The sequence below is a fragment of the Camelus ferus genome, chromosome 6 (genome assembly GCF_009834535.1).
Source record: "Camelus ferus isolate YT-003-E chromosome 6, BCGSAC_Cfer_1.0, whole genome shotgun sequence".
NCBI lineage: Eukaryota > Metazoa > Chordata > Mammalia > Artiodactyla > Camelidae > Camelus > Camelus ferus.
Window position 1 is genome coordinate 479,100 of NC_045701.1, and position 143,185 is coordinate 622,284.

The following is a 143,185-nucleotide window of genomic DNA, read 5'->3' on the forward strand; positions in this document are numbered from 1 at the left end:
GGCAAAATTGTCTGAGGTGATAATTGTGGGAGCCAGGTTATAAGTCTGTGAGGCATTTATTATACATTCTATCATTTTTATATGTTTGAAATGTTCCTTAGTATACATTTTAAAAAGCAAAGAATACATGCCAATTGTAAAACAAACAAGCCACAAACAAAAAAAAGGAAACTTTTAAAGAAAATCAGGAAGATTTACTTTGAATAAAATATTTTCATGTACGTACTCTATTCCAGTGCCTTTCTCATCGGTTAATCCCTCTTTAACAGCTGTGTATGTATATGTGTGTATGTATAACATAATTTTTTATTTTTAATATGTGTGTATGTATAACATAATATAGATATCTTTGATAAAAGTGAGAAAATGGTTCATTTTCACCTTGTACGTCCTTATGATGAACAGTCACTTAAAATGAGGTTTTGGGGGGAGGGTATAGCTCAAGTGATGCTTAGCATGCACGAGGTCCTGGGTTCAATCCTTAGTACCTCCTCTAAAAAAAAAAAAAACAAAACCCTGATCACCCCCCCACCAAAAATACGAGATTTTGCCTCTCCCATTTTAAGAAGAAAAAAAGGAAGCGTGTCAAATCTGAATTTGCATTGGCTTAATGTCTTGTTTGCCCACACTGAGTGTTTCATCATATTAATAGTAACTGTGAATGGCTGCACACTCTGGGCTTCATGACGGAGTACTTTCTAAGGTGACCCTATTTTCCTGATGTGGAAACTGAAGGTTCAGCAGCCTCCAATGGCTCACTGGTTAGCACACAGAGGAGGGCTGGGATGAGGACCCTGTCATTCTTCTCTGAAAGCCTGTGCTTTTGGTCCCACGTTGTGCTAGTAACAGAGTGATCGTCGTGGTCTGCCAGAACTACGCGCAAGTCTGACTGTGTAGGTTGTGAGTTTTGTTTGTTTCTCTCTAGAAATTCGCATACTTTGGGGCATAGTTTCAGTTCCAGATGACTGTGTCTCATTCTGACCAGCTTTGTAACACTAATCCTTTGACATAGGCTTGTTAAACAGATGTATACAGAACTCATTATTATATTCATCTAGTGATGAGACTTTAGGAACACAAAAGTAACTATTCTTTGTTCAAAATTCTCTGTAATAAAAATAAAGAGCTTATCGCTTCTGAAATATTTGTTTGTTACATGCAACTTTTAAATGATCTCTTATTCTCTTCTACATTTCACAGTTTTGGGTTCCTCATTAGTTTTATTTAACTGTACTATTTGTTTACGAAAATAAATATTTAGTGGCTAATAACGCAGGAAGTGTTCATGGGAGAGCTTGCAAGTTGTGAAGAGTAATGAGCCTTGCGGCCATGAAGGGTGCCACACCCTTTGGGCTTTTCTAGCAATAACATACAATATCAATTGAACCACAAAGTGAACTGATGTCTTATTGAAAATTTCCTAAACTTTCTGAGTGAACTATTGTGAATCCCTTTCATATTCTTGCTAAAATAAAGCTACTAGCTTGTCTGAAATTTAATCAAAATTTTGACCGAGGGAAAATGGTATTTTGAGAAGGCTAGGCATGACGTTGAAATGCATTTATGAACTTAAAGTGCGTGCAGGAACAGTACAGAGCTATCAAATTGTAGTTAATGATACCAACAAATTTGAAAGGTAGCATTGCAGAAATGATTATCATTCTATGAGGATACACCTCTGTTATGGCATAAATAAATTGAAATACAGGCACTTTCCTAAGTAGATTTTAAAAAGTATATACTTGATGCGTTTTGAGTTCTTTTTTTTAAATACTTCTCATGAAGTGCATAGAACCAGAGGCCAGGGGCCACTAAGAGGCCGGCCTGACGCTGGTGGCCACGGCGCCCCTGTGGTTTGTGGTGCCTCCCCACCTTTAAAAGGGTTATTAAAGTTATTTGATAGACTTATGGTCGCTTTTGTTAGAGCATTAGAGTATCTTTTTCTGAGGGAGGGTCTTTCTCTTCTGTTTGTATTAGCCGGAACTATTAAGGGTGAATTTATTTTCAGATCGAAATGAAATGAATGTTTTCATTATTTATTGCTGAATAGCAGCATTTTTCAGCCTATGCTGTACAGAATTTCTGCAGGATGTTAATAGAAAAAAAAAAGGGGGTTCTTTGGACAAATAGATTGGGAAATGATGAGGCAGAGTGGGAATTCATTCAATAAACTGATTTTCCCAAACTCCCAACTCCTTTTCTTTCTGATGGAACATCTTGGGATGTTAGTATTTCTTGTAAAACACTTTGGGAAAAGTTACTTACATAATCTTTCTTTGACTATGAAATTGTTTAATATACATAGACCTCCATAGAAATACAGATCCTGTGCAGAAAATCACCTGATTATAAAAAGAGCAGCTAGACTAGGACTGTTAAGAATTAAATCACAGGTGAGGAAACTTAGTATTTATTATAGATAGGAAATAAACAGTGAACCCATGCCAAAGCATTGGAGACATTGTGGCTCGTTTTCACTTGAGACTTTTTAGATTTAATTTCTTCATCTAGTTTTCACCAGTAGTTTGAGTACACGGAGTCCCCTCTCAGCCCCTCGCATGCTCGTCTGCCATAGAATTGCCTAGACAGGGATATAACAGAGCCATTCTGAATTTGGGTGGCTGGCAAGAGACAGCCTGAATATTGGAACTTTCTCAGACTGAGCTTTAAGGACCTGCCTTCTCTTTCAGTGGTCGTTTAGGACAAAAATATTTGAATGAATGGGTAGATGGAGGGGTGGATGGAATGATATACTTGTGTTTGAGCTAATTCACATCATGGACCGTATGTATTTTATAGAGAGAAAAAGGATGCCTTTATGTATTATGTGATGTACATTTTAGTACATTTACACAGGCTTTAGGATACATACTTACTTATTTTTAAGTTTAAGTATTTGATGGATTGTTCCTGTTAACAAATACATCCATCTATTACAACTTTTATAACTACAGTAGGATTGGGTTCTCCATTCTAAGGTCTGATTGTGGGGAAGAATTGGAGAGTCAAAATCTAATTATATTTGTTTGCATTTTTAGGCCCTTGATGAGCCTCCCTATTTGACAGTGGGCACTGATGTGAGTGTGAAATACAGAGGAGCCTTTTGTGAAGCCAAGATCAAGACAGCAAAAAGACTTGTCAAAGTCAAGGTACAGTATATGTAGATTTTATAAATTATATGTTTAGTATTTGATAATTAAACTTTTATTTGGTGAGTGTATTTAAGAAATTTTTTTCCTGCAAGATGAATTTAGTTTCTAGGAGTGATGATTGTAAAAATACCCGAAAACAAAGCGTTCTTTGTGATTTTAAAGTATTGCAGTTAGAATGAAATTAGATGATCCCAGCTGGTATTTTCAATGCTGTTTCATCACAGACTTGTTATTGTTTGTATTGTTAGCCTTTTAGAGCTGGAAAGGAACTTAGAAGTCATATGGCTTAATTTCTTAATTTTATTGTAAGAAAAATGAGGTTCATAAAGGGTTAGTGATTTCTCCAGGGCCATTATTAGAATTTAGTGGCAGAATGGGAATGACCATAGCACTTAAGTTCTAAGACACCCCCGCCCCCACAGGTTTAACCATGAGATTGGGATGTGATTTATAACTGGTGATCGTGGATCTAGTTGTGGATTCCTTACCCTTTACTTTTCTTGAAAAATCTTTCTAAAAATCTGTGCTTTGTCTCAGATAATGGACATAAAGAAATGTAACTGTTTACATTGTAGTAAGTTTTCAGTGTTGGAAAATATGAGATAAGAGAAAGATTTCAAGGTAGATCTTTATTCTTTTGTTAATCATTTATTGTCTGGCAAACTGTGCAGGTTACTCTCTTAGATGGGAAGGAGGATGGGGATATGAGAATAACCTGATCTCTGTTTCCAAGGGATTTATATTCCAGATTAGCAGATGCCCTGTAAAACATTGGTTTAAACACCAGGAGTTAAACAGGCCTTGGAGGTGATGTACTTCCAGGGGAGAGTATCAGAGCCTCCTCGGAGCCCTTTCCACGCGTTGTACACCTAGGTTCCTTCCTTACTCATGGATATGTTGAGGAAAACTGCCTGGGTGATTCTCCCTTACAAAGAGCCATTGTGATCAGGCCTTTAAATGAACTGTAAGCCTGCGGGATGCCTGTCCCGGTGCCCCACCCTGCCGTCAGTTTGCACGTGCTTGGTGCCTGTGAGCGCGTTTGTGGTTTGACCATCTTCCAGTGCTCTTGTAGTGGCATTTCCTGTTCTGACTTCACACACTGCTGTTCTCTGAGCACTTGTTTTTTGCCATTACTATGTTAGAGATGAAGAGAAAGCTTTTTTTTTTCCATCAGTTTTCTCACTCTTTTAGACGGAGCTACTGCTCACACATGTAACATCTTCGTGTGAATTAGACAAAACCCCTCCCTTCAGGTCGAGACCTTCCTCAGCAGAGCTCGGCCTGTAGGTGAGCACTTCCGTGCCGGTGAGGAAAGGTGCTCCACGTGGGCTGGAGTGGCGCTGGCCAGGCCCCGAGCTGCCTTAGATCTAGGCCCTGACTGGTAATCGCAGCTCGAGGGCTCTGGGTAACGAGTGAACCAGCTAAATGGCAGGTAGCAACTCTGCCGTTTCTTGGTGTCAGTAAAAGTTAGTTAGTTTCTACTGCTTCTGCTGATAGTGCCAACCAGGACCTTGTGCCTTATAAATATTGACTGTCTGAAATTTGTTGTTAGTATTTGTGGCTGCCCTGAAAAGCTGCTTGTAATTCAAAGCTAATGATTTTCTCAACAAGTATCGTAATATATTTCTGTGCCAGTTTAATTTATTTATGATTCAAAGTTAGTAAATTTTTCAGCAATGTGTTGATACACTTCTTCCCCATCAGTTTTCCCTTATTGAGCATTGACTGCGTGCTAAGCACTATGTCAGGTGTTGAAACTCTAGGATTTACATCTTGTCTTCATCCTTAAGTGGCTTAAGTCTAACTGAAAGATGCAGACATCTAAACACATAATTTAAATAAAGTGTTACAGTGCCGTTGTATGAAACAGAAATGCCCGCGATGCTGTGAGTATAGGCTCTGTCCTTTCATACGTGGTTTGTGAGTCTGTTACCTAAATTAACGACCACGCACATCAAATAAGACCATGTTAATGGTTCAGTCCCTGTAAGAACTCCTGCTTTGTATAGGGAAAACAACCTTTTCTGTACTGAACACAGGAAGCTGTTTCATTTTTTTAACCAACTAATTAAGTATTTAAACTTACCCCTTGATTGTTACTTCATGGCTGGTGTTCCGTTCTCTGATTTCTGTAGTAACACAGAGTTCTGGATCTAGGTGGCCTGAGTTTCAGTCTCAGCTCCACCATGTCCTAGTTCCGTGGTCCTGGGCCAGTCACTTAACCTTTCCGTCCCTCAGTTTTCTTATCAACATTATGGGAATAATGACACCTACCTAATAAGGGTGTTGTGAAGATTATATATTTATGCCTGAGCCTGATGCTAGGGCTCTCTGAGGGAGGGTTTACTGTTGCTTGTTGTTGAGCTGGGCCTTCACAAAATGGTGGAGTACCTCATATAACAGCCTAAGATTGCCACCACTTTTTCCCTCATTTTTTTTTAGGAAAAGAAATTATACAGTTAAACTAATTACTAATAGTATTGCATAAAATATGATATGTGAAACATCAAGTAAGTTAGTCTGGGAATTTTTGTTTAAATAATAAAATTTTCAGTTAATCTACTTAGGGATTGAGATTTTGTATAAACTAGGCAGCTGTTTGTTTAGATTACTTGTAATAAAAATGGATTCATGCATTGATGAGCTTGTGTTGCTTGATTTTTTTTTTTCTTTTTTGTTGGCTAATAAACTTTATTATCTCTAGGTAACATTTAGGCATGATTCTTCAACAGTGGAAGTTCAGGATGACCACATAAATGGCCCACTAAAGGTAATTCATTTATTTATTCCGTGTTAATTCTAATGCTTCAATGGGAAACAATAATTGCACTTGGTCTTTTAAAAATTAATTGATTACTTTGTTACTGAGTTGATAAATACATAATTCTCTCTAAATAGACTAATAGAACAAAGTAGACATGGTGTTCAGTAAAACCTGATATCCTAACTGTGCTCAGAAATGAAATGAACATCAAGGAAGCATTGATTGCTGTCTATTTACTCACCTGTCTTGGTCTCAACATGTTTCACATACTAAAATGATGGAATTTCCAGAATTATAGGTGATGAATTGGGGATCAAGTGACGTAAGTTCCATGATGATACGAAAAGTGAGAAAACAGAAAAATATAAAAAAAATCTCAGGCCTTTTAGTTCTTTAAAGCAGCTACTGGCATATGAAATTGTTTCAGGGTTGTCAGCGAGTTGTACGTGATGAACAAGGTCATACATACAGAGTTTTATTTCTTTGCATCCGTTTCTCTTCGTTGGCCAGTGAAGTTCGCGCTGCTTTGCTTCCCACTAGGGAGCAGGCTAAAGGGAATGTGTGGGAAGCTGCTGTGCACTCTTTGGCCATTTTTTTTGTTTGTTTTAATTTTTAAAATTTATTTTTTTAAATTGAAGTATAGTCAGTTTCTGGTGTACAGCACGGTGTCTCTGTCATGCGTGTACATACATGTATTTGTTTTCATATTCCCTTTGGCCTTTTTGAGTGTCTGAAATGGACGCTGGCCTAGCTGAGTGAATTTTAAGAAATGCTAACAAAACTGAAGAAGCATTTGCAGATGCACGAAGTATCTTGTCCTAATGAAGCTGTACTTTGTAAAGAATAGATGTGTGTATCTGCTGGTTTGTGGTCGACTTAAAAACTTAACTGAAGCCCCAGGGCATTAGTACCTTGCATATGTAGTAGGTACTGTGGGGGCCTAAAATTTGTAAGTTTTTGAAATTACTCCGTGTAAAAATATTTTCTGCCCTTCTGTTTTGGAGGTGCCATCTTACACGCACATGTACGTCACTTGTGGGGACAAAAAGACAAAAACACACATGTGTATGATTGGACATTAGCCGCCATTCATTTTGCACTTAGTATGTGCTAGGACGGTACTGAGTCCTCGGCACATACTGTCTTGTGTAATCTTCATAACATCTCCTTACGGAAGAGGAAACTGAAGGGAGGTGGGAGATAAAGTTATCTGGCCAAGGTTTTAGGGCCAGTAATGATAACCAAAATTCTGGTAGATTCACAGCCTGTAATTGAACATAGTGCCCTCTGGATGATCAGAACACATACCTCTTCATGCCTTTTATGTGTGTTTGCCTGATAATAACACCATCACAGCTTTTCAGTGCCTGACTACCCTGTTCACCTGGCACAGGCCAGCTGGTACCAACTATAAAAAATGTTCAGTGTTGCAAGGGACAGGAAAGACAGTTACTTTGTATCATCAAGCCATCTTCCTCTCCTGTTGCTCCAGCCTCTTTGTGGCATAGTTGATTTATTTTGCTTGTTTGGTTTTTCTTATTTTATTAAAATTTTTTTTGTGATTAAGGCTTAAGACCATTTGGATTTTGACATAGGCAAGTATATTAAATTTTGATCTCAACATTGTTAACATATTTCTCTTGTCTGTAGATTTTTTTGGTATGTAGATTTTTCAGTTAACTTTTTCTTATTGACTGTATGTAGATTTTTGATTGTTCCCTAGTACATTCTGTAGCCTTCTGTCAACTGATAGAAAGTATCAGCATTAGGATAAAATATTTCTGTTAGAGGAAATAAGCCTCCAAGAGTGATCTGATCTCAATATGTTTTCAGTGAGGTCATAGGAAAATAATACTAGACCACATGAGTATTAAATAAAAAAATTAAACCATGTATTTATTGACTGTAGTCATTTAGTGAAAGTTCTAGAATTTCATATCCTCTTGTGGGCATTGTGCTGACAGTCTCTTTGAACAATTTTGTTTTTGTTATCATTATAAAGACCATATACATTTTCTTTTATTTTTATTGATGTATAATTGGCATATAGCATTATTATTAGTTTCAGGTGTACAACATGATTCAGTATTTGTGTACATTGCGGAAGGATCACCCCATTAAGTCTAGTTAACATAACATCACCGTACATGGTTGCAAAATTTTTTTTTCTAATGATAAGGACTTTTAAGATCTACCGTCTTAGCAACTCTTTAAATATGCAATATAATATTACTGACTGTAGTCACCATGCTGTACATTATATCCCCGTGACTTTTAATTTTATAACTGGAAGTTTGTACCTTTTGACCCCCTTCATCCATTTTGTCCACCTCCACTTTCTTTCCCCTCTGGCAACCACCAGTCTGTTCTCTGTATCTGTAACCTTGATATTTTTGGTTTTGTTTTGTTTTTCCCTCATTTTTCAGACTCCACATGTAAGTGATATCATATAGTACTTGTCTTCCTCTGTCTGACTTATTTCACTTGGCACAGTGCACTCAGGGTCTATGTTGTTACAAATGGCAAGGTTTCATTCTTTTCTGTGGCTGAATTATACACACACAGGCATCTTTGTCCGTTCATCTGTCATTGGATGCTTAGATTGTTTTCATATCTTGGCTATTGTACCTAACGCTGCAGCAAACACGGGGGTGCACAGATCTTTACAAATTAGTGTTTTCAGTTCCTTTGCATAACTACCCAGCAGTGGAACTGCTGGATCATGTACTGGTTCTATTTTTAACTTTTCAGGGCCCTCCATTCTGTTTTCCATAGTGGCTATACCAATTTAAACTTACACCAGCAGTGCACAAGGGTTTCCTTTTTTCCACATTGCAGCCAACACTTTCTCGTCTTTTCGATAAGCCATTTTAATACGTGTTAGGAGATATCTCATTGTGGGTTTGATGTACATTTCCCTGATGATTAGTGATGTTGAGCATCCTTTCAGGTACCGGTCTGCCATCTATATGTCTTTTCTTCTTTGGAAAAATGTCTATTCAGGTCTTCTGCCCATTTTTTAATCAGGTTGTTTATTTTATTCATATTGAGTTGAGTGAGCTGTTTATATATTCTGGATAGTAACTCCCATCAGTTATATCATTTGCAAATATTTTCTCATTTGGTAAGTTGTCTTTTCACTTTGTTGATATTTTTCTTTGTTGTGCAAAAGCTTTTAAGTTTAATTAGGTCCCATTTGTTTATTTTTGCTTTGTTTCCTTTGCCTTAGGAGACAGAGCCAAAGAATATTGCTAAGAGTGATGTCAAAGAGTGTACATTTTCTTCTAGGAGCTTTATGGTTTCCAGTCTTATATTTAGTCCATTTGGAGGTTATTTTTGTAAATAATGTGAGAACCTCTGTCCATTTTTCACTTGGACTGTTTTTGGTTTTTTTTTTTAACACTGTTGCATTGCATGAGTTCTTTTTATATTTTGGTTTTTGACCCCTTGTCAGATACATGGTTTGCTGATAAATTTTCTCCCATTCACTAGGTTGCCTTTTCAAATTGTTGATGATTTTCTTTGCCGTGCAGAAGTGTTAAGAGTTTGATGTAGTTATAAAGACCATATGAATGTAATCATCAGCATTTTCTTGATCAGATGAAACTATTTTAAATGATTGTCATTAATGGTACAGTTTAACTCTTTTTTTAACATTTTTTTTATTGAGTTATAGTCATTTTACAATGTTGTGTCAAATTCCAGTGCAGAGCACAATTTTTCAGTTATACATGAACATACATGTATTCATTGTCACATTTTTTTCGTTGTGAGCTACCACCAGATCTTGTATATATTTCCCTGTGCTCTACAGTGTAATCTTGTTTATCTATTCTACCTTTTGAAATCCCAGTCTGTTCCTTCCCACCCCCCGGTACAGTTTAACTCTGAAGGAGACCCCAAAATTAATTCTTATTTTTTCCTAGTCTTCCCCAGCCTCCTTGAAAAAGAAGTGGTAATATGGTTCAGACAGTAAATTTCACAGGCAGGGTTCCTCAGACCCCCAAGGGTTCCCAAGGCCCTTTCAGGGACATAATACTGGAAAAACTATTTTCATAATAATACTTAGATGTTATTTAACTTTTTCACTAATGGTACAAAAACAGTGTTAAGTAAAACTGCTGGCACATTAACACAAATCAGATCAGTTATTTTATTCTTAACCCGCCATGTACCCAATTAGTGGGGAAAAAAGACACTTTTTGGTTCATTCATTTATCTTCTAAAAGTTTTTCTAACTTTTTTTTTTATTACTTTAGGTTGGAGCTATTGTGGAAGTGAAGAATCTTGACGGTGACTATCAGGAAGCTGTAATCAATACATTAACAGATGCGAGTTGGTACACTGTAGGTAAGGAAATAAATCTTTTAAAAGTATATTTCAATGATAATACAAATAAGGCAGATTTTTATTCATTTACTTCCATAATTGCCATAGATGTTCTTACTGTTTTTTTTTTTACCAGAATGAACTTATTTATTTCTGAAATGCAAACATTCCTAATTTTGATGAAGCCCACTTTATCAAATTTTTTTTTGTTTCATGTGCTTTAGGTGTTGTATCTAAGAAATCATTGCTTACCCCAAGGTCCTGAAGATTTACTCCTAAGTTTTCTAAGGATTTTATAGTTTTAGCTCTTAAGTCTATAATCCATTTTGAGTTGACAATTTGGCAAGAATTTAGGTCTGTAATCCATTTTGAGTTTTTATTTATGGTGTGAAGTAAGCATTCAAGTTCATCATTTTGCATATGGATATTCATTTGTTCTAGCACCACTTATTGAAAAGACTGTTATTTTCCCATTGAATCGTCTGTCACCTTTCTTAAATATCAGTTGGCCATAGATGTTTGAGTTTTTATCTGTACCCTCAGTTCTGTTTTATTCATCTGTATGTCAGTCCCTATGCCAGTACCACACTGTAGCTTGGTAATGTTTTGAAATCAGGAGTGTGAGTCTTCCAACTTTGTCCTCTTTTTAAGTTTGTTGTGGCTATTCATTTTGGTGTTTGGCATTTTCATAAGAATTTTAGGATCAACTGGTCAATCTTTATTACAAAGTTAGCTGGGATTTTGATGGTGATTGCCTTGACTCTGTAGATCAGTTTTGAGAGTACTGTCATCATAATGATATTAAATTTTCTAGTCTATGAACATGAGATATCTTTTCATTTATTTAAATCTTTCAAAATTTCTTTCAACAATATTTTATTATTTGATACAACATTGTAAAATGACTACAAATCGACAAAAAATGTTCAAAAAAACCCCACAATTTTTTTTCTAGGACTATCTGATTTTATTTTATTTTATTTTATTTTTTTAACATTTTCTAGTTGATCTACAATCTTTTTACAATGTTGTGCCGAATTCCAGTGTTCAGCACATTACAGGGAAATATACACAAAATGTTATGATAACTCACAGAGAAAAAAATGAGACAATGAGTGTGTATATGTCCATGAATAACTGAAAAATTGTGCTGAACACTAGATGTTCTTACTGTTAATGGTTTTTATCTTTCCAGATCTTTAAAACATTTATTTTATAAATACATACATAATAGAATTTGAAATTAGTGTATATATTATACAGTTGGATTGCTAGCTTTTTTTGCTTCAAAGTATATCCTAGAGAAGACCTTTGTGTATTTAAGTAGTGTTAAGTATATTCATGTTGTTGTGCAACAGATCAATTTTTTAATTGTAATATGTTTCATAATATTTGATGTAACGTAGCTTATTTTCTATTACCAATGGTGTTGCCAGTCTCCTTAAATATATGCTGGGTTGAATGTCTTTTGTACATGCACATTATTGCAGTATTTCCATAGAGTGTACATTGACAACTAGGCATAGATTGAAGGGAAATGTACTTTTTAAAACTTTAGTAGGTAATGAAAACTCTTTCCTAAAAGATTGTATTAATTTACACTCTTGTGAACAGTGTATGAGTGTACTTGTTTTCCCAATCCTTGTCAAATTTGATGTGAGTAATATTTTAAAATTTTTGCCTATTTGGACAGAAAATAGTATCTCAGTTTTGAGTAATTATGAAATTGAGCATATTTTCATAAGTTTAATGAAAGAAGCATTCATTCATTTGTATTTTCTCTCTTTTTAAGTTTTTTTATTTTTTAAATTTTTATTGAAGTACAGTTGATTTATAGTGTTGTCTCAGTTTCAGGTGTACAGCAAACTGATTCAGTTATACATATATATTATAATATATATGCTTTTTAAGATTCTTTTCCATTATAGGTTATTGCAAGATGTTGAATATAGTTCCCTGTGCTACATGCTACGTCCTTGTTTTTTATCTATTTTATATATAGTAGTGCATATATGTTAATCCTGAACTCCTGAGTTACCGCCCCCCCCTTCCCCTGTGGTAACCGTAGTTTATTTTCTATGTCTGTGAGTCTGTTTCTAGTTTGTAAATAAGTTCATTTATATCATTTTTTTTCTAGATTCAAAGTGTAAGTGATATCCTGACACTTGTCTTTCTCTGTGTGACTTACTTCACTTAGAATGACCATTTCCAGGTCCATCCATGTTCCTGCAAATGGCATCATTTCGTTCTTTTTAATGGCTGAATAGCATTCCATTGTGCGTATATACCACATCTTCTTCATTCAGTCATTTGTCGATGGATATTTAGGTTGCTTCCATGTCTTGGCTGTTGTAAATAGTGCTGGTATGAACATTGGGGTACGAGTGTCTTTTTGAGTTAGTTGTTTACTCCTAATATATGCTCAGGAGTGGGATTGCTGGATCATGTATTAACTCTTACCATATGGTAACAGTAAGGAACTTCCACTGTTTTCCATAGTGGCTGCTTAAATTTACATTCCCACCAACAGTGTAAGAGGGTCTCTTTTTTCCGTACTCTCTCCAGTGTTTAATATTTGTAGATTTTTAATGATGGCCATTCTGACTGGCATGAGGTGATACCTCATTGTAGTTTTGACTTGCATTTCTCTAATAGTTAATAACAGTAATATTGAGCATCATTTTATGTGCCTGTTGATCTTCTGGATGTCTTTGGAGAAATGTCATTTTAAGTCTTCTGCTCATTTTTGATTGAGTTGTTTGTTTATTTTTTTCTTTTTGATATTAAACTGTATGAGCTATTTTATATATTTGGGAAATTAAGCCCTTGTCAGTCTCCTCATTTGCAAATATTTTCTCCCATTCTGTAGGTTGTCTTTTTGTATTGTTTATGGTTTCCTTTGCTGTGCAAAAGCTTTTAAGTTTAATGAAAATCTCATTTGCCTGTTTTTTATTTTTAGTTCCATTACTCGAGAGACAGATGGAAAACAGTATTGCTGTGATTTGTGTCAGAGTGTTCTGCCTCTGTTTTCCTCTAGGAGTTTTAGAGTATCTGGTTTTACGTTTAGATCTTTAGTCCATTTTGAGTTTATTTTTGTACATGGTGCCAAAGAATGTTCTAATTTCATTCACTTTCATGTAGCTGCCAAGTTTTCCCAGCACCACTTATTGAAGAAACTGCCTTTTCTCCATTGTATAACCTCCTTTGTTGTAGATTAATTGACCCATAGGTGCGTGGGTTTATTTCTGGGCTTTTTATGCTGTCCCATTGAGCTGTGTGTGTGTTTTTTGGCCAGTGCCACACTGTGTTGATTGTTGTAGCTTTGTAGTATAGTCTGAAGTCAGGGAGCATGATTCCCCCAGCTCCATTCTTCTTTCTCAAGATTATTTTTGCTATTCGGAGTCTTTTGTGTTTCCATACAAATTAAAAATTTTTTTGTTCCACTTCTGTGAAAATTGCCAGTGGTAATTTGATAGGGATTGCATTGAATCTGTAGATTGCCTTGGATAGTGTGGTCATTTTAACAATATTGATTCTTCCCCTTCAAGAACTCGGTATTTCTTTCCATCAGTTTCTCTCATCAGTGTCTTACAGTTTCAGAGTGTCTATCTTTTGCTTCCCTAAGTAGGTTTATTTCTATTTTATTCTTTTTGATGTGATGTCAAATGGGATTGTTCCCTTAATTTCTTTTTCTGATATTTTCTTGCAACAGATTTCTGTATATTGTTTGTATCCTGCAACTTTACCAGATTTATTAATGAGCTCTGGTAGTTTTCTGGTAACATCTTTAGGATTTTCTATGTATAGGATCATGTCACCTGCAAAAGTGACAGTTTTACTTCTTTTCCAATTTGGATCCCTTTTATTTCCTTTTCTTCTTTGATTACTGAGGCGAGGACTTCCAAACCTGTGTTCAATAAAAGTGGCAAGAGTGGGCATCCTTGTCTTTGTGTCACACTGATTGGTTTGCAGATACTGAAAAACCCTTGCATCCCTGGAAAATCCCACTTACAGGATTTTAACGTATCGGGGAGCTGGTTTGCTAGTCTTTTGCTGAGGACTTTTGTATGTATATTCATAAGTGATATTGGCCTACAATTTTCCTTTTTTGTGATATCTTTTTAGATGCCTGATATAAATGATGTCATATTGACATTTTTATTTCTCTTTCTGGCCCACTTCCCTTAGAATGACAATGTTCAGGTCCATCCGTATCACTGCAAATGGCATTATTTTCTTCTTTTTGTGTGGCTGAGTAGTGTTCCACATGTATGTATGTACCACATCTTCTTTCTCCAGTCATCTGTTGATGGACATTTGGGTTGTTTCCATGTCTTGGCTGTCGTTAATAGCACTGCTGTGAGCATTGGGGTGCATGTGTCTTTTTGAATTTTATTTTTCTCTGGATATATGCCCAGGAGTGGGATTGCTGGATCACACAGTAGGTCTATTTTCAGTTTTTCAGGGAACCTCCATACTGTCCTCCATAGTGGCTGCACCAGTCTGCACTCCCACCAACAGTGTGGGAGGGTTCCCTTTTCTCCACACCCCCTCCAGCATGTGTCGTCTATACACTTTTCAATGATGGCCATTCTGGCTGGTGTAAGGTGATAGGTAACGCATTGCAGTTTTCATCTGCATTTCTCGGACAATTAGCGTTGCTAAGCATTTTTTCACATGTCTTTTGGCCATTTGAATGCCTTCTTTGGAGAACTGTTTGCTTAGGTCTTCTGCCCATTTTTGGATTGGGTTGCTTGTTTCTTTGCTATGAGCTGTATGTATATTTTGGAAATCCGTCTCCTGTCTGTCACATCGTATGCAAAGATTTTTCTCCCATTCCGTAGGTTGTCTTTCTGTTTTGTCGATGGCATCCTTAGTTGTGCAAAAGCTTTGAAGTTTAATTAGGTCCCGTCTGTTTATTTCTGCTTTTACCTCTGATACTCCAGGTTCAAAAAATGCATTGCTGTAATGGATGTCCACGAGTGTTGGGCCTGTGTTTTCCACTAGGAGTTTTATAGTATCTGGTCTCACATTGAGGTCTTTAATCCATTTTGAGTTTATTTTTGTACATAATGTTGGAGAATGTTCTGATTTCAGTCTTTTACAGGTAGCTGTCCAGCTTTCCCGGCACCATTTATTGAAGAGACTGTCTTTTCTCCATTGTATACTCTTTCCTCCTTTGTCATTGATCGATTGACCATACGTGCGCCGGTTTATTGCTGGACTTTCTATCCTGTTGCATTGATCCCATAGGTCTGTTTTTGTACCAATACCGTGCTGTTTTGATTGTAGCTCTGTACTGTTGTTTGAAGTCTCGGAGGGTTATTCCTCCAGCATTGTTCTTTGTCTTCAGGAATGCCTTGGTAATTCTGGGTCTTTGGTGATTCCGTATCAGTTTTAGGATGATCTGGTGTATTTTTGTGAAAAATATCCTGGGTAATTAGATAGGGGTTGCATTAAATCTGTAGACTGCCTTGGGCAGCACGGCCGTTTGAACATGTTTAATTCTTCCAATGCAAGAGCATGGGATGTCCTTCCATTTCTCTAAGTCCTCTTTGATTTCCTTAATCAGGGTTTTGTAGGTCTCCACATAGAAGCCTTTCACTTCCTGGGTCAGATTTACTCTTGAGTATTTTATTTTGGGGGATGTGGATTTAGAAGCGATTAGTACTTTCATGTAAAGAAATGCCACTAATTTCTGTGTAATGTTGCTGTATCCCGCTACCTTGCCAAACCTTTTGTCAGCTCTAGCTGGTTTTTATGTGGCGCCTTTAGGATTTTCTGTGTGTAGTATCATGTCCTCCAGATATAATGGCAGTTTTACCTCTTCTTTCCCAATTTGGATCCCTTTTCTTTCTTTTTCTTGTCCAAGTGCTGTACTAGGACTGCCAATACTATATTGAATAGAAGTATTGAGAGTGGGCATCCTTGTCTTCTTCCAGATTTTAGCAGACAGGCTTTCAGCTTTTCTTGTAGAGTGTGATGCTGGTTGTAGGTTTGTCATAAATAGCTTTGATTACGTCGGGGTGTGTTCCCTCTATGCGCACGTTGGCAAGACCGCAGGCTCAGTGCGGTTGGAAGGCAGGGAGGATGGCAGCGGCAGAAGCAGCGGTGGGAGGAGGGGGGCTGCCCCTTGGGAGCCAGTCATTTGCTCCCATCTTCCCTGCAGCCTGACCCTGGGGGTGGCCTCTGTTGCTCCAGGTGGACTGGACCCAGGTCTTTAGGCCAGTCTGCTCCCAGGAGGCTGGCATGGTGCAGTCAGGGGCGAGGGCGGTGGTGATGACGGGAGTGAGGCTGCCCTGTGCAAGCCCTTGCATTTACTCCCATCTTCCTGGTGGCCTGGCCTGGGGACATCCTCTGCTGCCCCAGGTTCGCTGGAGGCATGTCCTCAGGTCAGCCTGCTCCTGAGAGGCGAGCTTGGTGCAGTGTGCTGGGGCAGGGACAGCAACAGCGACAGCGACAGTGGGAAATGGGAGCAAATCCCAGCTCTAGCATGGGGCAGCCCCAATCCTACAGTTGCTGCTGCGGCTGCCATGCTCCCCTGTCCACACTCTGCCTGCCTCCCAGGAGCAGGCTGACAGGGAGAAATTCTTTGCAAGAAGCCGGCGCAGCAGAGGCTGCCCCCAGGCCAGGCAGCAGTGGAGATCAGAGCAAGTCCACTGGCTCTCTCAGGGCAGCCCCCCTCCTCTGCCGCTGCCACCGCTGCTGCTGCCTGCTGTCCATCCCAGCAGTGCCATCAACCACCCAGAGCCCACTGGTAAGCGCTGTGCAGCCCAGGACCACCCTGCTCCATAGGCTCAGACGAGGCACTGGGCACCGTGCGGGGTTGGGGAGGGAGTGGTGGTGGGGAGGGGTGGAGGCGTTGGGGGTGTGGGGCAGGGCGCAGGGGCAGGAACTGGAATGGCCTCCAGCCCTGCCCGCCCTGGCCTGGGAGCCTGGGACACAGGGCTTTGCACCTACACACTGCCAGGGATCACTGTCTGGCGGCCGTTGCCATGGTGATCGGAGCCCGGATGGCCCTGCCCCTGCAAAGTGACGGGTGAGAGGGTCGGCTGGGTTAGGGTTGCACTCCGGGTGTGGGGGGACAGGCTGAGGGGGTGAGGGGTCACTGGGAGTGGAAGTGACCCAGCTGTGGGGTGAGGGGGCCCGGCCCGGGGTGACGGCCGCTTGGGGTGGGGGGACCCGGCTGAGGAGTCGAGGGGGGCAATCCCGGGGTGAAAGGCGAGGGGACTATCTCTGGATGGTGGGGGGACCTGGGGTGAGGCATGAGGGGTGAGCTTGGTCTGCGGGGGCTGTAGCTTAGGACCTAGTGGGGCCCAGTTGGGGCGGGGACTTCTGTGTGAGGAGAGCGAGCCTTGTCTTGGGGGTGCGATCAGTCGGGGACCAGGCCTGGTCCGGGGTGGAGAGGCAGTGACTGGGTGGGAGGAGGCGAGCAGGGGGAATGGGGCTGGGGGTGTGGCCTGGCCCCGGGGCCTGCGGTGGTTCTAGTTGGGTGCCCAAACCCTGTGGGTGGCAGGGTGGGGGCGTTGGGGCTGGGGACCCGGCCGGCCCCGTCCACGAGGTTGGCCAGCCCCGCCGCCCCGCGGGCCCAGCGCCAGGCCCCACTCGCAGCGTCCCTGCTGCAGGAGCCCCAGCCTTGCGGGCGGGAGGGGGAGGGGCGCGCGCGGACGCGGACGCGGACGCGGGAGCGCGCCCAGAGCGCGGGGAAGCTGGGCCGGAGCCGGGCGCTCCTGGACCGGCTCCCGGAGAAGGAACGCGGCCTGGGGTCTGGGCCGCCGGGAGCTGTCGCCTCCGCTGCCGTCGCCGAGCAGGTAAGGGGGCGCTGGTGGGGGGCGCGCAGGTCGGGGAGCCGGCGGGTGAGGCCCGGGCTGTGCAGCTGGGAAGGCGCACAGGGAGGGAGGGGTGCGGAGGTGAGGCCCAGGCCGCGCGGCCCGTCAGGACCCTGAGGCGGGTCCCGGGCCCGCCGCCCCAGTTGCAGTGCCCCCTGCCCGCCACCTTAGTATTCACTGAACCCCGCGTCGTCTTCGCTGCCGCTCATATGCAGGTTTGGGGAAGTGGGAACAGCTTCAGCAGATGGGAGGGCGCCGGGCTGGCCCTCAGGCCGTGGCCTTCCCGCAGTAGGTGGACCTGCCCTGGGAGCGGAGGCCGCCCCGGACCGTCCTGGGCACAGGCGGCCTGGGGCAGAATAACGGGCGAGGCCTGGGCCTTTGTGAGCTTGTTGGCCTGCCCCCCCCCCACCCCCCCCGAGATCAAAAGCTTTTGACAAGTGTCTTTTTAGTCTTTTGAGGAATGTCCCTACTGTCTTCCACAGTGGCTGCACCAAACTCTTTTCCCACCAGCGGTGTAGGAGGCTTCCTTTTCTCCACAGCCTCTCCAGCATTTCTCCCTTCTGGACTTTGGAATGAAGGCCTTTCTGACTGGTGTGAGATGATACCTTATTGGAGTTTGGACTTGCATTTCTCTGATAATTAGTGATACCGAGGATTTTTTTCACATGCCTGTTGATCATTTGTGTGTCTTTGTTGGAGAAAGGTGTGTTTAGTTCTGACCACTTTTGGATTGGGTTGATTTCTGGTTATTCAGTTGTATGAGCTGTTTATATATTCTGGAAATCAACCCGTCAGTCTCATGTTTTGCGAATATTTTCTCCCGTCTCATAGGTTGTCCTTTTGTGTTGCTTATGGTTTCCTTTGCTGTGCGAAAAGCTGATAAATTCAGTTTGGCCCCATTGGTTTGTTTATTTGTGCCTTCATATCTGTTTGCTGGGGTGGACTGCCCTAGGAGAGCATTGCTGACGTGTGTGTCAGATGTTTTGCCTACGTGTTCTTCTGAGAGGCGTGTAGTGTCTTGTCTTATGTTCAAGTCCTTAAGCGAGTTTGAATTTGTTTTTGTGTACGGTGTGAGGGAGTGTCCCAACTTCACTGATTTCCGTGCAGCTGTCCAGTTTCCCCTGCGTCATTTGCTGAAGAGACCGTCTTTCCTCCACTGTGTGTTCTTCCTGCCTCCTTTGTCAAAGATAAATTGACCAGAAGTGTGTGGGTTTTCTCTCTGGACTCTGTTCTGTTCCCTTGATCTGTATGTCTGTCCCCCTCCAACTTGTCCAGTTTTATTAGGTAGAATTACTACAGTTTGACCGCACATACACATTCTATTGCAACGTAGATATGTATATACAGTATACTGTAATTTTTTTAGTTTCCAGAAGTGTTCTCCTTACTGTTTTAAGAAGAGATTAGGTGTTTAAACTTACATAGTTATCAGCGGAATAAAGCCAACTACAAAATAAGAATCAACAGAATGCGGTAATACGACCATAAAGGACAGTCAGATGTGCTCACACACAGTGAAGAAATCAAAATGAAAATCAGTGCATTTGTGGCCTTATTATTACTGTTATTGTTTTTTGGGTTCCTCGTATAAATGATGTCATAGGGCATTTTTCTTTCTCTTTCTGGTCCCCTTCACTTAGAATGACAATCTTCAGGTCCATCCATGTTGCTGCAAGTGGCGTGATTCTATTCTTGTTTTATGGCTGAGTGCTGTCCCGTTGTGTATATATATGTACCACAGTTTCTTTGTCTAGGGAACTGTTGATGGACATTTGGGTTGTTTCCGTGTCTTGGCTGTCGTAAAGAGTGCTGCTGTGAACACTGGGGTGCACGTGTCTTTTTGAATTTTATTTTTCTCCGGATATGTTCCCAGGAGTGGGATTGCTGGATCACATGGTAGGTTTATGTTCATGTTTTTGAGGAACCTCCGTACTGTCGTCCATCGTGGCTGCACCAATCTACACTCCCACCCACAGTGTTGCAGGATTCCCTTTTCTCCACACCCTCTTCAGCATCTGTCACTTGTAGACTTCTCAGTGATGGCCATCCTGGCTGGTGTAAGGCGATATCGCATTGTAGTTTTGATCTGCATTTCTCTGACAGTGAGCGATGCTGAGCATTTTTTTTCATGTGCCCTATTGGCCATTTGAGTGTCTTCTGTGGAGAATTGTTTGTTTGTTTAGGTCTCCTGCCCGTTTTTGGATTGGGTTGCTTGTTTCTTTGATATTAAGGTGTGTGAGCTGTTTGTATGTTTTGGAAATGAGTCTCCTGTCAGTCACATCATTTGCAAAGGTTTTCTCCCATCCCGTAGGTTGTCTTTCCGTTTCGTGGGTGGTATCTGTAGTTGTGCAGAAGCCTTTGGGTTTAATTAGGTCCCATCTGTTTATTTTTGCTTTTACCTCTGATACTCCAGGTTCAAAAAATGCATTGCTGTAATGGATGTCCACGAGTGTTGGGCCTGTGTTTTCCACTAGGAGTTTTATAGTATCTGGTCTCACATTGAGGTCTTTAATCCATTTTGAGTTTATTTTTGTACATAATGTTGGAGAATGTTCTGATTTCAGTCTTTTACAGGTAGCTGTCCAGCTTTCCCGGCACCATTTATTGAAGAGACTGTCTTTTCTCCATTGTATACTCTTTCCTCCTTTGTCATTGATCGATTGACCATACGTGCGCCGGTTTATTGCTGGACTTTCTATCCTGTTGCATTGATCCCATAGGTCTGTTTTTGTACCAATACCGTGCTGTTTTGATTGTAGCTCTGTACTGTTGTTTGAAGTCTCGGAGGGTTATTCCTCCAGCATTGTTCTTTGTCTTCAGGAATGCCTTGGTAATTCTGGGTCTTTGGTGATTCCGTATCAGTTTTAGGATGATCTGGTGTATTTTTGTGAAAAATATCCTGGGTAATTAGATAGGGGTTGCATTAAATCTGTAGACTGCCTTGGGCAGCACGGCCGTTTGAACATGTTTAATTCTTCCAATGCAAGAGCATGGGATGTCCTTCCATTTCTCTAAGTCCTCTTTGATTTCCTTAATCAGGGTTTTGTAGGTCTCCACATAGAAGCCTTTCACTTCCTGGGTCAGATTTACTCTTGAGTATTTTATTTTGGGGGATGTGGATTTAGAAGCGATTAGTACTTTCATGTAAAGAAATGCCACTAATTTCTGTGTAATGTTGCTGTATCCCGCTACCTTGCCAAACCTTTTGTCAGCTCTAGCTGGTTTTTATGTGGCGCCTTTAGGATTTTCTGTGTGTAGTATCATGTCCTCCAGATATAATGGCAGTTTTACCTCTTCTTTCCCAATTTGGATCCCTTTTCTTTCTTTTTCTTGTCCAAGTGCTGTACTAGGACTGCCAATACTATATTGAATAGAAGTATTGAGAGTGGGCATCCTTGTCTTCTTCCAGATTTTAGCAGACAGGCTTTCAGCTTTTCTTGTAGAGTGTGATGCTGGTTGTAGGTTTGTCATAAATAGCTTTGATTACGTCGGGGTGTGTTCCCTCTATGCGCACGTTGGCAAGACCGCAGGCTCAGTGCGGTTGGAAGGCAGGGAGGATGGCAGCGGCAGAAGCAGCGGTGGGAGGAGGGGGGCTGCCCCTTGGGAGCCAGTCATTTGCTCCCATCTTCCCTGCAGCCTGACCCTGGGGGTGGCCTCTGTTGCTCCAGGTGGACTGGACCCAGGTCTTTAGGCCAGTCTGCTCCCAGGAGGCTGGCATGGTGCAGTCAGGGGCGAGGGCGGTGGTGATGACGGGAGTGAGGCTGCCCTGTGCAAGCCCTTGCATTTACTCCCATCTTCCTGGTGGCCTGGCCTGGGGACATCCTCTGCTGCCCCAGGTTCGCTGGAGGCATGTCCTCAGGTCAGCCTGCTCCTGAGAGGCGAGCTTGGTGCAGTGTGCTGGGGCAGGGACAGCAACAGCGACAGCGACAGTGGGAAATGGGAGCAAATCCCAGCTCTAGCATGGGGCAGCCCCAATCCTACAGTTGCTGCTGCGGCTGCCATGCTCCCCTGTCCACACTCTGCCTGCCTCCCAGGAGCAGGCTGACAGGGAGAAATTCTTTGCAAGAAGCCGGCGCAGCAGAGGCTGCCCCCAGGCCAGGCAGCAGTGGAGATCAGAGCAAGTCCACTGGCTCTCTCAGGGCAGCCCCCCTCCTCTGCCGCTGCCACCGCTGCTGCTGCCTGCTGTCCATCCCAGCAGTGCCATCAACCACCCAGAGCCCACTGGTAAGCGCTGTGCAGCCCAGGACCACCCTGCTCCATAGGCTCAGACGAGGCACTGGGCACCGTGCGGGGTTGGGGAGGGAGTGGTGGTGGGGAGGGGTGGAGGCGTTGGGGGTGTGGGGCAGGGCGCAGGGGCAGGAACTGGAATGGCCTCCAGCCCTGCCCGCCCTGGCCTGGGAGCCTGGGACACAGGGCTTTGCACCTACACACTGCCAGGGATCACTGTCTGGCGGCCGTTGCCATGGTGATCGGAGCCCGGATGGCCCTGCCCCTGCAAAGTGACGGGTGAGAGGGTCGGCTGGGTTAGGGTTGCACTCCGGGTGTGGGGGGACAGGCTGAGGGGGTGAGGGGTCACTGGGAGTGGAAGTGACCCAGCTGTGGGGTGAGGGGGCCCGGCCCGGGGTGACGGCCGCTTGGGGTGGGGGGACCCGGCTGAGGAGTCGAGGGGGGCAATCCCGGGGTGAAAGGCGAGGGGACTATCTCTGGATGGTGGGGGGACCTGGGGTGAGGCATGAGGGGTGAGCTTGGTCTGCGGGGGCTGTAGCTTAGGACCTAGTGGGGCCCAGTTGGGGCGGGGACTTCTGTGTGAGGAGAGCGAGCCTTGTCTTGGGGGTGCGATCAGTCGGGGACCAGGCCTGGTCCGGGGTGGAGAGGCAGTGACTGGGTGGGAGGAGGCGAGCAGGGGGAATGGGGCTGGGGGTGTGGCCTGGCCCCGGGGCCTGCGGTGGTTCTAGTTGGGTGCCCAAACCCTGTGGGTGGCAGGGTGGGGGCGTTGGGGCTGGGGACCCGGCCGGCCCCGTCCACGAGGTTGGCCAGCCCCGCCGCCCCGCGGGCCCAGCGCCAGGCCCCACTCGCAGCGTCCCTGCTGCAGGAGCCCCAGCCTTGCGGGCGGGAGGGGGAGGGGCGCGCGCGGACGCGGACGCGGACGCGGGAGCGCGCCCAGAGCGCGGGGAAGCTGGGCCGGAGCCGGGCGCTCCTGGACCGGCTCCCGGAGAAGGAACGCGGCCTGGGGTCTGGGCCGCCGGGAGCTGTCGCCTCCGCTGCCGTCGCCGAGCAGGTAAGGGGGCGCTGGTGGGGGGCGCGCAGGTCGGGGAGCCGGCGGGTGAGGCCCGGGCTGTGCAGCTGGGGAGGCGCCAAGGGAGGGGTGCGCGGGTGAGGCCCGGGCCACAGGTCTGGTTCGCACCATGAGGCGGGTCCAGGTGCGCCGCCCCGGTTTGGGTGCCTCACTCCCCCAGATTAGTAATCACTGAATCCTGCGTCATTTTTTGCTGCAGCTCATATTCGGGTTTGGGAAAGTGGCTGAATTATTATGGCTGAATAATATTCGTGTGTGTGTGTGTGTGTGTGTGTGTGTGTGTGTGTGTTTGTGTGTGTGAGTGAATCACATTTGTTATCCATTCATCCACTGATGGACACTCATGTTGTTTTTGTATCTTGGCTATTATCAATAATGCTGTAATGAACATGGGGTGCAGTTATCTCTTCATAGCGTTTTTATGTCCTTTAGACAAATACTCAGAAGTGGAATTGCTGGATCACATGGATGTATTTTAATTTTTTAAGAACTCTGCATATTTCCATCATGGCTACAGGAATTTACATTCCTATCAGTAATGCACCAGGGTTTCCTTTTCTTCACATCCTTGCCAAGTCTTATTATTTCTTGTCTTTTTGGTCACAGCTGTCTTGACATGTGTGAGGTGATCTCTCGTTGTGGTTTTGAGTTGCATTTCTCTGATGATAGTGCTGTTTAGTCCCTTTTCTTGTCTATGTTAGCTGTCTGCATGTCTCCTTTGGAAAAATGGGTATTCAGATTTTCCGTCAATTTGTAAATCAGAGTGTTTGTTTTTCCTATGAAGTTGCATGCGTTCTTTATGTATTTTGAATATTAACTCATTGTCAGAAATAGGATTTGCCAATAGTTTCTCCCATTCAGTAGGCTGCTTTTATTTTGCTGATGGTCTTCTTTTGCTGTACAAAAGCTTTTTAGTTTGATGTAACCCCAGCTGTTTATTTTGGCTTTTGTTGTCTTTGCTTGCAGTGTCAAACCTTAAACATAATCATCGGGACTGAAGTCAAGTTGTTTATGCTTTCTTCTAGGAGTTTTTATGATTTTAGGTCTGATGTCAGATTACTTCATGAATATGTGTGTATCTTGCTCAGGGGCCATGCTAATGTATCATTCCAGCGTTAGTATATGTGCTTTCCCTAAATGTACACTTCCCACCAAGGGGAAATTTAAATTGACCTTATCCTCTGCTAGTCAAACTTGAAGAACATGGATTTGTAATCTCTCTTAGTGTCCCCTCTTTAAGCACAGGACTGAAGTTCAGAACCATTTTTGTAAAGAGACTGTTTCCCCCAACCACATTCTGTAGTCTTCTCTGTACAAGGATGTGTGGGATGTTGTTCCTGACAACGCTGAGGACAAGGTGACAGTCAAAGCACTGTTACTGATTAGATGAATCCTAAGAGAAGAACTCTAGAATGTGCTTAGGAAAAGGTAGTCACTTTCACTAATTAGAAGAAAAACTATTGTAGGTTCCTTGACTATGACTGATCTGACGATCACTAAAAATATCAATATGATTTAACAGGCTATGTGCTTATTGGTCCCTCAGAACATTCCTAGTAGACGAGCACCTTTGTTTTTTCTCTTTAGGGTACAGAATTAGCTTTATTCCTCTACTAGACTTTTGGACAAATTTTCAAGATCCACTTGCTGGTTCAGTGGAAAAGTTGACCTAGAGCAACTTAGAAATGTATAATGTGACTCTCACTTAAACAGTTTTGCTTGTATGTTCATTAATGCGTTTTCATGAGCTCTTACATGTTCAAGAACTTCCAGTTCATTTATATAACAATAAATCCTCAAAGTAAGTTTGAGCACAGCAAAGCAAATGCATTTTTGCATTGCTCACTCTTTTCAACATAAAGCTGTGCTGAAAGAAATTTTCTGAAAGTACCTTTTGGTCTCTGGCTTGTCTGGAATTCATCTACAAGCATGTCCAATGTGTTGTTTGAAGATTTCTTTTCCCTTTCTTAGCGATGAAAACTATACCATTAATTCTTTTCTTTTCCACATGAAAGTTTATTTATAGTGATTATACAGTAAGAAGAAAAAGGAAGCGCGAGATAGACCTCACAGTATCTTGGTTTGAAGCTGACAGACCAAGGCCTGATGTGACAGGAACACTTTGGAAGGCTGAAGCTTGAAGCAAAATGCCCTGGAGGATAATTAGACTCTGGGAGAGAGGATGGTGTGTGTATGAGATGATGGATCTGTGACCTGTAAAGCAGACTCTACAAGTTTCAACCATCAGTACAGCAGTAGCAGCAATGCTCCTTCCCTAATGGGCTTGGTGCCCTCTTATGAACTGACTGGTCCTACAAGCCCATTAAGGAGCATTGAGGTCTCTGAAAACGTAGTTCACACAGGAGAAGGAACTTACCCACGGGACTAAAGACCTGCTTGGAAAGGATAGAAGGACACATCTGGCCTAAATTAAAGCCCAGAACCCGTTAAAGAAATCAGAGCCCATTAAAGAAAGGGAAGAGGTGGCTGTAACCAGGGATTGTGGCAATAGGCACAGAGCAATAGCCAGGACTCCTTAAATTACAGAATTGAAGCATGTCACTTGAAATACATAAGGAATTGAGTTGATAATTGCATTAGATTATTTATGAGTGGAATTTTAACTCTGATTATTAGTGTATTAGGTGTATATTTCTATTTCAATCAGTATATTTCTATTTCTATTTTATTTCAATGTGTATTTCTATTTCAGTCTTCTTCTGTTTGATTTTACATGGAATAATTTTGTAAAAATATAAACAAATTCAAAAGAACTCTTTAAAAAAATAACTTATAGATTTCCTCTAAAGGGACAAATGAATTAGACATCCTGAATCACTATTTCATATTATTTATATATTTTAAATTATAAGATACAAATGAAGATTTATGACATATATACACACAAGATACAAATAATTGTATCAATAATAGCAGTGGTGATAGGCACGTATACCCCTATGTAATGAAAGTAAACATCGCCGGCACATCCACCACGTGCCTCTCCCTGATTGTGTTTCAGTTACCACTTGGTTTCTGTGTTTCTTACCCCTAGACTAAGAATTGCCCTATGTATTCAGTATCATATATACATCTTATTATATTTTACTCCCTGTGTAAAAAAAAATGTGAAATATTTCACTTCATATATTTTTAAATGATAGACTCTTTTCTTTTAGCTGTAGCTGGAAATTACGTTATTTTATCACTTTATTATTCAGCATTATCTTAGTGAGTTACATCCATGTTGAAATACGTAGAAGTAGTTTTCCATTTTCACTTCCTGATGGAATCTTGTATGAATCTTCCATAGTACACTTATCCGTCCACCTATTCTTCCGTGATGAGTGTGTTCCTAGTATTTCTGGTTTGCTTTGTGTTTGTGTTTGTGTGTGTGTATGATAGAAACACAACTACTGTAACATTTCTTACAGTATATGTTTCCAGGGATACGTGCCAAGACTTTCCAGCTTCTATACCCAGAGGTATAACTGCTGAGATGTAGAGTATGTGCCCGCTCAACTTCAGTAGCTAAAGCCAATTTGTTTCCCTAACGTTGAGAAACTTTACAAGAATTTCCATTGTTCTTCATCCTTGCCAGCAGTTGGCGTTTAACTTTTCATTTTTTTTGCTAAATTAATAGATGTAAGTTGATAATTTATTTTGATTTTGAATTTCCTCTTTCCTGATGCTAATGGTTTTGAGCAAATTCTCGTGTATTTCCTCATCATTTGATTTGTTAATTTGTAAAATTTCTTCTCTTGTATGTAGCTGACTGATTTTTTCACTCCCCTGTAATATTGTTACAGATGTCCTTGTTAGATGAGTACAGCATTTTGGTGGAAGGGGTGTGGTTTCCTTCCTCTTGCTGATTGGTTTGGTCAGCCATTTGTTTTGGCTAATGGTATGTGAATGAAAGTAATGTGAATAACAAGTTGAAGTGTGCTTGTGTGTCTGGGCTGGCCCACTTGAGCATTTGGCCAAGCCATGAGATAAAAACTCCAAGTAGCCATTGTTTATACTATTTACGAGCTTGGACCCTAGAATGAAACACATAGTGTGGAGTTGTATCAGCTGACCTGCAGACTTGTGAGAAATAAGCCCTTATTTTTGTGTGCCCCTGAGCTCTGACACCTGCTTGTTATGCAGTATTATTAAGGCAATGACTGATAGACATCTGCCATTTTTTTCTACTGGATTGGATGTCCTTTTCTTATGGATTTATGAGAATTCTTTATTTATTCTGAGTTTGAAACCTTTGTTGCTTCTTTTTACTCTTTTTTTTGATGTAAATATTTCCCCCAGTTTTATTGAGCTATAATTGGCAAACACCACTATATAAATTTAAGATCTACAACATAATGATTTGACTTACATGTATCATGGAATAACACAGCAAATAATATCCTTCATCTCATATAGATACAAAGAAGAAAAAAATAATTTTCCTTTTGATGAGAACTCTTAGGATTTATGATCTTAAAAACTTTCATACGTACCACACAAAATTGTTAACTATACTCATCATGTTGTAAATTACATTCCTAGTTCTTACTCATCTTATAACTGAAAGTTTTTGTTTTTAACCAAGTTCATTCATATCTTCCTTTCCTTCACCGGTGGCCTCTGGTAACCACAAGTATGATCTCTCTTTTTTTTTTTTTTAAGGAGTTAATTCATTTGTTTTAGATTCCACATGTAGGTAAATTAATGTGGTATTTGTCATTTTCTATCTGACCTTTTTCACTTAGCACAGTGCTCTCAAGGTCCATCCATGTTGTCACAAATGGCAGGATTTCCTCCTTTTTGATGGTTGATTAATATTCCATTAGATAGGTAGGTAGATAGATAGCGAGCTAGCTAGCTAGCTAGCTAGATAGCTAGATAGTTAGATGGATATCACCACTTCTTCATTCATTCATCTTTTGGTGGACACTTAGGCCATTTCCATGTCTTGGCTATGGTAAGTAATGCTACAACGAACATCAGGGTGCAGATATCTCTTTGACATAGTGCTTTCATTTCCTTCAGATATATATTCCAAAAGTGGAATAACTAGATCATATATGGTTGTTCTATTTTTAATTTTTTGAGGAACTTTTATACTATTTTCCATAGTGGTTGTTCTGGTATATGCTCCCACCACCAGTGCACAGCGGGTTCCTTTTTTTTTTTTTTCCAAATTCTCACAAGCATTTGTTATCTCATGTCTTTTTGATACTAGCCATTTCAACAGGTATGAAGTGATATCTCACTGTGGTTTTAATTTGCCTTTTTCTAATGATTAGTGATGTTGAGTACATTTTTTCGTGTACCTGTCAGCTATTCATATTACTTCTTTAGAAAAATGTCTTTGTGGGTCTTTTGTCCATTTTTAAACTGGATTCTTTGTGAGGTTTTGGTATTGATTTGTATGATGAGTTCTTGATATATTTTAGATATTAACCCCTTATGAGATACATGGTTTGCACATATTTCCCATTCCATATTTTGTCTTTTCATTTCATTGATGTTTTTGTTGTTGTTCCATAGAATTTTTTCAGTTGACATAGTGTCACTTGTTTATTTTTAATTTTATTGCTCATGCTTTAGGTGTCACATCCAAAAAATTATTGCCACAGCCCATGTCAAGGAGCTTGTTCTCTTCTGTTTTTCTCTAGGACTTCTGATCTTACATTTACATGTTTTAATCCAGTTCAAGTTAAGTTTTGGTCGTGGTATAAGATATCAGTCTAGTTTTACTCCTTTGCTTGTAAATATCCACTTTTCCCAACACCACTTATTGACGATACTGTCTTTTCTCCATTGAGTATTATTGGCTCCCTTGTCAAATATTAGTTGGCTGTATGCATGGATTTACTTCTATGCTTTCAATTTTGTTCCATTGGACTATGTCTGTTTTCATGCCAGTACCATACTGTTTTGATCACTATATTTTTGTAAACTAGCCTGGAATCAGGAAATGTGATGTCTTCTGCTTTGTCCTTCTTTCCCAGGGTTGCTTTAACCATTTGAGGTCTTTGTAGTTCCATATACATTTTAGGATGTAAAGATGTCTTTAAAACCCTGATAGGGTTTGCACTGACTCTACAGATTACTTTTGGTAGAATAAACATTTTAAAACTCCTCTAATTCTTCTGATCCATCAACATAGAATACTTTTGCATATATTTGTGTCTTTTTCAATTTATTTCATCAATGTCTTATAGTTTTCAGTGTAGAGAGATTTCACCTCCTTGATTAAATTTGTTCTTGAGTCTTTTTGTTTGTTTTGATGCTAATATAAATGAAATTGTTTTCTTTATTTGTTTTTCAGATAATTCACTGTTAGTGTATGGGAATGCTACTGAGTTTTGAATGTTAATTTTGTATCCTGTAACTTTACTAAATTTGTTGATTAGATTTAAGTTTTTTGGTAGGTCTTTAGGGTTTTCTATATATTAATTTATGCCCTCTGCAAATAGAGGCAATAGACAACTTCTTCCTTTCCAATTCTGGGGCTTATTTCTTCTTTCTTGATTGGTCTAGCTGGAACTTCAAGTACTGTGTTGAATAGGAGTGGTGAGAATGGACATCTTTGTCTTGTTCCTGACTTTAGAAGAAGAGATTTCAACCTTTCACCATTAAGTATGATGTTAGCTGCAGGCCTGTCACTATGGTCTTTATTGTATTTAAGTGTGTTGCTTCAGTACCTAGTTTGTTAAAAGTGTTTATTTAAACAGATTTTGAATTTTGTCAACTACTTTTTCTCCATCTATTGAGATGATGATATGATTTTTAAATTCATTTTATTAATGTAATTTCTCACATAGATTGATATGCATATGTTGAACCATCCTGGATTTTCTGGGATAAATCCCACGTGATCATGGTAAATGATCTTTTTAATGTGCTGCTGAATTTGATTTGAAAGTATTTTATTGGTAATTTTGGCATCTACCGTCATCAGGAATATTGGCCTGTGTTTGCCTTGGGGGTAATGGCCTTCTCTGGCTTTGCTATCAGGGAGGTGCTGACCTTGTGAAATGAGCTTTGGAGTCTTCTCTCCTCTGGGTTTTTTTGGGAAGAGTTGACATTAACCTTTTCCTTTTAATGTTTTGTAAAATAAAAAAACGTGAAACCACTTGGTCCTGGGCTTTCCTTTGTTGGGAGGTTTCTGATCGCTGGTTCAGTCTGCTTGCTAGCATTTAGCCAGATAGATGCTGTATTTCTTCCTGATTCAGTTTTGAAATGTGTATTTCTAGGAATGTTTCTGCTTCTTCTAGGTTTTCCAGTTTATTGGAATATCATTGTTCACAGTAGCTTCTTATTATTCTTTTTATGTTTATGGTATCAGTTGAAATATCTCCTTCTTCATTTATAATGATTTGGGCCCTTTTTTTTTTCCTTGGTTAGTTTAGTCTAGCTAAAGATTTGTCAACTTTGTTTAACTTTTGAAGAATCTGTTCTTTGTTTTGTTAATCTTTTAAAATTGTTTTCCTGTTCTCTATTTCACTTATTTGTGTTCTTATTTTTATTATTTCCTTCCTTCCCTTACTTTTGACTCAGTTTTTTTTTTTTCCTTTTTTTAGTTTCTTAAGACAATTTATTTCTACTTTCATACCATTGTAGTCAGAGAAGATACTTGGTATGATTTCAACCCTCTTGAATTTGCTAAGAGTTGTTTTGTGACCCAGTGTATGGTCTGTCATAGATAATGTTTCATGTTGCTTAAGAAGAATGTATATTCTGCCATCGTCAGATAGAAAGTTCTTTATAGGTCTCTTAGGTTGAAATCTGCTGTTTTCTTACTGATTACCTGTCCGGATGATCTGTCCATTGCAGAGGGTGGGGTATTAGAGTTCTTAGCTGGTGTTGTGTTGCTGTTATTTCTCCTTTTAGCTCCGTTAGTTCTGCTGTATATATTGGGTCACTTCAGCGTTAGGTGCATATTTACAATTGTCATACCTTCCTGATGGATTAACCTCTTTGTTATTATTCAGTGACCTCTCTTTATATCATTTTTGTTTAAAATATATTTTGTGTGATATAAGTATAGCTACTTCCACTTTTTTGAGGTGTCATTTGATTAAAATATCTTTTTCCATCCTTTCACTCTATGCATGTCTTTAAGGCCAAAGCAAGTTCTCGTGGGGAGTGTATCATTAAAACTTGTTTTTTTCTTTAATCCATTCAGCTATTTTATGACTTTTGATTGAAACAATTAATCTATTTACATTTAAAATAATTATTGATAGGTAAGGACTACTACTGTCATTTTGTTAAATGATTTCTGGCTGCTTTGCAGATGTATTGTTACTTATTTTGTATTCTATTGTCTTTTATGTGTTTTGATGTCTTTTGGTATGAACGTTGTTTGACTAATATATCATCTTCTTTTGTTTAATTAGTACAGGTTTTCCCCTAATTATTACATAAAATATCTTAAAATTATAACACTATTTTGAATTGATAAAAACCTAACTTTTCAATAGCTTTACTAAACTTTATACTTTTATTTCTTCTCACATTTTATTCATGTTACAATTATTTTATATTTTATAACTAATAACATTGTAGTTATGATTATTTTACTGTTGGTTTTTTAGCTTTTAGACTAGAGTTGTAAGTGAATTGCACATCACCATTACTATATTACAGAGTCTAATTTTGAATATATATTTACTATTGACAGTAAGTTTTATCCTTTCTTGTGTTTTCACAAATTTTATTAGCATCTTTTTACCTCCACACAAAGAGATTTTCATTAGCATTTTTTGTAAGGCAGTCTGGTGTGATAAACTCCTTCAGTTTTAATGGTTTCAGAACGACAAGGGCTTTGTTACTCTTTCATTTCTGAAGGACTGCTTTGCCAAGTGTAAAATTCTTGGTTGGCTATTTTTTTCTTTCAATATTTTGAATATATCACCCCGGGCTAAAATGTTTCCCTTGAGAAATCCACTGATAGTCTTATGGGGTCTCTTCACATGTTGTTTCTCATGTTTTTCCTTGCTGCTTTGAAATTTCTTTCCTTGTCTTTTACTTTCGACAGTTTAATTGTAAGGTGTCTTGATGTAGGCCTGTCTGGGTTCAAGCTATTTGGGCCTGCTAGGTCTAGATGTCCATTTCTCTCCCCAAGAAGTTTTGAGCCATTATTGCTTGAAATATACTTTCTATGCTTTACTTTTTCTTTTTTTCTTGAATTCTGTAGTTATATACATAACTCTACATATAATTCTTTATAGTTTTTTGAATTACTTTGTTGAACGTCTCATTTTATTTATGGATTGTTTTCCTGATTTCTTTAGCTGTCTGCCTGTGTGTTCTTGTAGTTCACTAAACTTCAAGTGGACAGCTATTCTGAATTCTTTGCCTGACAGTTGATAGACCTTCATTTATTTGGTATTAGTTATTGGAACTTTATTAGCTTCCTGTGGTGGTTCTAGTTGGGTGCCGGAACCCTGTGGGTGGCAGGGTGGGGGCATTGGGGCTGGGGACCCAGACGGCCTGGTCCACGAGGTTGGCTAGCCCCGCCACCCGGCTGCCCCACTGCCCGGCCCCACTCGCAGCGTCCCTACTGCCTGAGCCCCAGCCATGCTTCCCAGCTGAGGGCCGGAGGCGAAGGGGCGCGCACGCCCGCGGACGCGGGAGCTCGCCCAGAGCCCGGGGGAAGCTGGGCGGGAGCCCTGTGCTCCTGGACCAGCTCCCGGAGGAGGAAACTGGCCTGGGGTCTGGGCCGCCGCGAGCCTTCGCCTCCGCTCACGCCGCCAGGCAGGTAAGGGGGTGCTGGTGGGGGCGCGCAGGTCGGGGAGCCAGCGGGTGAGGCCTGGGCTGTGCAGCGGGGGAGGCGCACAGGGAGGGGTGCGGAGGTGAGGCCCAGGCCGCGCCTCCCGTTAGGGCCCTGAGGCGGGTCCGGGGCCGCCGCCATGGTCGTGGTGACCCCCCGCCTCCCCACATTAGTCGTCCCTGAATGCTGCGTCTTCGCTGCCTCTTATACCCGGGTTTGGGAAAGCAGGTGCAGCTCCGTAAGTTGAGAGGGTTCTGGACGGCCAGGGAGCATCTCTGACTGGCCCTCAGGCCACGGCCAGCTCCTGGGAGGCGGATGCGTTGCTGTCGCGGGTCCCGGCGGTGGCTCGGTGGCGTGAGGGCTGCCCTGTGCAAGCCCTGGATTTTCTTCCCCATTCCCTCGCAGCCCGGACTGGGATGGCCTCTGCTTGCCCGTGTTCGCAGGGTGCACATCTGGCGGTCAGCCTGCCCCTGGGAGGCAGACGCGGTGCTGTCAGGGTGCGGGGCCGGCGGCGGCAGCATCATCATCGGCGGCAGCGGGGAGAGGGGTCTGTCCCTGGGATCCTGTGAATTTGCTCCCATCTCCCCCGCGGCCTGAGGGCGGCCTCTGCTGCCCCAGTTTCGCGAGTCGCAGGTGATGGGTCAGTCCGCTCCTGGGAGGCGGGCGCGGTGCGGTCAGTGTGCGGGGGTGGCAGCAGCGACAGCGGGAAATGGGAGAAAATCCCCGCGCTCGCACGGGGCAGCCCCAATCCCGCCATCACTTCGGTAGCCCTCTGACGACTGCATGGCGCCTGCCTTCCAGGAGCAGGCTGACCTGTAACCTGAGTCCCGCGAACCTGGGGCAGCAGAGGCTGAGCCCAGGGCAGGTGGCGGGGGAGTTTGAGGCAAATCCACAGGCTTGCAGGGTCAGACCCCTAACCCACTGCAGCCGCTGCTCCAACCACATCGCGTCCCCCTCCAGGGAGCAGGCTGACCTGGGGATGTGCCTGTGGCAGCAGAGGCCTCCCCCAGCCCATGCCTCAGGGGAGATGGGGGCAAATCGCCCAGCTCACCAGGGGTAGCGCCCCTCTCCTCGCCGCTGCTGCAGGTTCACGGGACCCTGCTTTCCAGGACAGTGGGCTCCCAGGAAGCAGGCGCGGTGGGGTTAGGTTAGGGGGCGGCGGCGGGGAGGGGGCCTGCCTCCGGGGGGCAGGTGGACTTGCTCCCATCTCCCCGGGGGCCTGTCCTGGGGGCGGCTTGTGCTGCACCAGGTTGGCAGGACGCGTGTCTTCACGTCAATCTGCTCCTGGGAGGAGGGCGCCGTGTGGTCAGGGGGCAGCGTCAGCAGCGGGCCAGGACTTTAGGAGGACTGGGCTATAGCCCAGGATAACTCACTCACCTTTCTTCTCTTGCTTCCTCAGTTGGTGGCTGTAGTGGCTTTTCCATTGGAGGTTATTACCAGATAATGAACGTAGGTTTCTGTGACTAACATTTGTAAATCTCAAACTTCCACATTTATCCTTTCCCACCCCTTTTCCCTGGTAACCATAAGATCGTTTACTAAGTCTGCAAGTCTGCTTCTGTTTTGTAGGTAAGTTCATAGTGTCTTTTGTTTAGATTGCACATAGGACTGATATCATACAGTATTTTTCTTTGTTTCTGGCTCACTTCACTTAGAATGATGATCTCTAGGTTAAACCATGTTGCTGCAAATGGCATTATTTTATCCTTTTTAATGGCAGAGCAGTATTTCATTGTATAAATATACCACATGTTTATCCAGTCATGTGTTGCTGAAAATTCAGTTAGGTTGCTTCCATGTCTTGGCTATTGTATATAGTGGTGCAGGTATCTTTTTGTATTTGAGTTCCCTTCAGATATACAGCAGAAATGGAATTGCTGAATCATAGGGTAAGTCTATTTTTAGGTTTTTGAGGAATTTCCATACTGTTTCCTGTAATGGCTACACCAAACTATATTCCCATCAGCAGTATAAGAGGGTTCCCTTTTCTCCACACCCTCTCCAGCATTTATCTTCATGAACTTTTGAGTGATGGACATTCTGACTGGTGTGAGGAGATACCTCGTTGTAGTTTTGATTTGCATTTCTCTGATAATTAGTGATACTGAGCATTTTTTCATGTGCCTATTGGTCATTTGTATGTCTTCATTGGAGAAATGCTTGTTTAGATCTGCCCATTTTTGGATTGGGTTCTTTGTTTTTTGTTTTGGATTGGGTTCTTTGTTTTTTGTTATTAAGCTTTATGAGGTGATTATGTAATCTGGAAATTAAGCCTTTGTCAGTTGAATCATTTACAAATATTTTTTCCCATTCTGTAGTTTGTCATTTTGTTTTGCTTATGGTTTTCTTTGCTGTGCAAAAGCTTGTAAATAAGCTTAGTCAGGTCCCATTTGTTTCTTCATTTGTGCTTTTATTTCTATTGCTTGGGTAGACTGCCCTAGGAGAATCTTGCTGAGATGTATGTCCGATAATGTGTTGCCTTTGTTTTCTTCTAAGAGGTTTACAGTCTTAGAAGACATGTTTCTAAAGACATGTTTAAGTCTTTAAGCCATTTTGAATTTATTTTTGTGTATAATATGAGGGAGTATTCTAACTTCATTGATTTACATGCAGCTGTCCAGTTTTCCCTACTCGACTGGCTGAAGAGACTGTCTTTACTCCATTGTATATTCTTGCTTCCTTAGTCAATTAATTGACCAGAAGTTTGTGGGTTTACTTCTGGGCTCTCTGTTCTGTTCCATGGATCCCATATGTCTGTTTTTATATCAGTACATGCTGTTTTGATTGTAGCTCTGTAGTATTGTTGAAGTCTGGGAGGGTTATTCCTCCAGCTTTATTCCTTTTCTTCAGTAATGCTTTGGTAATTCTGGGTCTTTTGTGATCCATATAAATTTTAGGATGATTTGTTCTAATTCTGTGAAAAATGTCCTGGCTAATTTGATAGGGATCACATTAAATCTGTAGATTGCTTTGGGTAGTATGGCCATTTTAACCATATTAATTCTTCCAATGCAAGAACATGGGATATCCTTCCATTTCTTTAGGTCTTCTTTAATTTCCTTAGTGTTTTGTAGGTCTCTATATGTCTTTCACTTCCTGGGTCAGATTTATTGCTAAGTATTTTATTTTTTTGAATGCGGTTTTAAAAGGAATTATTCCTTTCGTGTAAGGAATGTCACTGGTTTCTGTATGTAGATGTTGAGTCCTGCTACCTTGCTGAATTGTTTTATTAGCTCTCGTTGTTTTTGTTTGGAGCCTTTAGGGTTTTCTATAGATAGTATCATGTTGTCCACATATATGACAGTTTTACCTCTTCTCTTCCTATTTAGATCCCTTTTATTTCTTTTTGTTGTCTAATTGCTCTGGCTAGGACTTCCAATACTATATTGAATACAAGTGGGGAGAGTGGGCATCTTTGTCTTGTTCAAGATTTTAGTGGAAAGGTTTTCAGCTTATCTTGGTAGAGTATTTTGTTAGAGTAGTATGCTGGCTGTGGGTTTATTATAAATAGCTTTTATTATGTTGAGATATGTTTCCTGTATACCCACTTTGGTAAGACCATGGCTCAGTGCATTCAGGGTGCTGGGATAATGGTAGCAGAGGTAATGGCAGCAGTGGGAGAAGAGGGGCTGCCCCTCAGGAGCCAGTCGTTTGCTCCCATCTCCCCTGTGGCCAGGGCTGGGAGCGGCCTCTGCCGCCCCAGGTTCACTGGACCCTCGTCTTTAGGTCAGTCGCCTCCTAGGAGGCTGGCATGGTGTGGTCAGGGGACGGGGGTGGTGGGAGAGTGGCTTCCCCCTGCAAGCCCTTGGATTTAGTGCCATCTCCCCTGTGGCCTGACCTGGGGGCAGCCTCTGCTGCCCCAGGTTTGCAGGACTCACATGTGTAGGTCAGCCTGCTCTCTGGAGGCCTGTGAAGTTTGGTCAGGGAGCGAGGAAGACTGCAGAGGTGGCAGCTTCAGTGGTGGGAGAAGGGGGCTGCCCTGTGCCTCCCTGTGGGTTTGCTCCCATCTTCCCAGGGGCCTGGCCTGGTGGTGGCCTCTGCTGCCCCAGGTTCCCTGGAGGCTTGTCCTCAGTCAGCCTGCTCCTGAGAGGTGGGCACTGTGCATTCAGTGTTTGGGGACTGCAGCAGTGACAGCGAGAAATGGGAGCAGATACCTGCTCTAGCATGTGGCAGCCCCAATCCTGCTGTTGCCACTGCCGAGTCCCCTAGATAGCCCCCCGCCTGCCTCCCAGGAGCAGGCTGACAGGGAGAAGTGCTTTGCAAGCTGAGGAACTGCAGCTGCCTCCAGCCCCACCTGCCCATGCCCCTGAGCCTGGGACAGCTGACTGAGTGCCCGCACATGCTCAGGATCCTTGTCTGGTGGCTGTCACCATGGTGATTGGAGCCTGGATTGCCCCGCCCACGAGGGGTGAGAGGTGAAGGGGTCAGCTTAGATTAGGGTGCACTCGGGGTGAAGGGGGGAAAGGCTGAGGGGTGAAGGGCTGCTGGGAGTAGGGGGACCCAGCTGAGGGGTGGGTGGTCATCCCAGGGTGAGGAATGAAGGGGATCATCTTGAGATGGTGGGGGGGACCCTGAGTGGGGCATGAGGGGTCAGCTTGGTTTGTGGGGAGTGTGAGGGCGGGGACCTCAGGGTAAGGAGAAGGAGCTTTGTCTTGGGGGTCCAGGTCGGGTACCAGGCCTGGCCAGAGGTGGGGAGGTAGTGACTGGGTGGGGGACTGCAAGCAGGGGGGTGGGGTGGGGGAGTGTGGCCTGGTCCAGGGCCCGTGGTGGTGCTGGTTGAGTATCAGGACCCAGTCTGTGGTGGGGTGGGGGCACTGGGGCTGGGGTCCTGGAGGGGTATCCGGCCACATGGTAGGCCCTCCCCACCACCCCTCCCCACCCGGCCCCACCCAGCCCCACTCTCCTTGTCTCACATTGCAGGAACCACAGCCCAAGCTTCCCCTCTGTGGTCTAGCAGAGGCGGGGCAGGTATGCAAGCCTGGACGTCTGAGCCCGCCCAGAGCAGTGGAAGCTGGGCGGGAGCCCGATTCTCCTGGACCAGCTACACAAGGAGGAACACGGCCTGGGGTCTGGGCCGCCACTTTCTGTCGCCTCTGCTGCCTTCACCAGTCAGGTAAGGGGGCGCTGGTGGGGGCGTGCCGGTCTGGGAGCCAGTGAGTGAGGGCTGGGCTGTGCAGTTGGGGAGGCGCACAGGGAGGGGTGCGTGGGTGAGATCCAGGCCACATGTCCTGTTAGGACCCTGAAGCAGGTCCGGTCCCCCACCCTGGTTCGTGGTGCCCCACCCCCCACATTAGTAGTCTTTGCTGCCACTTATACCTGGGTTTGGGAAAGGGGGTGCAAATCCTGGAGGTGGGACGGTGGCTGGACAGCCAGGGAGCACCTCCCCCTGGCCCTCAGGTCATGGCCTTCCTGTGTAGGTGGACCAGCCTGGCCAGTGGAGGCCAGCCTGGGACCTTCTGCTTCAGCAGTTGACATGGGGCAGAATAAGGGGTGAGGCCTGGGCCTTTGGGAGCTGGTCGCCCTGCCACCGAGATCAAAAGCTTTTGACAAGTCTATCTTTAGTCTTTTGAGGAATCTCCCTACTGTTTCCCACAATGCCTGCATGAAACTGCATTCCTACCGGCAGTGTAGGAGGGTTCCCTTTTCTCCGCAGCCTCTCCAGCATTTCTCCTTTGTGGACTTTTGAATATCGGCATTTCTGACTGGTGTGAGGTGACATACTTCGTTGTAGTTTTGATTTGCATTTGTCTGGTAATTAATGATACTGAGGGTTTTTTCACATGCCTATTGGTCATTTGTATGTGTCCATTGCAGAAAAGGTATGTTGTATGAGCTGTTTATATATTCTGGAAATTAACCCCTTGTCAGTCTCATCTTTTGCAAAATTTTCTCCCATCTCGTAGGTTGTCCTTTTGTGTTGCTTATGGTTTCCTTTGCTGTGCAAAACCTGATAAATTCACCTTGACTCATTGGTTTGTGTATTTGTGCCTTGGTGTCTGTTTGCTGGGGTGGACTGCCCTAGGAGAGCATTGCTGACGTGTGTGTCAGATGTTTTGCCTACGTGTTCTTCTGAGAGGCGTGTAGTGTCTTGTCTTATGTTCAAGTCCTTAAGCGAGTTTGAATTTGTTTTTGTGTACGGTGTGAGGGAGTGTCCCAACTTCACTGATTTCCGTGCAGCTGTCCAGTTTCCCCTGCGTCATTTGCTGAAGAGACCGTCTTTCCTCCACTGTGTGTTCTTCCTGCCTCCTTTGTCAAAGATTAATTGACCAGAAGTTTGTGGGTTTTCTCTCTGGACTCTGTTCTGTTCCCTTGATCTGTATGTCTGTCCCCCTCCAACTTTTCCAGTTTTATTAGGTAGAATTACTACAGTTTGACCGCACATACACATTCTATTGCACGTAGATATGTATATACAGTATACTGTAATATTTTTAGTTTCCAGAAGTGTTCTCCTTACTGTTTTAAGAAGAGATTAGGTGTTTAAACTTACATAGTTATCAGCGGAATAAAGCCAACTACAAAATAAGAATCAACAGAATGCGGTAATACGACCATAAAGGACAGTCAGATGTGCTCACACACAGTGAAGAAATCAAAATGAAAATCAGTGCATTTGTGGCCTTATTATTACTGTTATTGTTTTTTGGGTTCCTCGTATAAATGATGTCATAGGGCATTTTTCTTTCTCTTTCTGGTCCCCTTCACTTAGAATGACAATCTTCAGGTCCATCCATGTTGCTGCAAGTGGCGTGATTCTATTCTTGTTTTATGGCTGAGTGCTGTCCCATTGTATATATATATGTACCACAGTTTCTTTGTCTAGGGAACTGTTGATGGACATTTGGGTTGTTTCCGTGTCTTGGCTGTCGTAAAGAGTGCTGCTGTGAACACTGGGGTGCACGTGTCTTTTTGAATTTTATTTTTCTCCGGATATGTTCCCAGGAGTGGGATTGCTGGATCACATGGTAGGTTTATGTTCATGTTTTTGAGGAACCTCCGTACTGTCGTCCATCGTGGCTGCACCAATCTACACTCCCACCCACAGTGTTGCAGGATTCCCTTTTCTCCACACCCTCTTCAGCATCTGTCACTTGTAGACTTCTCAGTGATGGCCATCCTGGCTGGTGTAAGGCGATATCGCATTGTAGTTTTGATCTGCATTTCTCTGACAGTGAGCGATGCTGAGCATTTTTTTTCATGTGCCCTATTGGCCATTTGAGTGTCTTCTGTGGAGAATTGTTTGTTTGTTTAGGTCTCCTGCCCGTTTTTGGATTGGGTTGCTTGTTTCTTTGATATTAAGGTGTGTGAGCTGTTTGTATGTTTTGGAAATGAGTCTCCTGTCAGTCACATCATTTGCAAAGGTTTTCTCCCATCCCGTAGGTTGTCTTTCCATTTCGTGGGTGGTATCTGTAGTTGTGCAGAAGCCTTTGGGTTTAATTAGATGCCACTTGTTTATTTTTGGTTTTATTTCCAGTAGTCCAGGAGCTGGTTCAAAAATACATTGCATTAATGTTATGTCCGCGAGTGTTGGGCCTGTGTTTCCCCTAGGAGTTGTACAGTACCTGGTCTTGAATTGAGGTCTTTAATCAATTTTGGGTTTATTTTCGTACATGGTGTTGGAGGATGTTCTAATTTCAGTCTTTTACAGGTTGCTTCCCAGTTTTCCCAGCACCACTTATTGAAGAGACTGTCTTTCCTCCGCTGTGTATTCTTGCCTCCTTCGTCATGGGTTAATTGACTATACGTGCGTGGGTTTATCTCTGGACTTTCTATCCTGTTGCATTGATCCTGTGTGTCTGTTTGTGTACCAATAGCATTGCTGTTTTGATTGTATCTCTGTAGTGTTGTCTGAAGCCTGGGAGGGTTATTCCTCCAGCTTCGTTCTTTTTCTTGAGTGATGCTTTGGTAATTCCGGGTCTTCTGTGATTCCGTATAAATTTTAGGATGGTTTGTTGTAGTTCTGTGAAAAAATGTCCTGGGTAATGTGATAGGGGTCGCATTGAATCTGTAGATCGCTCTGGGCAGCGTGGCCATTTTGACATTATTAATTCTTGCAATGCAGGAACACGGGATGTCTTTCCGTTTCTTTAAGTGCTCTTTAGTTTCCTTAGTCAGGGTTTTGTAGGTCTTCTCACGGAAGTCTTTCACTTCCTGGGCCAGATGTATTCCTAAGTGTTTTAATTTATGGGTGCGGTTTTAAAGGGATTATCACTTTCGTGTAAAGAAATGCCACAGATTTCTATCTGTTGATACTATCTTCTGCTACCTGGCTGAATTGTTTGATTAGCTCTGGTTGTTTTTCTGCGGAGGCTTTAGGACTTTTTATATGTAGTTTTAGCATGTCATCCGCATAGGATGACAGTTTTACCTCTTCTCTTCCCATTTAGATCCCTTTTATTTGTTTTTGCTGTCTAATTGCTATGGCTAGGACTTCCACTGCTTACTGTGTGGAATCGAAGTGGTGAGAGAGGCCATCCTTGTGTCGTTCCAGAGTTTAGCGGAAAGGCTTTCGGCTTTTCACTGAAGAGTATCATGCTGGCTGTAGGTTTGTCATAAACAGCTTTTATTATGTTGAGATACGTTCCGTCTCTACCCGCTTTGGTAAGACCGCGGGCTCAGTGTGGTCAGGGGGCTTGGGAGGAAGGTAGCAGAGGTAGCCTTGGCGGGAGGAGGGGGGGCTGCCCCTTGGGAGCCAGTCGTTTGCTCCCATCTCTCCCGTGGCCTGACCTGGGGGTGTCCTCTGCCGCTCCAGGTTCACCGCACCCACGTCTTTAGGTCAGTGTGCTCCCAGGAGGCTGGCATGGTCGGTCAGGGGGCAGGGGCAGCGGCAGCGGTGGCGGGAGTGGGGCTGCCCTGTGCAAGCCCTTGTGTGTACTCCCATCTCCCCAGGGGCCTGGCTTGGGGGCAGCCTCTGCTGCCCCAGGTTTGCAGGACTGACATGTGTAGGTCAGCCTCCTCCCTGGAAGCCTGTGCGGTTCGGTCAGGGAGTGGGGAAGACTGCAGAGGTGGCAGCTGAGGTGGCGGGAGAAGGGGGTCTGCCCTGTGCCAGCCTGTGGGTTTGCTCCCGTTTCCCCTGCGGCCTGGCCCGGGGGCGGCCTCTGCTGCCCCAGGTTCGCTGGAGGCTTGTCCTCAGTCAGCCTGCTCCTGAGAGGCGGGCAGCGGTGCAGTGAGTGTGCTGGATAGGGGCAGCGACAGCAGGAAATGGGAGAAAATCTCTGCTCTAGCAGGGGCAGCCCCAGTCCTGCCCACTCGGCCCGCTGATCGCACCCCGCCGATTGCACCCCGCCTGCCTGTCAGGAGCAGACTGACAGGGAGAAGCGCTTTCCAGGAAGCTGGGGCAGCAAGGCTGCCCCCAGGCCAGGCCGTAGGATAGATGGGAGCAAGGCTCTCCCAGGGCAGCCCCCGTCCCCCACGGCCTCTGTGGCTGCCTGCTGTCCATCCCGGGGCTCGGCTGCACCCTCCCCTCTGGCAGCGCCATCGACCATCCAAAGCCCACTGGCGAGTGAGCGAGCAGTGTGCAGCCCGGGACCACCCTGTCCCGTCGCCTCAGATGGAGGCCCTGGGCACAGCGGGGTAGGGCACCCAGGTGGGAGGTGGAAATGCCTCCAGCCCTGCCCGCCTGCACTCTGCCCGGGATCCCTGCCTGGTGGCTGTCACATGGTGATGGGAGCCTGGACCGCCCTGCCCCTGCAAGGTGAGGGGTGAGATGTGATGTGTCAGGGGGAGTTCAGCTGAGGTAGCCAGTGCACTCTGGGCATGGTGGGATCCCGCAGTGAAGGGGGACAGGCTGAGCGATGTGTAGACATTAAAACGTTACTGCGTATCTCTCAACACCACAGCGTGGGAGACTCAATAAGACGTGTATTCCTCCTGGTTCTGGAGGACGGGAGTCTGAGATCAATGCTTCAACAGTTTGGTTGTTGGAGGAGGCCCAGGTCCTGGTTCCCAGTGGCCCACTTTTCACTGTGTGGTTTTTGTGGTGAAGTGGAAGAGGGATCTCCTTCATAATCTGAGGCAGGAGAGATCCCCCTCATGCCCTGATCACCTCCCAAATGCCCCACCTCCAAACATCATCACCTGGGAATTAAGGTTTTGCATATGGATTTTGGGGGCGACACAGATGTGCAGTCCAGACAGTGGTCCCGGCCCTGGTTTCTCACCTAAATCTCAGTCAAGTGTACTTCAGAATGTAGTGCGACCTTGAGCACTTCATTACATAGGTCACCATGGGTAGTGATGTCTTGTGAAGTGTCCCCCCATGTTGTGTCACTGGTCACACTGTCTGCCCCACTCGTGATCCAGGCCGCGATGCTCAGCCCAGCTTAGCTCAGCAGCTGCTCTGCGTAACAAAAAGATGTCTGTACCACCCACCTTGTGGCACCTGGGAGAGGAAGGTAAATTTCAGATCTGCTCAGCCTCCCAGGGCTGCGGGAAGGGGGCTCAGGTGCCCACTGCTCCTTGTTATTCACCATGTTGTCAAACGCTCAGTGTTCGTGGCCAGTTATTAGTGTTTTTCCAGGCTCCTGTTTCACATCTAGTACTTAGTAGATGTTCACATTCGTTCCCTAGGGCTGCCTTAACAAGTTATAACCAACTAGGGGGCTTAAAACAGCACAAATTCATTTCTCTCACAGTCCTGAACCCAGAATCCAGCAGCGTGGGGTCATCGGAGTCGCGTCATCTCTGGATACTTGGGGAGAATCACTCCTTGATGTGGACAGTAACTCTCATTCACCTGTCTTCCTGGCCTCTCTTCCCCATGTGTCTGTGCATCAATCTCTGTTCTCTTATAAAGACACCAGTGGTTGAATTAAGGGCCCACCCTAGCCCAGTATGGCCTCATTTTAACTTACACCCTAATTATATCTGCAAAGACTGTCTTTTTAAATACGATGTGACTCTTGGGAAGACACTGTTCAACCCAGGACAGTGATGGATAAACACGAGAACCGCTGGGTTCCCTGATGTCACCTCCACGTGTCCTGCTGCTGATTTGAAGACTGGGATCAAGCTCACCCATGAACGTCCACATGCCTGCTCACCCAATTTCCCCAAAGCATGAAATTACACAGTAAGACATGTTCTTTTGGATTAAGACACTGAGGGCTGACCAGATGCAAACATACTTAACTCTTTAGTGTGACTGAATGGTGAGACATTTCCATTGAGATAGTAACCAAGGCAAGTCTCAGTTGAAAGAATGTTCATTAAGAAGGAAGCACTAGGAGAGGGTGGGAGGAGCTTCGACTCCAGGGAAAAGGAGTGAACCCCCCCAAACATCATCAGCTTTAGAGTTTTGCTTAAGATGGACCCAGTGATGGGAGTTCATAAAGTTACACAGAGAGAAGATGGGTCAGAGGTCCAGCGGCCACACTTTGTCAGGTTCTCAAAGGGTCCAGAAGACCTGCCGCTCCCCACACAAGCACACTCCTGGTGAACCAGAGCATCTGTTCACTCAGCGGGCACTGTTAAACACGCCGTGGGCGCTACCCCCCCCCTTGTCATGCGGACGCTGCGGGGCCCTGACGGGATGATGACGGCAGTGAGGCTTGGAGGTGCCGACAACATGCTGGGCACGATACTCAGTAATTCCCTCATTTACTCTAACCCTCACAACCCCTTTATGAAGTTGCTGCCTTTACTGTTTTCCATTTGACAGATAAGGAAGCTGAGGTTGGAAGAGGAGTGACTTTTCAAATACAAATTACTGGTGATGGAGGTGGGGCCCAGGTCGTCCATCTCCAAGAGCATAAAGATCTTAACACACAGAGGATCCAGGAAAATGGGCATAACTCTGATGGGAGACTCTTTTCCACTTGGTTATTTCTTCACTGGTTTACCAAGGTGTTTTCACTTTCTTACTTGAAATGTTAAGACTATCTTGACCTCCTTGCAAATTACCAAGTGGATAGAAGTTCAGGTGCCAGATGGTCCTGAGGTCCCTCTGACCCTATGACATTGTGAACTGCGATAAATAACAGCCACATACCCTTCAAGCTTCTGCTTCAAGAGGATAAGCCTGCATGTTATGTTCAATCATTGGCTTCCCGACAGCATAGGCTGCCTTCTCCCAGCTGACCTCCCCTTTGGTGGATATGTACAAAAATGATGTACATCGAAAAGCAGAGCTTGGGCTCCAATGACATCCCTTATATGATGGGTATTTACATACTTTACATGCTTTTTAGTAAATGCATGAGTGTCCCATTTCCTAAAATCCAGGTGGTAGAAATGAAAACTTGCAACATAGTGGAAAACTTTGGAACTGGAAGTTGACTCACAGCCCACTCCTACATAAAATTCTGTGCTGCTCTGCAGACGGTGAGGAAAACTGATGATGCAATAAGTGTAGTTCCTTCCCTAAAATCACTTGTGACTTCATCAATGAGATAATACATAGAGAAGAAATCAAAAAGCCAGCATTAATACGTGAGTGCTGTGATAAGCTCTGTGGGGATTGTCTCAGGCTGAGCTCCCCCAGAAGCAGATCCTAAGACAAAGACGTGTGTGCAAGCCTGTTTGGGGTATGTTGTTAGGAAGTTCCTGGAGGGAGGAAAAGTAAAAAGTGGAAAATGCTATTTCAAGTGAAAAGAAAAGATTTCACCAGCCCCTGCTTAAACCATGTGGGCAGGCATAAAACACCACCTTTCCTATGGTTTCACTCATAGGGAACACCCAGGAGAGGTAAAGACCCCTAGAGAGGAAGAGGACTTGGGGTTGTCAGGGGCTGGGGGAGGAAGGAAGGGGAGTGCGTGCTTTGGATCCAGGGTTTTATTTTGAGGAAAGAAATAGCATAAAACTAGATGGTAGTGATGGTCGCACAGCATGTGAATGCACTTAATGCTCCTGAATTGCACAACATAAAAGAGAAAAAATATCTGTATTTTATTAAAGGAAATGGAAAATAGATAGATTTTAATAATAATAAAGAATGCCATAAATGATGTGAAACAAACAAACTAAACTAAAGAAAAACAAAACAAAAACAACTTCAGGGGTAGGGAAGTCAAGTTCGGGTAGGGGAGGGGATTCATGGTGGGATTTTGGAGATGGTGTAGGTGGGGGCAGAGGGGGCTCAGCCCTAGGGGAAGATGATGCCTGAACTGGTTCTGCACTGCCCAGCGGTCCAGGAGCAGGTGCAGGTGCAGGAGCTGCAGAATCTTCAGGAGCAGGAAGGTCAGCAGGAGCTGCAGGATCTTCAGGAGCAGCAAGGTCAGCAGGAGCTGCAGGATCTTCAGGAGCCAGGAAGGTCAGCAGGAGCTGCAGGATCTTCAGGAGCAGCAAGGTCAGCAGGAGCTGCAGGATCTTCAGGAGCAGCAAGGTCAGCAGGAGCTGCAGGATCTTCAGGAGCAGCAAGGTCAGCAGGAGCTGCAGGATCTTCAGACGCAGCTGGAGCAGCAGGAGCTGCAGGATCTTCAGGAGCAGGAAGGTCAGCAGGAGCTGCAGGATCTTCAGGAGCAGCAAGGTCAGCAGGAGCTGCAGGATCTTCAGACGCAGCTGGAGCAGCAGGAGCTGCAGGATCTTCAGGAGCAGCAAGGTCAGCAGGAGCTGCAGGATCTTCAGGAGCAGGAAGGTCAGCAGGAGCTGCAGGATCTTCAGGAGCAGCAAGGTCAGCAGGAGCTGCAGGATCTTCAGAAGCAGCAGGATCTTGAGGTTCAGCAGGAGCAACTGGAGGGAGCTCGCGGTCTCCTACTGGATCCTGGTGGTCCTGTTTTTGGTCTCTGGCATCTTCCCCTATCCCTGCCTGTTCTGGACCTGTGACTGTTGGAAGTGGAGAGAGCTTTCAGTCTTGTGGAGGTGCTCATGCTGTGAGAGAGGAATACTTGACCCTCATGCCTCCCTTTCCGTGGGCCTCTTCAAGGACACACATCTTCCCAGAGCTTTCCGGACAGCTCCCACCCAGCAGGTGCCCACAGGATGTGTTTTGTGACTGAATTCTTGTAGACAGGTGGTCTGAGGCCAATCTTTTGCTCTGGTGCCAGCAGCAGCCTCTGGGGACACCTCCCTGTGTGGCCCAGCCCTCGGCCCTCCCTCACCTACGCACATGCACCAGCCCCGCCCTTCTCACCTTCGGGCTCTGCCTTGGTGGGCTCCTGGTCCTCCACCTGACTCCCAGGGAGGTGCTCCAGGTCAGAGCCGGGTCTGCTGAGCTGCCTGTCACCCACGGGCAGGCCCCTGGCGTGACGCCTGGGCGGTTTCTGGGGAGGAGGCCGTCGTGGTGGCGGGGACCCCTCCGTGTGCAGACTCACCCGGAGCTCGTGCTGGCCCTGAGAAGCGTGCAGCGGCCCCTCACTCGGGGAGGCGGCGTGAGTGTCCTCATGCAGCGGCTCCTGCAGTGTCTGGCTCTGCAATGACAGTGTCCGGCAGCCGGCCCGGCCCGGAGGTCTCAGAGCCCTGCCCGGCCAGGACCATGCCTGCTTCTGCCCGCTCGACCGTCTGCTGCCAGATCAGACTGGGTCCTTGGGTCAGCTCAGATGGCCACCCAGGAGGGAAGAGACACAGCCAGAGGGCATGGGCTTCGACTCGGGCAGCAGGGCCCTGCCCGGCTTGCCACAGCCCAGCCTGCAAGCTGGGACCCGGGGTGCGGACGTGACCGGCCCCCCCAGGCCTGTGACCCGCTTGTGCTTGAGGCAGGGCCCTCCTGCCTCCCCAACATGACTGCCCACCTCCACCAGCAGTGAGGAAGGGGATGTGGGGCTACCTGGGTGGGGTCTGCCCCGGGCCTCCCTTGGTTACCTTTGGGTCCCTGTGGCCAAAAGGCCAGAGGCGCCTGGGGTGAGAGCTGACCCAGCGCCGGCACCGCTGGCCCAGCCCCTCGCCGCGGGCCTTCCGGGGGCCACGGCCTCGGGGTGTTGGGACGCAGCAGAACATGTCTGAGTTGAGCTGAGTTCACCAACCAAGTGAGCTGAGTAGGGGCTTCTCGACAGAGTGGGTGCCTGGTGACCTCAGTTCTAAGTTCTGTTGGGTTCTATTGCCAGGGAAACGAGGTCACTTCCTGGGGTCCCCTTCCCCAAGCTTCCTCCTTACACAAAGCTCCCCAAGGGCCTCTCTGGGCTGCCGACGGCTCACCTCCCAGCCCATGCCACTGTCCACACACAGTGACACCAACTCAGCCCCCCTCCCCAGAACCCTGGGGAGGCCTGGATGCAGCCAGGGCGCCAGCTCTGAGGACGCAGCTGGGTTCAGACCCCTCGTCAGCAGTGCTGTCACCCTGGACGAGCCACCTGCCTCTCAGGGTCTCTCCAATTCCCCCATTAGCTCAGTGGGCATCATTCTGGCCCCTGCTTCCTTGGGAAGCTATCCTGTCTCTAGACCCATAAATACCTACCACACATGTCAGCCCCGCGGTCTGGCATCACGGGGAGCTCGTGCACAGACTCAGCTAAGGAAAGGCTCACAGAGGGCTGGTTGAGCACAGGGCACACCCCACACAGGCCGGGGTCTGCCCTGGGCTCTGGGGAAAGTCACCCTCCTTGCTGCCTGCTTCCCAGCTCCCTGTCGGCAGGTTGAAATTAAACACAACTCTGACATCATCCGTTCTGGCATGCAACCTCCTAGGTCATTCTGTCATGTCAGATTCAGACCCAGTGTCCCATCTCGGCCTCTGGGGTGGGCTGCCCCACAGTGGCTCCCTGCTTTTTTGCCTTCTGGTCACACATCCTTGTGTGATTCCCACACACTCCTCTGCAGGGTCGTGGGCACTGGGACCAGGTTCTGACATGTAGACTGACTTGTGAAAGTGTGCGTGACTTCCACTCATTCCCATCTCTAGTGTTCATTCTCTCTCTCTGTGTGTCTTTCAGTTCCTCTCTGTCTGTCTTTTCTCTCTCTTTGTCTCTCTGTGTTTCAGTCAGCCTGTCTCTTTCCTGTATGTATGTGTGTATATATTTATGTGTATATGTGTGTATTTATGTGTGTGTATTGTTAGAACCCAGGGCAGGTCACTGATGAAAATGCCTTGATGACATACTGATTGTTTTAAATTCATGTTACTGAAGAAAAAACATCTTTGAAAGTTGTGCAGGCACTTTGGTGGGGTCAGCTCTAAGGATCAGCACTGCTGGGGAAGGGATGCACCTGTGGCCATTTGATGACTCCTGTACCCTGTTCCCCCAGAGAGAAGTGTCTGTTCACTCTTCCCTCCCGGGGATCTGCTGGGGCCTCTGCCTCCTCACATTGTTGCCAGGGCTGGTTGTCACCAGGCTAAAGCCCTGCCAGTGTGATGGTGACCAGCATTGCCTCGCAGGGTGTCCGTCTGCCTGTGTCCTCACCTGAGAGTCGAGCATCTCTAACACACACTGGCCACCTGCACTGCTTCTCATTGGAACTGCTTGTGTGTGTTCTGTTTCTTTTCAGAACACTGGGTTTCGAGAGGTTTTTAGACCACATGGGTGTGAAACCTTTCTCTGACCTCGGGTCATGAACAATGTTTTTTCCAGGTTGTGATTTGTCTTTCCAGCTGTCTTTCTTGGTCTTTGTTTTTTGGTTTTATTTTGCCAGAGGAAGAGCTAAGCATCTCCCTCTGGCTCTGGCTTCACACTTAGAACAGCAGTGCCTGCCCCGAAATTATGCACATAGTTACTAAAAAGGCTTCATTTAGGACGTCTCATCTTTAATTCATCTGGATTTTCCTCTGAAAATACAAAAATGCTAATTCATGTAAAAACAAAAAAATTCACCCGTCCCGGCTTAAGATATGTGGGCAGAAAAAAAAAAAAGCCACCTTTTATTATTTCATTGATAGGGAACCTCGAGGACAGGTAAAGACAGAGGAAGGGGGATGAGGGCTTGTCACGGGCTGGGGGAGGGAGGACGTGGGGTGAGCTTTGGATACAAGCTTTTACTTTGAGGAAGGAAATAGTCTAAAACCAGACAGAGGTGCTGATGTCACAGCATTGTGAGTGCACTTAATGCTCCTAAACTGCACAACTTAAAAGGCTAAACTTAATTCTTGTAGACTTAAACCATAAAAATAGATGATACATAATAGAAAAGAACAAATCTGACTCCATATTAGATCTCTTCCTGTGGCTTTAACCCTGTGCCCTGTTTTCTAGGCTTAGTCTCATCTATCTGGTAAACAGGAGAGCCTGTTCTCAAGGCTCTGATCTTTAAGCAGATTAACACTTTTGCACTGATACAAGACAGCAAGTTGCCGAATAGAAAGTAGCTTGTTTTGTTAGAGGTTTTACAGGGGCACCATGACTTGATCCACGTGGACAGCTGTAGACCAAGAACATGGCCGACTAATGTCCTGAAGAACCATCTTCCCCAAGTCAGACTTTAGGTTCCTTTTCTACTAAAAAGGGGAGGGGCTGTGGTTGGTTGTTGCAAACTTCTTAGTGCAGGAATTCTTTGTTTTTGGAATCCTTTGCAGCTGTCCCTGTGGGTCAGGTTATGGTGCCCCTGTAAATCCTCCAACAAAACAAAGGTTATTCCCTATTCTGCAACTTGTTATCTTTATAGGAGTGCAAAAGTGTTCATATCCTTAAAGGTCAGAGCCCTGAGAATAGGCTCTCCTGTATATTTCAGGCTAAAAGCAACATTGTTTTACAAAAGCTGCAGAGCTAGTAAGACTAAGCCTAGAAAACAGGGCACAGGGTAGAAGGAAAAGGAACAGATTTAAATTAGTCAAATTTGTTTTTTTCTACTACAGTGCCTTTTGGTGAGAGGTAAGCGGTTGTTTCCAGGTGGGTCCTTCTCTGCCCAGGCTGGGGTTCAGGCAGGAGCCCTGCCAGGTTCACCGTGACTGTGGACCTGATCTCCCACAGAGAAAGTAACAATTATCAGTGATTAAAATTACCTGTCAAAGTCCCTTCAATTGCCTGTAAACTATATGGCGGGGGCAGAGGCGGACAGGGAACTTCTCATTGGCCCATCAACAGTCTCCCCAATGCAAGAGACCAGCGTCATGGCTGGCTCCAAGGTGGCCTGGCTAGTGCAGCTGCCTGCTTGGCTCTCCAGCCTTGGGCTCCTAACAAGGACACTTTCAAATTTCCTGTCCCTTTTCCCTCTGCCCCGGCGTGAATGAACAGTGGTCCCTGCAACCACCTGGGCTGAGCCCAGGCCACACACATAGCCCGATTCACACAGCCCACTGCCTACTGTCCATCTCCAGGCTCAGCTGCACCCTTACCCCCTCACAGGTTCCTGTGCCTCCACTCAGGGTCCGGATCACCATCCGGGCCATCAACCACCCAAGGCCCACAGGCCAGTGGCAGGCAGCCCAGGACCACCCTGACCCCCAGGCTCAGATGAGGCACAGGGTGTGGGGGTTAGAGTGCCTGAGCTGGAATTGGAACTGCCTCCAGCCTGGCCCGCTGCGCCCTGTAGCCTCAGACTGTGCTGTGCACACTAGGCCGGAGCTCCGCTGGTGGCAGTCACCATGGTGACCAGAGCCCGGACTTCCTCGCCCCACCCGTGGGTTAAGGGGTGAGGGTGTCAGCTCCAAGTAGGGGTGCACTCTGAGTGAGGGGGATCCCACAGTTAGGACAGGCTGAGGGGTGAAGGGGACCATATCAGAATGTTGGGGGGTCCTGCGGTGAGGCATGAGGAGTGTGCTTGGGGTGTGAGGGCCAAAGGTTAGTACTAGCGGGGTGGAGTGTGGGGGTGGGGACCTCCTTGTGACAAGAAGCCCTGTCTTGGGGGTGTAGTCTGAGACTGGGCCTGTCTGGAGGTTGGGGGGCAAGCAAGAGGAGTGGGGCTGGGGTGTGTGGCCTGGCCCACGGCCGGTGGTGGTCCTGGTCGGTGATGGGGTGGGGTCATTGGGGATGGAGACCCAGCGGGGCGGGCAGAGGGGTGGGCCCACTCTACTGCCCTGGCCGTCTGGGCCCCACTCACAGAGAACCAGACAGTGGGAGCCCCACCCCGAGCGTCTGCGCTGCAGGCCTGAGGAGGAGGGGTGCGGACGCGCACATGCCGGACCCCGCCCGGCCTGTATGGAAGCTGGACGGGAAGTGGGTGCTCCTGGACCAGCTCCTGAGGAGGAACGAGGCTTGGGGTCTGGGCTGCTGCTTGCCGTCGTCTCCGCTGCCATCGCTGGGCAGGTAAGGGGGCGCTGGTGGGGGCGTGTAGGTCAGGGAGCCAGCGGGTGAGGCCTGGGCTGCGCAGCTGTGGAGGTGCACAGGGAGGGATGCGTGGGTGAGGCCCAGCCGCGCTGCTCGTTAGGACCCTGAGGCGGGTGCAGGCCGCCACCATAGTTCGTGGTGCCTTCACCCGGTTAGTAGTCCCTGAACCCTGTTTCTTTGCTGCCACTTGTACCCGGGTTTGGGTAAGCGGGTGCAGCCCCGGGAGGTGGGAGGGCACTAGAAGGCCCTGGAGCACTTCCCACCGGCCCTCAGATCATGGCTTGCTCGCGGGAGGCAGGTGTGGGGCTGTCAGGGGGCAGGGGTGGCAGTATCCTGGCAGCAGCAGGGAGAGGGGTCTGCTCCTGGGAGCTGTCGAGTTGCTCCCATCTACCCCACAGCCTGTCCTGGGGGCGGCCTCTAAAGCCCCAGGTTTGCAGGACTCAGGTTACAGGTCAGTCTGCTTTTGGGAGGAGGGCACGGTGCAGTGAGTGTGCGAGGGCGGCGGTAGCGACAGCGGAAAGTGGCAGCAAATCCCCGTGCTTGCACAGGGCAGCCCCAGTCCCACCATCGCCGCCTCCATCCCCTGACAGCACAGCTGCTGCTTTCCAGGAGCAGGCTGACCTGTAAACTGAGTCCCGCGATCCTGGGTTATCAGAGGCCGAGGCCAGGCCAGGCCGCAGGGGAGTCGGAAGCAAATCCATAGACTTGCATGGGCAGACCCCTAAACCCCCGGTTGCTTCTGCTGCTTGTGACCACACCGGGCCTGCCTCCTGGGAGCAGGCTGACCTGGGGACATGCCTGGGACAGTAGAGGCTGCCTCCAGGCCATGCTGTGGGGAAGATGGGGACAAATCGACCAGTTTGCCAAGGGCAGCACCCCTCTCCCTGCCAGAGCCCCAAGTTCATGGGACACTTTTCCAGGTCAGTTGGCTCTGGAAGGCAGGTGTGGTTGCGGTTAGAGGGCAGGGGGGGGAGGGGTGCTGCCCCTCCTCCAGGTGGCAAGTGGACTTACTCCATCTCCCAGGGGCCTGTCCTGGGGGCGGTCTCTGCTGCCCCAGGTTCACAGGAAGCATGTGTTCATGTCAGCCTGCTCCTGGGTGGAGGGTGCAGTGTGGTCAGGAGGCAGCGTCAGCAGCAGGAAAGGACTTCAGGAGGACTGGGCTGTAGCCCAGGGTAACTCACTCTCCTTCTTTCTTCTCTTGCTTCCTCAGTTGGTGGCTGTAGTGGCTTTTCCAGTATAGGTTATTACCAGATTTTGAACATAGGTTTCTGTGGTATACAGAAGAAACTTAAAAAAAAAAACTGTTGTATATTTAGTGGCTAATACTTGTAAATCTCAAACTCCCAGATTTATCCCTTCCCACCCCGTTTCCCTGGTAACCATAAGATTGTTAACCAAGTCTGTGAACCTGTTTCTGTTCTGTAGATGAGTTCATAGTGTCGTCCTTTTTTTTGATTGCACATCTGAGTCATATCATTTCGTATTTTTCTCTTTCTGGCTCACTTCACTAAGAATGATGATCTCTAGGTCCATCCATATTGCTGCAAATAGCATTCTTTTAACCTTTTTAATGGCAGAGTAGTATTCCATTGTATAAATATACTAGTTCATCTTCACCCAGTCACCTGTTTCTTCATTTAGGTTGCTTCCACGTTTTGGCTATTATATATAGTGGTGCTATGAATACTGGGGTGCAGATACCTTTTTGCATTGGAGTTTCCTCTGAATATATACCCAGAAGTGGGATTGCTGGATCATAGGGTAAGTCTATTTTTAGTTTTTTGAGGAAATTCTATACTGTTTTCCATAATAGCTACACCAAACTACATTCCCACCAGCAGTGTAATAGAGTTCTCTTTTCTCCACACCCTCTTCAGCATTTATCATGCATGAACTTTGAAGTGACAGCCATTCTGACTGGTGTTTTGTAGTTTTGATTTGCATTTCTTTGGCAATTAGTGATACTGAGCATTTTTACATGTGCCTATTGGCCATTTGTAGTCTTCATTGGAGAATTGCTTCTTTAGGTCTTCTGCCCATTGTTGGATTGGGTTGCTTGTTTTTTGTTATTAAATTTTATGAACCATTTATATATTCTGGGGATTAAGTCTTTGTCAGTTGAATCATTTACAGATATTTTCTCCCATTCCGTAGATTGTCATTTTGTTTTGCTTATGGTTTCCTTTGCTGTGCAGTTTCCTTTGCTATAAGTTTAATTAGCCTTTAAGTTTAACAGCTCATACATCTTAATAACAAAAAACAAACAGCCCAATTCAAAATGGGCAAAGACATAAACAAGAAATTCTCCAGTGAAGACATACAAATGGCCAATAGCACATGAAAAAATGCTGTGTTGCTAATTATCAAGGAAATACAAGTTAAAACTAGATGAGGTATCATCTCACACCAGTTAGAATGGCCATCATGCAAAAGTCATTGCATATGTCATTCAAAAATCGTAGCACACATCATTAATTATGGGGGCTTTTTCTGCTAGTCACACTCGAGTTTAAATTCCAACCCAGCTACTGGCTGTAAAAAGCCAGGGAATTGTGTCCAGTGAATACATATCTGTATTTGTCATTTTCCCTCATCAGGGTGGTTTCTCTTTCATATACAAAATGATAAGCATGTAATTTACATTGATTTTTATGCATACATTCACATATAATCGCCACAAAATACAAGGCCACTTAAAAAAGGATACTCCTTTTTTCTTACTGTAGAACGTGTTCAAACCTTTAGCAGCAGATTCAGCAGTTACAGGGTTATCAGTACAGCTGCCACGCCTCCCTGTCCTGGAGCCTCACAGGGACACTGCGAGGCTGAAGAAAAGACTTTTTCCTCCAGTTTATCTAAAGCTTTTCTTCAGTCCTGGGATTGTTTTAATATATAATTTATTCATTTTTTAATGGAGGTACTGGGGATTGAACCCAGGACCTCATGTGCACACTGTGCCACTGAGCAACACTCTCCCTGCCCAGGCCTGGAATTGAATAACCTTTACTTCTCCCTCTTGGAGGAGAGAGGGACACAAACTTCAACATTTTTGACCCACCCGGGTCCATCTTTGGAAATGTTGGGGCACTTTTTCCTCCCACCTGGGGGGAGAAGGAAGACCACGGGGTCACCAGGCGTGGGCTTTCCCCTCACTGAGGCCAGCAGGCCAACTCCTGGGGTTGCGTTTACTGCTTTCAAATGCATTGGTGCATTTTACTTCTCCCACCTTACAGCTTAGCTTCCATTTTATACTGTGGGTGATTGCATGGCCACCAGGGACCAGATTCATCGTGTCCCGCCCTTCATTCTTCCTTTTACTGAACAAGGCTTTTGTGATACTTGACTGAATCAGGGCTGTTCTAGAGAATCCCAGCGCTGCCCTCCCTGTTCCTGAGAGCACTCCCAGGTTCAGTGATTCGCTAACAAGCCTCACAGGGCTCTAGATGTGGTCATCCTCAGGGCTGAGATTTAGTATAGTGAAAGAGAAGAAAGGAAAATCAGCAAAGGGAGAAGGCATGTGGGCCACGTCTGGGAGAAACCAGACAGATGTCCTCTCCCAGGGGAGACGCACAGGATGCCCTTCGTCCCCCCAGCAAGGCGCTGTGACCGCACATGTGAAGTGTCGTCTTCGCGGGCACAGTGGGGAGACTCGGTGCCCTGAGCTTTCACTGAGGCAGGTCGTGTAGGCACGTCTGCCTGGCGCTCAGGTAAGTTCCAGGCCCCTGGAAGGAAGCCTGGAACCATGTGGTCTGTGCAGACAGTTGAGGCCCAGGGACGCATTCTTGGCAGTTAGGGGATGGTTGGAACCCTCACAAAATCCAGGTTATCGGAGGCCAGCGGAGGGCAGCCTTGCAAGCAGGCCTTTCCAAGGACAGCAGTCTCGGGCCTGCTCTGTTAGCTTGTCTGTTCCCAGTACCGTAATTAAAGCTGGCTCATGTCTCACTGTTAGACGGTGAGGTGGTTATCTTTTTTCTATTGTAATAAAAATATGTGATGCATGTTTTTCTTTTTTTTAAATATTCTATTCTTTTTTTTTTTTTTATCTATCTGTATCTACTTACTGTTTATTGCAGGGGGTAATTAGGTTTCTTTATTTTAATCGAGGTGCCAGGGCTTGTTGAACCCGTTGCCTCCTGTGTGCTGAGTGTGCCCTCTGCCGCTGAGCTGACCTCCCCCTCAGTGTGTGTCTTTCTAACTTAGAGCATTTTGGTTTTTTTGGAGCAGGGCGTAATCCCTAGAAAGAGAGTAAATGTCTTTTCTGAGTAGTTTTTTCATCTTTTACAACTTCTGATATACATTTAGATATTTTGTCCTCCCCTTGCCTTTTCCAAAATTTAATTCTCATCAGTAAGTTTTTCATAGTATTTGTTGTACTGATAAAAAAAATACACTATGGAGTCTTTAACGTTACTATCCTCATTAATAGTTAATAATTATTTAAAAAAATATATTAAGATTAGGAAACTGTGACTCCTGATTGGCTCAGCTGCTGTTTTTGGTGCTCTGACAGGCCCCAGCTGTGATATTGTTGAAGAAGCTGTGAACACGTCTGCCCGAGGAGCTCCCGCTACAGTTCTGGGAGAGACTCGGAAGGAAACAGCCCCGGTGCAGCTCCCGGTTTCTGGCCCGGAGCTGGCTGCTGTGACGAAGATCGGAACCAGGGTCATGAGAGGCGTGGACTGGAAATGAGGCGATCAGGTGCTTAGAGATTTGACCCAAACACATGAGCCACATGTTAGTCATATTCTGCACATCCTGGCTGGGTGGAACCTGGGGTCAGTACCTGCCTTCTCTCAGGATGTGTGTGACTGACCCATGACAAAGTACTGACTCCGAGGCAGGTGACTAGAGGCTCCAAACAAGGAGGGAGAAGCAGCGGCCTGTTGTGGGGCCCCGATCAGGTCTGTGAGGAGTGGGGACTGTTTTCAGAGAACTCCTGGCGTGGGCTCAACTAGGGGTGCAGCCCGAAACAAGAGAGTGAGCAGGAGAGAGCGCACCTCATCCGAGTAATCGGGTCGAGAAAGCTCTGGTGCGGCCTCTACGAGCTGATGGCCACGTGCCTGTCAGCGCCCCTGGCCTGGGCAGCAGCAGGCGCTGGCTTGGGGGTGCCCACCTTTTGTCTTCTACCCCGAGCTCCTTCCTCCCGCATCTCTGCAGGGTCACCCCGGGTGGAGGTCAGGGGCCTGGGCCCTGCACCACTGCCCTGGCCACTCGCGCAGGACTGCGTTCACCCTCCTATGATGCGGAGCCGCCTTCTCACGTCCTGGTGTTCTCAGCCTCACTCTTAAGCACACGACTCCTGAGAATCGTCTCAGAATCGGTGTCCAGAACAGGCAGCAGCATCCTAAAACAGCTCTTACTCATAGAAATGGGAGGTGGAGGTTCACTCTAGGGTCAGAGAAAACCTGAAGAATGAGGGGGAATGAGGCGGTGCTGGTGCTTCTTTGAGGTTCTGACCTCGTGAAGCCCCGAGAGGGATCCAGGGGCCAAGGAGCAGGGTGGCAGGACCAGGCTGGAAAGTTTCATCTCTGCATTGGCTTAGAGAGGATGCCGACTGAGGTGACACCTTCCCAGCTACCTCTTCGGTAAAGGAGCATGGGCAAGTTAGCCCCGGTGTCCGCTGTGCAGTGATGGTGTGAGCTGCGTGGTGACGGCGTGAGCTGTGCGTGTTGTAGCGGGTCTGGAGCCCTCTATGGACACGCAGCCTGTGCCAATGCTGCAGCCACCCTTTCAGGCCATATTCATGTGACAGACCGGCCTGGACCCTCTTAACCAGTCTCTGTTTCGGCTTCCCCAGGACAGACCTCCTCCTGGCCTTGGCTGTGTGATCGGTGAACTTGGAGAGGATGGGTGGATCATGGTCCAGAGGGACACGGGCAACACCAGCTCATACAGGATGGGAAAGGAGGGGAAGTAGGACCTGAAGTTGGCGGAGCTGCTGGCCTCCACGCAGCCCTCCGCAGAGGACTTGGACACAGAAGATGACTCCGGTGGGTGCCGGGGGGCCTGGCAAGCTTGTGGGCACATGCTGGCCGGCCATCCTTTCATCTGGGAGTGAGAGCAGCTCTGTAGACCAGGCTTCCCTGGAAGGTCAGTTTTAAACCGGCCCCCGGTGATTTTGTTGGATTTGATTCCTGTTTTCCTTGGAGACAGTGTGGTGGGAGGGAGAGGGCAGGGCTGTCTGTGTCCTCGCCACTGGTGGGCTTTCTGGGGGCCCTGAGCTAGGGTCTGAGGTAGTGAGCCAGTGCCTGGAGGAGTGGGTGTTACCCTGCCATGCCAGAGCATGCCTTTTTCCTTCTGTCACCTTACCCACTGAGGTCCTGCTGTCAGGCATGTAGTGTCGAGTAGTAAGTCAGTACTTTACTACCTGAGGGAAAGTGGAGGTGGGAGTTTAGCGTGACCGCAAGGTTAAGGAGATGCAGGGTGTGGGAGGAGGGCTTCAGGACTTTTTCAGACCTTGGGATGTTGAGATCTTGGTGAGACCATCCAGGAGGCCAGCGATTTTTCTTGGGGCTCCAATGTCAGCTATATGCACAGCACGGGCAGGCTTCAGAAGTCACTTTTGTGGTTAGGAGAGGAAACCCAAGAGGCTGAGCTCATCAGAGAAAATGGTGTGGAAGGTGTCAGAGGCAGTGCTCCGTGCCCGCCCCGTGTGCATGCCACTCTGCACATCAGATGTACACGGATGACGTCTGCCTTTGGCAGGTTAGGAGTAGTGTGTGTGACACCACGTGGCCCTGCCTGGGTCAGTGCAGGTTATGTTATCATTGCATCTGACAGTGTCCTGGTCAAGTGCGCCTCCTCCCAGCTCTCTGCCAGGGGGCTTCACTTAGGAAGTCGGCCTGAGCAGGGCTGGCCAAGTGACAGGAAGGTGGCCTGGACAAGTGTGCCCCTAGCTCCGTGTCCATGGAGGCAGCCACCTCATCTTCATCCTGCGCACAGCCAGCTCATTAACAACCAGCTTTTGACATTTGATGAGCTGTTTTTCTGAGAAGTGAGTTTTTATAATTGTTTTAGTTCTTCTGAGCTGTATGCTGAGATTGCTTTAAAAAAATATTTAAAAGGCTTGATTCCTTTGAAGGAGGTGTAGGGATGGAGCTGAATAGGGTGTTTATTTAGTGGACCTTGAATTTTATCTTCAAATATAAAGAGCTGCTTCCCTTTCCAAAGTAAGAAAAGAAGAATGTGAAGTCAAATCCCTTAAGTTACACGTGGAGACACTTTCCCATTTATTTGGGAGTGTAGTTTCTAATTTTGATTTTTTTTCAGAAGCTTTAACAAATTGAAGGGAACATTCACCCCACTGCAATGATGCTCACCAGCGCTGTTAATTTACTGCAAACTCTGTCTGCTGGAGCCCATGCTGAAGTCATGCAGAGTGAAGCCACCAAGACTCTGCGTGGACTGCTGCACACGTTGGTGGAGAGGGCAAGGATGGACAAGACAGGTATGCATGGAGTGCTGTGGGCCACAGAGTCAGAACCAGGCTGTGAGGCTGTCGTGTGCGAGTGTGTGTGTGTGTCCGTGTCCTCCCAGCCTTCCTCGGCTTGTGGCCACAGCATTCCAGTGTCTGCCTCATCTTCGCTTGGACGCCTCCCCTGTCCTTTCTGCCTCTTCTAAGGGCTTTCATTGGATTTAGAGTTCATCCTAATGCAGTATAATGTCATCTCAGTCCTTACCTTCGTTATACACTGTGAAGAGTTCATTTCCAAATAAGGTCACAGCTGAGGTTCTGGGTGAAGATGACTCTGGGGGGATACAGTTCAACCCACCAAAGTGTTTGAGTATGTGGATGTGAGGGTGTTAAGTGTGGAGAGGTGGAAGTGAGTGCAGCGAGTGTGTGTGTGTGTGTGTGTGTGTGTGTGTGCAGGCTTGAGTGCATATGTAAGTTTGTACATGTGAGTTTGTCTATGAGGGTGTGAATGTGAAGTGAACAAGTGAATGTGTGTGAGTAACTGGGTGTGTGAATGACTGAGCAGGCATATGTGTGACTGTGCTGGGGTGTGAGTGTCCATGCATGTGTCTGGGTGAGAGTGACTGAGTGTGAGAGTGAGCAGTGGGTCTGAAGGGCGGTGTCCCTGGAAGCCGGGAGAGCAGGAGGGCTGGGCCGTGGGAGCTGGGGAAGAGCGGCTGGTCCAGGGGTCTGAGCAGGTCACGGGGATGCGGCCCCGCCCCAGGGTCACTGCCAGCCAGGAGGGAGCAGAAGCCCCAGGTGCCCAAGTGGGGCCCCGGGAGGAGCAGACAGGGTCATCGTCAGGTCAGAGTCAAGTTGGATAAACCTCATGGAAACCTCTTCCTCTCATTCTGCTTTGAAGACTTCTTAGCCTTGGCCTGGGAATTTAGGACACAGATTAAATATGAATGAGCTCATGGAGGATGTTTAAAACGTGAGATTTCAAACCAGTAGGATGTTCCCTCACAGAGAACTGCTGTTGGAGTTGTGAGTTGTCTCCCTACTGCACAGGGAGGGTGAGTGGGTGAAGTTCCTTAAGGAGTTTGAGTTGCTACACGTGCTTTAGAGATTTTTAACGTGTAAAGTGTACCTTGGGAGGGTAGAGCTCAGTGGTAGAGTGGGTGCCTAGCATGCACAAAGTCCAGGCTTAATCCCCAGTACCTCCATATTTTTATTTTATATATCAACGTAATTACTTCCCCTCACACAAAAAAACAAAAAGACAAAAGAAAGTCCTTTGAGCTGATTCGAAAGTCTCCTGTTCCTCTCCCACCTGAGTCAGTGAAATTGTAACATAGCCAGTGAAGTAGTTTCTCCTTGAAAATAACGTGATGGAGGTCAATTAAAAGCAAAGGTTGTGCTGAGTGCTTCTTTGTAGAAGGTGGGCTGCCCAGCAGCACCGCCTGGCTCTGGGTGCTGGCGGGGGTGCCAGGAAGCTGGCCGAGGGGGTGGGGGCCGCGTGCCTTTCACCTCTGCTGGGGTTTCCCTGTAGGATGTTGATTTCCCTTTGAAATTCCCTTTTTAAAGTCTCTGTTTATTTTTGGGTTTTTTAAATTTTTTTTTCAGGGGGTATGTAATTAGGTTTGTTTATTTATTTTGTTTTTCGATGGAAGTACTGGGGATTGAACCCAGGACCTTGTGTGTGCCAAGCATGTGCTCTCGCACTTTAGCTCTACCTTCCCCCCTTAAACACTGCATTTTATTCAAAGATATATTTTTAAATATTTTGTTCCTGGAAAAAAAGGATGAAGAAACTAATCTAGAAATGAATTCAGCTTAATTGTAAGAAGCAGGCAGCGCCCTGGACTCCGCTCCCCAAGCTTGCTCTCTGTCTGCTCTAGGCCCTGTGGGAGGGCTAGTTTCCTGACTCTGAGGACCCAGAGGTGGGGGGCCTCATGGCGGTCCTGGCTGTGGGAGGAGGCATCGACAGTCAGTTGCACCTGGAAGGACAAGTCACGCACAAGGAGTTTGGAGAAGGCACTGTGACTCCCATCACCCCGAAGGGCAGGATCACCATGCAGCTCTGTGACATGTGCGCCTGTCATGTGTGCCCCCTGAACCAACTGAAGCCAGTAGTGAACCTGTGTTCAGTTCCTGGGTGAAGTGGGAAGAACTTGATTCTGGCCGTTTATGTCTGCCTTCTAGGACGCCATCCAAATTCAGAAAGCATGTCCGCCTTTCTTTTTCATCTCGCACCCCAGTGGTGAATGGGACCTATCTCACAGGATTACATAGATTAGTAGCTCATTTGTCTTATTTTAGCCTCAAAAAGACATGAAAGGGCATTAGCTACTTAGAAGGTACTGTGGAAGTATGTTAGTTTTCATTATTTTTAAACTGTGAATTAATGACATTTATTTCTTATCGAACAGCTCAACTTTCAAAAAAAACCCTGAAAATGATTCCCTTAAATGAGCTTTCTTCATGTACAAAATCCATAATAATCATGTTGAGTGACATGGTTTGTGTGGCAGCTGGTGTCATGTTAAACCTGTGAATTAGGGATACATAGAGAAAGTGATTTATATTACTTTGATGTAACCCAACTAAGATCTGACCATATCTTTCAATAAAATACTGTTTTTGATAATTACAGGAACATGTGCATGTTGTAGAAAATACCTAAAAATTTAGTAACCACCACCCTGATGTAATTATTGCTGACACGTTGGTAAAGAAAAAATTAATTTAGTTTCTATTTACTGTGCATGTAAGTCTTTGTCTTGCCTCCAGTGTCATCCTTTAACATTATTTTCAGATGTAAAAAGACTTACATCTACATGTGGTGTTTCAGATTTAGGACTCACGGCTCTGACAGCTTCCAGAACGTCCATGTGTTCTGCTCACTGGACACACATTGAAGGCTCCTGCGCTCCCTCTTCAGCTCCCCGCCCGGCGTTCAGCGGCACCGACTTGCGCTTCACGGAGCCCGGGCTCTCCGTCTGGGCTCAGTTGGTGAACCTCGCTGGCAGCAGATTGGAAAAGCACAAAATAAAGAAATCACCTAAGCGGGGTTTTGCAGGTCAGTACACGCACTTCTTGATGAAAGAGCTGCATCTTAACTAGTATTATTTGAACAACATCTTGTTTTGTCAGAGCAGGTCTGTCACTGCCGAAGTCTTTGGGTTCAGATGGACTGACCACTGGTTGAGTGACAGCGGGCGTGGTGATGAGTGTGTGTGACACCAAGAATGATGCCATGGTGGGGGTGGCACCCAGAGAACCCCCAGGCCTCCCCACCTCCCGGTGCCAGCGTTTATTCTGCACACGCTTTTTGAAGAGAAGTCTGTGTTCTCTCCCTGCACATTGACCCCCCAGCTGAGGCCCCCCAGCCTAGTTGCCCTTCTTGAGTGTTGCTCCGGGTCTCATCACAGCCAGACCCGGCAGGGCCTGTGTGCCTGGACCTGCCTCACTTTGTGTCTGTGGACCGTGGTGGCCTGTCCGAGACCAAGGCCAGCCCTGCTCCAGCTCCGCCTTTGGTCTGGGGTGCTGTTCTCCAGTTCCCTAACGTTGCCTCTCATGTGTCCTTTCAGAATTCTTCTCCCTGACTATTCTTTGCACATTAGACATCCCTGTGGTTGCGTCTGTCACTTGTGGCTCATTCTGCCCACTCTTGAGTTTTCTCACCCATTTCTCCCCAATTCTGTAATTCCTGCCACAGCATTTATGATGGCTCTCCAGTTCTCATCTCTGGCTGGAGGGCCAGGTGCATGTAAACCACAGCATGTCCACAGTTCAGCTAACCTTGTCCCTTAGCCAGCGTTTCCTGTCACGGTGAATAACCCTGTCTGCTGGATATTCGAGCTCGGTGCCCCGGAGGCACCTCTGGCTCCTCCCGTGCCCATGTCCCCACGTCCCCAGTCCCCATGTCCCCATGCTGCCTGCTGTGGCCTCCGGCGTCTCCTGCTCTGGATGCTGCTGCTGCGACTGGCCTGGCTCTCCTTGTTGCCTGCCTGCGTCTTTGTGGCGGCTTCCCTGGTCTGTTCCTCCGTTGGCCCACGGACATCACTGCAGTCATTTGATTAGATAAGATCCTGTTGCCGGTAGATGTAACCGGCGTGCAGGTTCTTGAACCATCCCAGAAAGAATTCAGATGAGACACGGTGGTTAAGAAAGTGAAGTGAGGATTTACTAAGGCATGGACAGCACACTCTCAAGGGGAGAGCAGGTGGGCTCAGGTGAGCGGCTGTGCTGAGTTTCTTTGGCAAGTTGGTTACATAGAGTACAAATGATCGGGCAGAATATTCATTAGGAAGTGAAGGGTTTGGGGTCGTATTTCCTGGTTTCATCCCAACTCTACCTTTCTGAAGGGAAGAAGGATTTTTGTCCATATTTATTCCAGATTGGAAGTGTCATGACATTGGTGCTTGATGGGGACTTGTAATCTGGAAGGCCAATTTTTTGGAAATGAGGGCACAATGAGAAAAGTTATATTGGGACACTGGAGATTCCTGCCTTTTCCCACCTTTCTTTGTCAGCCTCCAGGCCACTTGTCACTCCAAAATGTGAGAATGCTTTTCAGCCCAGAGGTTCCTGCCTTTCTTTTCTGCCCAGGGACCCCTGGTGCTTACATGATGTAGGGTTTTCTGCATTTGGCCCGTACCCCTTGTTTCTGCCCAGTTCCTGCCATTTGGCCTGGGTCCCCCTTTCTCTGCTCATATCTAGCTATCTGCCTGCTCTAACAATTCTACAGAGTGCCTTGATCTTTACATTAGAGAACTGTATGTCGTGAATATCTGACAAAATTGTGTTGCAGGAGTCATGGCAAGAAAAGGTGAAAGTATGTTATTTATGACATAGGTGTCTGGGTGATTTCAGCGACTTGGGAAACAATTGATTATACTAGAAATAGCTAACACGGCCCTAACCGTGTTAAACCATCGCATCCTCACTCTGACCTAAGGCAGCACGTGGCAGAGGAGACCTCAGGGCGGAGGAGGATGCTCACCCACAGCCTGGGGAAGGGCAAGCCCTTCGTCACTGCCAGGCTTTGCAAGCTCAGATGAGTCCCTCGGGGCAGCGCCCTCCCCAAGGCCGACCTCTGCTGAGGGGAGAGCCTGCGCCCTCCCTGCTGAGGCCTTTTCTCCCCCAGGACAATGACACCTGGGCCTGCTGAGGGGCCAGAGCTGACGCTGTGAGTCCTGAAGGCGGGCTGCGCTCTGCTTTCCCACCGGGACCAGCTCAGGCGGATCCTGTCTCAGCCAGCTGTTCAGGACGCGGCAGCTGCTCACGCAGGTGACTTTCTAGGAGCCCTTACAGACCTGTAAGAAAGGCAAAACTCCAGTAGAAAACAGCCAAGAGACACGTACGGGTGGCCCATAGAAGGGGAACTAGAGATGGCTTCTATGTGCACAAGGAAGATGTGCCACCAGGCCAGGAACTGATGAAACACAGACCGCAAGTGAGAAAGACAAAGCCCGAGGGGAGGGAGGGAAACAGTGCTCTGCTGCCTCGATGGTCAAAGTGCGGCCCCAGGACCAGCAGCGACGGTGGCACATAGGAGCTTGTTAGAGGTGTGGGCCCTCAGGCCGCAGCCCAGACCTAAGAAGTCAGGATCTGCATTTTTAACAAGGCTCCCGGTGCACATGAAGTGAGTCTCCTCTGACACTCTGCTGGGGGTTTAAGTTGGTACAGCCGTCCACTGGGCATCTGAGGACATGCTAGACTTTAAAATGCATGTGCACACGTATCTATATCTGTATGTCCATTGATTAGGAAGTCATCTTGTGGGAATCGATCACATGGAAAGACATGAAGAAATGTGTTTATAGATGCTCATTGTGGCTTTTTTTTTTGTTGGTCTTGAGTTTATGCTGAAAACTGGAGAAACCTCAGTGCCCATTATTAGGCGGTGTGCCAGAATGGCAGCACACCGTGGTGCTGTTCACGGTGGTGGTGCATTTGTGTGCCCCTTACCATGGAAACGTGAACATGAGAAAAAAAAAGTACACTGCTGCGTACTTATCTGTTTGTAGATTTGCCACAGAGAGTGACAGGAGAATTTCAGTTGACTTCATTTTCTTTGTACTTTTCTGTATGGCTTTAGTTTTCTAGAATGAGCTCATATCATTTTAAATAGAAAAAAACCCAAAGCTGTGAAAAAATTTTGGACTATCTACTGTTGAAAGACATTGTGCTAAATATTATGGGCAACCAGACAGTCCTCGTTTATGGTTTTTTTACTCTTTGGAGTCGGGGTGGGGAGAGAAAATGAAGGCAGGTAGCTCTGTCCAAGGTACACGCTCGTGTGCTGTGAGATGTCTGAGCACAGTTCACACGTGTCCCGGGGACGCTGGTGGTGGAGGGCTGGGGAGGGCAGACTTGAGGGGTGAGGCAGGCCCTGGTTGTAGGGTGATGAGGAGTCCCTGTCCTGGGAGAGGAGATGGCAGGAGCACAGGCGTAATCAGTGAGTATTGGGTACTGAGCTTGGCAAGGAGTGCAGGGTTTATCAGTGATCATGGGGCTAAAGCTGGAGGGGTCAGTTAAGTGGTGCCCAGGGAATTGGACTGGCTGTTCTGTGGTCACCCTAGTGAGTAGCTACAGCAGTGCTGAATCGGGGTTACCATCCCATGCTCGGGGCAGAGCGAGAGCTCCAGATGGATCTGTCCAGCACAGGGCTTGACAGCCCACCACAGCTTTATAGAAACACAGCCATGCCTTCCTGTTTACATGTCATCTCTGGCCACTTTCAGCCTTCAGCGGCTGAGTTTGAGTGGCTGTGACAGACCCTGTGGTCAGTAAGCCTGAACTGTTTACTCCCTGGCTCTTCAAAAAAATTTACAACCCCTGGACTAAAGGATTAAGTTGAAATTGTATCAGTGGGCTGAGGGCAATTGAGAAGTGCCAGACACCTCACCCAGAGCTGCTCAGATGAAGACAGTAGACATCACCCTGACCACATGACACATTTGGAATTGGTGTCAGTTTATGGTGTGAACGAAGGGAAAGAGAGCAAGCCCTGGGGCCACAGCACACTTGGGAGTGTTCAGAGCTGGGATTTCTGAAGCAGTGAGTGCTCACCAAGGCAGAGAAGGGACCCGAACTGGACCAAGGGCAGAAGTCTGGGAGGTCGCTTTGGTTGGGTCTAAAGAGACAGACAGAAGAACTAAAGAAGGACAGAGGCCAGAAAGCAGGGAGTGGAAAAGCCTTGAAAATTTTGGTTGGCTAATGCTTGATGAGGTAGAAATCATGTATCTGGTTTAACATGCTCAGTGCACTGTGTTTTAAAAAAAAAAAAACAGATTTCTTCTGTATAGCACAGGGAGCTATATTCAATATCCTATGATAACCTTTAATGAAAAAGAATATGAGAACGAATATATGTATGTATGTATACACATGACTGGGACATTGTGCTGTACACCAGAAATGGACACGTTGTAACTGACTGTAGTTCATTAAAAAATAGTTAAAAAGAAAATAGTAAAGAGATGTTTGTGGTTAAAAATGCAGTGTCATTCTTATTTTGTTTTTAAATTCAGATGATGGAGCAGCTGCGTCCCCTGACCTTGGGGACATGTCTCCTGAAGGCCTGCAGCCCCCAATGATCCTCTTACAGCAGTCACTGGCCTCGGCCACCCAGCTGTCTCTGGTGAGGCCATATTTGACAAACAGGAGCTTGAGGTACAGTCAGTAGTAGCCTTGGCAGTTTTTATCCAGCACACGAGATTGTCAACTTTTTTTTTTTTTTTTGGTAGATGTGTAGGTAGATTTCCTTAAGGATATAGTCTGAATTTTAAATATGCCAAAATAATTCTTATGACTAGGTAGGTTTTAAGCATGATTGTCATAGAATGTTATAATACTGGTTAAAGAATGAATGAGTTAAATTTTAATCTTATTTTGAATTTCTGTGAATTATTTGGAAAGGTCAGCTGGATTCAGCATGGGTTCATTGCTCAAGTGTTCTTGGAGGAATCTTTTCCCAGGAAACAGTGTCATTGAAAGAGCCCCGTGAAGCCTAGGAAGATGGCTCTTGCTGGATTGTTTCACTTACGCCAGAGACTTTCCTAAGCCTGCTCTGTTGAAGCCAGGCGCTCAGGTTCCAAGCACGTGCTGCACCGCATACTCGGGGGTGGACTGTGGGCATCTTCTCACTGAAGAGAGGACATCAGACCAGGTCTAGTCATAATGGGAACTTCCATGGCCCACCACATGGAGAACTAGATTTTTTTTTATTTTTAAATCCTTCTTGCTGTGCAGTACATCAGAAATTCTGGACAAAACATCAAAGACAAAAATTAAACCTTGAGGGCTCAATTTGGCAGGCAGAAAACACCTTAGTAGAGATCCGCAGAGACCAAGACCCTGCGTGGAGCCAGGATCCAGAGTGAGGAAGTGGCGGGTGCAGAGGGAGAAGGCGGGAAATTCTGGGCACGGGGGCAGCTGGGGAGGAGGGTGCAGGGCCTTCTGTGACCCCCACCAAGTGCCAGCTGCTCGTTAGGTCTGAACACCTGAGGTGAGAGGCCGGTTAAAGTCACCCAAGCCCCTGCTGGGTGTTTTTTCCTGTCCTGCTCTCTTGTTCTTTTCTGAGACTGCTGCTGTCATCTGGGGATTGCTAGTGAGTTTCTGTTTTGAGTGTCTTGGTTAATCAGCTTGGTTCGCTGTAAAGAGCTGTTTTAAAGGTCAGGTGTGCGGCTTCATCGGGTCTTATCTGCTGTAACCCGTCCAAGGAATCCTTTATACTTTCAGATCTCATGTTTCCGTTTGGTTCCTGTGTTACAGTTTTACAGGTCTCCTGACGGTCCTCATCTCTTCACCCTTTGTGTCACTTAAAACACATATCATCCTTGATACCTGTACATCTTTAAACATACGTCTGATTGCTATATTAAATTTCTTATTTGCTAATTCTGACACTTGGGCCACTCATTGGTCTGCTACTGATCGGTTTGTTCTGCTGGTCATAGTCAGTTACTGGTTCTACTTCTACACACGTCTAAACAACGTTGCTGTGTGCTGGGTGGCTTGGGTATTACGCTGTGTGGCCTCTGGGCTCTGTCACGTCCTCTGGAGAACACGGAGCTTTATTTTTGCAGACAGTTCAGTGCCTGGCAGTTTTCCTCAGTCCTTCGAGGCTTGATTCTAGACTTTTTGGTGATAGTTTATTTTTGTTTTGCCCTCAGTCCTGGTTCCTGGTCTCTAATTCTACAGGATTTATAATGTCTTCTTAGGTTTCAGTGGAAACCTCTACATCATGACCTCTGCGCTCAAACGTGGTTGGACTGGGACCTCGTGCCGTCTCCCTAGCCCTGGGCCTGCCCGCAGTTCCTTTGTGCTGGGCTCAGCTTTGTGGTCAGCCAAGGAGTCGCGGGTAGTCTGCCCGTGCACTTCGTGGTCCTTCTGCACCCTGCTTGCTCCGGCAGGCCCCTGACTGCAGTCCAGGAGCGCCGCCCCTGTCACGACTTGCCCAGGACCTCCCTGTTGTCAGGGTCACACCTGTCCCTGTTTTCTCCAGGGCCTGCCTTCAAATGTTTTTTAAAAATACTCTGTCCAGAATTCACAAATGTTATCAGCAGAGGCTTAGTCTAGTCTGCTTCTTACTGCCAGAACTGGAACTCCTAGCTTGAACTGGTTCTGAATTACAAGCTTTTAGGATGGAGCCTGTCACTTCTGAGTTATTCAGACTTCACAGCAAAACCCTAGGATTCTGACCCTTCCTAAGCACTGGAAGGCTCAATGATGTCTTCTGTTTCTCCCTAATTCCTTCCTCACGTGGTCAGTTTAAAACAAACAGCGAGCCTAAGCACTATGAGAAGTAGAATGGATGAGCAGGGAGTTTCAGGTGGTTCAGGGAGGGGTGAGGCGTCCCAATGAAGGCAGTCACCAGCTGCAGGCCCTGGTGATGCGTGCACTCATCAAATCATTGCAATTTGCTTCCCAACATTCTTTAGTCCCCTTATTTTTTTATACCATGTTTAATCCCCAGAGAGGTTGTGTTACTCCTCAGTAGGTGGGGGTTGATTTGGTGGCACATGTGGTGGCTCTGTGCTGTCTGTGACCTGTCCTACAGATGGAAGAGAGCAGGAGACTGTGGGCACAGCTTGGTCATGGGGAAGGGAGGGGTCCCCTTCTCCTGCCTCCTCGAGCCCCTCACTCTGCGTTCACTCCCTCAGCTTGTTGCCACTCAGAGCTCAGATTTCAGGGCTGTGAAATTTCCTTAACGGACATCGATATTTGGCTAAATTACTAGGTAGGTTCTTTGTCTGCCAAAGAAGCTTTTTAACCATCACAGTTTTCCTCTACCCATTCATCTAAAAATACCCAGTAGGACTGAGTATAGAAATACACTTCTGCACTGCAGTTGGGAGTGGTCGTCCGTAATTTCCATTTTCCTAGGCTCCCTGCTCCCCCCCAACTGATGGCCCTCGGCTCCGCTCCCGTTTGCCCAGGCCTGCCGCGCTGGCTGTGTGTCAGCGTTTGGCTGTGGAGTCCATGCATCTGGCGAGCCCCGTGTGTGAAGCCTGCAGCTCTATGACGCCTGTCCCCGTGCCGCACGTCCACCCCATCAGAGTGAAGAAGGACCAGCTGTTGCCGGGTCCTGCTCTGCCTGTTGTGATCCAGCTCATGGAAACGGGGTTCCCTAGAAGGAACATCAAGTTTGTACTCAACTCACCCACGGGCACCCCTGGGAATGCTGCTGGCTTGCCAGGTACTGCGTTTTCCACGGGGGTGTTCCAGCTTAAGGTGCCCATCTATATGTTTGTAGGCCTCCCGGGAAATGCGGCCATCAGAGGCCCATGCGCAGCTGGGCGTGTGGTCCTCACCATGGGGTGCCGTGTGTGCCTGCTCCTGGGCATGTAGGCCATGGTTGGGTCTCTGTTGGACAATGCTGACATGCAGGTCATGGATCTCTCGGATGCAGACGGGGTCTGAGGAGTGTTCAGACGAGGAGGTGGTGGAGGATGTGGATGACACGGCCTACGCTGTGGTCAGTGCCTCCCTCGTGCCATCTGTCCTGAGCTCTGATTTACTCCACACTGCCCCATGGGGCCCTTCTGGTTCTGTCCAGGCACATGGGGAGGCTCCTAACTTGCTACCTGGGTTTTCTGTGCCTTAATTACTTTAGCTTTTAAAACAGACCCTTGTTCCAACATCGAATGATGTTGGGTAGCCATGAGAGGAGACTGCTATTAAAAAATCTTTTTTTTTTTTAAATGGAGGTACTGGGGATTGAACCCAGGACCTCTAGGATGCTAAGCATGCACTCTACCTCTGAGCTATACCCTCCCTCTTAAAAATCATTATTTATATAACACATTGATCTTCTTATTTGAGTGAGTTGTTTCATGGGATTGCTTTGGAAATGCCTCAGAAATTTTCTATACTTTAAGGTTTTGAGGTTAGTTCTGCTTACTGTGCTGCTTGCCATTAATCTTGTAAAAATGAAGGATTTTACAGTGAAAACACAGCATAATATTTCACACTTTCTTTTTTAATGTTAGAGATTTCACATACTTCTTTAAGTAGGTTTATCTGGTTCACCATTTTTAGAAATGTGTTTCTCTTTTGTAGTCTACCGGTGCTGTCATAACCGAGACCCAGACTTAACGAAAAACGGGCTGATTTCCTGAGTAATGATGATTATGCTGTGTATGTGAGAAAGAATAATCAGGTGAGTAATTGTCTCAGGCTGGAGCCTGGCTGAGGTTTTCATTCAACAAATGTGTAAGCATCTCAGAAAATCAGAGACCTGGCAGAGGAGGGCATAGCAGCCAGCAGGGAGGCCTCTGTGTCTGGAGAGAGGACAGAGGAGCAGCAGAGTGGGGGGCCAGCACCACAGAACAAAAGGGGGCTTGTCCATAGTGACGTGGCACAGGGTCCTGTGCTTCTTGGTCATCCCCCTTTTGGATACTTTCACAGCCTGTTTTTGCTTTTGAGGGGAGACCAACGTAGTTAGGTTTATTTATTTATTTTATTTAATGGAGACACTGGGATTGAACCCAGGACCTTGTGCATGCTAAACACACACTCTGCCACTGAGTTATACACTCCTCCATCTTTTGTAAAAAATATCATTCTCATTGCCATCTAATTTCAAAAATTTAGTTATGTTTTTTCAACCTTAAATCCTTCATTTTCCTCCTTTAATTCTTTTGTTCTAGTCAGTACACTTCAGAGAACGTCCCAGAAGTCATCTCATTCTACCTGTTGATATGTCAATATGTATCCCATATAGATAAGGCTTTTATTTTTAATATAATGACCTTACAGTTTCCTAACATTGCCTGACAAAGTGAACAGTGATTCCTCACTGTCATCTCATAGCTAATGCTTGCTCAGATTTTCCCGGTTTTCTCAAAAACGGCTTTCTATAGTAATTCCTTTGAATTTTGATACTAACAAGATCATATACCGTACATTTGGGTGATAGGTCCCTGAAGTGTTTTTTAACCTAGAATAGTTCCTCCCTCCTTTTTTCCTTTTCATGCCATTCATTTGTGCTAAAACTACATTGACCCACAGCCTTCCTCCCTCTCCTCTGTGTCTCCTGTACATTCAGAGCGAGGGCTGCAAAGTGGTTGGGCTCAGGCTGCCCTGAGCAGGAATGTATTGTAGGTGCCAGCACACAGCGTTGCTGGTTTTCACCATCTATTCTCTGTTAATGTTGTTCATGTCGCCTTCTAGATCCGTCACAAACTTTGTCATCCCCCCCAAATTTATTAGCTGGAGTTGTGTCCTTTAAAAAAAAACTTTCTTATGAATTCTGGTCACTATAATATAGTTCATATAGGAAAGGCAAAATAGTGGCTGTTTTTTGTTTGCTTGCTTGCTTGCGTTACCAATTTTCAGAATGATGAATTGGTGCCTGGTACTTGTAAAGGTGACCAAGAACCTTTGTTTTGTCTATTATCATTATGATGAATTTATTGGCTATTATGGATTTGATGTGTTTTAGCCATTTTTCCTCTTGATCATGTGGGAACCCACTGATCTTTTTTTTGTTTTAATTTAAGTATAGTCTCTACAATGCTGTGTCAGTTTCTGGTGTGCAGCGTATTGTTTCAGTCACCCATGTACATTCTTTTCCTTTGCAGGTTACTACAAGATACTGAATGTAGTTCCCTGAGCTGTACAGTAGGACCTTGTTGTTCATCTATTTTAGTATCTGTGCTAGTAGTATTAGTATTAGTAGTTAGTACTTAGACTCCCAACTTACCCTCCCCACCCCCTTGCCCCTCTGGTAACCGTTTGAGCTGTTTGTATGTTCTTGAAATTCAGCCCTTATCATTTGCATCATTTGCAAATATTTTCTCCCATCCCGTAGGCTGTCTTTTTATTTTTGTTAGTTTCCTTTGTTGTACAAAAGCTTGTAAGTTTGATTAGGTTCCATTTGTTTATTTTTGCTTTTATTTCTATTGCTTTGGGAGACAGACCTAGGAAAACATTGCTACAATTTATGTCAGAGAATGTTTTACCTGTGTTCTCTTCTGGATTTTTATGGTGTCCTCTTTTATATTTAAGTCTTTAAGCCATTTTGAATTTATTTTTGTGTATGGTGTGAGGAAGTGTCCTAAATAACATCATTGATTTCCATGCTGCTGTCCAGTTTTCCTAACACCACTTGCTGAAGAGACTGTCTTTTCTCCATTGTATATTCTTGCCTCCTTTGTTGAAGATTAATTGACCCCGTAGGTTGTGGGCTCTCTAATTCTATTCCATTGACCCCTATGTGTGTTTTTATGCCAGTACCACACTGTTTTGGTTACTGTAGCTCTGTAGTATTGTCTGAAGTCTGGGAGGATTATTCCTTCAGCTTCATTCTTTTTGTTCCATGTTGCTTTGGCCATTGGGTCATTTGGGAGTCCATATAAAATTTAGGATTATTTGTTCTAGTTCTGTGGAAAATGTCCTGGGTAATTTGATAGGGGCACCATTAAATCTGTAGGTTGCTTTGGATAGTATGGCCATATTAACAATATTAATTTTTCCAATCCAAGAGCATAGGATATCTTTCCATTTCTTTAAATCATCTTTGATTGCCTTAATCAGTGTGTTGTAGTTTTCCACATATAAGTGTTTCACCTCCTTGGTTAGGTTTATTCCCAAGTTGTTTTGTCTTTGTTTTTCATGTGATTTTAAAAGAGACTTTTAAATTTTACTTTCCTTTTCGGATATTTCATTGTTAGTATAAAGAAATGCAGCTGACTTCTGTATGTTAATCTTGTATCCTGCTACCTTGCCAAATTCATTTATCAGCTTTAGTAGTTTTTGTGTGGAGCCATTAGTTTTTGACTGCTCCCTTGCTTTATGGCACACATGGACCTAGGCTCATGTTACGTATTTCCTCCCCCAGAGATCAAGACAGGCAGCTTTCTAAAGAGCCCTGGTTCTATGTATTGAGAAATGATTTTGAGATCATACTGGGTGCTAGAGGAACTTTCCTTAGAAATAGAATAATGCTACTTAAAATTGATCACTCATCTATACACTGGACTAGACTTTTTACATTTAATTTTAATTTTAGGTAGGAATGATGGCTAGATGCTGTTGAACAGATGAAGAAGTTTGTGAAGGGGATGTGGGCAAAATTATCAAATTGATAGAGGTGGATTACATGACCTCAGTGTGCAGTGTGGTTGGCAGCAGAAAGAAGCACTTCCTGGGTTAGGTACATTCACGTGGAACTTGTAGGTAAGAACATTCTTCATCTGCTTCTGAGTGAGATCTTTACAGTTCCCAGAAATGAATGCTAACTGTAGTTCATTTTTTATTGGAATCTCTAGGCTGTCCTCCACCAAGTTCTCCTCACATAAAGGCAAGATTGGTGGTAAAGTTGGTGTGAAAGCCTCAGTCTTGACACTGAAATACAAGTGGGGGTCCGTGACTCAGCAGAATGCGGGGCTTGGGAAAGGCCATGGTACCTAGGCAGGGAAGCACTGGGGGTTGGCTTCTCATCAACTGGTGTAAACTTGGGCAGGAAAAACAAGAATTAAGCAAAACCTTATGATATAAAAATAGTGTCCTTCTGCTTGTCAGTGCCCTCACGACCAGGAGCAGCCCTGCTGTTGAAAAGTCAGGTGTATTAACTCCCTGCAACATGGGAGAATGCACACCATGGAGAATGTGGTGTCTCCATAAGTGTGTGAATGTGACAAAGTCTAATGGGTTTGCACTGAGTATTTGGGGGAGATTTCAAGGAATTAGGGTAATTCTAAGAATGGATGTGTTAATAAATATTCCCTGGAGGGCAGAAATATTGAGTCAGGATGAGGTCATACCTGGCAGGGAAGCAGTCGGTCATACTCGCCAGGAGGGGACTGTGGTTGGGATTCGATTGGATGTGACTGGACATGTTAGAGTGGTTTTGTTTTCATCTCGATCTGTCACAGTCTCAGTCTGACCTTGTCTCATATTGGGGTTCTTGTTCTGTCAGTCCTTCTGCCAAATGGCCAGCTCCCTCAGTGTTTTTCTCTCTTTTTATTAATGCTGTATAAAAATTTAGGTCTGAGTTTAAGAAATGGGAATGTAGAAATGATGGGTGTTAAGACCTGGAAACACAGAATTCTCCTCAGTTTATATTTAATGTGATAGTGTTGAGATTTCAAATCACATGGCATACTAAGTCCATTTTAACAGTTGCAAGAAAAATTATTAAATACATGCGTGGTTTTGTTTTGCCTTTGAACACTTTCAGTGCCATTTTTGCTTTGTTTTGTTTCAGCCTTGTGGAGAGCTGTCTTTCTGCCAGATAGCTTAGATTAGAAATGACTGCAGTGGTGGTGCTTCCCCAGTGGGCAGGGATGTTAGAGTTTCTTAAATTACTTAATAACAAATGGCTTGTTTAACATTTTATTTTGGTTTAACATTTTGCTTCACTCAAGAGATTCTTAAAAGCTTTACAAATTAAAACAAAGATAAATTTCAAAAATAACAACTTGGTTTAGAAGTTAATGTTTTCAGTAGCTTTCACCAAAGGGCAAGAGATATCTTAACATTATTAATGTAATTTTTATTCCCTAAGATACTGAATGGAGTTTTTGGTTGGTGTAATTAAAAACAAGCAAATAAACCTTCAATAAGTGGAAGATTTCAAACAGATACAAAAGTCGAGATTATAGTACAATGAGCCTCCATGTGCCCATTACCTGACTTCAGCGGTTGTCAGCTCCTGGCCAAACTGTTCATCCATGGTCCCCTGCTTCCATTATTTTGAAGCTAATCCCTGATTGCCATCATGTGTTAGTTGATCCAGAAGTATCTTAGTGTGTTTCTCCTAGAGAGAAGTTCTCTTTGAACAACACAGAAAACTGTAATATAATATCATGTGGTTAGGTATAGCTTTAATTTTAATTTTCAGTTTTTATTTGTGAAAGAGATGTTCCAGACAATTTCTGTTGTGTCCTAGCTGTCAGTGCCAATGGGAAAGACGTTATTGTCAACTTCCCTCAGTCTCACTGAACTGGGCTCTCATCAGACATGGAGTTGGTACCCAGTGTCCATCCTGGCATCATGTGAGTTTTTATTTTTACATTGCTAGATTTGTTTGGGAGGAATGGCTTTCTCTGGAATCAAGTTTAACAAATGACCTCATCTTTTTCTTATTGACCAATGGCTATTTAAAAAATAGGTGTGATGGCTGTGAGATGTTTCCTATCATTGGATCTCAATTCAAATTCTGTGATGACTTTGATTTTTGTGAAATGTGTTTCAAAACCAGGAAACACAACACCAGGCATATATTTGGCAGAACAAATGAACCAGGTATGGTAGAATTATTACGTTTTCTTTCTACAGAATTTATTAGTGAGATAATTATTGTGCAAACAAAGTTACTTAATTTTGATCTTTAAAGCTCATACTTAAATGGTGAGCACTGTACTATGTGCACAGTGATACAGGAAACATGGTCCTACCCACCTGGTGAATTACTATTTTTTAACAAGCAATGAGGGGTGTTAGAATAATGGGGTGTTCACTTGTATTTCCATAAAGAAACAGTAAAAGGATCTCAGGAAACTAGTAAGTGTTTTGTTGGATGGGATGTGGAATTGGGGAGATGGAGAGGGAGTCTTTTTATTTGTGTGTCTTTTATTATTTATTTTATCACTATGGCAGAATATAGACAACATAAAATCTGCCAGTTCAGTCACTTTTAAGTGTATAATTAAGGGAATTTGCACACTAACACCACTATTTCTAAACTCTTTTCACCACTCCAAATTAGGAAGGGATCCATTAAGGAATAACTCCCCTTTCTTCCCTCTGCCAACCCCTGGCAACCTCTAATCTGCTTTCCACCTCTGAATTTGACAACCCTAGGTACCTCTTATAAGTGAAACCACTCAAAATTTGATTTTCTGTGTGTCTGACTTATTTCACTTTGCATTGTGTTTCCAGGGTTCATCCATGTCATAGCATGTGTCAGAACTTCATTTTTTTTTTTGTGGCTGAGTAACATTTCATTGTATGTATATACCACGTTCTGTTTATCCAGTCATATATTATGGAAATTTTGGTTGTTTGTACCTTTCAGCTCTTGTGAATAACATTGCTGTCAACATTGGTGTATGAATCTGTTTCAGTCCCCGTCTTCAAAACTAGGAGTGTAATTGCAGGGTCATTAGGTAGTTCTTTAACTTTGGAGAGGACTGCTAACATGTTTTTTTATAGTGGCTGCACCATTTAACATTTCTTTCAGCAATATATGAGGGTTCCAGTTTCTCCACATCCTCACCAACATTTGTTTCTTTTCTCTTCTCTTTTCTTTTCTTTCTTTCCTCCCTCTCCAATATAAAATCTGAATGGTCATATTAAAGACATATTACCTTTAATTGAAAAATCTACCCATGAAGAAAACTCCAGGTCCAGATGATTTCACCAGTGAATCTACTACAGAAGGATAATTATGACCAAATTGAATTCCAGGAATGCACAGTGTATGGCTTACTATTCATAAACCAATCAGTGTAGTTCACCACATTAGCCGAGTAAATCAGAAAACTCATGTCATTTCAATGGATGCAGAAAAAGCATTTAATAAAATTCAGCATCTGTTTGAGGAAAAAGTGTTAGCAAACTAGGACTAGAAGGGAATTTCTTTAACCTGATAGTCATTCTCAGTTAAATACCTACAGTAACCACGATACTGAAGAGATACTGAAAGCTTTCTTTCTGAGGTTGGGAATAAGACAGTAGCACCTGCATCTCCTCTGCTAATCACCACTGTATTGGAGTTCCCAGCAAGGAGAGTAAGGCAAAGGGAAGAGGGGGAAAAAACTATTCAGGTCCCCAGTTTTGCTAGTAGTCACTTATTAAACAGTGCAGATAAATCCATCATTGCAGAACATTCTGCTGGACAGCACTGTTTGAGATAATGCAGATTCAATCAAAACCCCGGCATGAGTTTGTTTATTTTGGTGAATTTGATGAGCTGATTCTAAAACATAGATGGACACACAAAAGGCTAAGGGTAGGCAAAACATTCTTGAAGAAGAACAAAATTCTCTACTAGATATTTAAACTTCTGAATCTGTTATAATTTAGACAGTGTCTGGTTCTTAGGCAAAGACATAAGAAATCTAGGTAAGTCTGTATCCAGCAGATCAAAGAATCCAAAAACAGATCCAGGCATGTGTGGGTATATGATTTATGATAAAGATGACATTACAGGACATTGGGGAAAATTTGGTTCCTACTTAATTGGATGTCTGTTCTGGAAAAAGTGAAACTTGATTGCTATCACAAACACAGAAATCAGATCTAAGAGCATTGCCTGTCTCCAGGTGTGAATGGTAAAACTGAACTTTTGGAAGATAACATAGAATTTCTTCATGACTTTGATATAAGGAAAGATTTCTTAAAACAGCAAAAGAACTAACTTTAAATCAAAAGTTGGTAAAATTAAGAGATCACAATCATAAAAAAATAAGAGAGTGAAGGTGCAAAGCATCTGTAATCAATAAGGGCTTACATCCAAAATATGTTAAAAATAGGCTTTTTAAAAAATGTAGAAATTTGTACGAAAAAGACTCTCTTCATAGAAAAGTGGAAAAACAATCTGGGCATTTCACACAAGTGGCCAGTAAATAAATGAAAAGGTGCTCACAGTCATCAGGAAAACACATTAAAATCACAATGGAGTACCAATACACTGTTGTGGTTGAAATTAGAGATACTGATGATTCCAGGTGTTGGTGAAGGAATGGAGTGGAGCACAGGGAATTTTCATAAACTGCTAGGGAAAAATTAGATAAAAAACAAACAAACAAAAATAGGACAGCATCTCTGTATATGCAGAAAGACGTATAACAAAAATCTTCCCAGTGGCAGTATTCTTAATAGCTCTGAACTGGAAATAATGCAATGTCAGTCAAAAGAAGAATGGATAAATAAATCATCACCTCTTCATAAAGTGGGGTACTATAAAATAATGATAATGAACAAACTGTAGTTTGTTTAAGAAAATTCACTTACATAATGTTAAAACTAATCTGATTATGGAGGTCAGGATGCTAGTGACTTTTAGGGGAGAGAGAATTCAGCATTGACTTGAGGGGTTGTGGGCCGGTGGTGGGGTGGTTCTGGGAAGACGGCAGTTTTTATTATTCCTGCCTGACAAGTTCAGTTGATGATAATTGTTTAAGCTGTATTCTAATTTCTGTATTTTTATATATATAACAAACAAGTTTAAACATAGAATTTAATAATGGCACTGATAATAGAAATCAAAATTAATTTTTTTTAAAAAGTGGTTATTATGTGCCGGGTTCTATTCTGCGTGTCTACTTGTGGTATCTCATTTAAACATTGTGACAGACCTAAGGGACTGAGGTTAGTGTAATAACACCTCTGCTGGAGGCAGGGAAACTAGGGCCCAGAGTGGCTGTCTTTACGACGCAGTGCCTTAGTCTTTTTACTGTTTATTTCTGAGTTGTTTGTATATCAAGGACCTCAGTTCTTTTCATATATATTTTTATTTATTTATATTCCTTCCCAGTTTTCTTTTGTTTTTAACATGCAGATTTAAACATACACCCCCCCACCCCTGCACCAATTATTTGACATTTAGATTTCCAGTTGTTTGCTATTGCAAACAGTACCAGGTTATATATTGTTTCCTAACTGTCTTTGTGCACAGCATCTACTATTTCATTCAGATATAATCCACCCCCCCTTTTAAACTGAACAGAGTTGCTCCACATAATTGAGTTAACTGAATGTATTTTAAATTCTGATTAATGAATTGTTTAGACAAGTTACCCCATTTGCCATGAAGATGTGGTCCTTTTACATGTTCAGCAGATGTATATCAGTCATACACTCTGGGTCAGTTAAGGGCCTTGTGCTGTGAAGAAGGGGACGGAGGCCGAGGTCTAAAAGCAGAGCTAACGCAGGTGATGTGCACGTGTAAGCGGGGGTGAAGACTTGAGATTTGCACTTTAGAAAGGCCACTGTAGCCATCTCACTGAAGAAATACAGAATTGCAGATGGGCAAGGTAAAGACAGAGTGAGCTGTTAGGGATCTGTTGCAGTTGTCTGCGTGCGGCATAGGGTGACGGAGGCCGGAAGGAGAGGTGGCATCCGAGTGTTCTGCAGGAGGTGGGGTCAGCAAGGCGGGGCTGTTACTTGCGTGAGGTGGTCTGTGGACGAAAAGAGCTCTACTGTGACTCCCAGAGCCTTGGTTCTGATTGACTCATGGGAGACAGTGGCATTCGCTGTGGGAGAATATAGAAGTGGAACTTCTATTTTGGGGGGAGTTGAGCTTTGTTGTCTTTAGTTTGCAGAATCCGTGCGACACTCAGGTAGAGGTTGTACGCTCCACAAGAAGGGCGCTCGTCTCTTCGTCGTGACTGAACTGTCAGTGCGGTGACTGCAGCAGATGTTAAGCTGGCTGTCAACGCCAGAGCTGTTCTCGGTACTTTACACGTAGTAAAGTACTCAACCTTCACCACAGCTGTTTGAGGTACATATTATTATCATTACCAGGACATTAGGTGTGCAAGGCCACCCAGCTGGTGGAGTGTGGAGCTGAAATTCCAAGCTGCAGCAGCCTGGCTAACAGTCTGTGCTCTTCACTTTTCCACCAGTGCTGGTGTGTGTTTTGAAACAAGTCGGCTTGAGAAAGAGTACCATGGTGCTGACCAGTGTGGTGAGAGTTCGCTGGTTTACTTAAAAAAAACAAACAAACAGGTATTCTGGGCCAGTGTTGGTTGACCAGGGTTTTATGCTTTGCCTTCTGGCTTTAGTTTGCTATTGAAAGTTTTGTTGACTGTAAGAAGAAAAGTCTTTCTCTTTTCTTAAGGAAAAAGTAACTTTTGTTTGTTAGCTAGCAAGTACTTTTATGGACCAAAATGTTACTTTTCCATGTCTTCCATGAAAAATCATGACCATGGTCTCAGCCTACCTGCGAAATAGTTATTGATTGTTCATTTTGTGGCAGGCTTGCCTGATCTAGGTTCTCTTGGGACTGTGTAAGAAGCATCCAGAGGAATACAGCAGCCTGTGAATTTGTTTCCATGTATTGTGTGCTCAGCCTTTAATTACCTGTATCAGTGGTGAGCACCATTAGGACGAATTTCTCACCTGCTTCGGAGGATGCTGGGGGGACTGATTGCCGTACACCTGGCAGGTGCAAAGCGGAGCCTCAGCAGTGCTCCTCTGAACTGATTTCTAAAGAGCTGCCCCACTGGACAGGCCTGGTGCGGGCATTCAGAGATTACTTTTGCAATTTACGGTTCTCAACTGATGAAAACCTCATATGTGAAAATGAGTATTAAAGGTTGTTTCCATTGCTTTACAAAAAGATGTGTTTTAAGATTTTCTCTTAAAACAGATTTATAGATGCTCATTTTAAGCACTACTGGATTCTATACCATTTAACGTACAACAGTTGTGTTGAGTATCATATCCTTGTTGGTAGTATTTAAGGTTTTTAATATAATTGAACATCCTAAAGTTCTTAATTTAAAGAACTATCAAATAGGTCAGAAGGTACAAACATTAGGATATGTTTGCACCCTTTAAGTCTCACTTACTATCTTCTTGTAGGAGGAGAGACTTCAGCATGCAAACCTTCATCTGTTCGGCTTGCACCATCATTTTCATTCCATGCTGCTGGCCTTCAGATGGCTGCACAGATGCCCCATTCACATCAGTACAGTGACCATCGCCAGCCAGACATAAGTGACCAACAGGTTTCTGCCTTATCTTATCCTGATCAGGTTCAGCAACTTCTAACTAACCAGGTAAGTTTACGATGTATCAGAAATGATTTGTTGGGATGGTCATTTATTCCTTAAAATGGCGTAATAGAAAACAGGCAAATACCTTAATGGTTTTCAGTTTTACATGTCACATGGGACTTCAGATGAACAAAATACAATGTTAAGAAGTTTGCATTAAAATTTTTGTTGTTTTTTCTCTTTCCCCTGTGTTTTTCACTTTAATTAAAAAACACATATAAACAAGCACATTCTCCCATTTTGCAATAAGGGGGGAAGTTATTTCTAAAGGATATTAGTTAAAGAAACTGAAAGCTTATTTTTAGGGAAAGAAGGTTAAGTAGAAAAATATAAGTTACAGGAAAACAAGTCAGATTCCACTATTGCAAACTTATGGAGCTGATTTTATGCTGTTATAAACTACTTTATACACATACCTACAAATAAACGTGAAACTCCTTAAAATTAACGTAAATTAGTTACTCTGCTCATTCTAATATTCAGACTAGAGGTTAAGTAATTTTTCTTAAGAATAGTATACAGTGAATAAATGCTGAACCCTCTTGACATACATACATATGTGCATATGCGTATGTATTTTTAATATCTTCCTGAATTAACTGCATCTACTATGTTGATTTTTGGTTTGGGAAGAATTTTTTTTTACTAGCTATAGTTGTGGTAAAGTTTCTTTCCCCCTGAGGCTGAGTGTGTGATGAGCACTGAAAGTGGCTGTTTTTCCATGTACTTAGGAATTTGGTTTGCCACTGTTTATTTAGGTCTTTTAATATGATCAAAAACTTGGAAAATTTCAGAGTGTTTCTTTTACTGGATTATTTGAGGGAAATTAGTTTTTCCTAACTTAATATGTGGTTTTAATAAGCTATTGGCTACAGTTAAGTAAAGCCATTATTTGAGGACACCCTTGTATGTATTAAAATAAAATATTGTCAATAGTTGACCTGATTCTACATTTATAAAATGTATTACAGTGTGTGAGTAACATTCACAATAAAATAGTAAGATAAATTATGACAGGACTTAAGAATTCTTTTATGCAGTAAATTGAGGAATTGTATGTTTGAGAATTAGAGTAGTTGGTCAAAACTGGAAAGTGTGTGTGTACCAGAAGAAAATTCTCTGGACTTCCACACAGTAGTAATAGCATAATGATCCATCTGCACTGTACTTGTAAGAAGCAAGTATGTTTGGATTCATTTTCCTGCTTGTTCAGAAGCAGCCTATCAGGCAGGCTGCCTGTTTTTAATCTGTTTTACAGCTGAAGGGACTGAGCTCCCATTTGTGATCTCTCTAAGTATATAGGTAGTAACTCTGGGGTCCAGCTCAGGCTTCTTTCTTTTTAGATACAGTGCTCTCTCCGCTCTAACACCCGGCATGTGCAAAGGACTAGGAAAAACCCAGTCCTTTAAAGTTATTTTTATGGTAGTATTATTGTAGTAGATCATCTAGTTAGCTAGCAAAGTACCTATTTTTAGATACAACTAACATCTTATTTGTGGATTATTTTCAAATAAGAGATAAGTTAATTTAGTATCCATTTTAAGCTGTAAAATATTTTTAGATTCATATTGTGTAAAAAAAAAGTCTTTAAGTAATAATATTCAGCCAGATATTTTTGCCAAACTCCAGAAGTTTCTGAACTGAAGGCAGTCAGATTAAAAGCTTTCTTCTAACTGAAGTGTAAAACACTGAAACTGTGCGCCTGATGTGGCCTGGTCTACCAGACATGGGTTCCAGATCTTGACTCATGATCTAGTTGTGTGACCTGAGTCAGGCCGCATGGACTCTTCTCTCTGTTCCTTGAATGTAAGGTTGGACTGGACTTGACATCCCCCTCACCCAATTGCCTTCTAGCTCTAAAGTTTGGTAATTTCATTATTTGATTTCCACTGTTTCTTGTCAATCATCCTATCAGTGTCTTTTCAATAAGGTTTATTGTACAAGTAAATTGAAATGAGCTTACTTGAACATTTCATTTCTGGTAATTAATCTTTCTAATATGAGTGTGTTTCATATAAATTGAAACACAGTTTTGTTCAAAAGATAAATGTAGTAAAAGTGTAGAAAAGTGTGGTTACTGTTTGGAATGCTGAGCCTGTTTGGGCTATTACTGTTTTCACGGCACCTTTCATGGTTCTTAAACTGTGTGTTCTGCATGTGTGTTGTGTATGCTGTTCAGCTTTATTAATAGGTCTCAAGATAGCAAGAATGGCAGGATGTAGTGTTTCTTACTCTTTACTATATATAAAAATATGAGGTAAATGTAAATAAAATGGATGGAATAGGTATTATTAAACTAGGAAACTACTTTTTAATGAAGTCCTGGCACTTACACTATGGAATCTTTTCAGGAAAAAAGATTGTTTTAGCTCTTGTAACTGATCTAAGCAGGAGGTGAGAACTACTGCCTTTTTTTTTTTTTTTTTTTTGGTCTTTGTGATCTGTGTCTTCACACGGAAAGGTCAGGAGATTTAGAGCCTTGGGGGTGTGGCTGTTTTGGGCTACCAGAGCCAGATAGCTGAGGCAGCTGGATGATTATCTCAGCAGCAATCTCTTTTGCAGGGAGGACATTGAGCAGCAGTGTGGAGGGGAGCTCACTATCTGCAGCAGCTTGGTGAGCTCCTGGGTCCTCTGAACCACTGGGTTTTTTCACCCAGCTGGGGAAGGGAAGAAGGGAGCTTGTTACATTACATTCTCCTGACTTTGTGACTGTGGAAGTTTGAAGTGGACAAAGCATCAGATGCTTAGGGCTGGTTTGAGTTTGAGTATAAATTTGTAACAGTGTATTTGGAAAAATTATTTTCTAATTCTGGATTTGTGATTATGGCATTACAATAGTGAAAAACAGAAAATTTGATTACCTAACATGAAATCACAGTGAAAGTTAGTGAAAAAAGTATTGTTTAGTTTGTAGGAATTAATTTGTTCTTCCCATGTGTTTTGAGCATCTACTCTGTACAAGGGATTATTGGAAGCACTGAAGTACAGTCTGATCCAAAGGCCAATTTTTTGTGGATGGAATGCATCTGGTTTATATATACATATGTTCCTGAAATAGTAACTTCTGTTGCCAAAAGTATGTAAGAAAAGTAAGATATTTAGAATTAGCTAATTGACTCGGCCTTGTACGTGGCTTGGCCAGTTGTGAAAAGGTTAGCAGTGTCATGACATGCCAAGTGCACAGTGCACGCTTACACACTGTGTGCATAAAAATGTGGTAGTCAGAATTACTTTCATAGACAACTTCAGGTCTGTGCAGTACATTAAAAAATCTCTTTTGATTGTGTGATTTTGGTGTTTTAATTGAGCATAGTTACTCCTGGAAAGATGTAGCCATTGGTTCATTTTCCAGTGTTTGAAATACCAGTGGAGTTGTAAGTGGGCAAGTTGAAAACTTAAACATATTTATAGTTTTGAACATAACTGATTTTAATAAATGCATATGTTTATTTTATTGGTACATATTATGCATGGCTCAATTATTTTGCCCAACAAATAGCCTAAAAATGATTCTGCCAAGAAGCTAGAATAGACTCCTAAAATTAATAGGGAGCCCCTGGCCCAGTGCTGTGATTCAGAGCGTGGGGTTGGGTGTGAGACTGCCTTAGTTCTCTTCTCATCTGTATTATTTTACTGGCTCTAGGACCTTGGTCAAGTAACATTACCTCAGGAACACAGGTTTCTCATTTGTAAAATGGTGACAGGAACATTACTTATTTTCATGAGATTGTTGAGAAGATTACATGAAAGATGTAAACGTATGCATGCCCAAAATACAGTGTATAGCAAACACTTGCTGCTACAGTTATTATTTTATTAACTACTTAAGTAATTCATTTGTTTCTAATGATAGTTATACCTTCTGTCAACGCTTACTACAGTGGTAATGAAGTATTTCACTGGTTGAGATTTTGTGAAACCTCACAGTGAGGCTGCACTCCAGTAATCCAAGAAGGGTCTTGCCGAGAACATTACCTGCTTGAAAACAATGCCAGTGCTTAAAAAATAGGAAAGGAAATAGATTATGAGAACCCTGTTTCATTACCTTAAATGCTTACAGCTTCATTTGCATGAAAATAATTGACTTGCTTATACTGATATTGTCTGTTCCTTCAGTCTCCAAGGACTGGTATGAGAGCCAAATATTCTGTGAACCTAGTTGTACCTGTTTATATTTAAAAAAAATAAAACAATATTTATTTAAAAAATTAATTCAGATTATCTTAGTAAGTCTTACTATATTTTCAGACAAATAGTTATAATCACTGTTTGTCCCCTTAAAACCTATTTGGAACTTTGAGAAGGAGAGATCTTGGGGAAAGATAATTATTAACTGAATACAATAATTCAGTGAATTTACTATCTGGGTAACAATGTTTAGAATTTGAGTATAGATGCAGAGGAGACTAATGTTAAGATTGGTTTGATCACTGCTGTGGTCCCTCCATCTTCTCATGCTGCTGGGATGGTGATTCTTTTCTGTTGCATCCATTGTTACCTCTACCCTCCTCTCTTCTTTTTTGTTAGTGTGAGTTAACTTGGTTAATTTTCCCAAGACTCCAGACATTTCTGTGAGGCCTTAGTGTGATGTGTTTGCTTTCTCTCTGCCCCTCGAATTGACCAGAGTGTCCTTTGAAAGGGGCTGCATCAGGGGCTCCTGGCTCAGTAGATTTTGCTGGTATAAATGTCTGTAAGAGAGCTAGACAGAAATCCAAGGGTGGCTAGTGGTAGGGACTGTAGGTACCCTGATGTAATTAATTGGTTTTGAGGATCAGGATCTCTTGGCTGCAAGAAGCCCCACTGGGAACCCCTTTACTGAGGCTTGCCACGTGGCAGAGTCTGGTGGGAACAACAATCCAGCATCATTGGCGTGCTAGTTGCAGCGTCCCTGGGTGTGCTTGTGTATGGAGGACATTCGTGTTCCTGCTCCAGCCCCCGTCTAGCAGGAAGCTCACAGTTGTACTCTGACTGCTTACTGGTTGGCGAAAGACATGGTTTAGCATTGCACTGGGAGTACGGCTGAAATGGGTTTTTTAAAAGAAAGTTTCATTAGCTTTAAGGTGTCCTCTGGAACTTATTTGTGGTTAGCTCTTAGTAATAATCAGAAGTAGAGATACTGGTATTGTGGATTCATTTGTTTATTCAACAGATATTTATTGAAGAACCTACTGTGTGCCAGGCACCGTTGTAGGCAAAGGTAATACAACATTGAACAAAATCCATGTGCCACACAGAGTTTTATTTGTACTGGAAGGAGAACAAACCAAAACCAGTAAATGAGCAAATGTATACTAGCATGTCAGGTGGTGATAACTCAGCAGGGCGGGGGCGAAGGGAACAGTGGAGGGCAAGCCCAGATGCGTCAGGTGGAGGGCATGCTTTACTCAGTTATGCTAAAGAGTGAGTGCAGATTTCAGCCTTGCTTATATTATAGGCAGATGCTTGTTGGAGGGCAGGCTCTGGGGGTGTTGGGAGCTGCACTTCTGCAGCACCAAACTCCATCTCTGCCCTGTGACCAGCTTGCTTCATGGTGCAAGCTGGGTCCTAAAATCTTGTCTTAGGAGGCTGGAAGATGAGTTAGTCTTTGCCTGCTGTGAACCAGGTCAGGCTTAGGAATAATTCAGAAGTTCTTCCTCGGCTAATTGTATGGTGGAGAAGCCCTCTTGGGCAGCATATCATGCATGTCTCCTGAACCAGGGGTATGTCTATAATGCTGTTGTTTAATTTGGGGAACAGAACTGAAGCCTTGGGCAGCTGGGCACATTATCTTCTCATTTCATTTATTTTTCTGGTGGTTGTCTTCATTGGATTCCAGTTAAAAGAGATAACTGAAACTTCTAATGTAGATGTCTTTTTTTAATAATTCATATACACAGGTTACAAAAGAGGGAATTCATGCCAGTACAGTATAGTTAAAGTGCTAGTCTTTTCTGTCTATTTAAGGTGATGCCTGATATTGTCATGTTACAGAGGCGGATGCCCCAAACCTTCCGTGATCCAGCTACTGCTCCCCTGAGAAAGCTTTCTGTTGACTTGATCAAAACATATAAGCATATTAGTGAGGTAAGACTATTGATTTGTTATAACACCATCTACCCTGCAATAGAGTAGGGGAAAGAAGTTATTTTGTGATGTATTTAAACATACTAAAATTTTTTACTCCCAATGATTTGTCATATTGATGACTATTATGAAGACTGGTAAGTTAATGACTTATAGATAGTATAATTACGTAACAGAAAGAAGACATATTAACATGGACTACAGAAAATTAAGATAATTGTGGATAACTTTCCTTCTTTTTCAAAATGTTTAATATAGGCTGAGTTATCACTTCTATAATAACTCCTCTTCAAAACAAAGGGGAAGAGAGGGAATAATGACACTGGAAAAGCCTGAATATGTTAGAATTTTGCTTGAATTTTCATTTACCTGTTTCTCCTATTGCTGTGGATGTCAGGAAGCTCTGAGATGTATTTAGTACCCAGGTAACAGGCATCTGGCCTAGTTTATCTATATAATTTTCTTTTTAAATTGATATGTGTTTTTATCTGTATCTTTTCATTGTAAGATATCCAAAAGCCTTTTTGGTGGAAGTAAGTATGATTAAAAAAAAAATGCACTTTGAATTACTCATCTTCCAACTTGACTCTTGCCTCCAAAAATTATTTTTCTGGTGTTGTCTTAGACCTCTGGCATGATTGTTACTTGCTTCTAACCGCAACTCTAGCTCTGTAATTAATTATTAAATGAGCTTTTCTGGAGAAGAGTGCCTGTGCTTTCTTTCCTTTTCTGGGGGGGGCTTACATCTTTTCACACTGAAGGCTTATCTTCTACCAGTGTTAGAGCCACTTATCTAAAAAGACGTTCTTATGTGTGTATAAATTTTATAATAGTTTGATGCCATTTAATGCCAGTATTTATGTTACTGTGGCATTGTGGCAAGATAAAATTGGAATGAATTCAATGAGGAACACTTCTAAATTGGATTTTGTACATAATTAATGTGTTATAAAAGATGTGCAAACCAGCTTTTGGTTATCTGAAAATATCTGATAAAATAGTTAACACTTTATTAATGTCAGTTTGTTAATATCTGATAAATTGTTAAACTGTTAACAGTAACTCTGTTGAAGCTTGTTTTTAACTGTTTTGCTACCTTGTAAACTAGAATTTTTGTGATGTTGCCCCTTGCAGTGTAATTTATAACTTCCTCAGTTAGTTACCAATCACTTGGACTATTGCCTAGTCCACCTATTATTTTTTACTAGTCTTAGAAACTATAAGCAAAACAGATATAAGGAAAATAACTCATTTTGTGATCAACCACAAGATTCATGGCCTTTAGTGTGTGTGGGATAGGTAGGGAGCATATCTGTTTCTCATTAATGTGTTGTTATAGGCTTAAAAACTGGGCATGTCTCAGAGGCCCCTTTTATATTAGTAAAACATCAGTTCATATACATTTAAACTTTCATTTTAAAACACTTTTGCCTTAGGATCAAATATAAAATTGGGATGGACTAGAAGGGGGCATGAAGGAACTTGAATATAAGGAGGATGAAAATGTTATTTTGTTTGGCATTTGTTGATTGCATCAACATGTGCAATTTTCCAAAATCCCTCATATGATACACTCTTGAGATCTATGCCATTTCACTGTATATAAATTATATCTTGGTTTAAAAAAATAAATGTAGATCAGGTCCTGTTACTCTTCTTGAATGGGAGGCGTTGCTCCAGTCACTTAACATCTATTTATAAAATGTATAAACTGTATAATTCTAAAGGGAATTTTACTGCAGAAAATTTCCCTGGTTATATATTAGTGTTATTCTGTAATTCAAATAGCAACTAAGGAAAATTCTTCATTTCATTTGTGTGTGTGTGTGTGTGTGTGTGTGTTAAAGAATAAAAATTCATCTATTTTCTACTGATAGCAGGTTTATCTCATATATACTCTTGATAAATGGTGTGCGCACGCCCCACACCCCCCCCCCCCAGTGATTTTAATGACACACTTAACACTGCGTATTCTCATTTCAGGTTTAATAAGCAAAAAAGAAGCGAAGACACCAACAAGGCCAGGGAGACGATTCCAGTCGTAAGAAGGAGCAGAAGGGTTTATAATGATGGTTATGATGATGATAACCATGATTATATTGTAAAAAACAGAGAGAAGTCGATGGATCATTGCAAAATTGACTCCTTGATAGGCAAAGGTTCCTTTGGACAGGTAATTTAATGGAAATGCTGAATTTTATAGTTAGAACATATTAGTGAATCATGTTGTTACATGTTTTTCTTAATAGTACACTTTTAATGTTTGTAAATAGATCTCAGCAACGGACATGTAAGTATTCGGATTATCATTGTTCTGTGAAGGTACTAATACTGCATCAGCTCTAAAAACTCCATGAGCAGTTTTTTTGTGGGGTTTTTTTGTTTTTTGGGTTTTTTAAACTTATTTTCTGAGGCTACCAGGTAGCTACTTCACTAAGTGACTGATAGATAGTATTGCCTCTTTCACAGGGGCTTTGGGGTCTGTGGGTGGTTCTTCATTATGTATGTTAGAGATAATTGCGTTCCTGTCTGATACTCCTCTTCAAAGAGAAAAACACTTACCATCTTCAGCTGGCCCAGCAGGTGCCCTCTCACTTTTTCAGAGGCTTGGACTGCCAGGGGCTGTGCCTTGACTTTGTCTCTCGGCTCCTCTTCTAACTACCAGCCTCCAAGTGGGCAGTCTTCAGGATGTCCTTCTCAGGCCCCACAGCACCATCATGGCTAAGGCTGTGACTGGTGGAGTTCTGATGGGCAGGACAACTTAGGCAGCATGGCTGCTTAGGAAAGTGAGGAAGGAACTCCAGGGGACCTGGTTTTTTCACTTCCTTCCTGGCCTCTTGTCTCTACCTACAACTCTCCTCTCCTCACTTGCACATCCTTCCAATACAGAGGACAAAACCCTAACTGCATCAGTGTCTTGCATCAGCCGAGCCCAGACTAAGCTGTCAGTCCTTCCTCCTTGCACTTCGTGAAGCTTTTCTTGGGCTGTGGCTTCCCCAGCTGTTCCCACTCCTAAATCCCCTGTCTCATTGGGTCGCAGAGCTGTTTTATTTAAGGTATGGTTTCCTGTTCGTCCCATTCTCCATTGCCTTGCAACTTTTCTGCAGTGAAGCAGTTATTAATTTTCAATCCAAATACTTCTGACTTTTTGACAAGTTTGGGGGGTTGTGTTTGTTTTTTCTTAAACTGTGGCACCTACATGTTCTTACTTATCTGTTCCTGCCCCTGTGAGAAACAAAATATGCCTCTATCACCCTGTGAGGAAACGTTTTCCTGTGTGAATCTGATCGTGTTTAGGACAGAAAGAATACTGTAAGCCACTAGCAGCCACAGGCTGAGACTAGGACACACCTAAGTGATGAAACCTGAAGGAGGTATGAACAAGGTTGTTAGCAGAGCTCTGCAGCTCTGGGGTGGCTCTGCCAGGCCCTGGTGTCACGTGTACAGTATGCCTGCCCCTTTCCATGATGTCAAGGAATTTTTGTAATTATACATAATTCAGGGCCTTTTCCCTTAATTCTAACCTCTTTCTTCTGAGTCAGGGGTTTCTCAGTGTTATGGGAGCCCTTCTGTATCAAAATATTACTTCTTGTCAGAAGCAGCTTCTACTTCTCTGTCAGAGCCTCTTAAGGAAACGTGTTTCTGAGGCCTACCGCTTACATAAGTAAGGCTGTGAATGCGCTGGGTGGAGTGATTTCTGTCTCCACCCTCAAAATCACACCGACGCTCTGGCAGTTGCCCCCAGCAGGGTGGCGTCTGCCTTCTGTGATGCCCACTGTGCAAGTCGGGGCCACACGGCTTGCTCTTTAGAACTTAGTTTTCCCTGGCACTTAACCTTCAAGCTCGCAGTGATCCTCCCCCTCCCCTTTACCTCTTCTCATACTCTGATTTCTAAGAGCACGCTAGCATCATATACTTGTGAAAATACAGGCCTGTTTGACATCAGGATTCATTTCCCCAGATGAGACTGATTGACGCCTTTCTCCTAGGCTGAAGTGTGTTCAGGGTCAGGGCCTGTCACTCGCCAAATAAATTCTTCCTTATTGACTTTGTCAGGCTTTCTCTAAATTCTCTGCCAGGTCCTTGTCAAATAAGCAGCTCCTTCATTTCTTAGGCCAGTGGTTATCAGTCCTGATTGCACATTGAAAATTTCCAGTGAGCTTTGGGGATGGGGGTTGGGGAGGGAGGACTGATGCCTAAGCTCCAGACTAATGAACTCAGAATCTCTCTGACTGAATTCTGGACATTGGCATCCTTGAAAACTGCCTATTGAATGTATAATTCAAGGTCAAAAATCATTGTTTTACCACTGAGCCAGTTAACTATTTGCATAGTCAGTAAATAGTTGGGGTCCTGTTAGTGGCCTTTGTCCTGGAGACCATTAGGATCTGGGCACTAAACTGCCACTCTTGATGTAGTCAGTATGGTCAGTGAAAGAGAAGAATATCAAAACCACTTGGTCATGGTCAGATGTTTACACGGGTCACCTCTGATTTAAAAGGCAGTAGGCAGTAGTTTATTTTAGAATTGGGTGAAACCAGAGATACTGCATTTTTTTATTTCAAGTTTGATTTCAACTAAACCATTTATGATCTGTCATTGACAATAACCTTGACTGATATGGATCTTGGACCGTGCATCCATTTTCTTCCTCTAATCCAGTGATGCTCACCCAAAACATTGGAATCACTTGGAGTTCTGCATGCATCTCCAGACTTTCTGAATATGCTAGAAAATGTGTCTAAAGCTATTATCTCTTCAGGCTGTATATAATATTACAAAAGTAAGAATATTTAATCAGGTATAGTGGTTATTTCTAATTTGTATAGATAAAGTTTTCTTTGTGTTTGTTTCCTAGTTTTTAATGTAAATTTCTTTGTCAACAGTGTGAAACTTGTTTAAATGAGTAAAGTTTAAAATGAGAGGTGTGCAGTCATTTGTTCATGAACACTTCAGTTTCCTTAGCATTAATTCTCATTTTAAAACTCAAAATCCTCTAATTATGGTATTTTAACTTATTTCCTGCTTATTTCAAAAAATTTTTTTAGTCTAAACTAATTCTCTTATATGCCGATGAAAATCTAATTTAAATTTAGAAAGTTATCTACATTTTTCAGGTGACTTACAAACTTTTAAATATCTCACATGGATACTTGGAATTTAAACCAGGTTTTTCTCTCATTAAAAGAATAGTCAGACATACAGTTTTATAATGTTATTTAGTAAGAAAGGTGGAAAACCAAAGCACTTGTCAACATTCATAATTTATTTTTGAAAGAGGAAAATAGTTATTCTAATTTTGTTAAGAAACTTATCTACCTTGTGGATGTTTAGAAATACTATAAGGATGCAAAAGAAATCCAATTGAAAAGATTGACTTAAGTGACAATAAAGTAGTGAATGGATGCTGTTGAATGGAAATGGACAGGAATCTCATATTTAGGAAGGTCATCAAAATGGGAATTAGATAAATGTATAATTAAGGTGAATTGTAAATTGTTGTTAATGAAGTAGATATTATTTATCTTTTTTCGCTTTTAGGTTGTGAAAGGCATGATGGTGTGGAGCAAGAATGGGCTGCCATTAAAATAATAAAGAACAAGAAGGCTTTTCTGGATCAAGCCCAGATAGAAGTGCGACTTCTTGAGCTCATGAGCAAACAGTGACACTGAAATGAGATACTACATAGGTAAACAGACAGACAGACAAAGCAGTGCGCCCTGACCCAGACCAAAGATTTGAGTTAATGGTTATTTTTGTATGATAATATGTTGATTTTATCTTAAAGTGATTGAATAAAAATCAGTTATTTCTGTTGGAGGGCATACAGATCTATATATGTTACTTGATCTGGCGGTAGTATTTTAAATCTTTAGGAATGGCATTCCAGGTGGTACATAGTCTAAAAACAAATAAGAATAGTCTCTCTCTCTCTTTTTTGCAAGCTTATGAGTGCCATTGGTTTGCTTTAATGATACATTAAACTCCAGAGATTTCTTTGTTAACTTTAATCGTTTCTAATACAGCTCAGAAATTAGAAGTGAGGTACTATGTTGTTAGTGATTATAGAACCATTTTTGGAATGTCTTCCTCAAGAAATAACAGCCACGATGTCTTGAACTTCTACCATATTCCTTGTGCTTTTCCTCCATTGTCTGCAATAGTCATAGCAGTCCTGTAAGGAAGGTGGTAGAATCCTTATACTGCAGATGGTCTCAAGGAGTAACATACCCAAGGTCCCAGGGCTCTGAAAACAAAAAAAAAAGGGACAGAAGAGTTATGAAAATAGTGACTTCTAGGGCCAATTGATACATGGGTAAACTATCTTCTAATTATATATTCTTTAATACTGTTTTTAATCAAATCTAAGATGCCAGTGATCGTCAGACATCAATATTTTATTTGATGACACTGAAATGAAATGCCACCAAGAAGAAACAAATTGCTGCCAATAAAAATAAGATGCTATAAATTTTAAGATCGAGACCTTAGGATCATTTAATTATGTAATTTTAAAAATAGGCATATATTAGCAACTCATGTTCAGAAATGCTGGCTGGTTTACCTGGTAACCATGAGGTTAAGTTTTATTAACAAACTCCTTTTTAATAAATTAGGAGAGGGCATTGTGGCCTCCAAGATGATAGAAACAAACACTGATGTTTAAAGATACATGGTCCCGTGACTCAGATTAGATTTCATATATGAAACACCTTCTTTCCTTATTGTTGCAATAAAATGAGCTTATCCTATTCATTTTCTTCCTTAGTGTCTTTATAGATCATCTGATACAGTCCATAGTAACAACATTTGCATTTGAACCCTTTTATCGTCTAATTCACTGAATGTTTGGTCTTCAGTGTTAGTTACAACTTAGTATAAACTGGGCACATTTCCATTCAATGGGTTAGAAGACCGGGAAGGACATTCTGAGGATGCTTGACTTATGATCTGAACATACCTCACCTCTTCTTCCTCTTCACTCTTGTGTTTTATTTTGAGTTTTTGCTTAAGTGGTAGACAAAATATTGATAGCATTACTATAACATTTTAATTTTGCCTTTTTGAAAGAAAACATGAAATGTTAGCTACTTGGTTATGTTACAATACTGGCTGTCATTTTTGTTTTTAATAAACTGACTTTAATGATCATTAATTGCATTAGTCATTACAGATACTCTTTTGGATGAATTTTTTAAACTTTTTTAGGAAGATGCTGAATTAATGTGCAGTGTCTCAAGAAACTGAGGTTCTATATTGGAAAACTAGCCAAAAAAAAAAAAAAAAAAAACCTTTAGATTTAGCCTTGCCAGTAGAGTAGATACATTAAATTTAAGGTGTCTGGAAGTTGTGTTGCCTTTTTATGATATAAATTACTTTTTATTTTGAAGTGATTGATCAATATAACTTATTCTGATGAGTTTTATAGTCTTAAGTCTTTGAACTTAAAAAAAGTCTACTTTTTAAAATATTTTTAAACCATGCAGCATAATTTCTTATGTGGATTATTTGGTCCCTGCCATGGTCTAGAAATGATAAGTAGGCTTATGAATGGAGAAAGAGCATAGAATATATTACTTGCTATAACTATGGACCCTCTAAAAAGGCTTAATAGTCAACACATTGCTTCAAAAAGTGGTGCTTTAAGTATTAACACTGACTTCACATGAGATGAAGTCATTCAATAAATTAAAGCATTGCCCTTCAGTATAAAACTTCTTACATATACCAGATTGAGCACCTATAACTCAACAGGAATGATATAAAACAACCATTTGTCAAGGCTACCTTCGTTTTGGTCTTTTAGTATCATTTGAAACAGAAGTTTCTCTACAGGGCTATCTGGAATAACCATGACAGTATTCTGTGTCTGGTCCCTGAGAACAGGGGTACACAAGGCCTTGCAGTGGTGGTACTTGTATCATAAATTGCTTATTGGCAGACACTGTACCTATTTAATTCAGTAGATAAACAACTTAGATATTTTTAACTGTTTAAAGAATGTGCTGTTTACTGTAGAATGCTGATCTCCAAATTTTAACTTGATTTTCACTCTGCATTTGACATTGTAACTGTGAGTTCATGTGTATGTTATTCTCATTTAATTGGTATGTTTAATTTAAAATGAAACATTTTTCTCTTTCAGTGCATTTAAAATGTCACTTTATGTTTTGAAACCATCTGTTTAGTTTTTGAAATGCTGTCCTACAACCTCTGTGACTTGTTGAGGAACACCAGTTTTCGACGTGTCTCTTTGAACCTAACACGAAAGTTTGCACAGCAAATGTGCACTGTACTGCTTTTCCTTGTGACTCCAGAACTTAGTATCATTCACTGTGACCTAAAACCTGAGAGTATCCTTCTTTGTAACCCCAAACGCAGTGCAATCAAGATTGTTGACTTCGGCAGTTCTTGTCATTTGGGGCAGCGGGTAAGTATATTTCAGGACTTGTAAATTAAAATATAGAAATAAGTAGAACAGTGTAGGTAGATACTTGAAGTGTTATTAATCTGTGTACAGTTTGGAGATAATTATAGGATGGTTATCTTTAAAATGTAGCATTGAATCACTTATGTTGATACTTTGAGGAGATACCTTTTAAATTGCAAACAGTAATACTTTGAATTAGAAGGTGTTGGTTTTTCAAAGTTTATTTTAAAAAATTACATGTATGCTAAAAGACTAAGAGAAAATAGGTGACAAATATGTTAAATATTAGGTGCTTTGTTCTAACTGTATTTCCCAAAGAGGGGTTTTAGTATAAATTTGGGGAGATTCCAGTACTTAGAACATTGAATCTTTGCTATAAAATATTTCTCTAAATATAGATCCAAGCAGTGTTTTTCCTCGAAAATAGATGGATTAAAAAAAAAAAAGCAGGTAATTTTGCATTACACATGGTAATACAGTGTAGAAGCTATGCAGTTGATAAACATCAACTTATTTTGACAAATAAGTTTAAATCCTTTTTTCCTTATATAAATTCTGACACATCCAAACTAGTTTCCTTCAGAGTGCAAAAAACAGACATGTCCATAGCAATAAGTAGGTTTAGGTGTAGCTAATTTAGGAAAGCATTTTTTCCCTAAAATTCTTGGCATTATGAAAGCTACGTTAGCAGTGTTTTGCATATAAAATAGAAGTTGTAGGTTATTCTCTTCTTGAATTAGGGTCACCATCTGATAATACTTTATTCATTTTAAGTGCTATTTCTATTTACTTGTAAGTATTTGAAACTACATTTCTTTAAAAAAAAAAGTGAAAGCATAACTAACATTCAGATACTACTATTTCATACTGGCTTTCTATTTCTTGGTTTTCCAAATTCATGAAATTTCCTGTCCTGTCCAACTTTTTTCCAGCTTTTAAATATAGTGGGTTAATTTAATCATGAAGGTTTATGACCAATTAACAAGATTGTCCTTTTGTTATTTTTTGCAAATTATCTTATGGTAGTGATTGCTATAAATCATTGAAAATATTTTTAAAAATTGAAGGAGTAGGAAGCAAGGTTTGCAAATTTCAGATGCCTCTGAAAATCAGAAGATACTCTGTGGGATAAAGTATATTGTAAATGGAAAATACATGCCCATCTTGAGAGTTATTTGAATAGATTTTTAGTCTTGCAAAATGTTTTCCTATTTAAATCAAATCATATATTCTGTCCTAATGTCAAACACTACTATCCAGCCAAACTGACACAACTGTACCTTTAGCTCAAGTTTTAAACTGTGTGAGTATATCAGAATTCTCTGGAAGTCATTTACAGAGTAGACATGCGGCGGTCCTAACCTGGTTCTGCTGGCTCAGTGTTAGAAGATGGTAGGGCAATTATGTCTCAGCAGAAATTGGTCAGGGGATCCTGGAGCACAGCCTTGTGGATAACCTAACTGCTACTCAGGTAGCTGACCAACTTCCTTTCACAAGCTGGGAAATAAGACAGTGTCAGTAATAGAGAGTCTTTGGGGCTTAACAGATGCCACTGGCTTATAAAAACTTGGAAATGTAATACTTCTTCCTGGTCCCTTTGAATTAGAATTTCTTCACTCTGAGAAGCCCTTAAGGTTGAGTTTGAGCTGCTTGTGGAGGCAAAGCTTATTCTCAGAGACTTGGCTGGAGTTGTAGGTCGGGGCCATAGAAGCTTTCTGAGGAAGCAGCTCCATGCTGCTTGGCCACCTGGTTTGAGTGTTAAGTTTAGGAAGTTTAGTTACAATTTTGTTTCTTTCTTTCCGTTTTTAAATAAAACTGTCTTTGCTTTAGTGATATTTCTAGATGTAATTTCAAAATGGCTACGTGGAAATGAATTGATCTCAAGACATTCTCAGGTTACTTCGTTGGAAATAATACATTTCAAGATTTTCTTTTTCTAAGAAGTCTTAGAGCGAGGTGGGCAGGACAGGGTGGAGAGGAAGTGATTAGTCTGAAATGACTCCCAGTTGAATCTCTGTGGCATGTTTCTAGGATCTGTCTGTGAGACTAGTATAGTGCTGATGTCTGAATTTTCAGTTACATTCTACTGAGTTTATTTGACCCTTAAATCTTTAGGTTAAATACAGTTTAACTGTTAAATTCATGGTAAACCAAGTGTTAGCCATAGCAGGAAAGAATAATTAATAGAGAAATAAATAGTTCTCAGTAATATTTTCTTCTAATAAGGCATAATTTTTGAGATACATCTCGATTACTAGTTAGGATTGAACTAAATGAAAGAGCTTGAATTTTGTGTATTTTGTATTTCACAGATTTAACCACTCCCTTGAAATGTTTAGTTCTTTAAATAACATTCACAGTCTAATGTTGAAACCAACAAATGAAACTATAATAACTCTATTTTTTTTGTTAATATTAGAGTATTGTTCTTAATCTAATGTTGACCACAATTTAAAAAAACTTATTTTGGCATTAATACTATTTTGAAATGTATTTCAGATATACCAGTATATTCAGAGTCGCTTTTATCGGTCTCCAGAGGTGCTGCTGGGAATGCCTTATGACCTTGCTATTGACATGTGGTCCCTTGGGTGTATTTTGGTTGAAATGCACACTGGAGAACCTCTGTTCAGTGGAGCCAGTGAGGTATATGGTGGATTGCTTTAAAAATTCTGTTTCTGTTTTCATGGTTTTTTGTTTTTAACCTCTGACAGTGTAATCTTCAAGTTGTTTTTAGGAAAAGGTGTCTGTTTACCAGCTTAATCATTCAAGTGTTAGGTCAGTTTTGATTTTATCCATTTTTAAAATTTTCAGTTATATAATAGTGAAGTGTAGAATTATGAAATAGAAGGTGAGATCTTTCAATCTGCTGATGAAGGAGAATGGTAAATTAGATTAGAAAAATAAGTATTTTGGTATAAATTTTATTGATTTTTAAGTATAATAACAGGAAAAGATGATATTGAAGAATTGAAGTCCACCCTAAAAACAGTGTGAACGTCACTGTAAATTTTGAGGGTATGATTTGGAGTTAAAGTAAATGATGACCAGTAGGCAGGTTTGATGGATATTTGATCTCAATAATTTAGGGCAAATTAGGACTAGAGAACCTAGTTAGATCTACAGACTAATGTAATTCTTCTAGTCCCCAGGCTTTCAGTCTGTGTTCCTAGAGGACTGTTGCAAGTCAAAGGCAGTGCCGGGGAGGGGTAGGAGGGCAGGGGAGGGAGGGAGAGGCCAGGCTCCCTCACAGTCAGAGGAACTGGGCTTTCAGTGGTTTTTGAAACTATTCACTTGTGGAGTTCTGGGTTTTTGTTTGTTTGTTTCTTTTTTTTTTTTTAAAGAAAAGTTAAAAGTTGCAGATCATGATCAGTCGATTCATTTACACATGTGAGACGAGAAAGACTAATGAAATGCAATGACTTGTCCTGGGTTATACAGCTGTCAATAAATAGTGTCAGGAACCTGTCCCTTCTGCCTTCCTTTTAAGTCACTTCACTGTAGCTAGTGAGCTCCTGTTTGGCAGTAACTACCATAGTGTATATTTGTTTTTCTTTTAATAATAAATAATATTACCCTGTAATAGTACCTTTTCCATGGGTTTAAACAATATTAAGATCGCCTGAAACTTCAGTGGCTTCCACCTCACTCACGGTAAAAGCCAAAGTCCTTTGAGCAGCTTGAAGGTCCCTTACTCCCTCTGCTCCTGTTCCCTCTCTCCCACCGGTCCCAGCACATGACCTCCTGTCTGGTCTAGCCGCAGGCCCTGCCAGGCCCTTGCACTCATCCTGTGCCAGGCCTGAAGTGCGCCTGCTCCCTCACTGCATTTATAATTTATGAATGAATGAATGAATTGATGAGCAGAAGTTGGATGTACTACAGTAGAAATGACAGGGTTTTTGTTTTTATTTTGAATACGGGTAGATCAGATGAATAAAACAGTGGAAATTCTGAGTATTCCACCTGCTCATATTCTTGACCAAGCACCAAAAGCAAGAAAGTTCTTTGAGAAGTTGCCAGATGGTACTTGGAACTTAAAAAAAACAAAGATGGAAAGTGGGTAAAACAGGGAAAATTTTTTTTGAGCCTTTATTTCTTTTCACTGAACTGTCTTTAAGCACACTTTGTATTTACTTGAAATCAGTGTTACAGTTAATTGGTTCCATTGGTAACTTAAGTATATATATTTTTTATAGTTTGACCTAAACTATCTGTTATAGACCAGTGTTTGATTAATCCTCAGGGTTCTCTTTAAGGCTTCATTTTGAAAACTCTATGTCAGTGTGTGTATATACTGCACGTTTTAAATATATATATATTTAAAACGTGCAGTATATAGTGCATATGTGCATATTGTAACAGTTCTACCTAATAAAACTGAAAAAATGAAAAAAATCTATATGTCTCTGCCTTTTGAGGCAGCCGATCAAATCGCCCTTCCTTGTTTCAATGGTAGAATCAGTAGATTTGACCTTTGTTTCTTATAGTTTGGGTGTACAGTGAAGTCACAGTTAACAGTAGTGCAGCTGTGAACAGTAGAAGTCATAATTGCAGTGAATGGCTTTTTTTTTTTTTAAGTTGAGATGAGAGAGAAGGATTTTTGACTCAAGCAGTTTGTGACAAGAATATGAACTGACTGGATGGACCTTTGATAGATTTCAGATTCCCAGCTTGATGACGTGGCTAGCAGGAATCTCACATCTCCAAAATCTTTGGAAGTGAGGTTTTTAAAATGTTAGGTTTGTTTTAGTAATTTTCAGATGCCTAAACTATGTCAGTTTAAAAGAGTAAATGATGACAATTTTACATCTTGACTTACCTCCTTGTTTTGTATATCTGAAAATAACCGTATGTTTTGTAATCTAGTTTGTTTCTAGTATAAGATGGATATAATCTATAAACATATGATTGTGTGTGATATATGTACCAGACACCCTGTGACTGTAGTTCTGCATTTTTAGCACTTAAGAGGTTGCATTTTCGCTGGTTTTTATTTTGCCCTTGCATTTTAGCGATGCTGCCACCAGGAGTCATTTCCAGTGAACTGAAGGTGATGTTGTTTGCTGTAATTCACCTTCAGCTATGGAGTCTTAACTTTTAATATCAATTTTTTTTTAGAATATTAAAAAGAAATGTAGTTGTAGCTTTCACAGCTGATTTGTAACTTACTGCATTCTGCCTTATTGTCTAAAGTTTCAGGCAGTGCAATATCCGGCAGCTAAATGATACCTGCTCCACACAAAGAAAGGATGGAAAATGCCAAGCAGACATCCTGAGTCCTTTTGCCTTTGTCCACATAGCTTATCAGTCATGGCCCCTTTTCCCACTGAACCAGAGCACAGCCTGGGACTCCTCCTTAGCTTCACCAGCATTCAGAGTAGCTCCTACCAGTTGATTTTAATTAGCGTGGAGGATATGAGGCCTCTTTAATGTTTTTATCTCTCTGTGATACAGGCTTCTGCTTCTTTCTCCAATTTGAAGTTTTTTGCCTACTTCTGCTATTTTTTCCCTTTTTCTAAATGAAACATTCATCTCATTCCATTTCCCTAATCTCTGCTTTAGGAAAACCACAGTTAACTATGGGCTGTAACCTATCATTTCTCCAAAATTGGGCTATAATAATTATTATTTTAAATTATTTTGGGGGGCATTTCAAAAAAGAGTAGATAGATCTTTTCCCTTCTTAAAATTGAAAGTATCTTAACCTACATTTAATATATACTAATTATAGATTTTATGAGATTTTCCTTAGTTGCAATTAGCAACTGACTTAAGAAAATTAATTTTTAAAAGTGTAAAATAATTATTTCTCTTTAAACAAATAAACTTTTAACAACAAAAAAATCAAATCCATAACCAAATGATTACATTGTGACAGATGCACTAGGGGTTCTAACCAGAAGTATAAATAGAAGTGCATGCACTGTCAACAGGTATGTTTGTGTGGTTTATTTCCTTAGTGATTTTTATTTTTACTCTTAATTTCTCATTTTATGTTTCAAGAGCCCATTTTTGCTTCCTAGTAATGAAATTCATATTTACTATGTATTTTTTTCCTTTGGTGGGGAAGGAGGATGAAGAATTAAGACTGCAATTGATGCTGTTTTATTGAAGTATAATTTATATACAGTAAGATATGCATATTTTAAATGTTCACTTTGTTGAGTTTTAACTTATATACAGCAGTGTATCCACTACCTAAAAGACTCTTTCCGCCACCTCAGAAGTTCTCTTGTGACCCTTTTCTGTCATCCCACCCTCTCTCTGATTTCTGTAATTATAAGTTAGTTATAACTATTTCATAAGCAAAATTCTTGTCGATGGAATCTAGTATTTATTATTTTGTTTTGTTCACTTAACAGACATTGTTTTTGAAGATTCATCCATATTGTTGTGTGTCTAAGAGGTTATTCCTTTTAATTGCATCGTAGTATTTCTTTGAATGGAAATACTGTAATTTATCTGTATTTACCTCTCAGTGGTTGTTTGGGTTGTTTCCAGTTTAGGACTATTATGAATAAGGCTACTGGGAACATTTTTCATAAATCTTTTGTGCACATGTTTTTATTCCTCTGGGGTCACTACTTAGAAGTAGAGTTACCAGGTCATTAGAGTATATGTGTGTTTACCTTCACAAGAAAATACCAAATAGTCCCCCAAAGTCTTGTCATCTTATTCCCCCTACATGTGAGTGTTCAGTTGTATGACATCCTCACCATTTGATATGGTTGGTTTTTTTTTTATTTTAGCCATTCTAATGGGTATATATCAGTTTCCATTTGCATTGCTTCGCAACTAATAATGTTGACACTTTTTCTTGTGCTCATTAGCCATTCATATATCTTATTTTGTGACAGTTTGTCCAGTCTTTTGCCTGTTTGTTATAGGAATGTTTAATTATTGAGTTGTAGGAGGTTTTTGTTAACATATAGTGTATATAAGTCTTTATCACATATATGTGACAACTATTTTTTCCCAGACTGTGAGTTGCCCATTTATTTGCTTAGTTGTAGTTTTTGATTAACAGAAAATGTTAATGTTGACAAAATAAAATTTGTCAGCTTTTTTTATGAACAATCTTTACTTTCCTCAAGTTTGTGAAGATACTCCTTTGAAGGTCGTTTGTTTTGATTCTAGCTTTTACGGTCAGAGTTCATGGTCTCTCTTGAATTAATTTTTGAGTATGGGATGGGGATATAAGAGTTGAAGTTCATTTTGCTCATATGCTTACCACTAAGTTGTTGATCTGATTTGGCACATTATCCAAAAGCAATCAATCTTTTGTGTGGGGATCTTTATTTGTACTCTGCTGTTTCATTGGTCTGTCTGTCCTTGAACCAGTGCCACATTGCTGATTACTGTGGCTCTGTGGTAAGTCTCTAATTCAAGTGATATAAGCCCACCAGCTCTTCTCTTCTGTTTCAAAATTGTTGGGTTTTCCCCCCTCTAGGTCCTTTCTATTTACATAGTAAAGTTTAGAATCAGCTTATAAATTTGTATATAAAGTCCGGCTGGAAGTTTCATTAGGATTGCACTGAGATTCCATTCAGGAGAATGGACATCTTAACAGTAGTTATTCTTCTAATCTATGAACATGGTTTATCCATTTATTTAGGTCTTAAATTTCTCTTAGCATTTTGTAGCATTTAGTGCAGAAGTCTGGCACTAAATTTGTTCAATTTATTTCTAAGTTTTAAATTTTGGGGGTTAAGTGTCATTATTTTTAAAATACCATTTCTAATTTTTCATTGCTAATATGTAGAAATACAGTAGATTTCTGTATATTGACTTTCTGTCTTAACACCTTGCCAAATTTACCTATTTGTTCTAGGGTTTTTGTTTGTTTGTTTTTGGGATTCTGCAGACTTTTGTTAAATAATTATGTCCTCATGAATGAACAGTTTCATTCTCTTAATCTGTATACCTTTATTTCTTTTTATTTTGTTATACTGACAGGATCTCCATATACTGAATAGTAATGATGAGAATAGACATTTTTCCATGTACTGAGCCTTAAAGAAAAGTCATTCAACATCGGTGACATTAGTTATGTATTTTTCATAGCCCTCTATCAAGTTGAAGGAGTGGTATTTTTATGTTTAATATTTTGAGAGGTGTTTTTTAATTTGTTTTTTTAAATCATGAATGGGTTTTGAATGGTGTCACATGGCCTTTCATGTATCTGTAGACGTGATTTGAAAGCTGTTTGCTTGGTTATAATGGAGGTACTGGGGACTGAACCTAGGACCTTGTATGTGCTAAGCATGCACTCTACTACTGGTCATATGATTTTTTTTCTGTTTTGTGGTGAAGTACATGAATTAATTTTTGTAATAATTCAGCTCATGTTGTGGTAAGCCACACTTACTCTTGGTATACTGTCCTGTTACATGTTGCTGGGTTCAGTTTGCTGGTCTGTTGATAGGAGATTAGTTTCTTTGTAGTTAAGTGGATATTTGTCTAAAATTTTGTAATATTTTCATTAAATTTTGATTTTAGGATTATGCTGGTCTCAAAACTATTGGGAAGTATTCTTTCCTGATTTTTTCTGAAAGAATTTGTGTAAAACAGGTGTTATTTCTTTTGTAAATGTTTAATGGAGTTAGTGGAACTTATCATGACCTGGGATGTTCTTTATTGATTGTAGTTGACGTATTTTGTAAATATATAGCTATTTTTGAGTCAACTTGGGTAGCTACATATTTCAAGAAACTTGTCCTTCTCATCTAGGTTGTTGGATTTGCTATAAAATTACCCATAATACTTCATAATTGTCTTTTTAATTTCTGGAGGATCTGGTAGTGATAGTCTGTCTTTTATTCCTGATATTGGTCATTTGTGTTTTCTTTCCTTTTTTCTCTATTAGTCTTGCTTGTGGCTTTATCAGATTTGTGAATTTACTAATCTTTTCAAACTACTGGCTTTTGATTCTTCTCATACTCTTAGTCTAATTTCTTTCCCATTGATTTTCCCTCTGTTACTTCCTTTTTTCTCCTTACTTTAGGTTGACTTTGGTTTTTTCAAGCTTCTGAATGTGGAAAAACTTTCTTCTTTTCCTATAGCTTTTAATGGTATAGATTTCCCTCTAAGCACTGCTTTAGATGCATCCTACAGCTTTTGATATGTTTTAACTGTCAGTTTTTTGAAATGTTTCTAATTTCTCTTGTGATTTCTTTATTGGCTCATTATTTAGAATGTTATGTAATTTCAAAAGTCCAAGGATTTTTAAAGATATCTTATTTTTACTGATTTCTAATATAGTAGCATTGTGGTCAGAAAACATGATTTTACTCCTTTAAAATCCATTGAGACTTGTTTTATACATAGCATGTAAGCTGTCTTGGTGTGTGTTTCATGTACACTTATATTTGTTTGGTGTAGTGGTCTATAAATGTCAGTATAGGTCAGGTTGTTTGATACTTTTCTTTACATCCTTACTTTGTATCTTTGTATATTTGTTCTATCAATAACTGAGAGGAGTGCATAATCTTCAGTAATACTGGATTTGACTTAATCTTATCTTAGTTGCTGTTTGTTTTTTGAAGCTCTCTTAATAGGTATACCCATTTAGTATTATTAGGACTTAGTGATAAATTCAGCTCTTTTATCCCCAGGAAATACTTTCTATCTCTACTGATGGTTTGTCTTTACGTCTACTCTGTCTGATATTACTATAGCTGTACCAGCTTTCTAATTCTTACCATTTTCATAGTATATATTTTCTACCCTTTACTTTAAACCTGTTCATGTTTTTATATATAAAGTATGACTTGTCTACAACATGTAGTGGAGTCATGCTTTTTAACCCAATCAGTATCTTTCTTTCACAATGAATATTTGGCCCATTTAGTATTTCACAGGTTTGGATTTTAGACTGTTGTCTTATTTGTGTTCTGTTTTTCTTCTCTGTTCTTTGTTCCCTGTTCCTTCTTTCCTGACTTCTTTTTTGAGTCGAGTACTTTTTCATATTTTATTTCATCTTCTCTTACTGCCTTTTTAGCTATTCCTCTCTGTGTAATTTTTAATGTTGCTTATTATATGCATTTTAACTTGGCAGTTGACCTTAACAGGATATTATATCACTTGATAAACCATGTAATAATCGTGTGACGCTATCTGACCCTTCCACGCTTATCATCATGTAGCGCTTGTCATAATCCTCATGACACATCAGCTGCTTAAGTTAAAAAGGACTTTTTAAGGAGATTTAAAAAGACATAAAAAATAAAGATAATAAAAAGTTCTTTCTTTTTTACCCATATAGTTAGTTCTTCATTTCTGCAGTTCCTGATTTCCTTCTGGTATTATGTTCCTTCAGCCTGAAGAACTTACTTTAACTTTTTGTGTTATAATGAATAAGTTCTGTTGATTAATTGTCTCACCAGTTGCTTGTCTGAAAATATGTTTATTCACCTTTATTTGGGGGAAGATACTGTCTATAGATACAGACATTTCAATGGATATAGAATTCTAGGCTTACATTTCGGCAGAAGAGAGTGATGGTATAATATTGTTTAAAGATGTTAATGATTTTTTTTTCTGTATTACATTATTTCTAAAGAGAAGTCATTGGTTTTACTAAGCATTGTTCTCTTTATAAAATATTTCTCTTCTTCCTGGCAGGTTTTTCTTTTCTTTTTTTTAATGTTTGAGTTTTCAGCAATTGACTATTAGGTCCTTCTGTATTGTTTTCTTTACATTTATTTTCCATGGAGTTTGCTAAGTTAGATCTGCGGGTTGATCTCTTTCCAGTTTTTTTTTTTTTTAATTAATGCTTAGACATTATCTTTTCAAATGTTCTGTTTCACTCTTTCTTCTAATTCTCCAGTTAAATGTATGGTGCTCAGTATTATCTCAGAGGTCTCTGTTCAGGTTTACTCCTTTTGCTTTCCTTTTGTGTGTTAGTTTGGTTAATTTTTGTTAGTTTAGTTGTGGGGGGTGTTGGATGATTCTTTTTGCTTTGTCTTCTAGTTCACTATTTTAATTCTGCTGAATCCAGTCTGCTGTTAAAAATCATTAAATGAATTCTTCATTTCTGATACTGCATTTTTTAGTTCTGAAATTTTCACATTTTTATTTACCTTTTTTTTTTAATAGTTTTAATTTTCTCTTCTGAAACTCCCCAACTGTCCACACATGTTATCTGCCTTTTGAACTAATTTCTTCTTATCATGGTTACTTTTAAATGCCTTTCTGCAAGTTTCAACATTTGGGTCATTTATTTATGTAGGTTTTCTACTATTTTTTTTCAGCTTGATTATGGACCCAGTTTTTGTTTCTTATGTCTGTAATTTTTTAAATGTGTGCTGGACTTTGTGTATTTAAGAACAGTTGATGTGGAAGTGAATCTTGGTTCCCTGTAGAAAGAGGCATGCCTCTCGCTCTCCAGACCATGAGTGTGAAGAGATTGAGTCAATTTCTTTGTAGTTTTAGCTGAATCTGGGCTTTGTTTGTTTTGTTTGTTTAACTTAGATTCTATTCTCCACTGTCTTCATAGGTTTTAAACAGTGTTTGTGGAGACTGGAGCGATCTTTTATACATGTTGAACAGCCAGCAGCCCATTCCTAACTACTTGTGCTTCAGGGCCATCTGTGCCCATCCAGTTGCTCCAGGCCCAACTTTGCAGAGCCCTGGGGGATCCTCTCCGGGTCTCTGCCTGTCCCATTCTTCAGCCTAGCCACACGTAGCTGTTAGAAGTTGGTTTGGAGTTGGGCTGGATTCTCCTTCCTCAGATCTGTGGCATTTGCTCTTCTCCCACCATAAGTCTCTTCTCTCCTAGGAAAGGCTTTTCACTTTCTAGAATTTAGTTAATTGTGGTTTCTTTAGTCCTCAGTTCTCTGATGGGTTTTTAAAAAGCAGTGATTTTGTGGTTTGCCTGCCTGGCTTGTTCTTGATTTTTAGAGTAAGAGCAATGGTCTCTTGCACATTTCTACATTGTTCTTAGAAACAAAAATCCACTGATACTATTCTGAATAAATTCAGCAGTCTTAGGGATTTTAAAGGTTATATTGTTATTTGTTGAAAAATGAGTTTCCAGAAAATCTCAGTGCATGCTAAGACAATTTATTATCAAATATATTTTCTAAAGGGAGGCATAAATAATTTGCTTTTGATTTATCTGAATAGGAGCAGGGAGAGTTAGACCTGGGATTCTTTATTAGGATTGATCCCAACAGCTTTAATGAGCCGCGGTTACTGAGGAAGTACACCTGAGTTCACAGGTGCATCGGGCAGAAAAGAGGTTCACCCCCCACCCCCACCCCCCCGGGGCTGGGTCAGAGGTTGGCACGCTGCCTTTGCAAAGGACCCCACTGTAAAGCTTTAGGCTTCATGGGCTTCTGTTACGTATTGTTACTTGGCTTTGTTTTTCACAGTCTTTAAAAATGAAAAAAAGTTCATAGCTGAAGCTGTATAAAAACAGAATCTGGGCCAGGACGTAGTTTACTGATCCCTGGGCTAGATGATCTTTATAGTCATTTTTGGTCTCAAAATTATTTTGAATTTCTCCGAACTACAGTGCATTCAGAATAGTAATGTGTGAAAATACAGAGGCTCTAACTATAAAGCATTCTTTTTAATAAAGGCCTCAACATATCATACATGTAAACATATTTGATGTTATGTAGGCTTTTACATATTCCATCAAATTTAAAGGAAGTCTTTTCATCTTTCTTTTTAGGAGTATAAACCACCAGGAACCCGTAAACTTCATAATATTCTTGGAGTAGAAACAGGATGACCTGATGGCGTCGTGCTGGGGAATCGGGCCATACAGTAGCTGACTACTTGAAGTTCAAAGACCTCATTTTAAGGATGTTTGATTATGACCCCCAAACTCAAATTCAACCTTACTATGCCCTGCAGCACAGTTTTTTCAAGAAGACAGCTGACGAAAGTACAAACACGAATAATAGCATGTCCACGAGCCCCGCCATGGAGCAGTCACAGTCTTCGGGCACCACCTCTGGTATGTCTTCAAGCTCAGGTCGGTTCTTTTGAGATTAATTAGGCTTTGACATGTTTACCCTTTTCTTTTCAAAGTGGGGGTTACTTTAAAGTGTTTTTAAGGTTTGTTAATGGGTAGGGAAGAACTATTTTCCTTAAATCTGTTCTTTGTGGGTAGTAAAAAAAAAAAAAAAGTCACCTCCCCTGAAGCTCCAACACTTAGTTATATGTGTCAGTAAATGCTGCTTGGGAACAAAACCAAAATTTTAAATTGTTTTTAAAATGGAAATACTTGGTCTACATGCTTGAGTTTTCCCGATGTAACCAAACTTGGTTACATTTTAGTTCAGTGGTTGATGTGAAAGACCGCAGAGAATTGGATGCCTTTCTGGTATACTTTCGCATTAATAGAAATTTTTTTGGTGACACAGTTCCAGTTTTAATGGTACAGTTGCAGGATATGTACTTGGACAGAATTAGCTTTCAACTCACAAGGTGTGTTGTGCTGTGATACTTCAGGGGGATTGTCGGGGACGAGCAGCAGTGGGAGAGCCAGGTCGGACCGAACGCACCAGCACCTGCACAGCAGCGGGCACTTCTCCGCCGCTGTCCAGGCCATGGACTGTGAGACACACAGCCCGCAGGTGGGCCCTGGCACCGCCCTTCATCCCGTGCCCTGCCGTGCCTGGGGGGGCAGTACTGGGTGCGAGGTGTCTTCTGAATGATTGTGTCATTTACTCTGCAGGGCCGTACCTTCCTCGTTTATAAGGCATTCTGATTTATTTCTGACTGAAGAATCACATCCTTGTTTAGAAATAGCTCACATTTATTGAGCGCATACCAGCCATTGCTCCAAGTGTTTTTTCCGTGTTTATTCATTTACTGCGGCAGCATTTTGAGCCTCACACAGTGTGGATTTTCATGTTACATTGGGAACTGAGACTTCAGTGGGTTAAGTAACTTTCTGAGGCTCATCTTAATTACTGCACTCTCTGCCTCCTGTGACCTTTGATTATGGACAGGCCTACATACTGAATCAGAATCTGATTCTGAATTGTAGTTTGATTTTCACCTCCATGTTGTTTTGTTTCATTTTTTGTTTGGAGGTTTTTTGTTTTTCAAACCTGTTAAAGAGGATCTAATTAAGTAAATTTTTTAAGGGGTGAAGCAGATGGTGGTAGTAAAAATATTCATTAAATACCGTTTGTAAAATAATAAGTTAATTCATGCTGAGTACTGCATAGCGGTGTTTTATAACAAGAGGCCAGTATATTATTTGATGAGTGAAATAAAACTGAAGTTGATGAACACCAGCCCTTGTCCCTGGTGCAGAAATCTGCATGTGCAGCTATCTGCTCACAGTCACCGGCCTTCCTGGGCAAGCTTTCCTGGTTCTCCAGCCATCATCTCTCTCCCATTCTCTTTAATAATGGTTTCAAACCCTTCTTCTCCTCTCAGAAACCTTTGGTCTTGCCTCCTCTGTTCTCTCTCACTCATCACTGTGTAAGGAACAGCCTTACAAAAGGGACTCCTCACTGTGTGTCACCAGCCTCCGTTTGTCCTGTCCATGTCTCTCCTTGTCTGCAGCCCCTACTCATCCCCAGGTCTCCCGTCGGAAGCAAAACCTTGCCCTGGCCCATGTCTTTCTCGCCCCACATTTCTGCTTCCTGTGGGCTCTGTCTTGTCCCCCTTACCAGCTCCTCAGCTCGCCCCAGCTGGGCTGCCTCCCGGCTCCAAGAGCTGCTCCTGCAGTGTCACCAGTGGTTGTCACGAGGTGCTCAGAGGGCACACGGTCACTTCGTTCTGTTCCTCACTCACATTGACAACACTGGCTTGCCCCTGCTCTTCGAAGCTCTCTCCTCCATCTTACTTGTCCCTTGTCCCACCCCAGTCCCACCCCCGCTGTCTCCTTTCTGGATTCTCCTCCTCCAACCCTGTGCCCCTCTCCCTCACATGACACACTTCCTGGTCACCTCACAGCTCTAACCAATGACTGTAGCAACTGTCCTGAGGCACATCACTTAACATCTTTATTTCTGCCCTACATGTCACTCCTGAACCTCATGCCTTTATTTCTAATCATCTACTGTCAGTATCACTTTGAAAGGCTCCACAACACGACACTCCAGATGCGGCCCATGAACAGCTGCCGTCATTTCCACGTCCACCACTGCCCTCCTGCCCTTACCTGTTCTTGGTGCAAATGGCCCTGAACTCACCCTTTTGCTCAGGTCGTACACCTGGCGCCTGGGGAGTTGATCCGGACTCCTCTCTCCCTCATGCCCACAGCGAATCAGAGGGTGGAGAGCGTGCGTTCTGAATAGCCTGTGTGTGTTTTTATTCTCCCCACCTCACTTCACCCCCTTGCGACAACCATCTCTAGTTTATCTGATTAGAAAGACTATTCTGACTGGTCCTCCACCGTCCAGTTTCATTCACCAGTCTATCCCGTTCTCTTCTCTGAAGCCGAGTCAGTGTTCAGTCAAGCAGTCTGATCCAGTTCTTGGCCTTCTCTTGTACTGAAAAAGAATTCAGACTCCTTAGGAGGGTTACCGTGGTTCCGGCGGTCCGGCCCCTACGCAGGCTGCTCGTCCTCCTCTCTGGTCTTACTGGATGCTCTTCACTTTTTGGAATATAAAATGTGTGTTCTCTCTCACGTTTCTCCCATTGTCTGCGCTCAGCCTGGAGTGCTCCTTTCCTCTGTCCTTGCCTTGGTAACTACTGTGTATCCTGCAGGTCTTAAATATCACTGCCAAAGGCTTTCCCTGATTCTCTAGAACAACCTTCCTTCCTTCTTCCCTTTCTCCCTCTAAATACAGTTGATGCTGCAAACACACAAAACGATCCAGGGAGTAGTCCAAGCCACCTGGGCCCCCACCTGTGTGTAACAGATGTCAGTGTTGTGCCTTATTTGCCTCAGCTCTTTTCTTATTTAATTTTTGAATAGTTGATACATTCACATGGTTTAAATTAAACAAAAGAGGATTCAGTGAGCCGTCTTCCCTTCTGTGTCCTCTAGCCACCTAATTTCTAAATTAATGTTACTAGTTTTATGTATACTTTTTGAGATATTTTATACACATGCAAGCAAATACAAATACATATTCTTCACCTAACCTTTGTACACAGATGGTAGCGTACCATGCATACGGTTTCACATCTGGTTTTTTATTTTAACATGTTACACGTGTATTTAAAAAATTTATATGTATGTATATATTTATCTTTCTGTATCATTACATAGAGAGCTTTTTCATTTTTTTAAGTCATAGTATTCCATTGTTTAGATATTCTGTAAGTCATATCAGTAGCTCATACTAGCTTATTTCAGTCTTTTCTTACTACCACAAATAATGCCATAATAAATAACCCTGTATGTAAATCATCCACACATGCAGTTTGTCTGTGATAAAAATTCCTGGATGTGAAATTGCTGGGTCAAAGAATAATGTGGTTTGTCATTTTGTTAGCTGTTGCCAAGTTGCCCTCCATGTAGTGTTATCAGTTTAGCTTCCCAGTAACAGAGTTCGGAGACACAGTCAGTGTGATCACCTTTGGAGAAGTCTGAAATGAAAAATGGTGCTGGACAGAGTATAGTTATATTTTGTTCATTTCTTCTTATGCATGAATTTTGAGTAGCTTTGTTAATTTTTTAAACTTTTTTAATTGAGTTATAGTCATTTTACAATGTTGTATCAAATTCCAGTGTAGAGTACAATTTTTCAGTTATACATGAACATATATACATTCATTGTCACGTTCTCTTTCGCTGTGAGCCACCAGAAGACCATGTATATATTTCCCTGTGAGTAGCTTCATAATTTAAAAACCATTAGTGTTTTCTGAGAACTTTCTGTTTTTCTACTGGATTATTTTCAATAGTATTTCTGCAATTTTGATTCTGAGACCACCTTCATTGAGTAAATACTTAATGATCCGTGCTATCTACTGGTGCTAAAGACACAGTCTTTGCCTTCCTAGCACTTACAGTGACACAGTAAATAAACAAAACCTAATGTAATTGAGAATAGCTGTTTGTTGGCTGGACTATATTAATGCAAGTAGGCCCAACTGATAACAGATCAGTAGACCCCCAAAATATGGTAGCTAAAGGAATAAAAGTACTCTTTTTTATGTAATAGTCCTGAATGGGTATTCAGGTTAGGGGTGTGGCTCTCCCCTACCATCCTGCGACTGCCGGTCCCTGAGGGCCTAGTTGTCTGCTGCCTCCAGCAGGCGAAGGACTTGGGAGGTAATTTAGGGGCCATATCTGGCCATGACATAGGGACTTTCATTCATATTCCTTTGACTAAAACAGTCACACGGCCATGTCTTGTACAGGGAAGGCTAGTATATGGGGTGCAGTCATGTGCTCAGGAAGAAGAATATGTTTTTTGAGGACAACTAGTAGCCTGTGCTGCAGAAGTTGGGGCAGCATTAGCCGTGGTGGTGAGGGGAGACTCTGAAACTGAAAGGGTGTGGAAGAAGCATGCAAGCAGAAATTAGAAATCAGAGCATTCTAGGCAGAAGGGAACAGTAAGTACAAATACCCTGAGGCATTTGAAAGATTCTGACCAGGTGGAGGAATAGAAGGAAGACCCTGTATAGTCAGAGCCCAGGTGGCTGGAGGGAAAGGTTGGAGAGATAAGCATTGTATAGATTGTGCAGATTGCACATGGGTTTTGGATTGTTCTGTTTATCCATTCATTCGTTGGTGGACACTTAGGTTCTTTCCATGTTTTTGCTATTGTAAATAATGCTGTAGTTAACATGGGGGTACATGTATCTTTTGAAGATAGTATTTTTGTTTTCTTCAAATAAATATCTAAAAGTAGGGTTGCTGGATATGGTTGTTTTGTTTTTAATTTTTTGATGAACCCCCATACTATTTTCCACAGTGGCTGCACCAGTTAATATTCCCACCAACAGTGGGATTCCCTTTTCTCCACATCCTTGCCAACACTTGTTATTTGTTGTCTTTTTGATAATAGCCGTTCTAACAGGTGTGAGAGGATAACTTGTCATGGTTTTGATTTGCATTTGCCTGATAATTGATGGTGTTGAACATCTTCTTTTGTACCTGTTGGCCATCTGTATGTCTTCTTTGAAATATGTCTATTCAGATCTGCTCATTTTTTAATTGGATTGTTTGGGTTTTTGCAGTTGAGTTTTATGAGCTCTTTATATATTTTGGATACTGGCCCCTTATCAGAGACACGATTTACAAATATTTTCTCTGATTCAGTAGGTCGCTTTTTCATTTTGTTGGTTCCTTTTGTGCAGTAGTGTTTTAGTATGATATAGTCTCATATGCTTATTTTTGCTTTTGTTGCTTTCGCTTTGGTGTCAGATTCAAAAAATCATCACTAAGACCTGTGTCAAAGAGCTTACCACCTATGTTTTCTTCTAAGAGTTTTATGATTTCAGGTCTTAGGTTCAAGTCTTTAACCCATTTTGAGTTAATTTTGGGGTTTGATACCAGATAGTGGTTGAGTTTCATTCCTTTGTATAGCTATCTAGTTTTCCCAACACAGCTTGTTGAAGAGACTGTCCTTTCTTCATTGTATGTTCTTGGTTCCATTATCATAAGTTAATTGACCATATATGTGTGGGTTTGTTTCTGGGTTCTCTTTTCTGTTCCATTGATCTATGTGTCTGTTTTTATGCTATACTATACTGTTTTAGTGACTATAACTCTGTATTATAGTTTGAAATCACAGAGCATGATGCTTCCACCTTTGTTGTTCTTTCTCAAGGTTGCTCTGGCTATTCAGTGGTTTTTTTGTGGATTACAAATTTTAGAATTATTTGTTCTCTATTTTTTTTAAAAAAGACCACTGGAATTTTGCCATAGGGATTGCATTGACTCTGTAGATTGCTTTGGGTGGTTTAGACATTTTAACAACATTGATTCTTGCCATCTGTGAGCATGGACTATCTTTCCATTTATTTTGTTTTCTATTTCTTTTATTAGTGTCTTGTTTTCAATATACAGGTCTTTCACTTCCTTGGTTAAATCTATTTCTAGGCATTTTATTCTTTTTGATGCCATTGTAAATGGGATTGTGTTCTTTCTCTGTTTGATATTTCCTTATTAGTGTACAGAAATGCAGCAGATTTCTGTTACTGATTTCGTACCCTGCAACCTTACTGAATTCATTTATTAGTTCTAACAGGTTTTTGATGGAGTCTTTATAATATCATGTCATCTGCAAATAGTGACCGTTTTACTTCTTCATTTCCAATTGGGATGCCTTTTATTTCCTTTTCTTGCCTAACTTGGATTTGTGCTTTTAATAAAGAATTATTCTTCCTATTCTTTGGTGAGTGGTTTGGAAAAAGGCAAGGATGGAAGACGGGAGTTGATTGAGTTAGGAGGCTGTTTTGTTAGTCTGGGCAAGAGATGGTAGTGGCCTCATCTAGGGTCAGGTTTTGGAAATGGAGAAGAGAGGCCAGGCTGGGCTCTGGCTTGGAGGTGGCTTCAGTAGTGCTCGCTGGCTGTCTGAATGGAGGGTTGGTCACGCCGCTGGATGAGTAGTAGGGCTTTTATCAAAAAAGGAAAGATGGAGAGGGGAGGGGCTTTAGGGGGACAGTAAAGAATTCCTTTGTGACCCATAAGAAATATTTACGCTCTGGCCCTTTCCAGAAAAAGTTTGCTGACGCCTGGCATAAGCAGTGCTCCCAAGGAAAGAAGGTGGCCAGTAAAATATATGAGCCTGTTTATGGGTATAACTTGCTGAAGATTTCATAGTAAAATGTTTTTTACCCTTGAACGTATTTGGAAGTTTGTGTTACAGAACTATCTAACACATTAAAGTTTCAAAACCCTCTAATTAATGTAAATGCTAGTGTTGTAGCCTTTCATTGAAGATTGAAACTTGGCAGCGGTTCTCTGAATAAATCCTCTTAAAATCTGTTCTTCCAGGTGCGCCAGCAATTTCCTGTTCCCCTTGGTTGGTCAGGCACTGAAGCTCCCACACAAGTCACTGTTGAAACTCATCCCGTTCAAGGAACAGCCTTTCATGTAGCCCCTCAACAGAATGCATTGCATCATCACCATGGAAACAGTTCCCAGCACCACCATGGACAATGAGCCTTGGGTAACCGGACCAGGCCAAGGGTCTACAGTTCTCCAACAAATAGCTCCTCTACCCAGGATTCTATGGAGGTTGGCCATTGTCACCACTCCATGACATCCCTGTCCTCCTCAACTACTTCTTCCTCCACATCTTCCTCCTCTACTGGCAATCAAGGCAGTCAGGCCTAGCAGAATCCGCCCAGTGGCTGCTAATACCTTGGACTTCAGACAGAATGGAGCTATGGACGTTAATTTAACCATCTGCTCCAATCCCCGCCAAGAGACTGGCATAGCTGGACATCCAACGTACCAGTTTTCTGCTAATACAGGTCCTGCACATTACCTGACTGAAGGACATCGGACAATGAGGTAAGGGGCTGACAGAGAAGAGTCCCCCATGACAGGAGTTTGTGTGCAACAGAGTCCTGTAGCTAGCTCGTGACTAAATTGAAACGAGTTTGTTTCTTGTGTGTTTTTATAGAAATGGTGTTTTTTTTCCAAAAAACAAAGTGCAAAGCTGCTTGAATCAGAAGGAGATTAACACACTCATCCGCTACAAGAGGGCAAAGCTGACTTTTTTTTTTTAACTTGAAAAGATTGCAAAGGGACAATGAAGTTTTTAAAAGAGCCATGTCCAAACCCATCTTCATGGATAGCTCAGAGGTGTCCTCTTTTTGCCTCCTTCATTTTAACCTGCTACATCCCAGTCATAGTGGGGTTTTTTGTCTTTCTATTCCACAAAATTTACTGTTCCGATGTTGGTCTTGATCAGTTGCCAACTAATTTTAAAATAAAAGGCACTGCACATAATTTGCATAAAGGGCCCCAAGAGGGTGTTTTTTTTCCTCCTTTCTGTTTTTCTTTTTTTTTCTCCCCATTTTTGTTTTGTTTTTGTTTTATTTCGGGGGGGGACGTTTGGATTTTTAAGTCCTCCAAACACACTTGGGCACGGAAACGCAGTCCTGTCAGGAAGAGGGACTTCCAGCTCACACAACATCCATCACCTTCAGCTGTATGGAAGGGATGGTGGTATTGGCATTTGTAAGACACAGTAAGCCTGTCTGTCCTTTTATTTATGCGAGTTGGGATTAGCAGCAATATTATCAGAAGACATTTCCCATTATAATTGGGCCATTTACAGAAGAACACGAGAAATTTAGCTTGTCTTGTTTAGGTGAGGTGTGTATAATGGGTCTTCCTGCTTTCTTGCTGTGCAAGAAGCCTACTAGTCAAATGGGTGGGAAACAGATTTCTGATTTCTTCAGTCCCTGAAAGAGTTCAGGTGTGTTTTGAGTGAAGGGTGATTTTATTAAATCAGAAAGGAGTGGACTGTCCAGCTGACCATGGACAGTGTAATGGCCTTAGCTCGGGTGTCTTGAGCCAGAAGCAGGTTGAGAAAGAATTAGAGCACAGAGATATTTTAAGAGCCATTTGAGGCTGGACATCATGTTTTCAATCTGTTTGTGTGAAACCTCCACCAGGAGCTTCAATATTGTGAAACACACATTCAGGATCTTGCTAGCAGAATTAATGAACTAATTTCAGTGAACGGTATTTTGTACCGTGATTTTAAAGACCTTGGGTATTGTGTGTGATGTCAGTGAGCTGCTGCAGCACCGTGGCAATGAGTGTCTTTTGGTGGGCCATCGCCAGACCGCAGCCATCTATTAAAATCTGTTGACCTCCTTGCAGGGGGAAGGGGGATTACTTCAGGCTGGGCCGTGGCTCTGACATGCCCGTGAGGAAGCCGCAGGTGGTGGAAGCGCTGAGTGGAAAGAAGATTGTGCACATGGACTTCAGGGTCCTGCACTGCCTGGCGGTCACTGATGCAGGGCAGGTAAGTGAAATCTTGGCAAGTCTTTGTTGTTTCAAAAGTGCAGCTTGTGAGGAAAGGAGGTGAGTCCTGGTCCTTGAACCAGGAGGGCTGGCTTGGTCCATTGGGTTCTTGTGTACACCTGCCCAGGAGCCAGGGTGAGTAGAGGCACCCAGGAAGGAGGTGCTGACTGACGCAGGTCCCACTCAAGTGTCTTATGGGGAGATATATATATGTACTTCATGTCAGAAGTTAAGTTATCCTTGACAGGTGTTCCTCATTCTTCTGCCATGGGAGGCCATGGGCGGACAGGCTTGTGGGTGACATACTTTTAAATTCATTTCTGACAATGAATCAGCACACTGTGCTTCAATCAAAATGAATTAAAAATGAATATAATTTCTAATTCTGTAAAGCCAAGAAATGCATTACTTGAAAAGTGAACATATTATTTTTGATCATTTTTCTTCGCAAAATAAAGGAAAAAATTAGTTATTGCATTTAGTTAAAGAGGAAAACCTCCCTGCTTCCTGTAACAGAACGAAATAAATGAATGAGTTCAGTGGGTTGATATTAAGTAAAAACTCATCTGTAGTCATTGGCAAGAATTTTGAAATAAACTTAAAGAAAATTTTCTGAAATGTTGAAAAATTCTGCCCCTCCCCCAACAGGTATATGCTTGGAGTGACGATGACCATGGCCAACAGGGCAATGATACGACCACAGTTAATAGAAAGCCCACACTCACGCAAGGCTTAGAAGGCCAGAAGGTCACACGAGTGGCCTGTGGGTCTTTGCACAGCGTGGCATGGATGACGGTCGATGTGGCAACACCCTCTGTCCACCAGCCCATCCTCTTCCAGACTGCGAGGGACCCTTAGGTGCTTCCTATTTAGGTAACACAGATTGTGTTTTATATGAGACCCTTCCGTACGCCGCACTGGTGTCACAGATAGGACATTTAACAGCACTCCTGGGTCAGAGGCTTTAGCACTGTGTGAGCTGCATGCTGAACCAAAGCCACAGACTCATCACAGTGCACTGTGCTGGGATTCCTGCTGGGATGAAAACTCAAGAAGGAGCTAGAATGCAGGTTCTTGTATTATGACCAGGCCGGCTCTGGCTATGCTGTGCACCTTTGCCAACTGCTTAGTGCAGGCACCGTGCTTGGCCGCGTGGTGTTTTCAGCAGCTCTATTCAGGTGTAATCAACACGCAATAAGCCGCATGTATTGAAAGTGTCATTGCCACCAGCTGTGACACGTGTGCACCTGTGAGAGCAGCACCACGGTCAGGATAATGAACTAACACACACACCACTGTTGAGCTTCCTTGTGCAGCTTCACAGCCCATCCCTGCCTCCCACAGCCACTGACTGCCTTCCTGTCACTGTAGATCAGCTGGCCTTCTTAGAGTTTTACATAAATGAAATTATACAGTTTGTACTCTTTTCTTAATCTCACTTTTTTCACTCACCGTAATTATTTTGAGATTCATCCACGTTGCATCTAAATTTCATTCTTTTCAATTGTTGAATATTTTATTTATGGGTGCGCTGCAGTCTGTTCCTCCATCTGCCAGTTGACGGACTCGGGTTGTTTCCAGTTTGGGGGCTGTACAAACAAAATTGCTGGGAACGTTTGTGCACAGGTCTCACGGGGACCTGCACTTGCACTCCTCTAGGGTAAGGGCCTGGAGAGGAATGCCTGGATCACAAAGTAGGTGCATGTTTATCTTCTTAAGACACCTACAAACTGTTTTGCAAAGGGCTTGTTCCAAAGCTCCTCCATATTTCTGTCTGTACGTGGCATGGCCAGTCTTTAATTTTAGCCTTTCTTACAGCTGTGTAGCGGTATCTCATCGTAGTTTTACTTTGCATTTCCCTAATGATTTATGAAGCTGAGCATCTTGCTTATTTACCATCCAAATATGTTTTCTGTTGAAGTGTCTGTTCATATCTTTTGCCTGTATTTAAACCTAGGTTGTTTGTTTGTTTATTATTGAATTTTGAACATTGTTTATGTATTCTAGGTATAGGTCTTTCATCAGATATATGATTTTCATATATTTTCTCCCAGTGTGGCTTGTCTTTTCATTCTCTTAGGTGAATTTTAAAGGGCAGAAAATGTGAATTTTGATAAAGTCCAGTTGATCCATTTTTATCTTTTATGGATTGTACTTTGGGTGCTGTGTCTAAACAGCCTTGCCTAACTCAACATCATAAAGATTCTTTTCCTGTGTTTTCCTATGAAAGTTCTGTAGTTTTTGCTATTTAGGCATATGCTTGAACTTGAGTTACATTTCATACATGGTATGAGGTATGGGTTGAATTTTATTCATTTATTTTTGGTGGAGGGATATTTGGTTGTTTCAGTTGCATTTGTTGACGAAAACTGTTGCTTCTCTACTGAAAGAATTTGCACTTTTGTCGAAAATCAGTTGTCATGTATGTGTGGATCTGTTTCTGGATTCTCAGTTCTGTTTCCTTGACTTATTTTTGTGTTTTGATGACAACACCCCATTGTCTTGATTACTGTAGCTTTATAACAGACTGAATTCGGGCTTTGCTAATTCTTTAGCTTTGTTGTTTTTAAAATATGTTTTGGGTATTCTAGGCCCTTAGCATTTTCCATGCAACTTTTAGAATCAGCTTGTCAAGTTTTATAAAGTAGCCTACCTGGGATTTTGATTGCATTGAATGTAGATCAGTTTGGGACAGCTTCACAGTGTTGAATCTTCCAACCCATGAATGTAGTATTTCTCCCCATTGGTTGAAATCTTTACTATTTCTCAGCAGTGTTTTGCAGTGTCAGTGTACAGGTATTGCGTATCTTTTGTTATATTTACTCCTAAGTGTTTCTTATTGCTTATCCTGTTATAAATGATTTGGGTGTTCTATATTCCACATCTCTGGTTCTCTTCTTGAACATATGTAATACAGATATAATAAGTGTTTTAAGTTGCCTGCTGATTGTAAGATATGTGTTAAAATTTTGTTTTATTCTTTGCTATTATCTAGAAATGTTCAAGTTGCTCTTTGCTAGTGTGTAGAAACAGAATTGCTCTTTCTAAGGACATTTGGAATATTTCTAGTTTTTGGCTATCACAGATAAAACCTGCTATGGATATTCGTGTGCAGCATTTTGAGTCAGCCTTCCATATTTTGAATAAACCCCTCTTGGTTTTGCTGCTTTTTGTTTCTTTGATTTTTCTCTGTTGTTTATCTGTTTTCAGTTTATTGGTTTATAGTCTCATCTTTATCCTTGCTTTATGTTTATTTTGTATTCCTTTTCTAGTTTGCTGAGGTGAGAGTTGAGATCATTGACTGTAAGACCTTTTTCTCATGTAAACGTTCAGTGCTGTGAATTTCCCTCTCACCACTGCTTTAGCTGCATGTCTCTGGTTTTGGTATACTGTATTTTCTTTTTTATTCAGTTTTTTTTTATTAAGTTTTTTCAAAGAGCAAGCTTATGGTTTCCTTGATTTTCTCCATTGTTCTTCTGTTTTCTATCTCACTGATCTCTGCTCTGATGTTTATTAGTTCTTTTTGTCTAAGATGCTTAGGTCATTGGCTCAGGATCTTCCTACTTTTCTAAGTAGACAGTTACTTTTCTTAATTAGTTGAGTGCTTGACTGATTACCCTCCTTATCCCTTTGCTGTGAAATTTGTGCTTTAAAATCATATTTCTCTGATATTAATATAGATCATGTGATATAATAACATTTCTTTTGATCAATGCTATATAGTATGTAAACCATGGTATTCCATATACCGTGATGAACTATTGTGTATCTGTCTTTTCCATTCTTTTACTTTCAACCTATTTGTCTCTATGAGTATTTCCCTATTTGTTTTTTATTACTTCTAGCTGTTCATTGTTCTCTTTCTTTTTCTGCCTTCCTTTGAATTAGTTGTTCTTTATGATTTTATTTTTCTTCTTTGTTTTCTTTGAGCTCTAACTTGTGTTATTTTAGTGACTGCTTTAGGATGTGTATCATGTGCATGTGACTTATCCTAGTGATACATATAGTAAACAAAAGTGGCCCATTCTTCCTTCCCAACCTTTGTGCTGTTGTTGTTATATATTTCTGTGTATGTTGTAAACTTGATAGTATTTTTTTGCACATTAGGTTAAGAAAAGAATGTCTCTGCATTTGCTCACGTGGTTACCTTTTCCGGTGCTCTTCATTCCTCTGTGGAGACCCTGCTTCCATCTGGCATCGTTTTCCTTCTCATTGAAGGACTTCCCTTGTTATGTCTTGTAGTTCAGATCTGGGGTTCATCCTTTCAGCTTTTTATGTCTGAACTAGTCATTGTTTTGCTCTGTGTTCACAGTATACTTTATCTGGGTATAAAATTTGGAGTTGACATTGTTTTCACTGAGAATTTGCTGTCATTCTTATCTTTGCTCTTCTGTACCTAACACGTCTTTTATCTCAGATGACTTTTCAGATTTTCTCTTGATTTTCCTGGTTTTTACCTTCATGGTTTGTGTACCTGTAGTTCATTATGCTTCTTGGATCTTTGGGTTTATAATTTTCATCAAATTCGGAAATTTTTCAGTCATCGTTTCTTCAAAAAAATTTTTCCTATACCTTTCTCTCTCCTGTCTTTTGGGAGGTCTAGTTTCATGTATATTAGGTCTCTTGAAATTATCCCACAGATAACTGACGCTTTGTTCATTTTTAAACTTTTTTTCTGTATTTCATTTTGGATAGTTTCTATGCCGTATCCTCAAATAAACTAGTCTTTTCTTCATTTTCTAATATACTGTTAATGTTACCAAACTATTTTGGTCTCAGACATTGTAGCTTCCTCTCTAGAGTTTTTTTTTTTTAAGAGTTAAAACTCAGTCACCTATTAACTCTTTGTTTTTATTGAAGTTTAGTCAAAGTTACTACTTTAAATTGTTATTTATTTATTTATTTTTTCAATGGAGGTCCTGAGAATTCAAGCTGGAACCTCATGCATTTTAAGCATGCACTCTACTGCTAAGTTATACCCGTCACCCCCATCCTCCTCTAGAAATTTGATTTGGGTGTTCTTTCTTCCATGTCTCTGATTCTCTTCTTGAACATATGTAATACAGATATAATAAGTGTTTTAAGTTGCCTGCTGATTGTAAGATACATGTTAGCTCTGGATTGTTCAGATCTATTGATTTTCCTTATTTCTGAATCACAGATATTTTGCTGCCTTTCTGCCCACCTGGTAACTTGTAGTTAGATGCTGTACATTGTAAATTTTACTCTGAATGTTTCTGGAGATTTTTGTATGTCTATAACTAAGTTACTCTGAAGTAGTTTGATCACTTTGGATCTTGGTTTGGATTTGTTAAGTGGATTCAGACCTGATGTTAGTCTGGGACTAGTTGTTCCGCACCACTGGGTGTTCTACTCAGTGCCTGGTGAACGGTGAGGTCTTCCCACCTGGCTGATGGGAGCAGGCATCGTGCTGGGTCCTCTGTGCCCTCCCAGCTGGCGCGCCCCAGCACAGTCCTTCCCTGCAGTTGGTTCTTTGGCTTGGGGCAGTGCCCTCTCATGTAGGCACCCATCAGCTTCTGCTGCACCCTCAGCTGGGCTGGGGAGGGGGGCACCTGCACGTCTCCAGGGGCTCTCTGGGCAACTCTCTCCTCTCGTGTCCTGTCCTGTGAGCTTGGGCCACATCAGACTCCCTGGCTCTGAGCTCTGCCTCCTGTGCCCACAGAGACCACTGGGTTCCTCCTGGTGCCTTCCCTCTGCTGAGGTCTGGGAACTCTCAGGGCAGTGAGCTGGAACATGTGTCCACTAGGACTGTGTACTGTGAAATCTTGTCTTTTCACTGTTGCTTTGGATTCCTGTTTGTCTTGGATTTCAGTGACAGGTAAACACACATAGTTGTTGTGGTAGTGTTTTCACAGATGATGTATGTGCAGCTGAATTGCTGTAAGTACATTCTGCAGGGGGACTTACATCTTTTAGCAGTTACAGTGAGCCTCTGCTGAGAGTAGCTTCTTTAGAGAAGTATAGTATTTTTTAACTCCGAAAGATAATAATGAACCTGATACTTAATCTGTGAAAAATGGAAAATGCATACTGCAATGTGTTTTACAAATTACGGGTCAGATTACAAAAATGGAGCAAACTGTAGTCTTAAGAATTGAACCCAAACTTTATTTTTCTTTTTCAGGTGTGCCTTCAGATGCTGATTCTTCTGTTGCCAGTAATAAAATCAGTGGTGCAAATAATTCTAAACCAAATTGCCCTTCTCTTGCCAAGATTCTCCTGTCATTAGATGGAAATCTGGCCAAACAGCAGGCCTTATCTCACATACTGACAGCCCTGCAAGTCACATGTGCCAGGTAGGCTTGTTTGCTGACTTTTGAAATCCCACAGTTATGTGAGTCTAGGAGAATGTTAGGCTATCATCTCTAAATATTGTGAATTTTAGGTCAGATACCCTTTGGTGAATGATGGTATCTTTGTGCTTTCTTGAATGAAGCTGAAATATAAATTAGAAAATCAAGTTAAAGAACATTTTCATTATTCTTTATGGCCAATAACCTCTAAACTTATTTGGGGGGTTGAAAGGAAGAATTGGTTGGTACTGATAAACAGTAAGGTTTCAGGCCCTTGTCCTCCCCTTCAGTCTTGATAAGGCAGAGTTTTGCCAGTGTTACCTTTTCTGTCCTTCTGCTCCTGTTTTCTCACAGCCGGAGGAAGTGGCCCATCTGTCCATGTCCGTGTATCCTTGCAATGGGCCTGATGAATAGAAAGAAACACTCACACAGGAACCTGACTCAGTTGTTGAAGGATGCTCTGTCCTGGCTGCCTTGTGTGAGGCGCCTGTGGTATTTGGGTTTCACTAAGCACAGAATTACCCCCGACCTCCACCTCCTCCACCAGCCCAGGGAGGTTTCACAGGGCCAGTCAGATGCTTGTTCTGCTTGGATTTTTGTGTTGGCAGTTTCTCTCCTGTCATCACTTTGGTCATTCAATAAATAAGGTCAAGTCTGAATACTTTAGCTTTTAGCAAGGGGCTACATAGTAATAACATTGTTTTTTTTTTTTTATAAAACTCTTTTATACTTATTCTATTAAAGTGAGTGCTGTGGTGAGTGCTTGTCCTGCCCCGACCCTGCTGCCCTGTGGTGGTGAAGGGCAGCTTCCCAGGCCTGGCTCTCTCTCCTGACAGAAATGCCATGGTTGGGGACTTGATGCCAGCCGACATGGTCACCCTGGTGGAGTGTCCCTCATTCTCTTCCTCGGCACCCCCTTCCCACATGTCTACCATGGCCAATCCCATGAATGGAGAAGAATGTGTGCTGGCTGTTGATACTGAAGACAGGCTAGATCCAAATCCATGGCAAGAAAAGAGAGGGGAGGTAAAAGCAGGTGGTAGAGCAATGAAGCAATCTTAGATCAGGAAGGGAAAGGCAGCTGATTACTAGCTTATTGTATAGTATATGAAAAAGGATACAGGTGAATAGTCAGATGAAGAGGTGCACAGGAGGGTGTTCTGTAAACGTCTGTGAGGTCAAGGTGGTAGGTGGTCTTGTTGAAATCGTCTGTGTCTTTACTGATTTTCTATCTACTTGTTCTATCAGCTGTTGCAAGTTGGGTTTTGAGATCCCAGCTGTCACTGTGTATTTGTCTCCTTTTGACATTTCTGTCAGTTTTTTCTTCACGTGTTTTGGGTCTTTGTTATTAGGTGTGCATATCTTTGTAATTGTTATATTACTGATGTTTGACCCATTTTTCACTGTGAAATGTCTCTTTGTCTCTATTAACATTTCTTGAAGTCTGTTTTGTGTAATGTTAGTGTAGCCACTCCAGCTCTCTTAATGGTTCCTGTTTTCCTGGTAGATCTTTTTCCATCCTTTTACTCCCAACCTTTTATGTCTTTGAGTCTAAAGTTTGTCTCTTGTTATGCACCTTTTATTTAGTTAGATCTTGCTTCTTTTAATCCAGCCTGCTAGTGTTTGTCTTCTGGTTGAGATGCTTAGGCCATTCACACTTAATGTAAGTATAGATGTGGTTGGATTTATATCTCTTAGTATGCGTGTATTTGGGGATGTTTTTATTTTGCCTTCATTTTTGAAGGATAGTTTTGCTGGATATAGCATTCTTAGTTGATAGATTTTTTTCCTCTTAATCACTTTAAATTTGTCACCATGCTGGTTTCCTGTGTTCATTGTTTCTCAGAAGTCATGATCTTATTTTGTGTCTTTTCCCCTCTTGTGGATTTCATGATTTTCTCCCCATCTTTGGTTTTCAACAGCTTCAGTCTAATGTGTCTGGGGTGTGGATCTCTGTGTTTGTCCTACTTGGGATTGGTTAGTTATTGGAGCTGACGATTAATGTTTTTCATCCAGTTTGGGGTTTGGGGCTGTATCTGTTCAAGTACTTTTTCTGCCCCTTTTTTCTCTTCCCTCTTTTTTTTTGTGGGGGAGGTGCAGAATTCCCATTATGCATATGTTTGTATACTGAATGTTGTCACCCAGGTATTTGAGACTTTGTTTATTTTTCTCAGTCTTTTTTCTCCTGTTCTCCAGATAGAGAGTGACAGAAATTGTGTAGTCTTCAAGTTGTATGGTGATTCTTTTTTTCTGCCATTTCAGAGCTGCTGTTTTGTCCAGCTGCTGAATTTTTCATTTTGGTCTTTGTACTTTCCACCCTCAAAACTTCCTTTTAGTGTTTTTTTTAATTAAATCATTGTTACCATATTTTCCTTGGTTGTCATGCTTTCTCTGGTTTTCTTGAATCCTTGGAACGTATTTATCACAGCTGCTGTGAAGGTGGTGTCCGCCAGACCCAGCACCCGGCCCCTCAGAGTCAGTTTCTGTTCACTGACTGTCTTCCTGAGGACGGCTCACACTTGCCAGTGTTTTTGTGTAGCCCATAATTTTTTATTGAAAACTGGACATTTAAGATTGTGTTGTGTCATGTGGACTCTGACCTTTATTTTTTTTTTAATTTGTAATGTTGCTACAATTCTTTGACTGTTTTGTAACATGCCTGGAATGACTCTTTGAAATCTCCCTACCAGTGTCACATAGCTACTGATGTCACAGCTTCACTTTGCTATTTTCATTTCTGTTTTCAAGCCTGATTTTTAGGATTTGCTCCGTATCTGCTTGGTGTAGCACCCAAGCCTGCTGAATTTTCCCTTCTGTGAATGGATCTCTGCGGGGATAGGGCAGGGAGGGCGTGGAAATCAGTGTTCTGGCAGTTTTCCTGTGTGTGTACCCCACTCTTCCCACTTTCCTGAGTTCATGTGCCCTGGGTCACCCAGGCTGCCATGATGTCCTCACTTATCTCTTCTCTGCTCTCTGACTTTCAGGATCTTCCTGTTAGATCTCTGGCTAGTTCTTAGGTCTGGACCCGCCTAGTCCCACCACTCAGGCCAGCAGAGAGGCAGGCTCTCCCGTGTGTTCTCCGTCGCCCTCAGCGCCCTCTGACTCCCAGGATCTCTGCCAGGCACTGCCCCTGCTCTGCACCAGCGAGCACCGCAGGAGGCAGGGCCCCTCCTGGTCGGGCTCTGCTCCAGCTCGTGTAGACCAGCCCAAGGCGGAAACACCCCAGGCTTCCCCCATCCCTTCCCGAATGCAGCAGTTTTTTCTCAGTTTGTTGTTTGCCCTTAATTGATTTGAAGAGTCCTGGAATCACTGTTTCTTAAAATTTGAGTGGTTTTATAGTTTTGTGGGGAGAGGATTTGCCAACTTCTTCCCTCCACCATAGCCCAGATCTGGCCCTTCATTGATTCTTTTGTAGCCTAACTTGTCCCGCAGAAGACTCTAGACCTGATGCTAAGTGCTTGAGGGGTGTGATTTCACATAGCTCTGTAAGTGGAGGGGGCAGGATATAAAGTTTGGTCTTGCAGCTGGGGCTGCAGCATGAGAATTTGCCCAGAAGTGAGACCACCAGACCAGCTGGCCCAGTGCAAGTGTCTTGTGTGCTCACCACGGGGACTCTTCTGTGGGAGGCAGCGCAGGGGGAGCGGGAGTCAATCTTAATTAAGTTCTTATTTTTTGAGGTTAGTTCTTCCCGACTTTCTGCTCTTCATTAGCTGTCAGGCATCGTTTTAGTCTCGCTGCTTCTGTGCGGTATGTCATGACTTTGGCCTTGCCTGTGGTGTGCCGGTCGGGAGCGGTCGCTTTGTGTTTCCTACTCATTTATCCTCCAGTCGCAGAAGGACTCAGGGTGGAGTCTGACCGGCAGCGGTCAGAGCAGCGCCATGACCCTCACAGTCGTGGGCGGCATCAGCAGGGTTGTCTCCGTGCGGTCAGGTGGGAGGGAGGTTGAGATGCTTCTGTAGAAGAGAACAGTGAACATTACTGAACAGAGTGTTAACCGCTTCATTTTCACGTGAGATTTCAGGAAGGGACAATACATGAATATCCACAAAATATAGTAGATTTTATCTGCCAGTACTTTCAGTAAGATCATTATCCAAGTGATGTTAGTACCTCACTCACCCCTGATGGGTGGGACTCCTGGGTGACCGGTGTGAGAGCAGGTCCTTGTTGGGGGCACAGGCTGTCCAGGAGGCCGGCCTTACCCAGACAGTGGAGATGGTGCTGGAAAGAGCGTGGGAGGGCCAGGCTCGTGCTACAGAGCTTCTTAAGGGCATTTGTTTTTAATTGATGCTGTGAGGGCTTGGGCTCCACGTGGAGTGTGTGCTCTGTGCGTGGGGAGGCCAGAGTGCTGGAGCAGATGGGAGCGGTCACCTCTGGGCCTCTCCCTGCTCTGCTGACGGGCTCCCTGAGGCTGAGCAGGGGTGAGTCCCTCTGTACCGGGCTTGTTAAATGCTCTCACGGGGCTTTTTAGAATCATCAGTGCAGCTATTTGTATGTGCGTGCGATCTCTTCAGACTTTTTTTATTCTTCACCTGGAGCAAGTGTCCGCTAATGTTTCCTGGCATAACTGCTCCCCTCTGCCTTTGTAGCAGAGGCAGCCACAGCCTGAATGTAAATGATGGGCCTGGCTGTGTCTCAACGAAGTTTTCCTCGTAAGATGTTACCTTAGATGAATTGGTGTGGTCACAGATGAGCATGGATTTTTTTCCGGCATTTCGGCAAATGTCAATGTGGTTTTAGTCCTGCTGTGAGATGTGCCCGGTTTCTCTGCTTCCAGCCAGATCCCTTCCGAGCCACTCCCAGCCCGCTGCCTGGTGGCCCTTCTAAGTAGATGCCTGGTTGGGGTGGCGCACTGCAGCCCTGTCTGTCTGCTCCCCATGGCACCCAGGCTTCAGGCTCTGGCTGGGCTGCTCCATTCCCTAAGGGTGGCCCTTCCATGCTGAACTGCCCCTGTGGGTCAGGGGTACCCCTGTGCCCAGGCCTTTGCATACTTGCACCCTCTTTGGGGAAGGCTGGGGCTTTCTCATCCATTGCCTGGGAACCCCTGTCATGTCAGACCTTCCCCAGGAAGCCTCCCCGTGGCCCCTGAACTGGGTGTGGGCAGAGGCTGGCTCTACAGGCCCCTCACACGGCATCATGGGTGCATGTGAGTATCTCCCTTGGGGCGTTGCCTGCCTGCGCCCTGCTTCCCAACTGCTTGGTGCAGGGTGTATTGAGGGCATAGTGTGAACACACGTGAGGAGTGGGCTGGAGGAGCCGGCTGTGCTCCAGGCAGGGCGCAAATGACTCTGGGTCTAAGGAACTTGATGTTGATCTGATGGTGGGCGAACCCAACACCAGTGTTGTTCGCTCTCCCAGACTGGGAGTGGTCTGACTGGTCCAGCGAGCTGCGCATCCCGGGGGATGAGCTGAAGTGGAAGTTCATCAGTGATGGGCCTATGAACGGGTGGGGCTGGCGCTTCACCATCTACCCCATCAAGCCAGCCGTGGGTAAGGAGGGGCCTGGTCTCCAGCCACCAGGGCTTGCTGACCCCGCAGGGTGGACACACATCATTTTCACTGAGTGCCTTGCGAGCCGCCTTCTCCTGTTGTGTGGGGAGCCAGCGCTGCCCAGGGCCCCACCACAGCGACGGTCAGAGCCGCAGTGAGCCACCTCCGCTGTCCAGCTTCCAGGGTGTCAGCCCCCGTCCCCACCCAGTGTTCCCCTGCTCTTGCTGGTTGCCGTTCTTAACCCATTTGACTTTCAGGTAAAATGTCAGTGTACAGAACTTACCTATGTGACCTTGACAGTGACAGGCCCCTGGACCCCTCTCTAACCACAGGTCCACCCCTTGTTGGACTTAGTGAGTCTCCTTGTCAGGGGCCTTCACCTGGTCCAGCGGGGGGACGTTTATTGTGCTTTTTCTTTCTTTTTTTTTTGTATATGTATATTTTTATTGAAGTGTAGTTGGTTTACAATGTTGTGTCAGTTTTTGGTGTACAGCATAATGCTCCTTCTTCAGGCCCTAAAGACCTCCTTTCCGATGGCTGCATCCTCTCCTGTCCATCGGTGGACTTGGTGATGTGTCTGCTGGACTTCTGGCTCAACCTGGCCTCAAACAGAAGCACCGTCCCCTGCCTGGTGGCATCTCTGGCGGCCTGCGCACAGCTGAGCATCTTAGGTAACGGCACGTGTGCTTCCAGGTCTGTCCGGCTGTGTGGGAACTGTGGTCATCCTCTGACCCTTTCTGTCCACTAATTTCAGCTGCCAGTTACAGGATGTGGGCCCTTCAAAGACTGAGGGACCTGCTTCCAACCGAATTTGGGCAGTCAGTTAACATAGGCTGCTTGGAGACAACGACGGGGAAACGAGAGCTTTGGCGTGAGACATTACATTACAGTTTCTAGACAGCTGACCCTCCGGGACTAAAATGTTGGCATTAATACTTTAAACTCCTAAATCTCAGATGAAATACAAGTCGGTCAGTTTTACCTTTTGCTAAAACTGCTTGAGTTAAGTGTTTTGGAGGATGGCAGTTGTCATACATGAGGAAAAGCCGGTGTTTGAATTAACCGTAGTGTCTAAGCCTTCTTTTCCACCCTTGGCCAAGCCCCCACCACCTTGTTCCATTTGCAGCTCAGTTATGTTCGTTACCACAGAGGTAACGTGAGAACAGATACTGTAAAGGGGGATTAATACAACCTCAAAACAAAGTTCAGTGTTCATTGTGTGTTTTGAGGTTCACCACTGTTTTCCTGTCTGGGTCAAACTTCTGGCTTCTCGTGGGTTTGCATCGCGTACCTGACAGCCGGGATCTTGGTTCTTCCCCTTTTCTGAAATGCCCTGTGTTCCCCTTTCCAGGTCCTTCCATTCCTCTGGATGTTCTCTCAGCATCAAACTCCTCCACTCAGCTGATGGTGAAGTGGAACCCACCCTCTCTGCCCAGCAGCAGCCTGAGTTCCTACATCATGCAGTGGTGGCACCAGCCTCAGGACAGCTGCCATCACTGCAAAACTACTGCCCCAAAGGTGAGCTGCCAGCCCCAACACCGCATGTCCCCATCCCCGGGAGCAGTGACAGCCCTTGGTGGGGACCCAGCCGTGGTGGCGATCACCAGTGCAGACAGCCCCTCCTTTTCCCCACCAGCCTGTGCAACCTGGCTCTCCTTGGGCTCCTCTTTTCCAAGCAGACAAAATCCCCATCAGGAAGTATGCTGATGTCACCATCAATGGCGAGGAGGTGACGGAGAATCTCAAGACCAAACTGTGGTGGCAAGAAGGGGCAGTGCTGCACTTGTCCCAAAACCAAGGCTGAGAAGCAGGCCGAGAAAGAGGAGGCCAAGGACTGCAAGGTCTTCAAGAATTCCCTGCACAACATCATCTTCATGCCCAGTACCTGCCCTCTGAGGGTGACTTCAGGCAGGGTCTGGTGCTTTCTCACCACCCTGGTCTTCTGTAGGTCAGCAGCCTTAAGGTGAGACCCAGTGGCCATGGAGGAGGGACACTTTGAGGCTGTGGGCTTAGCTGGGTGGGATTTCTGCACAAAGGAAGGGGCTCAGAGCCTGAAGGCCTGCCCTGGGGTGGGGTGGGGTGCAGGTTGGCTGTGTGACAGGTGACAGGTGCAGCTGACCCTCAGCCCAGTGCAGAGAGCACAAGGGATCAGAGAGCAGAAACCACCGGGCCACACTTGCAGAAACCTGTGAGCAGAGGAGCCAGGATTTAGGCCATTCCCACCCTTCCTGTGGCCGCTCAGCATGGCTGAGGGGGAAGGAAGCTGGGTAAGAAAAGTCAGAGTCAGTTTTGAAAGGAGCCCAACTTCAAAGTATGACCAGGTGCCATGGGCACTCTGGACAAGCAGGTTTGGGAAGCAGCATGAAAGACAGCCTTTAAAAGCCAGCGGCCCCTCCCCTGAGCATCTGTCTGCTCCGCTGTGGAGGGAGGTCCATTTGCAGGGCAGCATTATTCACATAGCCAAAAGCTGGGAACAACCCACGTGTCCTCCAGCAGCTGAGTGGATGAACAAGTGTGGCCTTTCTGGGCACTGGAATATTATTTAACCAAGAAAAGGAATGAGATTCTGAAGCCTGGATGAAACTTGAGAACATGCTGAGTCAAAGCAGCCAGGTAGTGTATGAAATATCTAGAACAGGCAAGTTCATAGCAACAGGAAGTGAATTAGTGGTTACCGGGGCTAGGGGAGGGGACAGGGGAGTTATTCCTTAATGTGTGTAAAACTTCTGTTTGGAGGGATGAAAAATTTTGGAAATGTTGGTGATGGTTGCACAGCATTATGAATAATCAATGACAGTGAATTATGCACCTAAAAGAGGTTAAAATGACAAAATTTTGTTAGTTTTTTTGAAACTATTTTACCACAACAAAAACTAGTGAAAAAAAAAAAAAAAAGGTGGAGGGACATTCAGCAGGGAGACCTTGTGATTGATGTCTGGGGAAGGAGATGGAAACGGAGTGGTGGCCGATGGCTCCGTTTTCTTCCTGAAAGATTATTGAGCAGAGTTTTGAAACAACCTCATGCCTGAAATCTGGGCAGAGGAGCAGGATTTCAGACCAGCCTTGTCTATACGAGCCTGTGTCCCCAACCCCCCAAGGCACCCCATCTGCCAGTCTCTGACCTGGGGGGCACCAGCGGCCATGAGCTTCTTCTTATTCTGCAGTTGCTCTGCCCTTAAATGCTAGCCAAGGTTGGAGCAATGAACGGTTTTGAAAGGGACTTTTTTTTTCTGTCAAGTGACCCTCCTGATATTTGTGCAATAGTCAAAGATAGACATCTTGCTCTGAAAAATCATTAAAACAGGAAATGAAGACCTTTTAGAATGAGATGCGCTATTTCCTCTGCAGAATGAAGCTCTTGTCGCTCAGCCCCCTTCTGCCCATGCCCTCCTCCCCCACAGTTAAAACCTGCGGAGCCTTCAGCCCTGTGCACCCCGCTGGTGACATCTGCTCACTGAGGGATGGTAGGGCTGTGGCTCATGTGTTAGTCCAGATATCTGTATGTCACGTGTGGTTCCAAGAGTCAGAAAGTTTGAGGGCTGGAAAAGAGCTCAGAGATGTTTCAGAACTAGAACCCACGTTCAGGGGCTTGTCCACCATCCAAATTCATTAATGATCCACTTGGGGCTTGGCCCTCCTTTCCCATACTCCGAGGCTCTTTCCCTGCCCAGCATCAGTTCTCAACACCATCCATCCCCCCGCACCCCCAGAGGCTCGGCCAGTGTTTCCTGTGGGCACAGAGAAGAGGATGTTTTGAGTGTCCCAGGCAGGCTGGGCAGGAGCAGTCCGTTTAACACTCTGCATCAGAGGCAGCTGGTTATGTTGCTATCTTGTCCCCCCGACCTGCCCAAGGTTCAGGTTGTGAGTCCAGGTTCTGGAAAGGTTTGTATAAAAAGCCCTGTGCCTTTCTGTTTATGGTTACAAGGCAGTGCCTGTTCTCTCATCAGACGTGGATCACAAGATCCGGTGGCGCGAGGGCAGAGCTGTGGGTGACACAGGTACTATGAATGCCTCATGTTCATGTTGATTTCAGGATAGGCTTCCTCTGTGCCGGGCTCCCCTGCTCCGTGCGTGTGCCCACCCTGCGGGCCTGGCGGCCTCTCTCTGAAATCTAGTCCCACTTCCTGGTCTCTCTTCCCACAGGACAGAGGTAGTACTGTGGCTTGCCCATGGTGAGGCACCACAATTGATAAGAACCTCATGTGTGTGTTTTTCAAGACTCCTACTGAGGCTGGCATCTGATGTCCACACAGTTTCCAACAGAATTTAGATAGAAGGAGCGTTTGGGTAACAGAAAAAATCATAAAGGAAGGTAGGTGTTCTGTTTTACAACCAGATTGTCCAAAGACAATTTTTATTTCCTTCAGTTCATTGTAAGTACAGTTTGTCTGGGAGTTTAAAGCCCTCAAGTCAGGTTTAGTGTGTTACGCGCTGTCCAGCGTGCCCCGTGTGTCCTGAAGCAGGCCAGCGGCCGGGGCTCATGAGCTGCTCTCTCACATCCGTATCTGGGGGATTGCCTGTCGCTGATCGCTGCCTTTGTATCTTAAGTCAGGTGGTTTGGTTTAAGTGACTGAAATGTCAACAGATGTTGAAGAGTCAAAAAGGTTTTCCGCTCGGAGTAAGTTGTCCGGTAGGTGGGAGTGGAGAAAGCTGGGGGTGATGTTTGCCACTGGTCACACTGTTGGGAGGCGAGGCTGCTTACAGAGAATGGGGGATGCAGCATTCTGCCTGCCCCCTGCCTTCCTGACGGGGTCCTGTGTGGCCTGCCTCCCCAGCCCCTGTCAACGGCTCTGCGGCCTCTGGGAGTGTGGTGTTTGTAAATAAATAGACTACTGAGTGAGCTTATGGTGTCATCCCAGGTAAATGGGATTGGGCCCAGTAATATTTTGCGGTGAGTTAAACATAAGCAACTTCCTACTTGTAGACCCTAGTGGGTGTTGTGTTGGCTTTGAAGAGATGGCAGGAAATTTGTTCTGGTGGGTGTCAAAAAAGGTCTTCCTAGCAACAAGTGTGGTTCCGAACTGTGCCCTCCCCTTCCAGGAAGGTAGGCTGGTTTGTCAAGTGTGAGGATGGGGAACTCTCAGCCTCATTTTCTAGCCTTTCCTTCCCCAGCATCAGGAAAGCGGATACAGTGGGGCCCGTGGCCAGTTTTGAGTGCTCATTACCCTCACGATCTGTCTCTGTTGGGCCCTGTAAGTGCTAGGAGCCTGCTTTAAGGTTTCTTGGGGGAGCCATCTCTCACAGAAGCGGCTGTTGGAAGAGCCACGCCCCAGCTTCTTGGGCGCCTCACCTGCATCCGGGGTATAGATGTTCTTGCCCTGGTGATTCCAGGCAGTCCCTTTTCTGTCCTGCCCTTCTAAGCTCTACTGAGACCCATGTCAGGGATGCTGCCCCTGTCATGGGCAGGGCCTTGGGGAGGCCACAGGTGGTCACCGCTGAGTGGGAGGCAGGGCCAGGCTGGAAAAGACCTCCAGGGCTGTGACATAGACAGTCCCCTCTCAGAAGAGGAGGGACCTGGGGGTCCAAGTAAGTGCTGGCTGCTGGCATCTTTCCTTTTATTCCACAGTCACAGGGGGTCAGAAAAGCCACCACCACAGGCCTATGAGCCCCCTCTGCCCACCTCCCTGGGCCTGCACCCAACACCATCGATCTGTGGAGCAGATGGCACTGACATTCTGATGCAGCAGCCATGGTGCTGCTGAGCCAGGGGCTGGGGCGTTAGTTTGCCTCCGGGAACCATTAAGAAACCACTTCTAGCTGGGAGGCAGTGTGCATGGTGAGTCTGAGGTTTGCAGTGCAGAGAAAGCATAGTAAAAAACGAGGAAGGGAATCCCTGTGTTATTTGTTGGTTCTCATCCAATGCACCTGATTAGCTCCTTTTACTCCAAGGTTAAGATTTTTCTTTTCTTTCTCTTACTCTAACCTAAGTCATAGAAGAGACAAGAGGGGGAGGCCCTCATGTATAAGCCAAGTTTCTCTCTTCCTTGCAGACCCAAAAGGAAGCAGAGGGAGGTCATGCAGGCCACCAGCACCACCATATCCAGCTGAAACAGGAACACCACCGCGGTGGACACCTACAACACCACAGGCCCAGAAGAGCTTGAGATGGAGTACTGTTTCTTTGAAAGCAAAGTGGACAAGGAGAGAACTGTAATCTCTAACCTCTGGCCTTTCGTTTTGTACCGCATCAGTATCCACATCTGTAACCACAAGGCTGAGAAGCTGGGCTGCAGCACCTCCAACTTTGTCTTTGAGAGAACCATGCCTGCAGGTATGGTGTGATCCAGCTCTCACCATTGCCAGCTCCCTCACCACAGAGGGGAGAGGATCGTGAATTACAGACACCTTAGTCTCAGTCTTGTTTATTAAGGAACAGGTGATCATCTGCACCAGCTTGGTGGCCCAGCAGCCTGAGGGGTAGAGTTCTTTCATAGTGACACGACTCCCCGCTCCCATTCTCTCCACACAGAGTGCTCAAGAGCAGGGAGCTCGATTCAGGGTCGGCTCTTTTCCTCCTGGTTGGTTCATGTTGAACATTCCCATGGCCCTCTTACCCTCATTTGTGCACAGGGAGTTTGCCAGGTCCCTCCTGAGTTCTCAGAGATGCAGCGGAGTCCCCAGTTAGCTGTCTCTATTAGTGCGATCAGAGCAATCCTCCAGGTCAGCTCCTGGAGCAGCCTTTGGTCCTCCTTGTTTGGTCTTCACCTTCCCCTTGTAAGTTAGAAGCTGCCTGTGGCTCAGCCAGCCACCCACCCACCTTTAAGGATGGGTAACTGCCCCGTCCGCTTCCCTGTGGAGTTGGCAGGTATGCAGAGCACAGAGTGACTGCAGCCTGGGAGTGGGGCCTCCTTGGCACTGTTCTGGCACCTGCGTGCAGCTGCCAGCCTCCCCGGCCTCCGTCTCCTCCCCTCCCAAGAGAGATGCAGCCCAGCTGATTTCTCAGAGCCTTTCCCAGCTGGAACTTGCAGTGACTTTTGCTCACCACTTGGCGTATTGGTTTAAGCAGCAAAAGCAAGGGAGCCAGCACCCCAGCCTCACCGGCAGCTGGAGGAGTGGCTGATGGACAGCTTCCCAGCAGCTTCCTGCAGGCGGGCTCGTGGACGGTCCTTTGTGCCTGCACAGAAATCACATCTGCCGTGTGTGGAAGCAGAGTGCAAGGGGCCCGTGTCCCGGCCTGGCGGCCGAGGGTGGCTTCTTCTGCTCTGTCAGCACCGTTTAGATGCTGCTTGGCTTTGATGGCATCATGTAGAAGCCAAGTATCAGAGAGAAGGGACTCAGGTGGCTGAGATTTTCCTCCTATACTTGATAGTAGGCTTTCCTTTGAAGGGACAGGAGGGTTGGGGCAGGGGAGACTAGATTGCTGGGTCACTAGACTGACAGGTCACTAGATTCCTCCAATTCCAAAACCCCTGCTGTGGGCACGCGGCCGGTCAGGAGGCGTTGACACGGCCGCTGCCCGCAGTCCTGCGTGCTAGGAGCAAGGGGTACTCTTAGGTTAGCCCGGTGTTTCTTTGTCCCTCCCTGAGGGCCAGAATCCAGCTTTATCACGTGTTTCAGTTGTTGCACAGGAGCAGATGACATTCCTGGACCGGTGACCTGGGGGCCAAGGCCTGAGAGCTCCATCAGTTTAAAGTGGCCAGAACCTGGGAATCCCTGTGGAGCGATTCTAATGTATGAGATAAAACATGGACCACACGTCGAGGTGAGACGGGGCAGTGGCCCGTATCCGGGTGCGCTTCCGTCACAGGCGACAGCGGAAGTTAGGCTGTGACATGGAGCACCTCCTGGTTAGCTTAGGACCTTAAACAATAAAATAAGGAGATAAGTCCGTGAGGATTTAGATCCTTCTACCTGTTCCACGCTCCTTGAGGGATTCTCAGAGTGTGCCAGGAGCTGGCTTATTCTCGCCCTCAAGGCACTCCTGTGTTGCAGAAAATGATTTTTCAGTCTAGACTAGATTCGGCTTGATGATTTAATCTTTCTGGAACTCTTTGATTAAAAAGATAAGGTTTGGTTAACTTGGGTGTGCTGAGTTAGAGGGCTGCCATGGTGTAAGGCTTGGTTTTTCCCCTTTTACTGCAAATCGGGGTCACTGTTAGGTGGGAAGTCGCCTGTTACTCACATGTTTGTGGGAAACTGACACATGTGTTTTATTTCCCCAGGATCGGCGGGGATGTGTGTCCTGACAGGAGCACAGGAAGTGTGCAGGGGCCAGGCTAAGCCGGCTCACCAGGGGAGCTACACGGCCCGGATCCAGGCCACCTCTCTCACTCTGCAGTGGGTTGTGGACCAATCCTGTGTTCTACGTCCAGGCCAAAAGTAAGGCTTGTGGAGGCAGTAGCTGGAGAAACCGAAAACAAGTGGGGCCAGGACTGGGGAGGCCTGGGCCGTTGTGGCCCTCTGATTTTCTGACTTCTGTGGGCCAGCTTTCAGAAGCCAGCACCTCATCTGAGAGCCCAGGCTGGGGACCTGTGGTGCTTGGAGTCCCACACCTTATCTGATGGGCTAGGAGAGGGTCTGAGCCCCTCTTTTGATGGAGTCAGCAAGGGACCTTTGCTCTCAACTTGGTTTATGTCCAAAGCATTTTACAAAGCACTGTATTGAACATTCTGCCTCCTGCCTTGTCAGGGATGCTGGTTGGGGCTCAGGCTCAGGGCTTAGAATCCCAAGGGGTGGAGACCTGGGAGGGCATCTGGTCCCGCTGCTCTGGGCCAAGAGTCACTGTGACAGCACCCCAGGCTGAGGCATGGCCCCCTTCATTGCTCATTGGTAAAATACCGATGCACTTTTAAAGCAGCAACACACATTGAAAGCACACAGTGCTCAGCGCTTGGCACAGAGATTGGGCCATGTTGTGAGTTTATGCTCAAACCACGGCCAAGACAGAATTCTTTGCACGTCCTTGAAGCTTACTTTACACCTAATAGTTTGTCTCTTAACCTCCTCCCCCTACACTGCCCCCTCTCTCCCCTCACTGGGAACCGCTAGAGAAATTTATTTTTGAGTATGGTGTTACGTGGGGCTCCAAGTTCATTGAGTGTCACCTGATAATCACATGAGCCTGGGTCTACGTCCTGGGTCTCTATTTGTTCCTTTGGTCTATATTTAACTCCACCAATATCACACCGCCCTTGGCTGAGACCCCCAACTTACCAACACAGGTGAGGCAGAGCACCGCACAGGCCAGGGGCAGGGGCTCAGGGCTGGAATGGCAGAAAATCTGGAATTGTAGAGAGATGGGCCCAGGGTCAAGCTGGCTGAAGCCAGGAGCCCTGCCCCCGAACAGGTCTTGGGGGATCTGGCAGGGAGGGGAGGAGACCTCAGGAATCTCTGTGCGCTAAAGTTGGATTTACCACCCTGGCTCTTCCTTTAGCCTTCTCTGTGCCATTTATTTTTCCATGCCTCAATTGGCCCATCTGTAAAATGGGAACTCTGTGTGAGGGACTCCATGGAGACCTGCGTCCCATTGCTGCCGATGACCACCGTGGGGTCTGGGCGAGCCTCCACTCCCCTTTGGGGCTCCATTTCACCAGCCATAAGATGAGGGGTTTGGACGGGGCAGACTTTAGGGATTCTCTCTTCAAGCTGGGATTCAGATAAGCTTCAACTTGAGCTCAGGAAATGTGGGTTCTGTGACCTTGACCAAGGCCCTTCACCTTTCTGAGCTGCCTCAGTTTCTTCACCTGCAAAATGGGGACCACATAGGTCCCTACCTCAGAGGATGGGTGTGGAGCTCTGAAACAATCCACATAGAAAACTGATCCCACAGGAGCTGCCCAAGGACCACCAGTTCCTGTTAGTAGAGGGAGTCAGTGCAGAGCTCAGGAGTCAGACAGCCTGCGCTGGGATTCAGAACCACCAGGTGGGCACATCCCTGGAAAAGTTACATCTCGCTAGGCCTCAGTTTCCTCAGCTGTAGAATGGGGATGATAACAGTTCCATAGGATTGATTACAGTCTATGAGGATGAAAGACAGAACCATGTGACACGCTGGCACCCAAACCTGCCAGAGGTGAGGCTGAAGATGCGGGTGCTGAGAAAACAGCTCCAGGCAGATACATCAAAGCCCTTTGACCGCCAGCTCTCCACATGGACATACCCTCCTGGTGTGGATCCCTCAGCTCTCTGGCTCTGATGTCCTCATCTCAGCCAGAAGGTTCAGGATCTTGTAGGGGCCACACACCTCTCAGTCCCGGGAGCCCCTAAATCCTGCAGTTATTAGCCTCCCCATTTCAAGCCCCAGCAGTGATGTTCACCTAAGGTGATTACCTGGATCTTGACCAAAATTGGGGGGAGGGGAACTGGGGACCCCTGTGACCACCCTCCTCAATCCCTGTCATCCTTAGGGCCAAGGAACTTAGAGCACCCTGGGAGGAGGCCGGATTTGGTGCTGGAATAGGAAAGCTTGGATCTGCTGCAGACTGGCTGAGTGCCTCCAGGGGGCCTCCGGCCCTCTGGGCCTCAGCATCCTCCCCTCTGAAGTGGGGAGATGCCACCCTCTGGCTTGAATGGTCAGGGAGCTCTGGGAAAGGGTCCCAGTCACAGTAGGTGCTAAGTCATGTCAGCATTCTCCACTCCCCTAGTGGGGGAGAAAGGGGAGTCTGCTCATGTCCAGAGCTCTGCGTGGTGTGTGTGCCCGCTGGCACTGGGAGTGTGGGGAGGGCCAGCTGCCAGCCTGAGGCAGGTTTGAAGGAACATCTTGGTGTATCAGGAGCTGAAACTCTGGCTACAAGCTCTGCCTTCATAGCCGCTCATGTGGGTTGGAATCCCTGCAGGATAGCTGAGCAGTGACCCTGGAAGTCCAGGGACATGAGCTGCCCCCGTCACCCCCTCACCTTGCAGGCAGTGGACATGATGGACATAGTTGTCCTGGTCATCACAGTTCAGATGGTCCCTGTCACAGTTCACCATCAGGATGGCTTTACCCACCAGGCCCCCAAACCCACTGCCGCTGCCAATGGCAAAGCAGAGCTGGTGGTGGGGTCTCAGACCAGACCAGCACCTCCCTCCCCCGTGTCCCCCTGGCCAGCCTCCAAGCCCCATCTCTTCATCCTCACCCCACCCTCTGAGGATAGGTCCACTCCTGCTCAAAAAATGGAAATGGCTCCCTAGTGCCCACACCGTCAAGTCCAACTACATGGCTGTCTTTCATGGATGTCCATGTTATGTCTGCAGCCAGCATCCTCTTTCCATAGGCCATTTCCTGACTGTAAGATCCATTCCTCCCTCCAGACCTTGGTCCTTGCTGTCCCTGCACCTGGAATGACCTCCCTCTGGCATCGCTCTGGAGCCCAGCTCAAGTGGACTTCAAGTGAGTCCTTGCTCACAAAACCCATCCTGACCCTTCTCTGAGCTCCCAATGCTCCAAGTGCCACCACAGTCCAGCCCAAAGCTCGTAGTTTCATCCTTGGTAGGTTTCCCTTTTCACCTACATCAGGGGCTTGACATACTACTGCCCAAGGGCCACATTTGGCTCAGCCACTGCCTGTTTTTCTAAGTGGAGTTTTATTGGGACACTGTCACATCCCTTTGTTTCCGTGTTGCCTGCAGCTCTCATCCCACAGTGGCAGAACCAAGTCATTCAGCGGAGACAGCATGGCTCTCAAAGCCTGAAATACTAGCTTGCTCTTGGAGAAATGTTTGCTGCCCCCAGACTAGATTGAAAATCCAGAAGGATTCCCTTTCAAAGGAAGGTTTGGGCACCAATGTGACTGAAAGTTCTTGGTGATGGTTTTTCTCCCAGTGAAAGGCCCCCAGCCATGCCTGGCTCCTCTTTGCCCCCCCCCACCCCCCCCGACCTTGGCATCAGCCGGGAGGCAGGGGGATACCTGAGGGGCCTCATCCCTCTTAACCCAGCCTAGAGCAGCTCCAAACTCCATCCCCTTTTCTGGGCCCAGCCAGAAATCCCCTGCCTTGTCCACAAAGCCCCTAACCTGCCTGACTTCACAGTTCAGGTCACAGTCCAGGGCTGTGTCTGCAAGGGGAGGGCAGAGGGTAAGTCACGACAGGGTTCCCAGGAGCCCAGCACAGGCCCATGGCCTCTAGCTTCTAACCTTTCTCAGGACCCATCTGGGGCCAGGTAGACAAGTCATTCCCAGGAAGACACTGTCCAGAGGTGAGAGCATCTGGAGCCGCCCACCCTGGGCTAGGGGCTCAGGGGCCTTGGGGAGGAAGAAGGGTCAGAGCAAAGGTCAACTGCTGCCCCCTCCAGGAAGCCTTCCCTGAACTCAGTCTCTTCTGCATCCCTACAGTCCTCACTGTCTGGGATGTGCCCTGTACGGAGCCTGGGTCACCCTGGATGCCCCTGGTCTGTTTGGAGCTGCTTCATCTCTTTGGGATGGGGCAGTGAGCCTGGACTCTGGTGTCAGTCGTGGATGTGAATCTGGGCTGGCGCCTGCTGGCTTGTGGCTTCTCTGAGCCTCAGCTTCTTCCCAATTCCCAAACCTCTTCCCACCTTCTTGCTCTTTCTTCCTAGAAACGTGGGGAGATTTTACAACACCAATGAAACATTCACCAGGGGGAGAGAGAGAGACTGAGAGAAGACCCCCAGCCCCCAGTATAGAGAGAGAATTTGAAATGATTTTTAATCGTGTGAAATGACACCCGATCACCATGCAACAGGGTATGAATCTCAAAAACCTAACGTGGGGCAAAAGAAGTCCAGACCCAAAGGACGTGTGTAATATGATTCCATCCATAGAAAATTCAAATATAGGCCAAAATAGACTATTATTTGGGTACGCATATTCAGATGATAAAACCATAAAGAAAAGCATGAAATACTCATCACAAGATAGTGGTTACCTCTGTGGGAGGGAGGGGCTGTGATCAGGGAGAAGCTTGGGGGCAGGGTGTGCTTTGGGGTGCTGGTCACATTCCATGTGCTGTCCAAGTGTTTGCTTTGTATCTTCATTAATAGATGCACACACATAAAATAAAGCTTTGTGCACCTTTCTGTATGTGTATTTTCTTTTTTAATTAAAAAATTGTAACTGAAATATAACCAGTTCACAGTGTTGTCAGTTTCTGGTGCACAGCCTAATGCTTTAGTCATACATGTACATATGTATATTCCTTTTCGTATTTTTTCATTATAGCTTATTACAAAATATTGAATATAGTTCCCTGTGCTATACAGTAGAAATTTGTTTTTTCTGTATGTGTATTTTCCAGTGAATGAGAATGTGT

At 43.7% G+C, this 143,185-nt stretch overlaps 3 protein-coding genes and 1 pseudogene across 7 annotated transcripts; all 4 read left to right on the top strand.

Annotated features, from left to right (window-relative positions):
* Window positions 1–22,641: 22,641 nt before the first annotated feature.
* On the top strand, window positions 22,642–60,667 carry LOC116664040 (translation initiation factor IF-2-like). 5 transcript variants are annotated; one of them, XM_032480869.1, is made up of 8 exons: window positions 22,662–23,352; window positions 38,057–38,249; window positions 51,979–52,182; window positions 53,845–53,964; window positions 56,714–56,901; window positions 58,001–58,293; window positions 59,473–59,650; window positions 60,519–60,667. In XM_032480869.1, the coding sequence occupies exons 1-4, from the start codon at window positions 22,983–22,985 to the stop codon at window positions 53,873–53,875; spliced, it is 798 nt and encodes a 265-aa protein (XP_032336760.1). In that variant the 5' UTR covers window positions 22,662–22,982; the 3' UTR covers window positions 53,876–53,964; window positions 56,714–56,901; window positions 58,001–58,293; window positions 59,473–59,650; window positions 60,519–60,667. The 5 variants fall into 5 exon arrangements, with proteins under 5 accessions (XP_032336764.1, XP_032336765.1, XP_032336760.1 ...); XM_032480871.1 differs by having other exon boundaries at window positions 59,476–59,650; XM_032480872.1 differs by having other exon boundaries at window positions 58,001–58,193; window positions 59,476–59,650.
* On the top strand, window positions 46,090–50,653 carry LOC116664041 (transcription factor SPT20 homolog). Its single transcript, XM_032480875.1, is given in 2 exon segments — window positions 46,090–46,373; window positions 46,375–50,653. Coding segments are annotated over 2 exon segments (669 nt in total). The 5' UTR covers window positions 46,090–46,227; the 3' UTR covers window positions 46,898–50,653.
* A 1,788-nt stretch (window positions 60,668–62,455) lies between the features above and the next one.
* On the top strand, window positions 62,456–70,133 carry LOC116664029 (putative HERC2-like protein 3). The gene is made up of 3 exons (XM_032480861.1): window positions 62,456–62,678; window positions 67,138–67,279; window positions 69,995–70,133. Exons 1-3 carry the CDS (start codon window positions 62,489–62,491, stop codon window positions 70,131–70,133), a joined length of 471 nt encoding a protein of 156 aa, XP_032336752.1. The 5' UTR covers window positions 62,456–62,488.
* A 1-nt stretch (window position 70,134) lies between these two features.
* On the top strand, window positions 70,135–117,630 carry LOC116664043 (annotated as a pseudogene).
* The last annotated feature ends 25,555 nt before the right edge of the window (window positions 117,631–143,185 follow it).

What these genes read in the sequence shown, in the direction of transcription:
- LOC116664040 (XM_032480869.1), top strand. Translation starts at nt 22,983, where the DNA reads ATGGGGCTGGGGGTGTGGCCTGGCCCCGGGGCCTGCGGTGGTTCTAGT. An exon ending in CTGCTGCCTTCACCAGTCAG is followed by an intron (nt 38,250 to 51,978) that starts GTAAGGGGGCGC and finishes CCCCACTCACAG; the next exon opens with AGAACCAGACAGTGGGAGCC. An exon ending in CCGCTGCCATCGCTGGGCAG is followed by an intron (nt 52,183 to 53,844) that starts GTAAGGGGGCGC and finishes TTCTTCATTTAG; the next exon opens with GTTGCTTCCACGTTTTGGCT.
- LOC116664029 (XM_032480861.1), top strand. Translation starts at nt 62,489, where the DNA reads ATGTGTTCTGCTCACTGGACACACATTGAAGGCTCCTGCGCTCCCTCT. An exon ending in ACCTAAGCGGGGTTTTGCAG is followed by an intron (nt 62,679 to 67,137) that starts GTCAGTACACGC and finishes TTTTAAATTCAG; the next exon opens with ATGATGGAGCAGCTGCGTCC. An exon ending in TTGACAAACAGGAGCTTGAG is followed by an intron (nt 67,280 to 69,994) that starts GTACAGTCAGTA and finishes CCATTTTCCTAG; the next exon opens with GCTCCCTGCTCCCCCCCAAC.